This window comes from Tyto alba, unplaced genomic scaffold, assembly GCF_018691265.1.
Source record: "Tyto alba isolate M040663 unplaced genomic scaffold, T.alba_DEE_v4.0 Super-Scaffold_6, whole genome shotgun sequence".
In the NCBI taxonomy this organism is placed as follows: Eukaryota; Metazoa; Chordata; class Aves; order Strigiformes; family Tytonidae; genus Tyto; species Tyto alba.
The window spans coordinates 15,459,947-15,598,723 of record NW_024881327.1 but is presented as its reverse complement, the minus strand read 5'-3'; the positions used below and the strand labels follow the sequence as shown (position 1 = coordinate 15,598,723).

General features: G+C 42.8%; 1 protein-coding gene across 2 annotated transcripts; it reads left to right on the top strand.

The window, feature by feature from the left end:
* The first annotated feature begins 54,296 nt into the window (after positions 1 to 54,296).
* On the top strand, positions 54,297 to 111,979 carry EMCN (endomucin). 2 transcript variants are annotated; one of them, XM_042808379.1, is made up of 13 exons: positions 54,297 to 54,470; positions 71,856 to 71,915; positions 75,494 to 75,595; positions 76,005 to 76,118; positions 83,182 to 83,304; positions 89,739 to 89,771; positions 92,828 to 92,893; positions 94,479 to 94,574; positions 96,318 to 96,342; positions 97,361 to 97,422; positions 103,066 to 103,113; positions 108,902 to 108,964; positions 110,237 to 111,979. In XM_042808379.1, exons 1-12 carry the CDS (start codon positions 54,410 to 54,412, stop codon positions 108,958 to 108,960), a joined length of 849 nt encoding a protein of 282 aa, XP_042664313.1. In that variant the 5' UTR covers positions 54,297 to 54,409; the 3' UTR covers positions 108,961 to 108,964; positions 110,237 to 111,979. The 2 variants fall into 2 exon arrangements, with proteins under 2 accessions (XP_042664313.1, XP_042664314.1); XM_042808380.1 differs by lacking the exon at positions 103,066 to 103,113 and having other exon boundaries at positions 54,299 to 54,470.
* Positions 111,980 to 138,777: the final 26,798 nt, after the last annotated feature.

Below are 138,777 nucleotides of genomic sequence, written 5' to 3'. Positions count from 1 at the left end.
TGTGTTACTGAAATATAATAATTTTCTAATTTCTTGCTATTTCACACAGGCGCTAATTTTACCAACTACTGTTGCAAAAACAACTCGTGTTCATAACTGAGAATTTAAATGGAATATGAGGTGCTGTAATCCACCAGCACACTCAGCTTTTCTTGCATACTGTGCAGGAGGTTTATCTGGCATACAGGCAGAACATCTCTTCTAACACCACGAGGATCCATTGTGCTGTTGTGAAGCTAAGTTATCTCAAACAAACAAACTATGCAGTTACTAGCAGTGTAAGGCAAAACTTTCAGCTTGTTATTTTTCCATCTTCCAGTTTTCCAAATGGGTATTTTCTAAGGAGTTACTACCAAATATAACCCACAACGACACTGGTTAAAATGCTGTTGCACTGCTCAAGCGGTGCAGAAAGCTGTGTTTGTGGTGTGAAAGAAGATGAGGAAGGAACTGGGCAGATGGAGATCAAATCAGGAGCTTGAACACCACCTGCACCTTCTCTGGCCTGAGAAGATTGCCACCTAGACACCTTTCTGTATTATGTTGTGATATTGGTGAGATTTGTGTCTGTCTGCACTTACAACTCTGTCTGTTATTTTTTGGGATGTTTCTGTGGAAGGATTATAATAGAAGGAGAAATGTGAGGAACTAGAGGATTATCTTTTGAACTCAATCCTCAGATCAATAGAGGAATATATCTGCAAATTACTTAGGTAGATTTTCAGTCTGCAAAATAACCTATTTTGCCACAAAAACACTGTGTATCATTCCCGGAATAGTTAAATTTGATTCAAACCCCACAAAATCTTGTTCTGATGTGGTGCAGAGGAAGGTTTTAAAGATTCTCTGCTCCGATGCTCATGTCCAGAGTGGACCCGTAAGTTGTTAACATTCACATGAACAACCAAGCTTCTTGGGTAGCTATTGCCCATTAGGCACACTCTGACCTCTGGCACGGCTCTCCTGGCCCTCCAGCACACACCCTCCCAGTCAAGCCTCAGCCCTAAATCTGAAATTTATGAAATTTCAGGCTCTTTCACCAAACCTAGAGAAAAGTCATGTTAGCTGTTGGTACTGATGAACCTCTGTTCTTTCAAAACCACGTCTAGGATCAATGCCCCATCGCCCCTGCTTCTGCTGACGCTCATGGTAAAGAAGAAAAACATTTTTCTGTTGACATCAGCGAAGCAAGGAGTGGGCCCAGCTTCATTCACACCCACATGGTATGTTTAATTAGAAACTATTTTCTTCTAAGAACATGCATTTGAATTTCTGGAGATGTTGCAAAGAGCTTCAAGAGGGAGTTGCTGAGGGGTGGGGGTGTTTCAGGTAGGAGGAGGCAAATAATGGTTGAGGAAAAAAAAATAAGGTCTCAGATGAGGATAGTTTTGTAGTGATCCATAATCAAAGGCTGTTTGCAGGTTCTTTGGATTTTTCAGAAGTGTTTTCCATCCCTTTCAGGATAAATTTGACCATAATCTGGCTAGGTCTATTTTCTAACCAGAGTTAACATGGGCCAGGCTTGCCCCATGTCAGGGAAGATACCGCAGCCATGAGGAACAACTGCCTTGCACCGAAACTCGCTTTCCTTTAGATGTCCTCTTCTAGCCTGTCATGGACCTTTTCCACTGTGTGCTTTCAGTCCTGTTCCCAAGGAAAATGGTTATTTATTACTATTGTCTAAAGAAGGTTTGTGCATTAGCACAATTAGGAGAGTCTGTGTCTGTAGCCTGCTTACAGCTTGGCCATCAGGATTTATGAAGGAGCCATTAACCGTTTGCCTTGTATGTGTAGTTAGATGGAATTACTGCAGATTACAGCCCATGTGTGACAGTTTAATGGCAGTGGTAAAACGCAGTTGAAGTCAGAGATTTCACTAGAGCTGTCCTAATTCATGCCCTAATGACGTGCTTGGAAGTTTGTGTTTGTAAATACCCTCACAGCTGAAAGTCAATCTCAGACCACAAGGAGGTCCCAGGAACTAATGAAAAGTCTCTTCTTATTGCAGCCAAAAATATCCATATATGAGGGCTGTAACTGAGATGACCTTTGAGATCAACGGTCCTTTGAAAGCAGCTAGTCATTTTTTGAGAAGTGTAAACAAGGAATGAAGTGTTTCTGACACTGCTTCTTTTCTCTGGGACATACAAAGGAGAAATTGCCTTTGGCCTTCCAAAGAACCTGTACCTCCTGTGATGTCCGTCACAGCTGGGGGAGCACAGGAGAGATGGGGAGTGCTGACCAAGTTCAAGTGCAGCTCTTGGTTAAAGATGTGAGAGGGACTTGTTGGAATTTAATAACAATTTCAAGCCTTTTTGTTAGGCTCCTCAGAGAAGATAAAGATGGGCAGGCATGCATATATAACCATCCCATGGAGACAAGCTGATCTGGTGGCTGTTTCTGAAACCTGGTAGTAGGTGTGGCAGGAGAATCTGGTTTTCTGGTGGACTGCGACCGCCCAGAGATACTGTCTGATGGCAGCAGTGAGGAACCTTGGGGGATAATGAAGAGAGAGATGTGCAGTGACTCACCAAAGCAATCCAGTGGCTACCGCTTTATTGGGTCCAATCACAGCCCTTCCTTCTGCTGCTTAATTCATTCTGATTACTCTAGCTGACTACAACTGAGTAAAGCTGTCACTACCAGCAGCAAAGATTAAGATGTGCTGTGCTACTCTTGTTTATTTTCCTTTCAATTTGGAGGATAGCATGGTGCTGAGGCACAGCGGTGCTATGCCTACACTGCAGCCCCCTGTTTTGCCGTGGTGGTCCCTTGTTTCTGCTCATCTGAGTGGGGACGAGGAGGAACGGGTGGGGTTGCACAAGGTGCTACCCTCTGAGCATCTCCATCCCAGGGGATGGGATGTTCAAACAAGCTGCTGTTGGCAATGCACTGCACGCAGCTTGTAAAGTGGAAAAATACCACTTCAGACTCCAGGGTGGAGGCTACCTCAGAAAAGATGATGCTGTTATTTAGCCTCAACACTCCAGCTTCGAGGACTTCTGTAAGAGTGATTCAGCACTGGGGGAGCAGGATGTCACTGGGGATGTCTGGGAGAGCCAAGGAGGATCTTAAGGAGTGTGAATATTTCAAGGGAAAGGGGGTTCACCTGAAGGCAAAAAAAAAAAAAAAAAATCTTTATTTTACAAAGAAGGAGTCGTGTACAGGACTGTAAGTCAGTACCACCTCACTCTGTTGTATGCCATCGGTTCAGCCCTCTTGTACTTGATATTATGTTTCTGATTACAAAAAATTGAGTAGCAGCTGTTAGGCTCACACAGTCCTGTCATTTGCTGGTAAATACTGTTCGTTAGGAATTTTCTGTCGAAATGTAGTTCTTACACAATCAAACTTTTACAAAGGAAGAATGTTGTTCTTCCACAAAGGAAAATGCAAAGGAAATCTTTCATTTGCTGTGGGGTTAGCACAGACTGAAAGCTTCATGTTTGTAGCACAGAAGCAAAACACTGTATTTTGTGTGGGTTCAGCATTGACCTGTACCGCCCTCAAAATGCTTTCTGGGCAGTGCGTGTTGCGTGCTCTGTTTCCCCCTCCTGCAGCTCTCCAAACCGTGCCACACCTGTCCATCTGGAAAGACAATGGTGCACGCAGCAGGCTGGTTCAGCTGTATTCTGCAGTCCCCTGAGCGCTCTCATTTTGGGAGGGCTGGGCAGCCTCCTGGTGAGAACTAACCTACCATAAATTTCTTTATCTGAGGCCTAATCTGTGCCATAGGAAATCTGTTTTGTATGGGAAGCTGCACTGTGGGAGAGGACATGGAGAACATGGGAATCACAACTCAGGGAGGTACTGTTAGGCCATGCGTAAATACTATTTTACTTTGAAGGGAGCCAGAGCAACATATTTTGATTTGCCTCAACATACACAACTGAAACGTTTTGTTGCAGTCAAAATTAACATGTTGAAAAAGATGTTGACCTTGCATTAGAGTTTGTATTTTAAAGTCATTTTAATCAAACATATGGAAATTCCTTTTTGCATAGGAATTCAGATTTTTGCTCAGGTGTGACTGTAATCATCAGTGATTAGTTTGAGATACTACATTCTGATAATTGCTATTTTTCTGTATCAGTGGCTAATTACAGTACATTTTACAAGCAGTAACAAGCTCACTTGCAGGGACATAACTTTTAAACAAGGAGCGATTGTTTAGTTCTATTTTCTGGCTGAAAACAGTGACCAGCATGTGAGCTAACTGTGGCTTTCTGGCCTGTTCTAATGTTTTCTTCTGGCTTGACCCAGAATTGCTCCTTTCCTCCCAATGACTTATTAGAGTGCATTTTTTTTATTATGTTTTTGTATAACTATTTGGTATACATATATATATATTGTATACATATATATATTGTATACATATATATATATTTTGTATACTTCAGAAAGGGCACTATCCCTCCATTATAGGGCTTCCGGCACAAGGGGAAGCTGAGCTTGATTGCAGCTTTAATATGCAATCATATTACAATAAGGGTTTTGTAATCAGGAGCCCATTATAGATAGATTTTTTTTTTTTTTTCAAGATACATTTAAAAATGTTCTGGTTCCAAAGAAGCTTAAAAAGCGGTCTTAGGGCAATGTGCTAGAATTGTATTTTGGATAATATTAATTTCTAAGATCCCACATCCAAGATCTAGAGGCTCTCTTCATTTGGGGAACCATATAATAGAGGCTGTAGGAGTGAATTATGTGTCCTCTGCAGTGGCAGCCTGTGATTAGGGGGAGCTGGGTTTCCTCCTTGCACAACCGAGAGATCAGAAAAAAGCCGTGCTCCTCACATGGAGCGATCCGGTTACTTGCTGTGTAGCATGTTCATGACTAAGTAACCGCTCCTGCTGATGCTGCAGTCCCAGGGGAAACCCAAAATGAAACCCCAGCCAGCAATCAATGCATGAATCAATGTAGCTAATTTCCTTCTACTCTTTTTTTTTTTTTTTTTCTTTTGCCCAATGAAAACAAATAATTGGATGCCATGGACAGCTGCTTGATCCAAGGGCTGTAATTTCTTCCTCTTAATAAAGATAACAATGAATTTCCCCCCACACCCCCCCTTTTTTTTTTTTTTTTTTTTTTTTTTATAGTTATTGAGCAGCTCAGTGGGAAATTCCAAATCCTTCATGCAGTAGTAGGGAATTTATTCTACCGGAAAATTTACCATTCCTAAGGACTGGAAGTGTATCATTAGAATTCACTAAAGCAGCATTTTTTGCCCAAGATGATGAGAATAGTCAAGTTTTACCCTCTCTTGCTGATGAGCAAATTAATGCAGAGAAGGGGCCTCTCTAGGGAGTCTTTAGTGGGGAGCAAAGCTCCATGGACAATTCTGCTTTCCCAGAAATAAGGATGCTCTCTGAACACATTAATAAACAATGAGAAGTTCCTAATTACAGTGAGATTTACTTGATTCTGTTACTGATACTTATCATGAAAATCTTGATTTGAAGGTTTACTGCTATACTAGACAAGGGAAAAAGTCATGAATGCTTCTAAACTGACTCAACATTTGGTTAAGGCCAATCTGTCAGTTTGATAGGTCGTTATCAACTGATTCTTAAACTGATTTATAGTCTTGGCTCCTCTAGTGCTTCGAGAACTGGAAAATTCACAAGTTGAAGCTTACTGCTGAAGTTGGCCTGCTGAGTTACTGAACTCTGAGGAAGATGGCAATAGGAGAGCATATTGTTTATCATCTTCTCACTCAAGGAGTTATGAAGGGGGTTTTATAACAGAAGACAAAATTACAAGTAGGAGTTTAAAATTAGGGCATGAAAATGCAGTCATCCTCAACTAGATTATAAAAGTATAATATCCAGAGATAATAACCTAAGTGTAGGTTGGACAGATTCTCCATTTTTTTAAAAAAAAAAAAAAAAAAAAAGAACATTTTTAGACTGATGAGGGTCCTTCAAAGTAAAATTTCTGAAAAAATAGTGGAAAGGACAAGGATGGAACAATAAAGGAGGGTGGCAGTAAAGTTCAGAGAAAAACGCTATTTAAGCAGCATTTATGTTTGTACGTAAGATAAAGTATAGAAGATTCATGAGATGAAAATGACTTCTTTTATATAACTTTTCCAAATTCAAAAAACACAGATGAACATAATAATTGTTACACACAAGCAGCAGAGAACAGATATCAGCCAACTGTCCCAGCTGAGGAACCCAAGAATGCTGTTTCCAGACCGAGAAGGAAATGAGTAAGTCAGTCTGAGGCGTTACGGGAAAGTTGTATCTGGTTGTTATTTCTTTCAAATATTGCTCAAAAGTTGAGTTTTCCATAGGACAATATCCCAGACATGAGAATTTCAAACCTATTTTGATTTAAGTGACAGCGAGTTAGTCTGTTGTGGGGGCTTTGAAAATCTTCTGTCTGTCAGAAGGCAGGCCTGATGATCATTGTAATCATGTAGGTTGTGTATAATTATAAGTGCAAATGGAAGTATTTTGTGTCAGGTGAATGTCCAATTGGCAGTTGCCAGCTCTGTGGTGCACCTTTCTCCTTCTTGAATTTCATGTAATTTCTGTTCTAGACCTCAGCAACGCTGCCAGTTAGAGCTTCATCAGAATCAATACATTACTGCAAAAAGGGTCAGTTTTGACTCCTCCTACTTTTTTGATGAAAAAAGGTAGTTAGAAAATTCTAAAACCAGCTCTTATTTCAAATGTCAATGTCATTCTTTCTGTAGAGGAAAAGCTTTTTGGAAGAAGGATTGAGGTTATTTTATGTATGTCCTCCAAATGTGCATTTCCAGAGACAGATCCCTTCAAATGACGACATTTATTCTGAGTCACCACAAGCTTTATTCTAGATTTTTTGGCCTGCTTTGTTTCAGAAACATGCAGCAATTTCTGGTAGTGATATACTAAAATTCAGACTTTGGAATAGCTGGACCTTGAGTTTAAAGCCTTAATCACACACATGAAACTAAGAAGTAGAAGAGGCTGAGGACAAACCTCAAATATTCCTCTAGACACAGAGAAGACAAGAAAGTGAACAGCCCCATACCCTATCCTAGCTCATACCCTAACATACACTTTGTATCCGGTATCAGGTAAAGAGGATGCTTGCACATGAGTCACAAGTATCAGGGTCACTGTGGGTAAATTCTTGTATGAGCATTGTGAGCGGAGTTTTGATCCACGAACAATGCTGCCTGGTCATGCGGGCTTAGCAGGGTCAAATAGAAAGCGTGCATTGCAAGACTTGGGCATGTGGAAGACACAGGGAGGACAGGAGAGCATCTTCACTGGTTCTCCAGCTTTCTCCTGCTTCTCGATAGCTTTTCACCAAACTCACTTGAGCCAAGTGCTCTTCATTTAAAAGCTGATTTCTTGCAATCATTTTGACTCGTTAGGAATTTGGTGGGGGTTAAACCTACAGACCTCTAGAAAGCAATTGCTGTTCTGAAATATCTTTTATTCTAGCAGAAAGCCCTCGAACTGATAATGAAAACAAACCTGAGAGTGACTGTACAAACACCGGCTTTAGAGAGAGCCCTGGTATACAAGCACTGTCACTCAGCTCTGTAATGGTCATGAACTACTGAGGAGAAAGTTGGGCAAAAAAAGACTTTATTAAAGACAGCAGTAAAGATTGTTCTGTACAGCTATCACAGATGGAAATCCGAGTTACCTTCCCAGTGGGTACACAGCATCAGATGGCTCAGAGCAAAGGAAAGGGGTCTCCACATTGTACTTACATGGAAAACCTGCCATGACTTTTGGCAGATCTTGATGTTTTATTTAAAAAAAACCCTGACCAAACAGCATATGGACTTAGTATGTAGCAATTTAAAGCACATCTAGACAACAGACCTAGCAGTTTCCCAAATTCAAAGTACTGTAGTTGTTCATTACAGGGAGTGCTTGGCTCATGGACACTGCCGTAGGTGCACTCTCAGATATGAAGGTGCTAGCTGTATTTTAGGAACAGCTTGGGGAGAAATGGAAACCTGCTGTTTCAATCAGCACAGGTCTGTCAGTGGATGTTGAAGTTCTGAATGAATAAACACAATGTTTTAGTCACATTTTCTCTTTCTGCTCCATCCTTAGCCATGAAGAGTCCTTAAGAGTGGTGTCTCAGTTTAGCAGCCAGCGAGTAGCGGCTGATGAGCTTGGTTTTTTAGAATTGTAATATGGAGAACAGAAATATAAACCTTGGTAAATATTAAAGGATATATTGAAGAATGTTTAATTGCTTTGAATTACAAAGCGTATCAGTCACTAGGGGACACAACCAGTTTTTTAAACTTAATTGTTACAAGGAGGCAGAATTGTGGACTGGAAGGGGAGGGGAATAGTTTAAAGAATATTTAGATAAGATGGATGTACTCCAGTCAGCAGGGCCTGATGGAATTCACCCCAGAGTACTTAAGGCGCTGTCTGAAGCAATCACTGAGCCATTAGTGATTATCTTTAAGAACTCACAGAGGAGAGAGGAGGTCCCTGAAGACAAGAGAAGGGCAAACACAGTGTATTATATTTTAAAGAGGGGAAAAGGAGGACCCAGGGAATTACAGACCTATCAATCTAACTTAGGTCCTTAAAAGATTCAGGAACAAATCATTAAACAATCAACTGGCAAGTAGCCAGCTAATATGGTGGTGGTAAAAAAAATGAAAAACACAGGCTTGTCAAGAATGGTTGATGTCAAATCAATCTGATTTCCTTCTTTGTCACATCAGCGTGTCTAGTGAATAAAGAGGAAGCAGCAAATGCGATAGTGCTTGATTTTTAGTGATGCTTTTTGACATATATGACAGGCTAAAGAATACAGTATATATTTAATTACAATGGGATAGGTGCATAGCCTGTTGAAAAATAGCTTCACAGCAACAGCCAGTGCTGGATCACTGTCAGGGAGGATATTTCAAGTAGGTCATTCAGCAGGTTGTCTTATACCCAGTTCTATTAAATAGTTTTTATTGATGACTGAACAACAAACAAACAAACCCAACGTGAGATTACACAATTGGGAGATGCTGAAAATTGTAGCAGGCCAGGATCTGAATTTGAAAATATTTTCACAGCTCAGAGAAATGACTCCCAAATATTTGAATGAAATTCCATCAGAAACAGCCCAAATTGCTGTGTTTGGCAGAGATGCAGGGACTTTATATGGGGGGAAAAAAGATAACCAGGCAGCAGCATGTTTGTAAAAGACTTGACAATTGTAGGGAATTATGAGTTAAATGTTCTGGGTTATAGGACCAGAAGCATCATCCTTGAGACACAGCTCACAATTATTTTTCTTTCTTGGCTTCACCCGTGGTACCATATCCAGTTGCAGGTGCCACCTTTTCCGGCAGATGGAGAGGAAGTGGAGAAAATCCAGGGAAAACAGTCAGAACGTAGGGTGCTGGAAAGCACAAACTGTGAAGAGATGAGGAGCGAATTGAGTGTGCTCACTTAAGAAAAGCAAAGGCTGAGAGAGTAACATGGCAGCAGACATCCAGTGTAGAAGTGGGGGCTGTGAACAAGACTGCGAGCAATTGTTCTCTTTGGTCATGGAGAGGATAACAAGCAGAAATTTTCTTGATTTACCACTTAATGTCAGGGTGAGAAGAGCTGGCGCAGTCATGCAAGGATGCTCCTTGCAGTTTTTTTTGTTGGTGGTGGTTGCTTGATTTTTATTCCCTTAAGACAAATCAGACAGTGCCTGTTGGGAACCCCTGGCTCCAGGTCAGTGAAGGGAACTCGTGCCATGAGGTTTCCTACAGCTGTACGTTTTTATCAAGAAAAAAAAAACGTAAAAATGTTCTTATCGCTCGAGTTTCCATTTTAACGTTGCTTTGACTATATGCCAGAAATTGTTTGATCTGATGGTCTTGCATTGCTCACTATGAAAATGTCAACATTTATTCTCCATTACCATCCTCTGTATTGAAGATACTGCAGTATTTTAGTTCATAATAAGCCAGCTGGTCCATTACACATACTCTCTTTGTGAACATCAATTACTGCCTGCTTTAGACTCTCCTTCTTTCTCCATGGCAGCATCTCTCCAAACCTTATTTCGTGGAAGATAAGAGACAAAACAGGCTTATATAAATATTAATTGAGAATGTTGTGAAAAGAGATTATCTGAGAATCTGTCCCTTGGAGAGAGCAGCAGAGCAGACTGTTGCATTAAAAACATCTTAATGCAGCTTTCCAGCAGAGCACAGACACCCCTATACTCTGAATAATCAGATCCGGACACAGGCAAAAACCTGCGGCTTTTTTTCTGTGTTGCTGGCAAGGGTGCAGCTCCCAATTGCAGTAGTTGGGGTCCTGCTGACCCCTACACGAGTCTGAGGGGTCTGCAGGACTCTGAGCCAAAACCACTCTGGCAGAGACAGCTGGGGGAGCACAGGGGCGGCCCTGTCTCTGCCACAGCCATCCCATGCAGGGTTTCACGGCACCCACACAGCCTGCCCCACGCGTGAGCACTCTCTTCACTGCAAGGCAAACACAGGCTGCCCAAACTTCACCTGTAGAGCCTGGCACGTGCTCTCACACACTGTCCCTCTCCGGTCTCATCAGGCTGCAGCCGAAGCTGCACCACCATAAGAGAAGGTTGCATGAGCATCTCCCCAAAATCAGTGGGGGGGCTTCAGGCCCCAGACCCAACCACTGAGTCATGTTTGCACCAACACTGTTACCCTGCTGCCTGCTTAGGGGCATGTGGCTCAACCTGCAAGTCAGTGATGATTTTTCCTAATGCCACCACCTACTGCAACCCAACCCGGTCCCTTCCTTAAATGATACATAGGCTACCCCGTCGCTGCAAGAAGTCATTGATTATAGGGTATGTTAGCAGTAATCCCACAGTTAACGTCTGCTGGTTTGTTAGAGCAGTGAACACCCTCAGCTTTGCTTTCAGCTATTAATTAACCAACCAGTCATTAAATGCTGCTAACAATTGATTTACAGGGAATTATTGCTTAAATAGCGGGAGGTATTTAAGAGGAAAATAAATTAAAACAAAGAACTGTTGGATCCTTGGGCACAAAAAGGACTCCTTGTAATATAGAGCATGGCTGCTACAGCACTGTAATTACAGAGTGATAAACAGTCATTGGGAAGTACGTTCCTTTCCAGAGACAATGACATTATGTCTCCTGGAAAGAGCCCCTTTGTCTGCACTAATTGAATGATCTGAAATGAATGATGTTATCAGAAACCTAACCGAGGCAACTAATGTTATATTTATGGGTTATCAAAAATGTTTAATCACAGCTGCAGTCTCTCCAAGATGTGTCATGGACACTTCAGCATCCAAAAATATGATTGAGGGCCAGCACAGCACATTATCTTAATTATAAAGGAGAATTACAAGTTCTTCCATTGGTTCTGTCTCCCTCCACACTGGCAGAACAAATGAGATCTATTAACCTAAGTGCAAGCGAACACCGCCTCCTCATGACATTTTTTCCTCTCCATAGACAGAGAGTCAGCGAGCGGTTGCATAATTTTTTTCCTAAGAAATAGTGATCCAAATCAATTTACGGAGCGTGTGACACATGAAACTCCACTTATGACTCCTCCTGTTGAATCTGCCTGGGTCTGTGCCACCAAGGTCAGCGTTTGGGTTGACCAAGCAGGGCGTTGCTGAGCAGGTCGAGGTGCATTTGTCCTTTCCTGGCCAAGTTGAGCCATGTTTCACTGCCCTCTCCTGGAGCGAGAGGCTTCCTGCTGTGCTGCATTTTCGGCTCTTTTGGTACCCCAGCACTAGCAAAAATGTATTTAATATGGGGGCACATGCAGAGGACTGCTGCTTTTTCAGACCTCAGGTTGTGATTTCTCTTACTGTAAGCCTCTGTGTGAGATAGATGGAGAAGAGATGGGAAGATACCACTGAAAAAATAGATCCTGTGCTTCAACTTTTGAGATCATTTGTTTTTATTGGATGTATGTCAGTTTTCCCCCCCACCTGCATTTTGGGGAGTTGATTTCTGTATATAGGCTGGCAAAAGTGTGACCCAGCCCAGGTGATGAGCAGTTCCCACAGGGGTCTCAGGAGTAACTGCTCCAGGGATTTTGCTTAAGGGTAATAAGATTACTGAAGTAGAGAGTAGCTGAGGACAACACCTGACTTGCTATGGGAAGAAACGGCGCATCTCTGGTCACTTTGAAAAAGAAAATTGGCAAAGTCCTGTTCTTCTGCCTCCTTCCAGCAGCTGTGTCCTAACCTGTAGCCTTGCCTCTCTGCCTTTCATAAGCATGGATAAATTGGTGTAAATTGTATACTTGAGCTGTAGGGACATGGAAAAAACCCAGTCTCAAATCTTCAATCAGAATCTCAGGGTTTGTATCCAAGGTTCATAAATGCTGCAGGAAGAATTTCCTCAGTCCTGCAATGAGTGCAGACATTTCGAAATAAAACTTTAAACTCCCAAGTTTTCTCTTGTTCATCTTCATCTCATTTGATGAGCATATATCTGGTTTAGGTCTAGCTTTGTTATAGATATCCTGGAAAGGAAAATCCATAGTAACTTCTTGTCTTTCACAGCTCCCTGGCCCTTTCATTTATAGCCCCATCACTTATAGCTACAAGAATAGTTAACTTTTTGATTATCTGTAAGACAAATAGCTGTTTATAAAAGGCTCTAGAGAACAACAAAACTTGAGCAGGTAGTGAGGTTTGGGCTATTTTGCATTTCTTCACCCTACCATTCTGCATGGCTGGATCTCAGTATGTTTCTGTACCAGGAGGTGGCACTGATAATCCCAGGGATCTGCAGACCCAAAGAGAAAACCGTTGGTAAAACCTCTTTGTTGATACAAAGCGTGACTACACATGTGTGAGTCTTCACAAAGGTCTGCATGTCTGTTCTGGCTTTAATTAGCTGCCTGCAGAAGAATGGGAGACAGCCTGTCTCTGGCCAAAGTTCTCAATTCAGTCCCAAAAAGGCAGTGCAGAAATTTTATGGCTTGTTATAAGTGAGCTGCTGCTAGCAAGGAGGCATCAGTAGCATGGTTCCCTAATGCATTTATAGTATTTCAGAACAGCATTAAACTGCTGTCAGGTCAGACATACTTAATCCTTCCGAAATATGTCTGATAAAGTTCTGGTGCTCTGGAGGAGGCAGAATTAAGTAATACCAGCATGATTTTTGTACCGAAAACTCTTTTCTGGTGGTTGTAAAGCTAGAGCAAAGAAACAGCCTATATGCCTTCAGGCACTACAGTGCTTTACTTCTAGGTCCCAGGGAGAGAAACCTAGATGACTGGGATAGGGTAGGTGCTTTGCATCTGTCCTGGGTTTGAGTGAGTGGTGGCGTTTGTTGGTGGCAGGCAAGGAGGCTACAGTGGTGGCCCCTGTGAGAAGCTTCTCAAAATTCCTCTGGCTCCAAGTCAGCCCCACCTCTGCACCAAGGCCAAGCCAATCAGCTGCACCTCTGCCATAACGTATTTAAGAAGGGACTTGGTGAGGAGGAGTTAGACTTGTGAGGAGGAGTTGCGGCAGCTCAGTGAACACTGAGGTCAGTGGAGGAATGCAGAAGGAAAGGGGGGGAGGTGTGCCAGAGCAGAGACACCCCCCATATCCTGTGGTGAGATGGCAGGGCGCCCCCCCCCCCCCCCCCCCCCGCCACCCATGAAGGTCTATGATGGAGCAGACACTGATACATGGCCTGTGTATGGCCCCTCACAGCCAATTAAGGTGATTGTGCCCGAAGGTGGCCAGGATCCTGTGGGAAGAAGCAGCCCCCCCCTGCAGTAATTCAGCTCTGGGAGGATTGCAGCATGTGGGGGTGTCCCACAACAGAGCAGCTCGGAAAGGGCTGCAGCCGTGGGAGGGACTCCAGTTGGAGAAAGTTGGTGTCCTGCACCAGAGCAGCAAGGGAAACACTGTGGCCTGCTGGAGGGACTCAAGTTAGAGGAAGCTTGTGGAGGACTGTCTCCTGTGAGAGGGGGACCTCTTCTTCCCCTCTGGAGCAGGGGGAAGAAGCTCCAGAAGTTCCATCTCCCCCCCCGCCAAAGATGGAAGAAGTGGCAGGACTGACTGCACCCCTTATTCCCTGCCCCTGTGCTGCTGGGGAGAAGAGGTAGAGAAATCAGGAGCAAAGCTGAGCCCATGAAGAAGGGAAGGGTGAGAGGAGATGTTTTCAATATGTGGTAATGCTTCTCACTGTCCTACTCTGTCTGTTAAGTGGTGTTGTTAGTGTCTATATTAAATTTATATTCTTTTTTTCTTCCCCTAACGAGTCTGTCTTTTGCCCATGACTGTAATGGGTGATTTATCCCTCCCTGTCCTTATCTCAAATCCCAAGAGTTTGCTTATTTTCTCCTTCTCAGTGCTGGAAGGGAAGGGGGGAAATGAGCGGCTGTGTGGTGCTCAGTTGCCCTCTGAGTTCAAACCACAACAGCATCTTGGGGTGAATCAATAGACATCAGAGTAGGGAATCTTACTCGACATGTTTCTCAGATTTTGGTCCATGGACTGTTGGTACTCTGTAAGATATCAGGAGATATCCTGTCTAAGAACCGCACAATTATTTCTAAACACTCATGTATGCGAAAAAGGTAAAGGCAAAAATGGACAATAAAAGTAAGAAGTGAACAATCAGATGTCAACCCACCTCAGTTTTGGTTCTGATGCAAAATATTACAGAAACACCGCACAGCCTATTCCTTGGGAAAAACAACTGTCTGGGTGTTTGTTTTGTTTTTTTTTTTTTTTTTTTTTAAAAATCACACTTGCTTCCAGGGCATCCTCTTCAGGCTGTGAGGAAGGCCAGCAGCTGCCTACCTCTCCTGAGGACAGGGCTTTTTTCCTCTTGGTCTTTCAGATAACAGAGAGGTCTACAGTCTTATCTTGGAAAATGTGAAGGGTGCTTATGGTAACTCTTGCCTGAATGCATTGTGGAGACACTGGAAGTATGTCATTCAACTCTCCCATTGGCCTCAGAAATTTTAAAGCCACATTTATGATCTCTGAAGAGAGTTCTGTAATTGCCAAGCTGTAAGAGCATGAGAAAGGGATGTCTTCCTCGAAGCTTACTCCAGAGCTTCCTGATTTAATTTTCTAAACCTGATGGAGACATAGGCATGAGGTACCAAAATATGGCAGCTGTGCACATGCCCATATGTGGACCTTTCCTGCACAAAAGCTGCTTACAGTGCTTGGCTCAGCTCAGGCAGAGTTAGCTGGGAATCGTAAGCACAGCCCTATTTAGGCTTACCCTGGGATGCCTGAGGAGGAAGATGTAGCAGCACAGTTCACTTTTTATGCAGTAGGAACTGACCTGCCATTTATTTAATGTCACCTTTTTTCTCACATTTAATCAATATGAATTGATCTCTATTGTTCTTAATTCAACTTAATGAAGTAATGCATGTTTGAAACAATCATATGTCTGATGAGGTAGATATGACAATTACTTTGTTGCTTTTCCCTGCTGTTATCTCATTAATGCAGTTTCTTCTAATTTCAGCTTTACTTTGGAATTACAAATTCAAGGGATTTGGTAGAGAGAGAATGATTACATTGCTACGATGATGAACAAAAATATTAGAAAAGCTGCTAAAATCCATGCCAGAGCATTAGAAGCAGCATTTGAGGTAAGCTTATTTTATGTTCTCTCCAGTCAAGTGAGGTTTTTTTGGTGACTGTTAGAGAATTTAGGTCAGGCTACAGTAAAAAGAGACTCTGAAGAGAGCCTATCAGCAGTTTTAAGACCCTGATTATTTTGTGGGTTCCAGGTACTTGAATGAGCTTTGTGTGAGGTGTTGCCTGAAGTCATGGATAATTCAGGGACTAGTCATTACTTTATATTATTCCTTCTCCTGTTTTGTTATTTAAAACACAAAAAGCATTCATTCACCCTCTCAATTTTTCTTAGATGTTTGATATGTCCTTAAATCCCTGTTTGAAAGTCCAAATAAATCTTTCAAGGGTCAAGTGCCTGCAGTAAAGACCAGGAGCAGGAAAGGTCTGCACTAAGGGCTGTGAACAGCTGTGACGCCTGCAAAGATTTTCCTCCCTCCAAGCTATGTAAAATATTTGAGCAGAGGAGAGAGAAGGCTGACATTTGGGTTAAGAGCTGTTGAGCACTACATGTTTTTGAGACTGAAGATCTGGCAGCAAATAAGGTGAACTAAAGTGTAGCTTATCTGTTTGGCTGGATTTCCAGGGCTAACACATCCCTCGTCCGGGAAGCAGACTGATTGCCAAGGGGGGAGAGGGGCTGGAATGATACTTATTTACTGAGGATGCTTTTACAGGTGCTCTTCCCTTTTGCTGATTATTCCCAAACAGCTCTTTTCCTTCATCTGTGTGCAAGGCTCACCTACATCTGAATGCCAGCAATTTGCTCTTGAAGGGTCATTTTTTGATGAAGTATCAGGGCAGGGGCTTCGCAAACAATAGCCTTGAGATTTCTCCATAGCTGTCTGGACTTCTTATCCAGCACCTCTCACCAGAAGTCAATTCTGTTTCACCCACAGAATTTTGTTCAAGCCGATTTTATCCAGTGGAACAGTTAAGGTATTGACAAATAGTAAAGAGCAACAACAAAACACCAATAGAAAGAGCAAATCTTTCCCTCAGCTGGTTTTAGTTGAAACATCTGAAATTACTTCTGCATAAGTGGAACGCCTAGATGAAGAAAATGTTTCTTAAAGAAAAAGAAGCATCATGGGGGGTGAGAAAGAGCTTGCATCTTGAATCCATGCATAGATGCAAAATACTGGTCTCTGTAAATTCTCTATAGAAAGGTGCTCTGTAATTTCCTGGGGATGGAATGAAAGACAGAGAGAAATTCAGCCAAAAGAGGGTTTCACAGACTCCAAAATATTCATAGGAATTTTTTTGACCACCTTATGGTGTTCAGTTATAATGTTATGATGTTTAACTTCTATATGCAGAAAATACCACTCTTGGGAATGATAATTTGATTTCTACGGCTTATTTCCACAAAGGCTTGGCAGGTTTGTTGTATGACCAATCCTGCCACACCAGGTCAATTTGATATTTCAGCTTAAATGTCTCCAGGACCAACAAAAGGAATGAGAAAGAACACCCCCTCACACTTTTCTCTTTATCCAAAACTTGCTTGCATGTAGAGGAATGGTTCCTTGGAGAATTAACACTTGTTGTAAAATACATAGGGGCAAGGGAGACCTTTTAATTACAACGTTCACATATTTGTGTGCATTCTTTTCCCGAGATTAAAATCTTTTGGCCTTGAGTGTAGGAAGCTTCTCCTGTTACCTAATGAGCAAGCTTGAAGTACACGTAAATGCAAATGTGCCCTGGGAATTAATAAATAAATAAACAAATTAAATGCAAGAGACAGGATCCTGATTCAGGACAGGACCCAGCTACCTGCGCCAGTGCTTGCCTGAAATTGCTTTGCTCTGCTATGAGACATGAGCCTGGGTTTTTGGATGGCCCCAGTGAAACTTGAAAGGCGTTTTGAAGTGCTGCTGGCTTTTTCTACAGTACATCGTAGATCTTGTTAGGAGAGGAAGGAGAGGAAACTGGGCAATTGCGCTGCTTAGCCACGAGGAAATGCACAATGAGCGTGATGAAGCCAGCAGCTGCAGGACAATGGGAACAGGCTAGGGCTATTTTTGTTAGATGTGAACAATCAATTGAACGTGTGAGACCTTATCATGTTCCCTCCCCGCCTTCTCCCCCCTTCCTTCAACACTGGAAATTTTCCCAAAGAGAAGCAGCTTTCCTTTTCTCTTAGTAAGTTGATTACCATAATAATTTTCTCTTTCATCTCAGAGCAGGTTTCTTTTGGAAGTCTTTGATGGCTTCCTCTGAGCACAGTTATTGTCTTGCTGTGACTGAGGGAATTGCAGCTGGGTCGTACTCGGCATCGTGAAACCTGGAGCAGCATTTGCCAGTGTTTACGAGAGGGTAAGAGTCCCCTCACCTCTCACTTGCTGGATGTGGAGGCTGGAAGCATTTCTCCCAGAGTTATCCTCACAGCAGAAATCTGAATTTGAACTGGGCATAGCTTTCACAGATGCAAGATAAACAGCAAGTATTCACATCCTATCTGATGTAATGAGAAGAAATACATAATTAAGATGGTAATCAGTGCTCCAATAGCTGAATTCCCTCTTATCTTTATGACTCTTCTCAGAACAGTGTTTTAAATGTCACAGCAATATTAGCTCCAACTTACAAATGGAAAAATGGAGGGACATAAACACATGATTTATGATGTTAAGTGAGAAGGAAAGAAAAAAAGGATTTTGCTCTCTCTCTAAACAGAACTAAATTCTTCCTTTATGTTCAGATAGAAGTGTATAACTCCCCTGATACAGCTATGTCTAATTTTTATCGTTTCAATGTTCCATGTGCCAATAGCAGATATGCTACCCTAGATTCTCATAGTTCATAAATATGAAAGGAATATTAATTTGTAAATGAGCTTTTCTAACATCATGTGATATTTCAAGCATGCACTGAAGCAGCACTTTAGGTTTGCTATTAATATTTTTTATCTTCAGTTCTTCAATGTGTAAGTCTTTCTCCCTTTATTAAGCAGTCTATTAGTCACATAAGATCAATACTTTCTCCACTTCTACCTATTAATGTCACTGAGATCTGGCTAGAATTTCATACCACAATTCTTGTTACTACTTTAATTTCATTATAATGACATGTTTACATTGATAACAGTTCAATCAAAATTGGATGTGTTTATAACACTTACTGCAGTTTAGATTAACAGCTTACTTCTTTACTACAAGGAAACCACTAAATTGACTGTAATTCCTAATCAATATGGCTATAATTATTAGAATTTAAATAGATTTATAGGTGGTCTTGCCCATGCTGCTAAAGGTGACGTGGTTGTCCTGTAATTTGTCATCCAGGTACTGCAGAATCCATTTCCAGACAGTCAACTGTTTCATTCTACTTCCAGTTACCAAAAGCAGCAAGGTTTAATTACAGGCTCTTTCCCTTATTTGCCACTGCCTTTCCTTCACCAGGACTTGGTTTAATGAGCAGTGATGTTCTGTCATGAAAGCAAATCTCGAAACATCTAATGACTGAATCCATCTTGATAACACAACCGTGTCTACTGCAGAGGAGATGGTGCTAGTGGGTTCAGCTGGCTGACTCCTTTAACCTCTGGCCCCCCAGGATAGCTAACCTTCTCTTATCATCCCATCTTATCATCCCGTTTGGGTGAATACTACTCACTCCACTGTCCAGATATACTTCTCTGCTTCAGAGCTGTCTCTACCAGTTCACTATCATTTTTTTCAAAATCAAGCACAATTTCACTGGGAACAGCTGTGGCTCAAACTCAGCTCAGCACTGAAACCAAAGATCACAGTTTTCTCAGAGTGACAAAGTCAATGTTCTGACTTCACCAATCATATCTGAGAAGCCTTAAACAGTGCTTCTGATCAGAGTTCACAGTTTAGGAATTTATCCTCCATTTCAGCCTGGGCTACAATGCAATGACACAACTTGCAAGCACTGCACTGTCATGGTCTGCACCTCGAATAACTGGTTTTGTCAGTGTTTTGGCTATGCTTCAGCTGAGGACCCAATTGTGTTTCTAATCATGCCTCAGACGCACCCTGCTCCTATGTCAGAGGGCACCAGACCCTACCCAACACCTTACTTTTTCCCCTTGTGTGGGATGAAAATCCAGCCACAGGGGACCAAGACGTTTCTTTAGACATGTAGCTCATCTAAACAACCAGGCACTTTCTGGGCATACCCTGGGACTTGGACACTGTTCAGCTCAAATGCACCCAAAACAGAATTGATCAGCTTCTCTCCCTTTCACTAACTCTCCCCTCTGCCTTCACAACCATCACCTGAGGCAGAATTTGGCCTTGCATGCCTGAGCAAAACTTTGGATAGAGAAACACTGATCCATTGATCAGATGTAATATGGCATCCTGACATACAGACTGGCACTTCGTAGGCTAGGCAAAAGCTTTCACTGAAAATAGATGCCTAGTTCCTATTGACTGCATTTCTGTGTCTGCTCAGCTCCATAGTGATGGAAGCCTTAAAGGAAGTGCTCGGTCAGACCCTGCCAGAGGTATTTTTTTGGATGTAGCTCCAGTGGACCAAACTGCTAAAGACTGGGGAAAAAGAGCTTCCAGACAGGTAACCTAAGTGTAAGTGTTATAGCACTATGCTTATTATTTTGTTGATTTTTTTATCCCATAACTGACTCTTTCTGAACAGAATGAGATTCAGGAAAGCCTTTTAACAGCCTATATACATCCATAACTTGGTTTCCCAGGTTTCCTAACAAAAAAGAAGCTTCAAAACCTTTTCCCTGAAACAGGTGGAACTAAACTTACTTCTTGGTCCTGTAACCCTTTCCTGGAAAGACTGCTGCCCTCTAACTTTGGTTCTGAATTGCACACTGAAATGACTAGAAAATGGAGCCCTGTTTTGTCAGTGCTTCTGGGTATTTAAGAGTTCTTTCATCAAGGAGAGATGACAGCTTTCTTTTCAAATCAACTAACCTAGGGAAGAAAAAAAAAAAAAAAAAAAGAGAAAAGGGGAAAAGCTCTCAGCTCACAGAACACAAAGCTTACTTTTGATGTCGGTGGAGACAGACATATTTTTAATCCATTTCTCACAAGTGAATCTGAGGTCAGTAAACCTGGGATCCCGTTCCATTGCCTCAGGGGTAGCAAAATCAAAGCAGGTCGCCAGCAAATCCTGAATATACTGCTCTCTTGATCATATTGGAGCAGGCAAGGCTGATGGGACCGACCCCAGCTACCTAACTTCAGCTAACATTGAACCTGCTTTGGGAGCTCCAGTGTGAGCAGAGGGGTCCCTTCAGGGGCACCCACCTCCCTCCAACGTTCACCGCTTTCTTAGCCACCGACTGCGTGAGTGTAAACGGTGCCCAAGCTGGGGTGACTGGATCCTGTCCCATCTTCTAAGCAGATTTTCTGTATCTAATGATGGAAAAAAATCTTTCCCATTTCCAGTCCCTGTGCCTGAGACTGTAAGCGTGAGTCCTTTTCCCGGCAAAGAAGCTTGACAGGTTAGCAATGGCAGGTTGTTAATACTTATGATGACTTCAAGTACAATATCAGATTTGTTGCCTGGCTTGGGGTTTGTCTAGACGGGTTGTTTTATTAGATAGCAGATGGTTTGGAAATTGTTTGCTGTGACAGGGCTGAGTGGAATTTGAATTCTCTGTTCCCAGACCAAAAAGGGGTGGGGTAGGGAAAGAGGAGAGCAAAACTCCCACGTTTCCCATTCAGATTGAAAAATGTGCATATATATGTGTGTATATGTATATATTATTGAGTGAAATGAGCTTCAGTGCACTGATCATGGATCCTTAAGCAACTCTGATCAATCACAGGATGAATTTCCTTAGTACGCCCTCAGTGCTGATATTGGGAAAGTGAATTTATGATCTTTGAGTGTTTAATTTTTGCAATTTTGAATGAGATAAATGAGCAACAGAAGGGCATATTGGATGGACCAAAAAAAATTGCATCGATTTATATTCTGGTATCAGGTAATTGGATCTACTCTGTTTATTTGGACCCATGTGGGCACAAGTTGAGCCTGCCTCCTTTGCACAGAGATCTGAGAATGAAGTCTTGCTGGCAATGATTTTGGTTTTCTCTTTTATTCTAGGCCAATCTTCATGCACTCAAATGAATTCATTTGCAGGGGAGGCAGCAGCTCTCTCCCTTCAGAGATAGCACAAGGCTCTGCAGATGGGCTTTGTATGTCAATATGGACTTAAGTGTGAAGTTTTAAACAATTTCCCCTCTGTCTTTCCTGACATAAAGGTCCCCCGAGGAAGAACTGGGTACTGAGTTGGAAAACTGTAAATGCCGTGAAGCAATGCCTGTTCTCCGAAGAGATGCGAAGCTTTTGTTTCTGGCTGCACAGGAATGAAAAGCCATGTTTCTGAGCAGAAGCTGGGCCATCTGCGCTTTGAAGTATTTCAGATCCCCGGAGCCAGAGTATGTGCTGTTAGAAAAAAATCAACGACAGGTTACAATTGACAGCCCACAGCTTTGGTTAGTGTGACTGGGGCACTGTACAACCACATTTTGGGCTTAGGATTGAGGGCTGAATGGTGCTTCCAGCTTCCTAAGTCCTCTGATAGTGCATCTGGGGGGGAAAATAGCTGTTTCGAGGACAGGGAACTGAGGGGCGAAGGCTGGTGTCTTAGTCTAGGGCAGCCAGCAGAGCACACAGCCTTGCTCAGCAGGGCTTGGGGTAGGAAATCCCTCATACCACTTCCCTCACCACCCAGAACAAGGGGAGAAGCAGCAGCCCTGAATGTGACTCCCTCTTTCTTGGGGGATGGCATAATTGCACGCCAGTCTGTATTTATATCTGTGTGGGCAATCACATTTTTAAAGAGGATTATGCACTGCTTTGGCTATTTCTAACCTTGTTTAATCACTGTATCTACTGAAATATAACTGTAAAATATCAGGGAACTTACAAAGGTCACATCTGGCTCAGGTAGGCAAAAACTATCAGAGTTTTTGTGTCATCTTTTTAAACTAGACCTTGACCAGCAAACCTCTGACACTTTTCTGGGGTGCATCCATGAGGAGGAAGAGGCACCTAACTGCAGGCCTGTACTTCTGTATTTGTGCATTTTGGATTCCTCTTTCAGCATGGGATGACCCTGGACTGAAAGATTTTGGACTGGATTTTGTGGCAATGAGCTTTCTACCATATTATCTTCACTCTGCAACCAGGTATTAGCAAATATTTTAATATAAAATAACATATATCATTAATATAATTAGTGGTAATAATTCTTGTGCTCATTTTTCATGCAGAATCATGCCAGTGGCAAGCTGATTATTCAGGGAATAACAGATGCCAAATTTTGCATTGGTGTGCCAAGCAAAATATTTGCTGACACTGACTGATGCCCACCCTGGTGCTGAGGGCACACAAACAATGTGTTACTTCAATCTCCAAAGAGTTTAAAGGAGAATATAGGCCTTATGCTAATTTTTTTCCATAAAGGCATGTGTTCATCTTGTTTGACATTGTTTTACCACTCTATGACTGCTACTGATCAAATAATTGACAAAACACACAAATCTTGCAAATGCCTTAGTTCTCAAATATTGGGCCTAATTTTTGAGTAGTGTTAGCTCTGGCATGAATGTATGCACATGATGAAAGGATTTAAGGTTTATCAGTCAATAATACAGTGGCATCAGGATGTCTGGAGTTAGTACTGTTAATTTATTTAGCCCTATTCTCCAGGATGAGTAAATGCATTTTTTTTCTGCATACTGGAAGCTAATGCTTGATGATAGCTGCACATTGCCATAGAAACCAGGACACGTTCAGCTGTAAGTCAAAGGTTAATTTATAATTATTTTTTAAATCATCTCACTCAGATACATCAGTTTAGACAACTTGTCCAAAACCTGACTCCTTACCAAAAAATCTATCGTTCTATTCTAGCTCATCCAAAAATACGTTAGCACAGCTCCTGTTTGCTTAAGGCAGATTCTCCATAAGGTGTTATACAAGATAACTGTCTGATTTTGAGTGTTTGTAACTATGTTTGCAAATGACAGAGTGACTGACAGCACAAGCTCTCTGTGGGATGGCTGTAGTCCAGAGCACGGATGACTCATTGTGTATGATGTTGTTTCACACCGAAGTGTTTGCTCTATATACCGAACATGTGTGCGAGTCAATAGCAAAAAGTTCAAGAGCAAACACAGCTTAGGTGGAAATAAATTCACAGTGACTGAAATCATTATCCCCAAGTCAGAAAACTAATTTAATCAAAGGGTAGATGAGAAGTGGAACACCCATTTAAATGCCTTTTTAAAGCAGGAGGTTTATTTGAGAGGGTTCCCATGTCCTCCACAAATGCTTGAGGGTCAGGCAGTGCGAACAGAAGGTCTTGGCATTTCCTTGCAGCAACAGCTTTTTCATTCCAGGGATGGGTAGAAGTGGGTTTAGATCCCTGCTCAGATCTTCCCCAGACAATGGCAATACCCAATAACTGGGTACTGTTTTTCTCTTGGAAGCCCAGACTTTTGCTGAAGACTGGCTTTTTCCCCTGCCTGTCTCTCCAACTCTCTTTTCAGAGTTCAGCAGAGATCTGAATAACTGGTTTTGTATTAGGAGCTATTCATTTGCTTGTTGCCAATTAACCCTCCCCTACAGCCCTTGCACATCTACAAGGCATAATTAAAAACACACTCTTGTTGATTTGATGATGCTGTTAGCATCCTCCTAGGAACAGATCCAGTCTCAGGATGGCTCAGTGGTGCGGAGGTGCCCCCCTCAGCTGGTTCCTCTCTCCCCACCTGAAATAATAAGGATGTGTGAGAACAACACGACACTACCTCAGTCCCTCAGGGGTGCTTGACTGTACCTCTGGGCCACCTCTTCTTTCCCTAAGAAAATCCTCTACAATGTATGCTGGAAGATTTCCAATCCTGAAGGACACTTTACTGAACATATGAAGGCAATTTCACCTATTGCTGTGCCCCTTCTGTGAACATGTGTTAAAGGGACACAGAAATATTCCGCTTATCTGACTGGCAAATAATAAATTGATTTAACGTTGGTGTGGGAGATTAAACTGTACAATTTACTTTTCAAATCACATTTCTCATGGGGTGTGGGTATGAGCCCACAAAGACTTCAGGATTCTTTACTGGACTTTGAGTTGTGTCCATAAGAACCTGTTGTAGGTGAGGGACTGGTTCAGACAGTGCTGTCCCATAGGGAGCACTGGGGTGAATCACACACCGGTGCTTGCACGGAGGCTCTTGGGTGTGCACAGGGAGCTGGGGGGCAAAACACATGTACCTGGAGGATACCTTTAGTCAGAAAACCTCATTCCCCCAAAGTGTCTGGCAACATCCCTTCTGCAAAGCCTCTTTCCACATCCTAGACCTTTTCTTGCAGCCTGTGTGTTTCTGGAGCCATGTAGCCAATGAAGCTGATGAAGAGGGTTCATACCTTCATGGAGTGACCCGAGACATGGCCAAGCTTCCTCAGCTGCAAGGCTCCAGATGTGGTCAGGACGGGGCAGACAGGGAATTCCCATTTCCTCATGCCGCAGGCAGGCCACAAGGCTGCAGGACCGTCCCTCCCTTTTCTGCATTTGCAGAGGCAAAAACCTCCTGGGAAGCTGGGACCAGCCCGAGGGACAAGTTCAACCTTGAAAAACAGCCAGCAGAATGGCATGCAGATCAAAGGGGTATTGCAGAGCTCAACTAAAAGAGATCCCTTAGAGACTTTTTAAAGCATTTTAGCTCACCCTTAACTTCCTTAAAATGGAGCACAGGTTCTCTCTGGGAAGAGAGAAAAATAAAATAAAAGCAGAGGTTGGTACATACCTTGGAAAGCACGGGCACCTGAGAAGCATTGCCATTTTTTTCACCCCCGTCTGTTCAGTGACTCTGTGCTGCTTACAAGAGGTTTATTATCGCTGTCATACCTTTTGAAATATGCAACTCTCTGAGGCTGGAAAAACTGTTTTGTGATGACATTTAAACATTTTAAATGTGGCGTGTATGTATCCAGTTTCCCATGAGGTGTGGGCAATGTGTGAGGGTGTGAAAGAGCCTTCTTAGGAGCAAGAGGTAGAGCAGTTATTTCAGCATTTCATGGGCCTCGGTCAATTTGTTTTTAACGAGAGGGAGAGTGTTTTGTTTTTTTTTTTTCAGTTTCCATCCTCTAGTTTGATTTATCTGTCCGTCAGTGGACACAGACACCATAGATGCATGAAAGCATTTGCATGTCAGTGAAGATTTCCAAAGGCACACAAGCTACAGTAAGCCATCCTATTTTGCAGTTAAATTCCGTGTCTCTGATGGATTTCCCTGCACTGTTGCTAGGAGATGAAGGTACTGCCTAACAAAGGATATATTGACAAAAAATTTTCCAGAACAAATCTATCTTGTTATGGTAAATAGAACCTCACATAAAATGGATATTGCAGGATTTATTTCCCTAGTGGTGGCACTGGCAAAATTATATGCATCAAGTTAAGGTGAAATTTCCCCATCATGAATGTGGTTTTGTTTTGTTTTGTTGACATGAGGACTTTCAGTGTGTTTAATGCCGAAAGCGCTGTTGCCTTCCAGTGTGTTTTGTTGCTAGGCTAATAGGATGAACACATCCTACATTAGTGTTTTTCCCTCTTCCCTTCTCTGCTACTTCTCCCTTTCAGGAAGAAATGTAGCTTATTATAGCGGTTTCCTTTTTTTCATGACTCTTCTGGGAAACATGGATTCCTTTGCTTATTTTAAAGCAGGGAAGAAGCGTGCATGATTCTGAACATGCTGAAATTTGGCATAAAAGCAGCTGAATGCAATGGAAAAGCAGATCAGCCTCCTGCTTTACAGCTCTAGGCATATCTACATTAGGAAAAAAACAAACAAAAACAAACAAAACAAAACAAAAAAAAATAAAACCACAAAGTTGCATGGAAATCTAACAAAGAGAAGAACTTCAGGAATTCTCATGGAAAGATTAAATTTTTAGAGAATGGCACATTTTCTCCCTTTCTTGTGGTAATGTAATGAGCACACAACAAACAGATCTGAACAGGAAAAGTCAATGTGGCCTAAGTCATATAAAATAAAACTCTTCCCTGCAGAGGAAGTTTAGCTCTGGTGTGGCGATTATATTTACTCATCCTCTGCCATCCCATCAGCTCCTACACCACCGTAAGGGTCTCTGGCTCTAAACACATGTAATTAAACAGCTCACTGTCCAGAAAGATGTGAAGCCTGTAAATAAGACTGCCTCTTACCTTGCAGGGGAGGGAAGGAGTCAAGGAGAAACACAGTCCCCTTCATTTTCCTACATGCATCACTGAACAGAGATAAACAGACAATCTGAACTTTTTTGTGTTAAAGCAACCATGTCCCTCCCTCCACAGCTATGCAGATGTTGGGCTGGCTTCACCTCGGTGAAGGTGAGGCCTTCTGCACAGACCAGTGGCAGACGTGGGCCCCTCCTCCTCCATTCCTGAAGGAGTGATGTGGAAGGGAATTAAGGCAGAAACTGTCGCTTCTTATCATCTCACGCCTTGATCTGTCCCCTCCTGGGACGCACTGTTACCTTCTGCCTCACAGGGCACAGTGAAGGTAAGCCTACCCGCTGGGCAGAAAAATGCGGGTGGGGAAGGAGGTGACACATCAAGCCTGGAGCCACTTGATTGCCATCCGTCATGGCCATTCCGGGTTTCATGGGGAGAGAGGGAAATGCTGGTTTTGTGGTGGTGATGTGAATGTCTTCAAGAAGCGCTCTTTCCACTGCAGTCCTGGATGTCTGTGTCAACGTTTGCAGCACCGGCAATCGCAAACAAAACTTGCCAGAAATCTGCATTTAATTTGTCTATAAACTTGAGCAGGGTTTTAACTAGACACAAATGCATTCAGATGTTATCTCTACTTGTTTTGACCGGTGGGAGGCGGGGAGGGGGAGAGAGGGGATAACTGGGAAGGGCCTTGCAGCTCCCACTGTTACTGCACTTATCCGGTTTTCTGCTGTAATATCCTGTTTTTAGATGCTTACAGTTTAGCCAAACATTAACCATTTAGGATGAGACTGACCAGGCTGGGATAGCACAGACCAGTGCCTGCGAAATATAAGTAAAAATAAAGTGATATATTTTTTCCCAGATCAAAGCCAAGTAGGGGGAATATTTTATTCTATATTAAAAGATCACTGCAATCTCTTTGCTTTGAAATTTGGCATGGTGGTAGCAGTTAGGTCACAGTGCTGTTTGCTGAACATATGGCAAACCAAGCACATTTAGCCAAAATAAAAAATAGTAACAATAAGCTCTTAAAGCACAAGCAGAGCACACTTCAACTCAGCAGAGACTTTGGTTCTCATGACTGCACTGCTAAAGGATTTGCTCCTGCCAGATGTGTCCTGAGGGTTTCCCCCCACTTGCAGCTCTGCAGGGTGTGAATCCCATCCCCACAAACCCATCCACTAAGCCTTGAGCAGGGTGAAGGAGGCACCTCTCAAGCACGCACAGAGGTACAGCTAGAGGGTGGATAATGGAGCTGAGCTGGGAGCTCAGGCAACCTCCACCGGAGCTAAAATAAAATTCCGGTCTTTGCTCAGTAGAAATGTCTTCTCTGGGCTGGAGGCCGCCTGCAATGGGATGACATAATGCAAACAAAGCAACACAGCCAGTACATTACACCGGGCAACCTGGAGTGGGAGGTTTGGGAAGCAATCTGTTTGATGGGAAAAGAAGGAGAGCCAAGGAAGGAGAAAAGATAGCCAAGGTGACAAAGGAGGTTTTTGGAGAAGGGGAAGTTTACTGGGTAAAATCTGAAGGCCGACTGTGAAAACCAGGAGCTCTGAGGAAAGGTAACAAATTGCATATTAAAAGAGGACTGTGGAACAGGAGCAGTGACTACCAGGAGACAGTGAAGTAACAACATCAAGAAATCAATAGAACAGGAAAGGAAAAACAGAGGAGAGTTTTTCCTTCTTCTTTTACGTTTATGCCAAGTGCTTATTTTCTTTATCCAGCATGGTGTAGTTCCTATCCAAGGGTGATTCATGAGGGTGGTTAAAAATCAGTGTGAAGTTTTCTTCAGCTCTTTCCAGCTTTTGGTTGAGCACAAATGTAACTCTCTGCTGGACTCACTGTCCTCTGCCATCTTCATGGCACTAGTGACTGTTTTTTGGAAATGTCAATAGGGAGGTGGTTGTAAAGCTCCCATTTTTTACTGCCTGTCCTAGACCAGCAACTTGCAGCTGCTCCTGAAAGCTGTACCCACTCCATTGCTCAGCTTCAGAGGGTTCCCAGTGTTATGAAGGGCAGTGCTCCAGTCCCCTGCTCTCCATGGCTTTTGGGTGCTAGCCAAAGCTGAACAAGGACTTTCAAAGCACTTGAGTCTCTATTAGTTTAAGCAGAACTTAGAGCATCAGGTGTGATGGCTAGAAAGTATTGTGGAAATGTTGGTGACTAGGGTGCATTCACAATGGAAAACTTTTGCTTACCAAAGAGTTCATCTGAAAGATGCTCACATATAGCAGTGACTCTGCATCGCTGCCATTTGTCAGATATTTACTGAACTTCAACAAATTGTCTTCGGCAGGCTTGAATCAGCATGCAGTAAGTTGGTCAAATGTGGGTGAACTCTGTGGCCCCTTAACTGCGAGTTAAATATATTTTTTGTTCCACTGAGTGTTTTTTGAACAAACATATTTTCCAGCGTGCTCCCTGCAGGATAAGGACTGCCACTGCCTACATAATTATTTAGCTCACACAATGGTAAATTAAAGTGGAAAAAGCCTTTTCACAGAAGCTGTAAATGGAAGACAATCCTAGCTATGTGCAAAACCCTATTTCTTCTGTGATTCTGCCCTTACAAGGAGTAACCACCATTCTTTTCTTTCCATATCAAATTAGATATTTTTCGGTACTTGAACATAGTATTCATCTGCCTTGAGAGGCTCCTGACTTTGTGGAAAACGGATGGCCCATGATAGCAGTGGGCAGATCCACTGAGCAACTCAAAGCTCATTACAGAGTGACTTTATCTGCTTTAGTTTCTCCTATGTTCCTAATGCTGCTCTTCTGACGTCTTAGTTCATTAAGCATGCCTTGGGCTAGTCTTGCCTCCTCTTCTAATTCCCTCCCTCCTAAGATCACACGTAAGTTTTATTAATTTAAATATGTTTCAGATACCTCTGTTCACTGAAACCAGCTTATAGCGCTCTTTACAGAAATGGTTGGAGCTGACTTAAGTTTTCCACTCTGCTCTCAAAGAACTGATATTTAGAAGATTTCTGTGATTTGTTCAGGTATGTTGACATAAATAAAAGATTCCTTAAACTGTATAAGATGAAAAGACTCCAGAAACAGAAACTATAGTTTATAGTTATCTGTAAACTATGGAATATCAGACCATTTCCTGATTCAAGTATGAGCACATACACACAGTATGATAGTCTTCATACAAACAATACTGAACACTTACTAAGCATTACAATGTCTTAAAAAGGTGGTGCTTTTTTTTGAAAAAAATATTTCTATTAAGGTATCTTTTTTTTTCACTAATCAGACAGCAAGTTAATTGCATTTAAAAAAAAACCCAATTTTTTCTAGTTTTCCTTCTTCACTATGATGTGACTTTTTTCAAAAAAAGAGTTTATCTATGAGGAAGTAATTAGTCATTAATTCTTCATTGCAATTACCTCAGTCAATCTATAAGCATGAACTTCAGCATGTATGAAACCAGCCTGTTCTTCAAATCCACACTATAAAATTCTTAGAGCACATTTTGAAAGAAATACTAGTTGTTTTCAGTCACTAAAAAGTTTATTTTTCTGAATTCTGAATTACTCAGAAACTGCAATTGCACAAACTTTATTTAATGTAAAAAGTAATTTCTAATAGCAGTACCATAATGGAGATCTTACAAGAGAAGGATGCAAAGTTAACCACGTTGTGGAAATATGTATTCCAAGTAAATGGAATAGGATGTCAAACATAGGTCTGAAATTTCTTTGAGAGGGAAAAATATTCAAATGATTTTGATACATACTTCCATGATCAAAAGATTACTTATCTGTAACAAACTAAACATATCAATGGATAGAAACTGAGAATTAGCTGGGGGCAAATATTAATTCTTGTTTGGAGACATACTGGTGGTTATTAAAGTTAGCATTAGCATTATCAGCTGCAAGTGACTATACTTTTGTTGCATTGCACTTCAAACATTTCCCGCATTCTAAATGTGATTTCCCTTGCTCTTCATCAAGCAGCCAAGCTGTCAATGGATTTTTCCCCTTTCAATTATATACTAACAAACCTAATATACGTAATACACTAATAAAAAAAAATATTCCCATGAATTAAGGCATTAATGCCCATGACATGCTTTGCCTTTGCAAGCAAATCTTTACCTTAAGGATGACTAAACGTGTTACTGAGCTATACCTTTCTTCTTCTAATACGAGTATCTCTATAGCTATAGATGTGTCCTTGGAAAGTACCATTTAACTTGTTACAAACAAGTGACATATGAGTAGGACTATGAACATTTTATTAGTTCTGCAGCAGTTGCCTTGGTGTTTTCCGTTTTTTTTTCCGCTTCTCCTAGAACCAAAAATATTTCCAACAATACTTTGTCCTGAAATGCTATATTTAAATCAGTTCTGTGGTCCTCCCATTGGCATACCGTCTTATACCTGACAATCTGTTACCATGAGCAATGGAGAAATTTCTACACTAACTACAGTAAACCTTTAGCAGGTGTTCCTGTTCTGATTGGTTCTGTGCAAAATCACCTCTCACTCTTTTCAGAAAAGACAAAGTGTGGTCTTCCTTAGCACAGTGTCTTGAATTCTTAATGGAACATGACTGTGATAGCACTGTTGTGGTCTCAATCCAAGAGGGGCATTACAATTAATTACAAATTCACAAAGACTGTAATATTTATTATTATTAGACTGCATTTCTCTTTGTTATTATTAGATCATGATCTTTCTTTCTGCCTTGCATTTGTGTCCTGATGATGAGGTTATCCTCCCATACAACCACTGTTTAACTCATACAAAATACAGGATAAAATCATCTCTGGATACAAGTGTGGCATGCAGAGCAATCTAGCTGCAGTGCTTTTAATTAGACTACAGCTATTTTACATATCAAATATATCTGTTTGAATTTCAGCAGGAGGTGATGTAATTTAGATACAAAGACTGTAAAGATATGTGGAGCCCTTTGTGTTTAAAGATACCGCTTAAATGTAAACCACTACTCTTTGATATCAAGTACACAAGGTTTGATCAACAAAGTGGCCTGGGGAACACCAGCAGCTTTCAACTGAGATGAAGCCACTTGGGTCCTCACTGAGGGGGAAGCATCTCCTTTCCTTTCCTCTCCAGGTCCCTGCTCAGGGACTGCAGTTCAGGTTCCTCAGCTCTGGGAGCAGCCTGGCAGAAGGACCTAAGGGAGGATCAAGTAATTTTTTTTTAATTAATTTTGTACCTTTGTTCCTTTCTTTACTTCCCACACAGTCTTTTCTGTAATACAAAGAATATTGACTTTCTAGCATGCTTCCAAGTCCAGTGCTGGACATAGTGCTTACTGAGCCCTTGTACAAAAACCATGCTGCTGCAGCTGTGTGGCAAACACTTGCTGTTTACATAAACATTAACAATAGGAAGTTTTTCTTTCTCATTTGACATTTCCTTGCCAGGTTTGCAAGTGCAAAGACAAAAGATCTGGGGATTAAGCAGGCAAAACCTCAGAGAAGGAAGACACATCTATGATTTCAGGTGCATGCTTCAGTAGAGCAACACAAAGGGAGAAGTTTTCTCTTGCTCATTTGCTTTCAATTTCTTTAATTTTTCCAAATAGTTTAATTAGTTCAGGTGATTTAATTAACAATTATACTGCTTGGGTTTGCTCTGAAAAGATTTGATTGAATCAATTCTTCCCCTTGCTTTTGCAGCAAATTAATAACATAAGGACCACTCGTTAAGCAAGAGGGAGCTAATCAACCTAAGCAATAGATTAAGAGAAAATTAAGCCTAAAATCTGAGTCTGGTAGCCATAGCTAGCTGCTGGTTTTGGCTCCCTGCACATTGCGAAGGAGAAGGCAGCACATAGTGTAAAAAACAGAGGGTTTTTTCAAGTATTGACAAGGAAGGTGCTTTTTAATTTTTATGATACATTCCCTTCAGCAAAAGGCCTCACCATTTAGCTTAGTGGCCAGTACATCCTGCCCACGGCAAGCAGAAGCATGGCTGTAATCTTCACTAAATGTTGGTGCCATCTGGTGTGGGCTGGGGAAGTAGCAGGGATCTTCCCTCTGGCAGCACGTCCTCTGCAAGCTGCTGTGAGAAACCGACTGGATTCTTTTTTTTCTGAGAAGCAACACCTTACAATTTGATAGTTACTGTGTTTTATTCCCCGAGGTGGTGAGTGGCCTGAGCTTTCCTCCTGTTCCCCTCCCTGGCATTCTGGGGCTGGGAGGAGTGGGCCCCAGCCAGGCCTGGCCCAGGGTGGTGTTGGGCCCGTGCGGTGGCCAGCCAGCAAGGCCTGGGCACACCTGGTTATTCACGGCTTCCACCGCTGTTAAGGTACGCTTCAGTGTCACTGGTATTTATTAATAAGAGATGTATTTGATAATACAGTTATTTCATGGGTTTGCTTCATGAGGAGAGCCTGAAGGCACCACATGGATGAACACTGTTTTGGGCAGGGCCTGTCAGCAAACCCCAGTCAGGGTTTTCACTCAGGAGTATGAAACCTTTAATTCTGCTCAGGAGAGAAGGCTTGAGCTGTCTTGCCTCATGCTTGTCTCATCCCTTTTTACCCAGCAGCTCCTGGGTTCACGGAGTAGCGTCACACATACCTGGCAGCAAGACCAAAGGCCTCAAAACCACGAAGCCCTGAAGAATTAAATGAAAAGTGGCGGCTGGAGAGAGGATGGAGACTGTCCTGAGCTGCGTACCTTGTGAGAGAAATCGGTGATGATGACCCCACATTTTGCCTTCTCCGTTGCCCAGCCAGCACGTGCGTTTTGGAGCTGGGCCGAGGAGAGGTGCCCAGGCAGAAGGTAGTGCCGGTGAGAGGTGTCTGGGCATGGCTGGGGCACACAGAGAGGGACTCGAGGAGGGAAAATGAAAGCGTTGCAAGGGACAGAGAAGAGCATGGAAGGTGGAAAGGGAGAAAAGGGAGTGACTCAAACCCAGACTTCACTAATGCATCTACTCACGGAACAGCTTGTTGGCTCCTCAGAGCTACATCAACCTCTTCTCTTGCTTTCCTAAATGGAGCATAGCTTAATTCCTGCAGTTGCAAACATATGGTTATCACTGAAGCTCCTTTTCCTCTTGACCTCTGTTTCTCTTCTGTCTGAAAGCTTACTGGCATATCCACATATTGCAGATTTTTGTTTGTTTGTTCTTAGGAATTATTTTTACCATCCAGACAATTTGGGAAGTACCAGGAAGGCAGGCAGCGGCAATGCTCTTACTTTGCCGACAGTTGTCATGATGGGTGGTGACAGCAGAGTTTCCATCCACTGTGTAGATAGGTTAGTTATTTGAGTGTGACATGACCTTCAGATTAGATAATCATGGGCTGTTGTTTTTATCAGATCTGCCAAGAAAAAAGATTACTTCCTTCAAAAACAAATTAGAATTTGTGATTTTTCCCAAGGAAACTGCATACTTTTGGGATATAATAGGGAGATGTTTTTTGTGACTGAAATCCTTCTTCTCTTATGTATATGAAGGGAGTAGAGTAAAATACGGCCTTGACATTTTTTAATGATGCTTTGCACATGTGATGCTGTACAAGATAGTGATTCCTAGGATCCTGGAGCTTTAGATAATGTAGGCCCAGGTTTGTACTTTATTTGCTTTTTAATCCACTGGGCAATACTATACAAGGACAATATTTATTTCACAAAATAGCCAAAAGCCTGTGTTCATTCAGGGATTATTGCAATTCATTTGTATGCAGAGAAAATATTTCAATAGTTGCTGTCAGTGTTTTTGGAACAACAGCCTGCAATCTGCTTGGGTTGTGTGCCTAAGCCTTCTCTCTTTTTTGTGTTGCACATTTTGGTGTAAGGTTTGTCAAAAAATAAGAGCTTAGCCAGTGCATCTGAACATCATAGACCCTTGCACATTGTGTTCAAACTGTGCCATGGTTTTCTTCAGGGAGTATGTGTTAACTGCCAAATATCATATTGACATCAGGAAGTGAGCTTTCCGCTACTGGAAACATGTGCTGCCAAGTATAGCATTCTTAAGTAAATATGGAAGCAGAGATCATTGTTTATGGTATACCTATTCACCCATCCAAAGCTCTGTACCCTGAGTTTCAAAAGTACACAAGACCATTCTTTTTCCTCATTTGACTTTGAGCCTGATCAGACTCCTCATGAAATCAATGGGCAGAGACTCTACTTCTCTGTGGCAGGAACCCCTTCCAGAGACTTCATTCCTCATTTGGAAGTGTGATGCAATTTAGCAACCATCGTGGGGTAATTGACCTGAATGAGAGACAATTTTCAGCATTATCCTAACTCTGATTCCACCTATTTGAGGCAGGCCAAGGCTGTCCACCTGAAAATCCCCACTGTCATATTCTTTGTGATAAGTCATCTGAATTTTTATGAAAGGCACTGGTTTCATGGAAACAGGTACTGATGCTGCAGCCTGCACATTGCTTTATGCAGTAGTAATGGCTGTCTTCCTGACTTTTCTCCTGAAGAACTGTGATGAAATGGCTTGCAATGTTTACATACACATGTGTGTGTATGTGTATGCAGTGTAGTACATTATTAATATAAAATTAATATACATTTGATAACATATCTCTTAAACACTATCTGAAACAAAAATGTTTTTACTTGGCACTCAGCTCAGTCCTTGCTCAGGGAGAAACTCACACTAGCTTTGCCTGAGTAAAGAATGAGAAAGAAAAAAATAAAAGCGTTGTGGAAGGTAATTCACCTCTGTAGTTATACAAATAACAGCTTTCCTGTACATATGTCTAATCTGAGACTATGTATTCTAGATTTATTCAGGATTTGGTCCACCTGCCTCAATTGCCACAAACACTTCCATTTAAATATGGAAGGAGATTAGTATAGAGAAACATACTGATTATATGCAGAGTAATGATTACACCCATGTGGATGCTGTGGGATGCATTCAGTTCTTCGGTCCAAACAGACCCAACCCTGCCTGTAACAGCCAAGGAGTCCTGTGTTAGCATCTGGTGAAGAGAAAGAGGGTTTCTTATGTCCAGATGGTTTCCTGGTGCCATTCTGGCCAGGGAGGGCAGTGGGCATTTGGCACAGGGCAGCGTAATGTCAGAATCACTTCAGCTACTACCAGCCAGCTCTGAGAGAAGGAAATTGGGTTAGTGCCAGATTTGGTTGTTTTTCCTACTGTGATACGCACCCAGTACAGCTCAACCGGTCAAAAGATCTGGGAAGTTATTTCAGTTTCTACCAGTCTCTTACAATTGTTAACATCATTTGTTTTATTTATGAGATAGAGCATTTCATTGTGGCTGCTATGTTGTTTATACCCTATCTGGGGATGTTGCAGAACATTCCTTAAACAAAAAGCCTTGACCTTTTAATTTGTAAAGTATTTGTGCAAAATAATCTGCTGTACATTTACACCTTGAGCTCACCCATGTTGCTCTTGCTTTCACGTATTTATTTACATTTCTGTAAAAAGTGGTTTTTATCCTATGCTTATTTAACATGTTGATATAGCAAGGTTTCTATTATATATTTAACACATATATACACATAGACATAAATACATAAAGCTATTAAAGCCCTTCTCCTTCGGGGACTATTATGGCCTGCATTTCAATAGACATTTAATACATTTTAAAGGTCCAATTAACCAGCTTTAAAAGCCCTGGAACTCCACAACTCAGTTATATCACATTTTCTATATAAAGCTTTGTGAGGGTAGCTATTGCTGCATTGTGTGACTTGTTAAGTGTAGTTGAGTGTAGTGGGAGCCAGGGAGGCTGCATTTTGGTCATTACATTTTAATAGTGTCTGCTTTTTTTTTAGTGGAACTCACATATATGCCGTCCTTTCTATTATACATCATGTACCCCTGCAGTCTGAGCTTTGGCTTAACACATTTAAATCTTCAATTTGTGCTTAATGGCAGGATGAAGAATGATGTTTTTCTGTCTGTCCTAGGAAGAAAGTATATCAAAGGTATTACTTGCGGTGGCAGCATGCTTACTATAGATTCTTACTATCTTAGAAACTACTTAATTATAAGCTATAATTTATACTTGTATGACTGGAAAGGAAGAAAATCAATTAGTGCTGGCCATTACATAGCCCTGAGCTAGTAATATATAGGCAACAGATCCTATCAGTTCTTTTGGGATTTCCAGTTATCTAGCTTGGACGATACTTATACTATTAGTATTTGGGACACAATGCTGTTAGGAAAATTCTTTCAGGACAAAGCTTGGTATCTCTGATTTTGGAAAGGAACAGTTGCAACATGAAAAGAAAAAGGAAAGAATGAAGCTTAACCACTGTTTTTACTAGAAAAATGCCCTTGAAACTGAAAAATTATGGTGTTTTGTACTGAAACATTAGTTTACTTAAATATTAAAACAATAATGATGCACATCCCCTATACATATGATATCACATCCTGAGCCATGTGAAGTGAAATAAGTCAGTGGGAATTGAAGATGAGTGAGAACTGAAGCATGACTCAGGATTTTCACCTGTAGGGATAGACAGTGTTACTACTGGTACATTGAACAAGTGTTTGGGAAGGTGGTATCAAGCAGCCAACTTAAATAAGTGAGGAGCATCTCACTCTGTTTAGAAGAACAAGTAGCCAATTTTCTCCTCTCTACAAAACATCTAAGTAATGGAATTGGAGCACACAGAAATTTTACTAGGTAATTCAATTCAAGTTTGTCGTGGTTTGAGCCTAGTCGACAGCCAACCACCACACAGCCACTCTCACTCCCTTCTCTTCCGGCAATAAGAAGGGACAGAGAGCCAGGCTTGGAGTTCGAGATAGGACTGGGGTGGGGAAAAAATCCCCCTTTATGGGCACGAGCAAAAGGCAGACTCGTTAGGGGAAGAAAAAAGAACATACATTTATTAGACACTAACAACACATAACAGAGTAGGACACTGAGAAGCATTGCCACATCTTGAGAACACCTTCCCCCCACCCCTCCCTTCTTCCCGGGCTCAGCTCTGCTCCCGATATCTCTACCTCCTCCCCCAGTGGTGCAGGGGCAGGGAATGGGGGGTGCAGTCAGTGCTGCCGCTTCTGCCATCTTCGGTGGGGGGAGCTGCTGGAACTTGTTCCCCCCCTGCTCCATTGTGGCCCCCCTCTCACAGGAGACAGTCCTCCACAAACTTTCTCTGACATAAGTCCCTCCCACGGGCCACAGCGTTCCCCACACTGCTCCATCGTGGGCCACCAACTTTCTCCGACTGGATTCCCTCCCACGGCTGCAGCCCTTCCCGAGCTGCTCCGGCGTGGGACACCCCCGCATGCTGCAATCCTCCCAGCACTGAATTACAGCAGCGGGGCTGCCTTTTCCCACGAGACCCCGGCCTTCTTCAGGCACAGCACCTTGATCAACCAGGCAAAACACAGGCCATAAATCAGTGTCTGCTCCACTGTAGATCTCCATGGGTGGCACGGGGGGGCCGCCCTGCCGTCTCCCCACAGGACACAGGGGGGTCTCTGCTCCGGCACACCTCCCCCCTCCTTTCTTCCTCCGTTCCCCCACTGACCTTGGTGTTCACGCAGCTGCAGCAGCTCCTCCTCACAAGTCCCGCTGCCCGTCACCACGTCCCTTCTTAGATACGTTATCACAGAGGTGCAGCTGATGGGCTCAGTTTTCGAGCAGAGGTGGAGCTGACTTGGAGAAGGGGGAGGCTCGAGAAGCTTCTCACAGGGGGCTGCCCCGATAGCCCCCTCCCCTGCCACCAAAAAACCCCACCACTCACTCAAACCCAGGACAAAGTTGCATCCGATTGAAATAAGAATAGAGCAAGATATTCCTTCCCAGGAGCAAGGAGCTGCAAAATATAAAACCACGTGCAGTTACAGAGTGCAGTCAGGTCTGTATGTCCCCTTCAACAACTCCAATGGTATTGTCTTAATCCCTGCTGTTCTGCTGGACCTATGATGGATAAGTCACTTGTGAATCTTAGCAGTGGTTCCAGTGTCCTGTGACAGTTGTACAAAACCCATGGGTATATGATTCTTCCTTGTGTCCTCCCCTTCCAGTTCAGGCCAGGTCTATACCTACCCTTCATTTTCACAATCATAAAAAAAAAAAAAATCTTATGCATAGCTAATTCCACTATCTCACCTAGTGATTTGGAGGAAAATATGTGGAAATAATGCTTGACAATTAGGTGTGATCTGTAATCCACAGAATTACAAAGGACCAGAGGCACTACTCACCTATCCTGGTTTAGCAGTTCCTACCTTATTTGCAACATCACTCCCAAGACCTCTGTTTACAGAACATTATGCCAAATGTTTTTTGGTTTTGTTTTTGGTTTTGGTTTTTTTGTTTGTTTTTTTTGTTTGGTTTTTTTTTTTTTTTTCCATTCACCATTTGATCACTCTGTCTAAAGGACCTGGAAGAGCTGCAGAGAGAAATCATTTTATCAGTTTTGTTTTGAAAGCTTTGGAAGAAAGAGCAGAGAATTCCTGAGGGGCTGCAGGAACTGAAGGCAGAGGAGCCATGGAGGAGGGCTCAGAGTTATGGACCTGTGTCTGGTTCATATTGCTGGGATCTCAATGGAAATGGTTTCATTGATTTTGCTGAGAGCTGAGCCACGTCCTTTTACTAGATAGAGCGGTATTATGCCACTGCAAATTGGGCAATAAGACTTTGAAATTGAATATACAGAACTTTGGATAGAGGGAAAAGTCTGAACAAGAACAGGTGATGGGATCCTGTTCAAGAGTGAGGTTGGATTGTTCTTGCATTGCAAATAAAGGACGTAGGAACCTAAGGGCAGCTCTAGCTTCTATTAAACTCAGTAGCTGTTTTGCTGTGGCTCTTAACAGAGCGAGTGTTACAGCCATTAGAGACCACGTTTTGCCCCTTTCCACACTATTGAGAAAACGCCAACTGACTTTAGATAGTGAGGAATTATGCCACTCATTTTGTAACACAGAAATAATATTTAGCCTATTTGTTTTGTGTAAAAACTGGTACAACTAAAAGGAACTAGTTGTAAAAGCAATTCAGTGAAACAGTGGAGCTGCTTTAATATTTATATGTTAAAACTTTCCTTTGAAATAATCTTACTGAGTTTACATGGGTTGTCTGAAGATAAAAAGAAGACTAAGTGTGGCATTTTCAGCAGGGATTTATCCCTGTTCCTTCTCAAATTGATTGGATTTCCACGCTGCCAGGTCAGGGAAGTGCTGTATAGAGAGACCATAATCTAAACCAAAGCCCACTTCCAACCCCCAGTCCAGTGGAAGTCATTCCCCAATGTCAATTGCTTCTGACAAAAATTTTAAGGGTCACCATTTCTATAATTTTTCTATTGCTGAATGCAGTGATACATCTAATTACTGATACTACTCTGACCAGTGATAAAAACACATTGGTAGTTAGAGTTTAGTGTGCAAGAAGCTTGAAAAAGTTATTCCAGCCACCTTGAACAGTTCTTGATCTTGTTTGTTAAAATTATCCCATAAATAATCAAGGGCTTCCGAAGACACAGGCCAAAACACAATTCAGTTCTAGGCATACAGATGGACTATCAAGAAACCCTTCAGCAAGGAGATGAGGATCCTGGTGTGTTTCATGGTCATGAAATATGTTGTGAACAATACCTTGCCTGTTTTGTGTTTTTTGTTTTTTGTTTTTTTTTTTTTTTTTAAGCAGGCATTGGAGTACAGTTGGAGAAATCAACTTATTGCCAGACCTTTCCAGGACAGTTTGGAATGCTGTTTCATTTATATCCTTGCAGACATCACAAGCTCATTTAAGCCACATATATATTTGAGTTCCTCTAGACTGATGTATTTAAATATTTATTTTTTTAAAAAAGGAGAAATCAGGACTCAAAAACTGCTTGGAAGATGAATTTTTACATAATAACACCCTAACAGGTATCTCTGATCTAACTGGAATAGGGGAAGACTCTCTGGAAGCTAGGGCTTGGTGGGAGGGTTTTACTGAGTTTATCTGAATTAGTGCAGCTAAGAGACACCTTGGAGAAATCCAGCTCAGAGAAGAGACCACCTTCAGATATATTTAAAATTTACACTTTCTTATTTTACAACTTGCTTTTGTAGTATGTAATCTGAGCTGGTAGTCCACATCACCTTGTTCCTTGGGCAGACAGACTAGAGAGGTCTGTCAGGCCATGAAAGCAAGACAAGGCTGGCAAGCACATGGTTGTGGCATGCTTGTCTGCTGCAGGGTTCATTGGAGAGGAATGCAGACTACTGCTTAAAATGAGAGGCGTTCCTCAGAGAGCTCAGGTTCGCTAGGAGGCACTGGGAGTGTTTGCAGAGGACAGTGCGGGTGTTGCCACTCACTGCTCTCCCATGAAGGCATGCAATGGGCTGGTGTGCCTATCTTGTGCTGGGCATTACTTGACTGCAGTGCTGTGCACACTGCCCTGCAGACTCGTCTAGTAAAGCTCCAGCTGGGGCTGGAAGGAAGGAAATCAATGAATCACTAAGAATTAGCACACAGCCCTTCCTGCTTTCTTTTGAGAAGTTTCATTAAGCCTCTGACTAATGAAAGAACTGAAAAAAACCATAGGGCCCTGGTAATTACTATGGGGCTCTGCTTTAAGCAAATCATAGGTGGGGTGTTTTCATAATCGTAATAATGTTTGCTCTTATAGCTTCTTTTGCTGCAATATTAAACCTCTCTTTAATCTCCACGAAATCAGCCACATGATCAAAGAACCAGCTCGTCTTGCATTTCAGCTATTGCAGTTATCTTCCACTAAGTAGTTCTTATCAGTTTACTAACTTCATTTTACCTACCAGGATATGGCCATCCCTGAATTCATGATCTCAGTCTTGCATACATGGCAATGCACCCTTTAAAATTGAGCTGCAAAGTTTCTCAACTTTGTGCTTGGGCACAAGTGTGCACTAAAACCTGTGGAGCAACTGTATATGGGTGAGCTCTTGAAAATACAGCTTCAACACCGCATTGCATTTATTCACTTAATAGATGTTGTCTCACATTGTTGTTTTCACCTTTTCTTCATCACCCTGTTAGTTCTGCTGCAGTGGATTTCAGAGGGTCAGCAGTTCTAGGAAGTAAACTCAAAGCCATTCTATAAAGTAGGAGCTCCACTCTCCTGTGAAAATATTTTCACCTTTTATCTAAGGGATATTTAAGGGATGAAGCTCAAATCAGTTGCCTTTTAGTCTTTGTTTTGTAGTCTTTCTCAGACCTGTCACCAAAACGTTTGCCACCTTGCTCTTCTCACTGAGTAGGGTGGCTACAGTCTCAAGAAAGCTTCTTCCTGACACTATTTTTAGTGCCCTTTTGTATTAATTCACTGCGTCTCTATGATCAGTCAACATTATTATCCCACAGTCCACATTACAATCTGCAGAGGGTGACTTACATGAATTCCTTTAGATATACAAGTCTTACACTAAATTCAATTAAGGAATTCAAAAAGATTCTTACTCTTCATAAAATTATTCAAATGTAATCACTAAAAAAATATCCGACACAAAAATATATAGTATGTTCACTCTGAGGAATCCCAAGACAAAAGCTGCCCTGGGCTGTAAGGAATGTATTAAGACAAATCAGTGCAAGGTGTTCTGAGAATAACATAAAAGGACAATAAAAGGCTGTCCTAATTAAAATAAAAATCAGTTTCTAAAAGGGGTTAGTAAAATGGTTACAGCTTTTGTGTATAGGCAAGTCTTGAGAAAATAAGAGCGTAATTACATTTTTATTTGAAAAGAAGACTTTCTAGGAATAGAGTTACACATTTGGTTTTGATTTGTACTTCTGGTTTGGCTTTGGCTTTGGCTTCTGCTTAAGATTTAGCCTAGGTTTTGGTTTCAAGCATAGCTATACCCTGGAATTATGCTTTCTGTTTTCCGGAGGGTCTTGACAAGGAAAACAGAGCCTCTTTAAAAGTAACCAATTAAAATAGCTTATTTTTATTTTTATCTTCCAATTCCCTCTAGGGCATCCTGTTACCGGTTGCATAGCAGCGACAAATCTACTTCTTCAGCAGAAAAGAGCAGGTAGTTTCAGCTGCTGGAGTGCATGAGGTCAGGAGTCCCTTGTCTTGCAGGAGGTGGGAATGGTGTCACTGCATGGGCTGAAAGCTACACGGGAGCCTGTGGAGCCCTGCTGGAGGCTAGGCAGACAGGCCACGAGTGGCTTTTGCATAGATTACGAGAGGGACGGAAAGAAGCAATGTGGGAAATGCAGCAAGACCTGAGACAGCTTCACAAGAAGCTGGAAGGAGGAAAGGGAGCAAGGCTGTGGCCCCAGAGTTGTTCTGGTGCTTGGGGCTCTGCCACTGGCCCTGCCTTCCTTCCTCTCTTCCACCTACATCAGTGGTGAAATCTGGGATTGCATCTAAAATGGAAATAGAAAATTAGAGCCCTTCTGATTTTGTGTTTGACCTGGAAGTAAAACTCTAATAGTGACTGAAACTCCTGGTACTCTTATTTGTCCTTGGTTGAGAATGTACGGCCAAGATTTCAGAGTTGAGAGACTAAATTAAGCTCCTAACCTTTAGGTGCCTAAATAAGCTACTTTCCCAGAACCTGCTCGGTGATTACCAGTAGCAAAGATCAAGCTACTAATCTTGGTGGCTAAAAAGGATTTAGGAGCCTAACATTAGACACCCACTTTTGAAGCATGCTGACGTTGAGTTTTAGCCTATTCCTGATTTATATATTTTTATTTTTGTCAAGTGTTTTTCAAATGCAAGCCCAAAACTCCTCTTGATGTCTTGTGTTAATAGATAGTGCTTGCAAAACATTTGCTCTCACCCATCCCACAGCCCATCATCGAATGTTACAGGAGTTCAGACATACTGCCTGAAGGCTGCCAGCAGTTCTCCCCGCTTTAACTGACCAAGGAAATGCACTTGACAAAAGGTGATAACTGTATTAAACTGAAGAAGGACTTTAGCAGTAAAATAGGCCCAGCTTTTTCACATCTGAAGTCATTTTCCATAGTAACTTGAGAAGGAATATCAGCCAGCTACAGAAGTGTGAGAGCTATCTTCATTTTTCTCTCCTGGCCAATTATTTCTCTTGTTTTTATGATCTCCAAGAGAATAATTTGGCTAGTGAGACCTTAGTTGTGTAGGTTTGCCAGGTAGTCATATGGTCAGAACCCACTCCAGCTGAGTGTATACTGCATTGCCTGTTGTATAAATGAGGAAAAATGTTGTTATCTGTGCAAGTATAAAGGTGAGAAGTGAAATTTAAGTATGTGAAGATGCAACAGAGCGGGGGGGAAACAAACAAAAGAAATGCTCGTTGCAGGAAAATGGAAGACATGTCAAAACTATTAAGAACTTTGAAACAAAACGTTAGAAGTCTCTCAATACTGAAAGACAGAAAGGAAATGTTTGGCTGATTCTTTAGATCCATGGTGTTTATGGGAGGTGCACAAACCAGGGAAAACTGGCCATGTAAGTGCCTTCTCTGTTAATTACCATGACAAGTTTATATGCAATGGGGTACTCTTTTGTTACTGTAACAGCTGGGCACTCAGGTATCTGCAGGTCATATTAATAATGTCATGTGTTGTTATGTGACACCTGACTCCTGTATGAGGAGCAGCTGAGTTGCAGAAGGGCAGTATCAGGTGCTTTGGTTGACATGTAGATCACATCTGTCTTACCTTTTAAACCAAATGTGATGTATGCTTCTTGTTCCATGCCCTGCTATTAGTATTGCCTATACACCCTTGTTTTCATGCACAGCGAATGTCACAGGCCAATGGTTCAGTGAGTTCATAACTAACTCAATCCTAGATCTGATGCGATGGAAAATGCCTGTTCTTGGTAGTACTGTTTCTAACTTGCAGGTTCTGTTCTGTCCCATAAATTATGCCAATGCCCAGTGGAAATAAAGATAATCCCTATTCCATGTAGTTCCCACTTTGAGTAAGGCCAACATGCTAATACATATGGGAAAGCAATATGAGGCTAGAGTAGGATGCAGGAGATTTGCAGAAAATAGAAATACAGGACTTCTATTCACATGCTACAGTTCCTTCACCAGAGCCTGATTCTATGAATACACTGCATGTATAACTTTGTATATTAATGTGTCCAGCTGAATTTAATAGGAATAATCATTATACACTTAAAGTACATAGTTGTTAACCTGTCACTACAGTAAGTGTAGAATAGGTATGAGCAGAATTTTCTAAAGTGATCAGCCCTAACGCTTCTCACTGAAATTGGTGAAAGGTTGGGTTTGGATTTTTAATTGACTTTACTGGGAGCACAGTTAGACCAGCCTGGAAGAGTCTGAAGAATCTGACTTGTAACTTTGGCCAGAGAGCACAACAGAAAATACTAGTTTCTGTTAAATTCCTCAGCAAATACTGCTATTTAGTCTCTGAAACATGTACTGAAAGGATATATATTGCCAGCTCTGAGCTTGATCAAATGTTTAAAAAATTCTTTATCAAATAGATCTTTCAACAGAAAATAGAAAAACTTACTAAATAGTCAGCTTGATAAATAGTATTCCATTAGCTCTACTGTTTGAAAGACTTGTGAAAAAAAAAAAATCCATTTTAGAAGAGGAAATAAAATAAAAATACAGTCTGAAAGAAGCATATTTCTAATGCAAATTGCAAATTGTCAGTAACCAGCAATCTAGCCTGGATGAAGACACCTCCCAGTCATTGTTATTCTTGAAGAATTTTGTGACTCTTCCTGTTGTTTTGCTGTGGGTGGCTCAGTGACTCACGCCAGGGCCTCCCAGCCAAATGACAGGATCCCAGGGAAACGAAAGTCTTTCTAATACCAATTGCTACCAAGGGATTCAAGAGCAGGAGCACCCCCCTCCCTCACCTCCAAAAGCAAGGAGTGATTGCTATAAACTACTCAATCAAAGTAAGGAGACCACAGAGGAGGGGCTGGTCGTGGGTTGTCAGTGAGGTATTGCTCCTCTTGCCCCTTGCTCCTTGGTGTTCTGCTGGAGTAGTACTACTGTCTAGATACTACCTCTTGAAAAACATATGTACCTCCCAATGCTTTTTTGTTTCAAATATTGAGTTGATTCAGTCTTAGATGTACAGCAGATCCAAGCATCAGGTTATATAGTGACTTCCAGCAGCTATAAGCTTTGTTGAAACAGTCTCTTCTTATAAAGCTCAGTTGTGCAATGAAGATGACAGAAAAGGGTTATGCCAATTAAATTAAATAAAAATCTTAGATTTCCTCAGTAAGTACTTGAACAATTGCCGACCATTCACATTTCTCCTAATGCAGATGAAGGTATTCTGCAAAATTTAATTTTCTGTCAGTACAGTAATACTCATGCAAAGGAGGAGTTTTATGCTATCGTTATATCTACTTCAGTAAATCTGATGATACTACATGTCACTTCGCAGGTTTGGGCTATTTCTACCCATGTTTTGTTAACACATGGATTTGATACTCTGTGTATGAGGAATTCCCACCTCAGCTAGCCCTTGATAGACTTTGCATTTCATCTTGTTGCTCTGATGGACTAACCCCCAGGCCCTCCAGCTGTAGTCTGCACACTCAGGCTGAAAATGGGCCTCCATATCTGTGGGTGATGACAGAAGTTAGATGAAAAATGGATTAATAAATCAATAAATGATACATTTTCCATGTAATTCTACCTCATAGACTTTCAGGATAGCAAGGGCCCTACAGAAACGGGAGTCAGATCTCTGCCACAAACCATGGTGCGTTATCTCTGACAAATACTTAACCTGTTTTTACACACTCACAGTGATGACAATACTCCCTGTCTTCAGCCAAACTATTCAAATAGTAGAAAGTCAGATGAAAACAATATGCCGTAGTTTTATTAAGTGCTTACTTCCTTCATGAATGTGATTAGGGTACTCAGCCTGAAACTGTAGTTGTGTGGACCACATTGTCCCAGCCTTGCCATTGTTCCTCCCTTCTTTTCCCATCCCTCCAGAAACAAAAATAACTAGTCTGTAGAAGCAATTGATGTCCACCTGCTATTCCCAACACTGAACAAAAATGAAAGCAAAGTATTAACTTCAGCATCTGAAGTGCTGAACTTGAGTGTAACTCCAATTGATTTACTGGAGCTCAGCGGGGCTTTGCTTTTCAGCTGAGCCATGGGGATTAACAGTCTCCTAACCTGATCCAACTGTAAAGGAAAATATGTTGTCTTAACTTGTCAGTGCATAACATGTAGGTTGTATGTGGTCCTGTTCTTTATGGAGGGATGTAAGAGAAAAGCAATTTTTAAAAACTATTTTTTGCCTAGCCATCTTCTCACAGTACCCCAAACTTATTTGCATAGGTCTTGACTCCAAATCAGTATTCTTTAATGTTAAATTGAGATACAGTGTTGTTGCTTCAAACACCCATGGTGCTAATGTCCCTGAGCATAGTTTTACAGCTCCAAATATATGACAGAGAATACCAATAAGTTAATTTTAAAAAGTGATTGGCATAATATGTAGCAGTTTATTAACATCTTTTTGTTATTAAAAGCATTTTCCATTGCTACTGAACAGTTCAGTACGTGGCAGAACAGAATGCTGGTAGTCCATTTTTGCCTGTTGTTTGGTTGGGTTTTTTTCCCTCAAAACAGTTTTAGTCCTATCCCAGCTGTCTGGAACTAAAATTTCGATGAGTGTAAACAGAGGTGAATGTGAATCAATGCATTCTTGATGACAAACTGTCCAGCAGTGTAACAAATTAACAAAAGCATGTATATGTGAAAGTTCTTGTGCATTTTCCAGCTGTCTGTGGATGATCTGAAATACTTGCTTTTAGTAGGTGCCCAAGATGCTTTTATTTTCAGTTGGCTACTTATTGCCCAACTATTGCATGCTGTGGAAGGCATTTAGTCCCTTCTGCATCGCTGAATAAATTGTAAAGTAGAAATGCACAGAACAGGAAAATGTTTATGATATCTGTGAAGGGGTAGATACGCAGTCTGCTAGGAAGCTGAAATGCTGGGGGTATATTTTGTCACAGGGATTTTATCCACTTTTCTTGGCGATGTTGTTTCCTTATCAGACTGGATATGCATTGTATTTTGCATGTGTCAAAAAGTGCTTGCCAGCAGGACTCATTCTGATAGCGACAACAGGAAGTCTGAAATACACCAAAGGAATGAAGGCTTGGGAAGTCAGACACCGAGGAGCAGCAGTAATAGCTATTCTGGATAAGGAGGTTAAGCCACAAAGAGTTCAAGCCTATCAATGCTGAAAGTTGGATTGGAGGAGATGGTAAATAGCTGAAAAAAAGAAAAAAAACAACCAAGCAAACAAACAAAAAATCCCCCAACAAAACAAAACCAGAAACCCACGAGGAAAAATGCCAAGCAGAGAGAAGGAGCTGTCTTAAGTTTGAGAGCAGCTCTGTGCAACAAAATGTCTCTTAGACATTGTCTTGGAGCATAACTTAGTCTCAAATTCATAATATGTGAATTCTGGCTTCTTGTTACAACTTCTAGAAAAAGCTGTTCATTATGAATCGTCTCTACCTCACTTTCTTGACGGAGTAAGAGATGCAGGAAATGAGTGTGCTGGCCCGGCAGTTCCTGGATACTCTCTATCTGCCCAACATTAAATTCCGCACAGCTGCCAAATCTCCTGTAACTCTCCCTTTTTCTAGCCCCACGTCCTGCAGCTCAGAAGCTCCCAGGGTCCTCTAAGAAGCAGCCCAAGCCCCTCACATCTCACAACATTGACAAACAGAAACAAAACTGGTCAATGAGGAATCTGAACACATTTTTCCCAGTGAATCCTTTCATGAGTGCATGAAAGCATGGGTTTGTAATAGATGCTGGGATACTAGCATAGCCATAGTGTTGGCTGCTGATAAAGCTATAATGCTTGTATTTAAGTACAATAGGCTCTTTATAATCAGATATTTTATAATCTTTTAAGATGTTTTTTTCTGGCACTAGTGGTCTGAAAACAAAGCTGACACTGTTAAAAACTATAGCTTAGGCAGACCAATGCAAAGTATCCCCTCATGGGACTGACGAGAAACCTGATACATTTTTCCAGTGCTTGTGCAGAGGAAACCAAATGGAAAAGAGAAGCCACAGAAACTCAGCTTGGCAGAAGTTTAATGTCCAACAACATCTTGCCCAGGAAAACTGACAAGTACAGTTGGAACAGAAAGTATATCTTGCTTTTCAATATTGAGGTCCACTTCAGTCTCATACTGCTGCCTATTTTTTAACCAGGCCCAAGAAGAATGAGATCATTGCAGTTTACCACAACAAAGATGAGATATATGTCTGGATAGATAGCGGCTGGATTTATTCAGCTTTTTGGAAAATTAAGGCATGGCTCAATCACATACTTCTGTTTTGTTTCCTCTGAGACAGCCAACGGTATAATCATTCCATGCGTTTCAAATAACATGAGAAACTGAGACTGACTCACTGTTTCCCCTTTCATTAGTTTAGGACAGGATGCAAAACCTATAAACACATTCTGTGTGAGTCTTTATATGACATGAAGTTCCCTGCTCTAAGCTTGCAAACCCAGTTTTTTTAATATCCCTAGAATGACTGTTTATGGTCTCTCTCTTCCCGCTCTCCCGACTCCCTGTACATAAGCATGAAATATGCCTCTGGGCAGCAGTACCTTCTCCTCTATAACTTTCTTCTCTCTGCCACTGTAGTTATGCTTCAGCTTCTCTCTGACCAACAAGATGGAAATATCCATACATCAGTAACTCACCAATAGAGAAAGAATGGACGTAGAACGGTGTTCTTAGAAGGACCTTAGCTGTTTAGTAGCACATTGCAACTCCCAAGTGAAGAGCTCACAAAGTCAAAGCACAACAGGGTGACTAGTCAAGAAAAACAACCAAGTACAGCTTTTCAAGTAGATAAACTAGACCTGAGTAACTCCTGAAGCCAGTGAATCAGGTCATCGGCTATAGAGTAAATTGGTGTCCTTCCATTAAAATATATTGTCTACTGGATTACAAAATAAGGACTGAGCACAAAAATGAGATTGTCTCTATTGATACCCAAGACTCCTGAGACAGTGAAATAAACTGTGGCTCAGAATGGAAATGCAGTTTTGGGAACAGGAAACCCATAAGTGCAGAGCTCTCTTTCTATCTTGAGTTTTGCAAGCAGCAGCAATGGGAACGTACAGTAAGAGAGAGATGGACAGAGGTAGCTTGGGAGCATAAATTTGTTGCACACTTTTGACAGGGACATGTATCTACTGAATACCTCAAACATACAACATCCTTTGAAATCTGGCACTCTATCAGAGTGGCAACTACATTTCTACAAATATGGTCCTGATTTGTATCAATTGCAAGTGAATAAACATTGAGCCAGTTCCTTCGAACATATTTACACTCCCTGTAGTGCATCAATAGAGTTCCCAGGTATGAACGAGTAGGAAAAACATGCTCTGCAGTAACAGATATCCTCACACAGTCCGTTGGTATTGCAAATAAACAGTACTCAAGCCTGATAGCTAGACTTGCAGTAATTCTATTAGATGTGGCCTTGAAAATATCTTTTGTAAAAAGAGTACTGAATACATACTAAGTGCATTTTGGTCTTTAGTGCCTACTTAAAGAGATCTAGGCACGTAGAGATTTAGTGGAATTTTTCACATTAGTGGCTGGCTCTGAAGAAAATCAATGAGATTTAAGCATTTCCGTGATACAAAGAAAAGGTGGCTATCTTGGTTTCTTAAGCACTTAAATACATTTGTGAGACTGATCTTTCATATTTTTAATATTATTGTGTGCAGAGGAATTTGGGCACTGACATTTCTATTCCCTGAAATGTTCCAATGCTTCCATAAAAAATTCAGAACAGAGTATCTACATTTTAAAATGTCCCTCAGCATGAATTTTCAGAGTTCCATCTGTATGTAACCATCAAAATCTCTTGGTATTGTACTGCCCTATTCAAGTTCTTTGGAGTTCTACTGCATATTAAAATTTTAATATATGTAATAGACTAAAACAAGCACTTTAAAAATTTTAAAAAATAACAGAAAAAGCGTAACAAAACTGTATTTCTACAGTGTTACAACTGCATTTTTTCAGTGTAAATTTACCCTGCTTATGGCAGTATAACCAAATGTACAGGTAAATCATAGATAATTTCTGATAAAGTATCAGTAGATATATTTGCTGAAATACAGATTAGCAAAACAATAGGAGTTTGAGATTAGCACACTCTTTTTCTATCATTCTGCTGTAAGAGTTAAAATAACCAGCAGTAAATAGCAAGCATCAATGGGAAAGGCCAGCAAATTTAGTCATTGTGTGTGTTTCTTCATTTTAGTAAATCATCAAAGACGGTGTATTTTCTGTATCTTTTAACTTTTGTTTTTGTAAAGACTTTGACAAATCTACTCTTCACACCCACATTGGAAATTGCCAGTAGCCCACAGCAAGGCAGCATGGCTGTTCATATTATTTCCTGTTTTATGCAGTTGTGCTTCAAGTATATTGAACGATATGTAAAATTTTTACATTCTCTAAATCTGAAGGGGATTATTTGAACCTCGTAGGAGAACTGTGCATAAAAAGGCAATGTTTTGCTCCAAGCAATGTGAACTAAGAAAGAATATATAAATACAGCCTGAGACGAATAAATCTGTAACTGCAAATCCACTGTGGCAGTACATGGTTTCCTTTTAATAATGAAATACCACACTGGCAAAAATAAATATGTAACTCAGGCTACCCCAACCATTATTGGACTACAAAATAACCATATTTTAAAACAGAAGGTCCTTTCATTCTCTAGTGTGCTCTTTGGTCATGTTTCAAGTTTTCTTCTGCAACTATGAGAGCTAAAATCTTACTTGAAAAAATGTGGAAACTGGGACTGTCACACAGTCACTTGTTCTGGGGCTCAAAGTCAAACTCCAGCTATTCCAGCACTGGCAGTAATACCACAGTTGGCAGCAGTACCAATGACCAAATTTCTCTCTATAAAACAAAGCACATGTTGGCACTGTAGCTAAGTTTCTTGGTTTGAGGAAATAAAAATATTTATTCCATAAAGGAAAACTTATTTGCTGGTAGGGAGGAAAAGAGAAGATTTCTGTTCAGTGAATGCATAGAGATATAATCTTTTGCTACAAAGATCGCTGGAAGTTTTTAACACCTTAAATGTTTCCATTGACAAGAGTTGTGAGAATCTCTCTTCTGCAGCTCAGATATTCCAAGCCAGAAGCTACAACTTACCTTTGTCCAGAGTTTTTCCTTCAGTGAGTTATTTGAGCTGCTCTTCTTCTATTCCTGTTATTCCTTACTGTGCGTGCAGCTGCTATTCATACCAAGTTCGATCTAGCAAAAGTTAGCTGCCTTTGATGTTGACATTAGTATCTCAGTTCTTGCTATGCTTCAGGGAGGCAGTAAATTGCCTTAGGACTCTCTGAGATACAACTCAAGTTACATGACATGGTGTAAGGCAAAGGCACTGGCCCTTTCTCTTTCTTTCCCTCCCAGTGCCTTGCATGAGGTTGGAGAGCTTTTTCCACACTTGTGATATTGGTAGCTACTTCAGGGCTGCAGCATTTTGTGCCCTTCCTGCCCTCAGTGAGTTGCAGGTAACCACCACAGTCATCATCTTCAGCAGTAGCAGCAGTGCACTGAGGGCTCCTTGGGATGCTGCTACTCAGATGAACAGCACTGAAATGAATCAATACTCTCTTAGGCACTCAGATAATTTCTCTAGGTCTCAAAATCCAAGGAAGAGATCCTGTCCTCAGGCCTCTTAGATTTTGCAGAGGTTTCATTTCAGTCCATAAAATAGTATTCCTTTCTGTATCCTTCTTCAAAATTAACACTTCAGGTGGTGGTTTGGCAATGCAGTAAATAAAAGGTTAGAGCCCCTCTTATCATATCAGAAACAGTACTAACCCACAATGAATTCACTCTCCATGTTCAGATTTATCTTTTTGCTTGAAGGCTTTCTGCTGCAGTACTTACTGTTTTTCTAGCCCATTCTAACTTTAGGTCCTACATCAACACAAAACTAGCATAAAAACAGAGCACTAGCACTAACTCCCTGCCATATGCTCCAATCAACTTGACAAAAGTGTCATTGTGTGGCCCACCTCTACTCTGAATCAACTTTGTATTACTCTGTGATCCTTTCCAATGATGGTGAAAACAGTCTTGCTAAGGAGAACTTACATGTTTGCATCTCTCATGGATGCAAATACTTAAGTTTGTTCAGATGACGTGTCAGAAATTCATTGTCTACCATCAGATTTCTATTGAGCACCAGCTTCTGTCACCTACAATAGGCAGAGGATGTGTCATAGCCTTAAGATGTAGAAATCTAATTTTAACTAAACAAAAGTTATTCCACACACGATGCTGAGCTGCTACTGGTTTCCTCATCCCATGAATAAAACAGAACTGTTGTTAGAAGTGCTGTGGCTTAGCTCCTGGGAGTTCCTGCATGTGAAGCCATTCCAAAACTTCCCCTTATAGCAAGAAACAGCCATGAGGGGGAAAAAAAATCTTAATTACTGCAATAAGTGGGACTGACTTTAATGAGTCAGGCTGTTTGTGAGGTCAAATTTTCCACCAGAGAGTTGACAGAGACAGAGATGAGCAAACATACTGTACTGCATTCTCGTAGTGGTTGAAGTTTTGTGATTAATTGCCATCAGCTACCTTGAATTGTTAAGGCACAGAGCACAAGGTTATTACAAGATCATGCTCTGACAGACTTTAACTCTAGACCTCTGCTTGGGTTTCTTCCACAGAAGTCAGAGAAATGTCTGTGAGAAGGAGGGATACCAAAGTTTCCCAGATCAGCAGGTCCTGAGGAGAAGAGAGCGATTCTGTGCTGGCTTATTAGACAGCCCAGGTAAGAGGCTCACTCTGGGAACTGCATTCCCATCCCATGGCACTGCAAGTACCTATACAGAAGAACAGAAAACCTTTCTGTTACTGCAGACACATTCAAGGCTAGTTGCAACTTTTCAAATTAAAAAAAAAAAAAAAAAAAAAAAAAAAAAAGCCCAGTTTTCATTTAAAAAAAAAAAAAAAACACACACCCCAGCCCTAGCTCTGAGGAGTCCAGAGCCACCTCCTGCTGGGACACCTTGCTGGAGTCACTTCCTCATGCTGTGCCGGTGACCCCTTGCATCCTCTTAGTTGCAGGATGGCAGCTCTCTCCGGGAGGCTCTCTCTGCCTTTAACGTGAAGCAGCTGTGATTTTCACCAAGGCCACTTTTCACAACACACAGAAGAGCCAGGTGAGGGCTCCTGTTGCTTATTTTGCTCCTCTGTTCCTGGCTGCATTATCTCCCACTACCTGGGCTCCTCACTGCTCATAAATGTTCCATTTAGAAGTATCCCTGGCTACAATATGAAGGTTGGTGATGTATAGCATATTCTAAAGAAAGATTTGCGTCTGTTCAAAAGCCTTCCTGACCTCGTGGCCGAAGAAGAACAAAATAATGTATTAACAAAAACACAGTTCACTGCCAAAGAAAAGGAGTTCCTGTAAGGACTGAAACAATAAATCTCCTCCGTACTGAACTCCCAGAGGGAGTATGTTGTGTTTCCTCCTGTTCTTTATCAAAGTCCCCAAAATAAGCAGGAATGGGCAGTGACTAGGCACAGTCTCTACACACCTTTTTCCATGGAGTAATTAAGGTCTGCCTCAGAGTGAGAGAGCACTCCCTGCCCAGCTGTGTAAGGGAGAGGTGACAGCACCACCACCACCAAGCATGAAGCTCTTGGGGATTGCCTTCTTTTTCCTAGCTGTACTCTGTGTTTGCACTGTAGGAGGTAAGTTCTTTGGCTTTTTTTGGATAGACTTGTCATATCTGTGGGGTGTTTTGTGAGCAAAAGCTTAGCTGTCAGTAGCTGGATGGGGGTTTTTGTCTGGTTGTTTTGTTTGGTGTTTTCCCCCCCCCCCCCCCCAGTTCAGTGATTGAAAGACTGCGTGTTGGAGAAGAAGGTACTAACTGGTAGCTGAATTATGTGTTCTGTGAAAAACTTTCCTGGCATTGTATTTTTGTGACAGCTCTCTTTCTAGGTGTCATGAAGCTCCTCAATCTGAAAGGAGTTAAAAGCAGAGGTATATTTACAAAGGTTTCCTGTTCTGTTTTTCTTCTTTCAAATAAAGCATCTTTTGTAGAGAGGGCTTTAAGAGGGGAACTGAAATATCTGTCAGATTTTGCAAATACTGCTCTTGCAAATCAAATCTATCCTGATGGATTTCCCTGGCACTATGCCAGCAATAAGTTTGGCCAAGGGTATCTCTCAGAAATTATCTTAGTTTTGCCCCCAAAGATATAGGGGTTTACAACATTTATTGAGTGTCAAATAATGAGGGATGTAAGCCTAGGGGTGATATTAGTCAGTGTGCAATATCTTTTAAAAATTATTCTCAAATGCACAGATTTAATCTAACTTTGTGGTGTTTATATGGTCACTGCACTGCTGTTTTCATTATTCTTCAGCTTGAAAGATCATGCTTTTAAAGTGGAATTAACTAGTAAAACCTGAAAGTGTGAGAGAAACTGTAACGAGGGCCAGAGACTATCATCACCTTTGTGAAAAGATACATTTGAAGTCAAATCTGCTTTTCATCTGCACCTTTACTTGCTGACCTTCTGGTGTGAATACTTATAACCAAAGCTTCCACAAATGCTTATAGATTGACTGTAAGGGGTTTTATAAATCAGAAGTTTAAAAATTGATAATACTAGATTAACATATCTAAAAAAAGTTAATCAACTTTTGCTCAGATTATGAATTAAAATCTAGAAATGTCTTTTGTGGTGTGGTTTATGCCATTGTTTGGGCTCGCTGCTGTTAAAAAAAAAAAAAAAAAACAAACTATAAAGGAGATTAAAAATAAGATTGTACCACAGAAAGAACTGCTTTTAAAACTATGTTAAGTAAGTACAAGCCCTGAGAATCTGTATTGAGGTACTATTTATTCTCTGTCTGCTACTGCTAGTAAAAATAGCCTTCCTGTCATTGTTAAACCTTTAATTTCACAACTTCTGAAAAGCAAAGTGGAGTTGGATCAAAAGGAGCATATTTAACACAACAGTCCGTAAAGCTTATCAGAAAGCAACATGCAAAGGTGGGAGGAATTCTGTCAATTTTATACAATCCTTTCTTTAAAAAGGATTTTCCCTCCTCTGCATGATATGAACGGGGCAGAACTGATGACAGTGAATAAGCAAATTTTATATAGGATACATTTGCTCTTAACAATTTCGGTTCTGTAAAAGCAGGGATTTTTTTTAATGCATTATTGCAAAGTAGACATAGTAGTCAAATTCTGTAGGTAAATTCATATTATAAAATTAAAAATATGTGTCAGGAAATTTCTAGTACGTCTCTACCTTGTGAAAGTAAATGTACGCAAAGTGGTCAGGCTTCTTCCAGACTACCCGATGCATTGAACTGTTGAGACAGAAGCAGTTTTATTGTCTGTTATGTGAGTCAGGACCAAAGTCTCTGGATCTTCACTGTTTGTGATCTCCAAAGTGTCCTGGACATCTGGGCTCTACCAGCAGGACCTTATAATCTGAAGAGAGGAATGAACGGTAAGGAGGCTGACACAGGTCTCACTCATGCTGTCTCCCTTTTTTGAGCATTATAGTCAGCAGCTAGACATTTCTCCAGTAGCTTAGAAACACTCAATATTTTAAAATTAGGCTCAGTAAAATTTAGGGAAGGTCAGATCACCCCCTGATGTTTTAATACTCTCTCTCCCAGGTTTTGGGGCAGTTTGTCTTCAAAGTTTACCAAGACAAGTAATGTGTGGGCTTGCAGCCTCTTCACATAATACATGCAAGCTTCTTGTCTTTGTATCTTTTGTATGTCATGCAGAAGTGGACAAGGGTGTTTCCACCCTGGTTAGTAAAGAATGTATCAAGTCTCCTGCTGGGCTTCCAAATTTCATGCTGGCTATGCTTTCTTGGTAATTTTCTAATTCATCTTAGGATCCTGCATCCTCACAAGTCACTAATGTTTTGGTGGGATCTACCTTCTGTCAGCAAATTACTAGAGGCTCAGTTATGTACAGATTTGGAGACCTATAGCCTCCTGACAACTTGTCCCTCCTCTCAGGCTTTTTTCAACTCTGAGAGCTAAATTACATGCTTAAAGCAGGAGTTCCTTTATGCTCATCTCAAGGTGTTCAGTGCTCCTGCCATATTACCCTGTATTCTTATCTGTTCCAAAATGTATCTCAAATAGAAATGCTTTCTGGGATGGTTCATAGCATTCCCAGCTTTAAACAACGGACAGCACTGGAATGGGTCAAGGAATATATTGCCAAATGATAGTAATCAAATATAAATGTCCTTGAGTCTTCATTAAAATGTAATTACTTTTAAAATGTGTAAAGATGAAGTTTTTTTCTTCTGAAATATGAGGGGAGAGGAATTGGCATGCGCTTACAATGTAAGTACTTAGAAGTTTCATCTTCCTGTGCTTTGGCCTTGCAATACAGCATGGCTATGGCTACACAGCACAGGAGATGTCCTCCACAAAGTGCCTGGAGCACACCACAGCTTCCTTCCCACTCAGGCACCCAGGCTTCTTTCTTGCAGAAATGATAGCAGAAAAAAGTGGGGTTGTGCTCCTCCTAGCATCGGTCTGGATGCGTTCAGGTTATGCACTCAAATGTAGGGGCTGGAACATACTGTCTCGCATTGTTAGAAGTACAGTGGGTGTGCTTATTAATGTCTGATTAGTGACCCCTGTTGACAGCTAGCAGTACCTTTCTCCAAGAGAGCTCTTGTCAAAATTGATGGCACTACAAAAAAAAAAAAAAAGGGTGCTCTTCATTTTGGAAGGGTACAAGCAAACCTTGGCATTGAGAGCCTGGATGCCACTGAAGCAATTTGGAGCTGTTTCATTACACTGTAGATCAACTCCCAAGCCCCTTCCCCATTAAGGGAATGCTGTGGAGCCTGGGACATCATCCCAATCCTACTACACAGAAGATTAATCCTGGCCACAAGGCTGATACCTTCAAAAAGTTCCATTAAACTAGGGCTCCTGTAGTGATTATATACATTTGCCACTGACTGAACTCTGTTCTTGTCGATGCTAGCTAGAGGAGATAGATAGCCTTTTTCATCTTTCATGCCCTCAGCTCACAAGCCTTCAAGTCTTTTAAAAAATTAATTTTTAAAATTAAATACTAACTAAATTGTTTTGAGCAATTAAAGCTTTTGAGCATGGTCTCCCCTCGTTCTGGGTTATTATTCATGGCTGTGCTCTGGGAGAGACCAGCAAGGCACAGACTGTCAGTTGGATCATTGTCTCATCTCTGAAAATTTGAGAAATGTGCATAGGCTTTAGATAACCATCTGCTTTTTCACACCTTTAGCTTGCCTGAACCCAAACTTTGAATGTCTTGAGAGTTTGTCTGTTGTGAAAAAAAAAGTGGTTTGGGTGTTTCCACCATTTCTAGCAGTTTGCAAGACTAGCTTTCTCAAAAATCAAATTGTAGTGCTGGAGCTTACTGTAGCCTATAATTGAGTTTGTGTTTCTGTAGAGATATTTTTTGTTTTGTTTTTTTCCACTGCTGCCACATTTCCTTCATCCATTAGAGCTTTCTCATATTGGACCAGTTTTGCCTAATGGATTTTAAAGGTGTATTTATTACTGGACAGAAGAAAAGTGCTTGCTCTAGCCCCAAACCTGAATGCTAGTTTGCTGCATTTACTGAGAATAGAAGCAGATGGCTTGATACCTGCTTGATAAGGAGATTATGATTTGCAGCCAGAATAAATGGAAACTGAATTTGAAGGGCAAGTTGCCTGCAGCACTCAGCTCCAAACCTGGGAATACATAATGCCATATAGAATGCCCAGCAAATGGTTGTCTCTTCTGAAAATTTACCAGAATGTTTTCTCTTTTATTTAGCTGTCTCTTTTATCTGGATTAAACCCTCGAGTTCTTATTAATCTTTACCCCTTTACAAATTAGGAAAAAAACATCTGCTGAGGCTTATGTTTTGGTTTGGTTTGGTGGGTTTTTTCTAAATAGGAAAGGACCTTGAATTTGGTCTCCAATTGTTTATACATCTATGTCCTGTGTGAAAAACCTGCAAAAATACAAATTAAAAATAATCTTTAAGAAACTCTTATCCTCGGGAAGTGAGTATCTTTAACTGGTGCCATTCAGTAGCCAGGCTAACTTCACAGTCTAAAGATGAGTAAGGCCCCACAGTAAAATGACACGGGAAAGACATCCTTATTACTTGTGTTCCTCATGAAGGGAGGTGGAGTGTTTGTATTTTTTGCTGAGACAACTCATGAAAGAGCCATTAATGGTTTTATTTTACAGTTCTGTAGAGACATGATGTTGGATTTGTATGTGTAGCAGCTGTTATTTCCAAATACAAGTCAAGAATTAAAGACCCAGCTCCTGTAGAAAACAAACATTTACTTTTGGTTTCAGCTAGCACTCTAAAAATAGGTGTCCCAGATTTAAACAGAAGAGTCGAAACCCTGAGTTGCACCATGTCCTGCCATGCAAGCCAGCGTCATTGTCCCAGCACCTGAGCTATCAAGTAGCGATACCTTGGCATTCATCTTGTGAAAGTGGATCCCTGGATGTTCTAACAGCGGCACGCTGTATCAGCCAGACCTACCTGCAACAGGAAAAGTGATTTGACACAATTTAATATGATGCTATCTCTACGCTGTGCCTTCCAAACCTACCTCCCCACGTGAGAAAGCTGTGCTCTGATGATCAGTTGCTGATACAATGGCTCTAAGGGAACAAAACTTGGCAGGTATGATCTGCTGGGGTTTTGTCCCCTTACAGGAGAGATAGAAAGGGGGTAGGAAGCCCTCCAATGCCACCCACACATGTATTAGAGTCAGGTCTGGAGGGGTCCAAATAAATTCCAAATAATTTTTTTTTTCTTGGCAGCCAGGCTAAACAACAGTGCCTTTCAAGCCAGACTAACTAGCTAATGCTCCAAAGCGTTATGTTTCAAACTAGTAACAGGGCAAGGATTTTCTCACTGCTTTTATGTGGAAAGTGGATGCTTGCCTGACTTCGGTACAGGTGAAAATCCTAGCCTATTAATCAATAAAGTATTTTTACAACAATTTTTAATCTCCTTTTTCCGATGGCACTAACATGCTCTTAGGTGTTAGCTGCTTGTTGTAGATAGCAATGCATCTCAGGTTGATGAAACCACAGAGCAAGTGGCACATAGTTTCGCATCATATTTATCCACTATAACCTTTCTGCCTTGTCTTATCACTCTAATGAAATTTCACATTTTGCCAGGATGGGAGCACTACACCAGCTTTGCTGTCTGAAGATTTCTACAAGATATGTAATCGTTCTAAAAAGTGCATTCAGTTTGTCTTAAGGCATGATTTCTCAGTGTGATACTAGGTTTGAGTAGTGTCAATGTAATCAAAACTTTAGGGTTAAATCAATTAAATCCCTGATTATATTAATGAGATGTTCCTGCAGATTTCTTCTTTCATAATCTTTAGCAGGAGATTAATATTGTATTTGGGCTTGACAGGTTTGGCTGTTGAAGCAACAACTGATCAGAATGGCAAAAGTTTTGGATTTTAGTTAGTCTGAGGAAAACAGTGCCAGGAGATTTACTAACCTTCCTGGCCAAGGATTCACATTATTTTCCTCTGTAGAATACCTTATGTATTTGTTGAGGCATGTTTCATTGCATGGTAATTATTTGAACTGATCAGAGCTCCGTGTATTCCTTCATTTTTTACTAGTTTTCCTACTTCTTCACATGCTCAACATTGAGTCTAGGTTTATATTTGAAATACAGTGTTGATAACCTTCTAAATGTTAATGTGTGTGGTGCTATCTATCCTAGTGTGAGGACAGTCTGAAATCATCTTTCTTTGACAGATGAATTACCCCTCCTCGTCTCAGCATGGGTTATATATCACAGCAATATAGATGATGTAAATATCAGTGTTTGCAAACTCATTCAAGGGCTGTGGAAGCAAAAATCTCACCAGAAATTTTTAGGTGAAATGTCAAAAAAGTTGAGGATTGCTCTAGCAAGAAATTAAAAATTCAAATGTTTTCACCCCCAAATACCCCATGTCACATCCAGTAGAGGGGGGCAGCTTTGGACATGATACATGGCTAATGCTTCCACTGCCATTCAAAGTCCCCAAAAGCCATAATTTGGGCCTTTTTTTTTTTTTTTTTTTTTTTTTTTTTTCTCCCAGGAATTACTGACTCTCTGAAACTTCTACCAAGTTGTCCAAACCTCATTTCCTCCTGACTCCTACAGAGGGACGTAAAAGCAGATGTCTATGTCATATTGAAAGATATGTTTGGGGCCAGGATGCAATTTGATTGTAGTTACTCATGTCTGCACAGAACTGTTAAAATCTCTTTCTGAAAACAACTGAATCCTTTGAATTATGGAGCTTTCTGGACATCCTATGGAATTTAACTCTGCTTTGCCACAAAACACATAGGTCTTGAAAATTGTAGCCAACACCAAAAGCTGGCTGCCCAGAAAATTTATTACAGTAAAGCAGCTTTAGGTTCTCTTTAGGAAGGTTTTTTTCTTGTAATAGTAGTGTATTAATATATTTACTGTGGGTCAGAAGGCAGCAAATATATTTAGCAAACTGTTGGGCTTCACTTGCAATAACCTGCTAGAGTAGTTTCCAACATGTAATAAGAGGAAGAGTGCTATGCCAAATAACCCAATCCCCGAGATGTGCCAATGACAGTAAGGGAAGGACACAGCACAGGTATCAGGAGCAAAAATCTCCTGATGCAGGACTGTTTTCTGGTTCTCTGTACATTTTATCCTGTGTAGTTCAGATGGCTTTAGAGGAATCCTTTATTTCCCCTTGCATGCCATTCCCTGTGCTAATGGAGTCACGTGGCTAGTGTGTCTTAATGCTGTTGAATTTAGGGGAAGTAGTGCACAGTTTATCTTGACTGGCTTGGTGTTGCTTTCTTATGGTGCACTGCCTGCTTCCTCCCTAATACTTTCACCTTGCATTTCCAAGAACTGGCAGAAAATACTGTTTTCAGGTGAAAAATTGAAAATGGGGATTGGAGAGCAGAAGGGATTGAGTAAGAATGGAACAACTAATTCACAATAGTTGTAACTGTCATGGGGAATAAAATTACACTGATTGCCAACAAAAGTATGTGATGTCTGTAGCTGTCCACCAACATGAGATGATCAGCTCCCAGCTCACCATGACTTCCCAGTGCACTGACTTGGACCTGGGGTTTTGACAAGCCTGAGCATCCTGAATAACGTTCTGTTCCACTGGGGAGCTGGTTATCAGCATGGGTGCTGGCGTGGCTACCGCAGCAGCTCCTGCTGCTCATTGATAGTGTAGGTCCTCAGTGCAGACCCTCTGCTTCAAGTGCTCTCCCAGTAACAACTTTGGGTTTTTTAACAGGAATACTTTGCAACATAAAGCATGTGAGAAAAGCATTTCAGTTTTGCATCTGAGCTTAGCAGTTGTATCAGATTGGTAGAAATTCAAAATAACATGAGTATTCGATTATCATGACAAGATACAGCCAAGGAGGTCTTCATCAGCTGTATGTGACAGTTACAGAAATCAGATATTTTCAAAGTATATCCCCCATCCTTGCATATAACATAACTCCAGTGAGACTGGATTCCACTTTGGGCTTGCAAAGCCCATTTGGGTCTCTCCCTTTGGGATCTTCTGTACCATTTAACCTTTGTTCTAGGCAATGTGGAAAAGATGAAGAGGGACTCAATTGAGCATGGAATTACATGAAGTATAGAAGCAATTTACACTGTTTCCGCAGAAGTTTTCTGACAGGAACAGGTTTTTGATGCTCCAGAGGCTTTCAGAGCTTTGTCAGGAACAGTGGCATGGGTGGGTGTGGCTGAAATGGGTGTCTAGGCTGATCCCGGATGTGCTAAAAATAAATACATCATAGCAGACACTGCAGCAACCCTTTCCTGAATTATACAATTAGTCATATTGCTGGAGATGCATTTGGATCACAAACATAGAGCAGAACTATGATTTTACTAACTGCTGCAGCATGTTGCAGAGGAGAGCTACCGATTGACCTGGGCTCAGCTTCCCCTCTGGCTGTTTTATATCAGCCCTACCCAAACACACTCTTTCCTGGGAAACAAAAATAGGCTTGCAAATAGCATGGTGAGGAAAAAGCTTTGTAAGTATTACTCAGAGAAGGATGTAGTTTTCTCTCTGCTTTTGGGTGGGGGTGACTTACACCAAAGCTCCTGTTCTTTCCTGTTGCAGGGGAAGGGGCTCTCTTTTTTTCTTCCACTCAGCAACGCACAATATGTAAAAAGCTCTTTCTATAGAAAACATTAAAGACATTTTCAAATTGGTTTAGCATGACTAACACAAGGGTGGTGGTGGTTTGTTTTTCAAACTATAAAATAACCCTCAGTAACTCCTACCTTTTATCTTACACGTGGACAGACAAATATATCACCATCAAAGAGTGACAATCTGGTGGCTTAAATAGCTTTAAAGGGTTTAATTAAAACCTATTAAATAGGTTTAACAAGTTTAAATAATGAGAAATGTAGAGCTTGGTGCCTTTGTCCAAGGCAGGCTGGAGTGCTGATGAGCATGCTGAGCACATTTATTATCTTATGGAGTGCAAACAATGTGCTCATCCCTCTGTAGTACACAGGAATAAAGATATCCACCAAGCTCCATGTAGGAGCGGAAAGTGCACTGAGAAAGCTTGTGATTAAAAGCTCTTGATAGGGAGTTTGCATTTCTTCTGAGTCAATAAAATAAACCATGAAACTGGCTGGTAAGTACGAGATTTCAATGTCCACACATGCAGAGAGGCAAAGCATGTTGTGGTTGGGTCGTTTCAGATACTCAATAAAACCCGGGGGGGCACTCATGCAACCCTTCTCATTACTGTTTTTGTGAAGGGGGAGTGCTCAACAACCTACCCCCATGTTAGCTGAGGCCAGTCCAGTGGCCGCTGCTTTTTCAGTAATTCTCTGTGTGGTGTGCTCCCTATGCAGGAGCTGTTTGCTGGGTGTTTTCAGCAGGTTTTGTGGAAACAGCGCCGTTTGCTTTGGGAATTAGTAAATCCCAGCAGCTGTCTGCTAGTGCTTGCTGTTGGGTCATGCTGGGCGCAGGCTGGGGCGAGCAGGAGGAGCACTGGGGCAGTGCTTGGCACCACCGCTGCATTTCCTGCCTTTCTCTCCCTTCCCGGCTGCAGAAATTGCAGCAGCCCCCACCCTTTCCTTCCTCCCCTGAGCTCTTGCTGTGGGGTGCCTCCAGCCCACCCAATCTGCATTTCCTCCGCAGAGCCCAAGTCCCACACCGCCCCAGTTGCTGCTGTCCATTCCCGGGGCCCCACAGGAGCAGCCCTGTCCCTGTTGCCCAACTACAGGGCTTTGCATTTATTCCCTAATGTCATCCTCTCTCTCCTGTTTTAAGGTGCCTTTGCCTTGTGCAGGGAGGATGCTATGCCCTTCTAGCCCAGGAGATTCTTCCTCCCTTGGTGTCTTTCCCCATGCTCCTGCCCATTTTCCTCCCACACCTTTATAGCAGGTCATCCCTGTCCTGTGACACCAGCCTGCAAACCAGGACCAGGAGCTACAGTGGAGAAGTAGAAAGTTGAGCTTAAACGTAAGATCTCAACACGTAGGATGTGTATACTATGGTTTTGGTTTGCTGCTGGAGATAGGCATGACTGAAAGGAAGGTGGCAGCTTGGCAAACAGTGGGCAGTGGGAGTCACAGGCTTCCAGCCGGTTGGCATCAGGAAGCAAAGAATGTGGCCTCTCTCCCTGCTTTATGGTTTTTAGGATCGCATGTAGTATCTGACTACATCTCACAGGGGTTTGTCTTAATTGTGACCTGTGTAATTTTGTTCAGGGTCCACACAGTCCTTCCAGTTGCTGCTGTAAAACATCTACAGTGCAGGAAATCCTGAGGAGGAAAATGGCATATGTTGCAGAAGGCTGCACTAAGAGCGTTAGCAGAAGTGGAAAAGCATTGTGAGACCAGGCTGGAAAAACGCTCTGTGATTCTAACTCGTGCTGACATTGCAGTGGAGGTAATCCAGTGTGGCACTGTTATTAGGGATACAGCTTTCCTTTCACCAGGCGCTGTCACAGTGTTGAATAGTTGTGTGCAGATGCTATTACAAACACATCTGAATGTATGCATGTGGCATGCTATGCCTTGTGTATGGCTTTAGCATACTGAAGAAATATGAAGACATGAAGGTTATGTATTTTTCTTTGAGTTTGCTTCAAATTAATGACGTCTGCAAATGGCTTTGTTTAATTTAACAACCTTTACTACACACTGTTATCAGCTCCAGGCATTCACTGGATTACATCAGAACCTTGGTTCCCATTTAAAATCTAGCTGATAGGACTATAGAGGAAAGATTTAAAGTACGAGTCCTTAAGGATTAAATGTACTAGAAAGAGTATTACTTTTATCAAATTCATTCTTTTAGAACAGAATATCTGCAGGCTTTTAATTTTTTTTTTTTTTTAATTCTGAAATGTTAAATTTGTAGACTTTGTATTTGTGATCTTAGAGGTTTTGAATAGGAAGAAAGGAGTTGATGGTTTTGAACAATATTGTTAAAATTTCACTTAAGCCTCTTCTAACAGTAATTCCCAAATGGAAGGTTTTGTGATCTGGAAGCATCTATGCTTCCTTTAGGATTTTTTGTAGTGCTTGCTGGTTTTCTAAATAATTTGCATAGTATGGGTTGGTCATTTTTAGCCAACCAATGACTAACCTATGACAAAAATTCAACACTGTTGTTTGATTTTTGGGAAGTTTCATGTCACAATTTCAGTCTTAACAAAATACTTGAGATTAAATTAAAAGTACTACAGGGAAAACTGTTCTTAAGATTTGTTGAAATACTGTAGATAAACCCCTCTGCTCTTAGAAATGTGCCTGTCTTGAACCTGCAGATTTCCTGGCAATGCGTTTCTCTAGGTAGCTCTTATTTGTGCAATTAGAATGTGGGGAGGGAAAAAGCTGCATATAGTGGAAATAAAATAAACTGCAGAAATGCAGAGGGAGTACTGAAATAATAAGTTATCTAAAATTAATCCCATTCCTTGCTCTGTCTTATGTTACACTTTTCTGCAGTATTTTCAGAGGGTTGATTCTGCACCGAACACATACTCCAGACAAATCAAAACATTGAGAAAGCTGAGATCAGTTGCAAATGCAGACGTTGCAGCTTGTATCCATATTATTACCATTCTGAAAGATCCAAATGGTAAAAACTGCAGATGCAGTTGAGATCTTGACCTGCAAATATCTGTTTCTTGCATAGCTGTTAATGCTAGAGTGTAGTGTCATTGTATGTTGCAGTTTGTAGTCCTCTAGAAAATAAGAACATACTATTATTCCTCTTTTATCAATTGGAAAATGGCACACGGGGAGTGTCTATGTGGCAAAATGCACAGAAATACCCAACCTGATCTGAATGAGGCAGATTAAGTTCCAGAAGCTCCATGTACACTAATTAAACTGTATTGTTCTACATAGACATTCCAGGGAGGATGGGGTAATCTCTACTCTGCAGTCATAGCCATTTATTTTATTTGTGATGATATATCCAGGAGACCTATAAACTGGCAAGCTCACACACTATTTATGGTAGCACAGTACTGCAGTGTGGATGCCACAGACATGTAGGAATTTGGGTAGATCCTTGGAGAACTGGCCAACACTGTATCATTACAAACCAGCCATAAGCATCGGTGGCAGCTACTTTAAAGCATCTTTATATATATCTTGGCAGAATATTACCCTGAAGTTGTGCAGAAAACTGGGCCTGGGTTTCCCAAACACTACTTGTAGCACTCTACCTTCTCCTTCTCAGCTGGAAATGCAACCTGGGCCTCTGCAAAACATTACAGAGGTAGGAAAATCCAAGAGCACCTAAATGCTAAACCTCAATAGAAGGCCTATTTCTACCTAAGGAATTGAACATTAAACCTGATCCCTAAATGAATGTATTCAGGTGCACTCGAGTTCTGTTTGGAGGGCTTGAGTAGGGTTTGAGCATTGCCTAGGACTTGGTTTTTCTCTATGCACATGGGAGCAGTGTTTGTGCAATGACTGGTTGAAGAGAGATGAACTGCTCATCTAGGCAAACCACTTTTTTTTTTTTCTTTGGAGGATGTGTGAATATTTACACAAAAATTCCAAAAGAAAAAAAGAAATTTATCTCAAGGTTTAGGGTTGAAGGTCATGAACTGAGAAAGAAAGATGGGTGAGGAGTGAAAGCAGAAATAACAAATGTGTAAGAACTACACTGGGCCTGGGGAAAGATCATATAAGAGAAAGAAGAGACGAAGCAGCAATAAATGAAAATGAAAGAGAAAACATTATGGTCAATAGAGCTCCAAGGTAAGAGTAAACAGGTTGTACACATTGTCAGGCAGCAGCTATTTATTGGGAACTCTGAGAATATTAGAACCAGCTTTTCTCACAAGGACAGCTATAACTCTCCAGAAAGGACAAAACATCAGACGAAGTCTTCCCACGGATACTGCTGGAGCAGCTGTTACAGGAGGCTCTATCACGGTCATGGGGGCTGGCAGAATTATCATTTTATTCCTGGAAAAAGATCAATATTTATTTCTGATGGTGTGGAAAGACAGAAAGCAAGAAAGCAACTTTGACTTCTCCATGACCTGTGTATAATTTCAAAGGCACAGGGTCACACAAACAACCATAATATAACATAATATACCATAAACAAACATAGTATAACCACCTGTAGATTCTGTTTTATAGCCTTGAAGCAGGGAATTAACATGTGCAGGTTTCCTCAGGACACTTTTTTGGTTATTGCTCCCAGCTACAGCCTTTTAGATATTGCTTTGGTTTTGAGTGGGAATATCTTACGTCGTCATCAGGAAAATGGTTCAAACACTAGCTTCTGGCTGTTACACCATCAGTTTGACACAGGCACCAAAATCCTGTAAAGTTTCTAGTCCAAATTTCCCTTGTCCATTACCTCTAGTTTCATCCTCAGTGGACGTAATGAGAAGTTTATTCCTTTGTTGCAGCCCCTCACCTACTTGAGTGACATTATCATGCATTCCATTGCTCTTTCCTTCTCTGGGCTAAACAAATACAATTTTTGCAATCCTTCCTGAGAGGTCATTTTTTTCAAGAATCCTGATGATTTTTATGGTTCTCCATTAACCTTCCTGCTCCAGGCATCCACACCCTTCTCAACACCCTTCCAAAGCTGGACCACGTACTTCAGCTGTGGCCTAAGCAGTGCTCATCTGAATGAAGGGATTTTAATATGAATTTATGGTCCTGTCTACCTACTGCAAGATCAAATGAAAAAAATGAGACCATTTCACTCACTATTTCTGTAATGATAGTTACTTTTCCATAAAAATAATTTCTTTTAAAAATCACATACTGATGCCAAAGCAGACAGCACTGAAATTCAGCAATTCATGTACTGAACAGAATCAATGTATATTTTGAACAATCTATTAATCTCTAAAAATGTTTTTGTTTTGACTTATTGGCATTCACTTTTGTATTAGCTGTTTCATGTGGTGTTTTAAACTTAGTGGCTTGTGCCCTGTAGTATTCTGTAATGTATAAACAGAACTACTGATGTAATATCACACATTAATTTCTGCTTTTTTTCTGTCTTGATTATATCAATAGCAGGCACCTAATTAACACAAGGTCAAAGCCTGCTTATCTCAGTCTTCCCAGTGTAAAGGTAAAAATAATGTGAGAGAGAGAGGAAAAAATTATGAGAGCTCCAAGCTCAGACCTCTAAAGCTGCAGTTTGAAGACAACTGGCTGTTGGTCAGTCCTGGCTAAATTCAGGGACACCTTCTGAATTTTAAAAAAGGAAGTTCAGTGTTTCAGTTCTTTCATTTTGAAATCATGTCTGAAGACGAGATACAAATGATTATACTGTTGCTTTAATTTTACAACAAATGTACCGTTTAAATCTAAGCCAGAAAAGACAATAAAGGGAAATTCTGTGAACCTGAAAAAAAAAACCCACACAAAACAACCCAGCAGTTACAGGTTTTTTCATTTTGGCCTTGTGGCCATAGGTCAAATGTTTTTTGAGCTCTTCTTAATTCCTTTTTATTTTTCCCTGACACCCTTATTGTCTTACTGTCTCTGGGCCTTCCTGCCCTTCTCCTCTCATCTTCCTGTCCTGTTATTTTTCTCCCAGTTCTGATTTCTTCTCACCTTGTTATCTACTTTTAGTCCTGTGTTTGTTTGTTGTTTTTGTTTTGTTTGGTTGTTTTTTTTTTTTTTTTCTTTTTGGATCTTACCACCACCACCATCATCCCTTTATTCAGCCCAGTGTCATGTCTGAGCACCTTTTAGTTCTGCATGTGTTCTCCAGACACAAGGGTGCTCCATCACAGGTCACTTACACTCTTTTGGCTGAGTTTATTGCTAGCAAGCATGGCAAATGGGAGGGGTTTGTGTGTGGGAGCAATTGCTGAGTAGATTTTGGCTACTCCCACATAAGAGTACAGTGAGGTGCTCTTATCAAAGGGATCACTGCATCTAAATTTGCTGAAAACTATGCAAATGTAACTACTTGCTTGTCCATCAGCCGAGGCTGCTGCCAACCTGACCTGAGCAGACAAATGAATCTTTCTGTCTCTTTGTGTAGCAACAGTCTCTAATGGGCCGAAGTTCTTTGCCCAATCATTTTTGATCTCTTGCTTTCATCCCTTATATATTCTCCTTAGTCACAACTTAATATGGAAAATAAGAGCATAATAAGTCACCAGTTCTATCTCTTCTTTTAATCAACCAGTTCCTCCCAAATCCTGGTAAGTTTGAAGCATTTTTGCATGTTGCTTTCAACTTGTTTTTAAAGTATACTTAATTATCCACCATTTTAAGAAAACAATTCCTAAAATTCTACTTTATTTTGCTCCACTAATCAAATTTACCTTAGTTTCTCTCTAGCCTGTGATAAAATCAGCAAATTGTGAATCATAACAAAACTGTGACTTAAACCCTCAATTTTTTTAGCTCTGAGGGAATCTCGGCCTATCAACATGGCTATTAAATGGAACGCCATGAATATTCTGAGATGAATATTCTATGAGTTGAATTATGAGATGAATATTCTAAGTATTGCAATGGGCTTTCCACAAAGTCATGCTGAGTTAGGGGAAGACTGAATTAGGGAATGATCTAACTGGCCAGCTAGTACATTTAGCTGGTGTTACAGACATGGCAGTTACTGAGAGATGTGATAACAAACCATATGAAATGTAGGCACTGTTGAAAAAACATTCTGTTTTAGTGCTGTGGCCTTGTGGTGTGGGGAATTACAGGAGCTTTGTCAGCAGCTCTTAATGAAAATTAAGAGACAGAAAAATGGTCGTTGTTTAGGGAAACAAGATTGCTTTGTGGTCTATTTGGATAAAATCTATTTTCAGAGTATTTCAAGTGTGGGTTATGAAACATTCTGACTGGATAGCTAAATGAGAGGAAAACCAGTATTTTAAATGCAGTGTGCAAGGGGCTGTGCATAGCCTGACTGTATTCATGTGTGCCGGGGAGTACGGCTGGGGCAGCAGCGGGCCCATAGGGAACTGATTTAATTTGATATGGGATATCAAACTGAGCCAGCACGTGCTGTGACAAAGCATTGCGAAGGCATCAGCATACCTAGAAAAGATATCCAAAAAAGTGGGGCTCACTGGGAAGGGGCAACTTCCCAGCTGAGACACATCAGAAATACACAGGTGCAAAGAGGGCTGATAACACCTTATACTGCTTGAAGAGGAGTTGTAAGGGCTCATCTGACTAGATCTTACTTAATATGTGCCCACAGAGATCCTGCAATTGTATTATGTTTTGGTTTATTTTTTTCCAGGTTAGATCTGTGACTCTGGCAGGCCTCCGGTGGTGCTCGTGAAATGTTAATCGGAGCGCAGCATGCTGAGCAAAGGGAACAAAGCTGACTGTTCTGCCCTGTAGCCAAAAAAAGAGAGAATGCCAGCAGATATTACCATGAATGGAGTCACACAAGAATAGTGACATGCTGTCCTGACTCAGTTTTGCGATATCTGTATTACAGCATGCTAATGCAGCATGACAGGATGTCACGCTCCAAACCTGAAAGCACTGGGGGATTAGTCTGTGCCATTTGGCTTTCCCATTCTGTCACAGAGCTGATCTCTTCCTCCCCAGATGTACCCATCCTTCTCTCATAGCTATGTAAAATGGTTGAGAAATAACACTGTTTCTGTTTTTTCACCCCCTTCCAAGCCCTGCCTAACTTCTTTTAGTAGAAAAATATGAACACCCCAGCAACAAGACTGAAAACCTAATCTGAAGCCAAAACTTTAGTTGAGTTACGCTGTTACAACTTTTTGGTGCAGCCAGAAAGTATAGAAATTATTTTGCTTTTAGTTTGGTGGGGTTTGTTTTTGTTTTGTTTTTTTTTTTTTTTTGTTGGGTTTTTTGTTTGTTTGTTTGTTTGTTTGTTTTTCCAATGTTTTGTTTGTTTTGCAGTATTAGCAGCTGAAAGTCTCCAACCTGACCTAGGATTTTTAAGACTGGCATAATTTACTAGAGTAAATTCCCAACAGCTGGAGCACTGCCTTGAGGGCAATGGGGAAAGTCAGTCGTTTCTTGACCTGGTATTTCATGAGCCATGCCCTGTGAATTCTCCTCTTCCACTCAAATACAGGGATGACACTGAAAATCCTTCCTGAAGTGCTTGTACTAGCCAAGGCAGGAGAATGGGTGCTTACTCCTGCAGCCAGTTATTTTAGTTAATCCTCTACCCTGAAGACCCAGAGTAGCTGTGGTTGTGCTCGAGGAGAGGAGAAGCTAGGAAAACACCTTTAATTGCTCCATTTTTTTCCCCCAACTAGTCTTAGAGACTCTACTACCTGTCAGGAAACAACCCACAGCCCAAGGAGGGAGGCCACAGCAGTTGCTCCCTGTTACAGCAGTGAAGGCAAAGCTAAGAGATTTAGGATACAGCTTGAAAACATTGCTAGCAGTTTATATGATTTCATTGCTTCTGCTAATCAGCTTCTTGATTTTCCAGGAAAGTCCTTGCTGCTCTCTGCCTTATATGCCTATGCAGTGCTACGTAGGTTTGGAAGGTGGCTGAAGTAATATAATTCTTTCTGTGTTTATTTCAGAAGATGGTATTCCAAACAGTACCGTCAGTGCAAATGTTTCTACATCAACATCAAAGTCTGGTAAGAGTTCAAATTCACTGTTATCTGGTATTCTGAAGCTCCCATTGCCTACTTAGCTTTCGACTTTTCCAACTTCTGGGAGAAATCAGGTGAATTATTTAACGTAAGGTGATTGTAGACCAATGTATTTCCCTGGGCCTCTTACAAAACTCTGTTGAGAAGGAAGAATTGAGGGATCTTAGTAAGGAGAGGTGTCATGGTTTGAGCCCAGAGGGCAAGTGAGCACAAAGCAGCCATTCACTCACCCTTTCCCTCCCAGCGCTGAGCAGAAAATGAAGGAAAAAAAGGCTCATGAATCGAGATAGGAACAGTGAGGAGTGGCTCACCCATTATGGTCACAGGCAAAAGTCAGACTCCTTAAGGGAAGAAAAAGAACATCGCTTTAATTCAAACACAAACAAAAACAACACTTAACAGACAAGGTGGGACAGTGAGAAGCAAAACCACACCCAAAACCCACCCCCCCACACTCCTCCCAGACTCAGCTCTGCTGCCGATCTCTCTCCCTCCTGCCCCCAGTCGTGCAGGGGGCAGGGGATGGGGGTTACAGTCAGCTCACCACTCCTTCCTTCTCAGGAGGTGGGGTGAATGCTGCACGTTTCTCCCCCCGCTCCACATAGCTTCCCTCTCACTGGAGACAGTCATCCATGAACCTTCTCTGGTGTGAGTCCTCCACACAGGATGCAGCCATTCCCATGCTGATCTGGCGTGGGTCACCCCTACGTGTTGCAGTCCTCCCAGTGCCAAACTACAGCAGTGGGGGCCGCTTCTCCCCTCAGAGTCCCTGCTTCCTTTACGTGCAGCCACCTGTCCTGGTGTGGGCTCCTCCACGGGCTTCAGGTCAGCCTCTGCTCCACCATGGACCCATGGGTGGCAGTGGGGGCAGCCCTACTGTCTCACCACAGGATACAGGGGGGGTTCTTCTCTGGCATATCTCACCCCTTCTTCTTCCTCCCTTCTACTGACCTCGGTGTTCACATAGGTGTCCTTCTTGTAACTCCTCTACACAAATCCCAACCCCCTCTCACGTTCCTCTTCTTAAATATGTCATCGCAGAAGTGCAGCCACCATCACTAATTGGCTCAGCCCTGGCCAGAGGCGGGTCCAACTTGGAGCCAGGGGAGCTTTTGAGAAGCTTCTCACAGGGACCACAGCTGTAGCCCCCTCCCCCTCTACCAAAAACCCCGCCACAGAAACCCAGCACAGGAGGGGTTAATTTGAGCAGGCTGCATTTTTTGTTTCAGGTGAAAAAGGCTGAAATTCTGTGAGTTCCTATGCTCTCAAGGAGCGGTTCAAGTGTGATCAGATATTAAGAAATTAGCTAAGACTCATAGTTCAGGAGGTTGTCAGATTGAGAATAATTTGGGAAACAGCATCAGTTAAGGGATATGGCAGCAGCAGGTCGCTGATTTGATGGGTGTAGGGTGACAGAACAGGACGTGGACTTCAATAGTAAAGAATTATACAATATATGCCAATGTTAGGCCCCAGTTAATAGGAGAGAATATATGCACAATGCTGTCATTTGCAAAAATGCCACTGATAACTTCTTGAAACCATTGATGTCAATATTCACTTTTGGGGCTAAGGGGGTGGCACCAGTGTCCTCAGTTTCAAAAGCTGCATTCTCTCTCTGTCTCTGCTTCACATGGTAAAAATCTGTGATTCTGGTTTACAACTTCAACTGACACATTCAGTTCTCTTTATCATGTAGCTTTGTAGTTATGAAAAAGCAATATTGATCATATTTCATTCATGTGAGCTAAATATCAACTCCTTTGTTAGTTTGAATATTGAAGGCTGCTACATTTAATAAGTGATGCATATGAGAGAAGAAAACTTGGACACAGGATTCTATTTTTTGGTAACTGTTGATAGTAATGAGTCTGTCTGGAGCTGAGAGCACTGAGATGATTATGATGTATACGCTTGCAGTGCTAGTAATGGAGGTGAATAAGATGCAGCCAGGGGAAGAATGCATATGTTATGTTTTTTACAGCAGAAGATTTAGTCCTTTTCAAATTGCGTTGCAGTTCTTTTATGTTTCAAAAACCCTGATGTTCATGTCTGTTTCAGAGACATTTCATAAAGGCCCAACACCTCACAGTGAATGAGCTCTTCAAATGCTTCACGGAAATATCTCTTGCAGCTTTTTTGTCACAGAAGGGAAAGCAGTATTGTTATTTATGCCTATAAGAAAAGCATCAGAAGCCCACTATGAGATTAAAGCACTTTGTGGGTGTGGAGCAAACTCCCAAGGAGGTCCATTCTTTGAGGCACCGCTATTCTAGGTGAACAGCCAGCAAACTGAGAGCAGCGGAAGACAATATAAGTTATATTTTAAAAGTTCTTGTGTGAACATTGCATTTAGAAGTACTCAAGTCATGTGAGGGAAAATGGCATGTCACATCATGATTTGTTCCTGTTCTTTCATGTATCACACCTATGCAAAGTGCTAGAAGAGGTAGTAGGACACATGTTGGGTTGTTGTCAGGGATATAAGTGAGTCTCTGTAGCTGACAGTAGCATTTTCTGTTTGTATGAGATTACAGAAGTGAAAGCTGGGCTCTTAAAATGATTAGTTATGGGGGTTTTAGCCCAGATTCCTCAGCAGCAATTTGGCCAGTCCATTCCCTTGAGCATGTGCGAGGAGCACATAGGACCTGCAGTATGCCATCCATGCACACGCTGATTTAAACCTTGCTATTGCCTTAGTGATGTTTGGGCAACTGTGCTCCCCTCTTTCTGTACCAGCAGCAGCTGGAAGTGATCCCTGCTGCCTGAGGGAGCCCCTTCCTCTCCCCCCAGCCTCCAAATCTCACCTCTCTGGAGGAGAGAACTACCAGGAGTCACCTTGCAAAGGGCACCAAGTTCACCCCAGATAACATCACTTACTAGAAAATCCTACTCATTTCATCCACAGTGTCCTAAGCTTTGCTTCAGACCCCAGAGGAAGGCCTCTCGGGTGCTCTTTTTTCTCCAGAAATATGGGTGTAGAGGAAGAGGGTCTGGGAAAGCTAGCCAAAGAAAGACTCAAGCGGGGCTTGAGGTGGACAGCAGAGAGGAGTAGAAAAAATTTCAGAGAGTCCCTTCCCCTTCAGTTCTTTACCTGTAATATATAAGTTGTGTTCCTATGTGTCACTCACACTTCTGGGGAGTTTACATCCCTCCTCCTATTAAACAGGTATGCAGCAAAGTGCTGGTCTGCAGTCTAGTCCAGCATCAGTGAACCCATCTATCCATGCCAGGCTCCTTTCCTCTTCCCTTGGAAGCCATGCCAAGCACCTCTGTATAACTCCCAAAGAGCATAGGCCTCTTCCTTAGGGGATGGCTGGAAGGTACAGCTGCTAACTTTCAGTGGGCAACTTGTGGATTGTCCACAGGCCAAACCTTCCCTCCGATACCAACCCTACGCACTTTGAATCCTCTTTAAAAAATGTGTGGGTAAGAAAGGTCTGTAAGGGTCAGACTTTAAACAGAAATTCACTGCCTTTGTGAGAAAAGGCAGCTAGAGGTATGTGATGTTTATTTACGCGTGGTAAAATAAATCAATAAAGATGTGAATGCCTTTCTTGCAGTAATGGAATCTGTGAATGCAACAACTTTACAAGCAAACACAGTGGAAGTGTCAGTGCTGACGACAACTGCAGTCATAGCTACAAATGAATCCATCACAAGCAGTAAGTGAAAATTTATTTGAGCTAATTGTTGATGTTGTTCCAGTGGTTGTCCGGGAAATCAAGCAGCAGTGCCTTTTGGCTTGGGAACTTGTTTTACAGATAGTGAACTCTTTGGTGAAACCTCGCAGGTGTGCACAGAAGCTGGTCAGGCTCAAGGCAGCTCCAAGCCAGGTCTTGTAACTGCTCTATCTATCATAAGTTTGTCTTCAGTGGGATGACCCACCTGTGGGACAGGGAGTGGCTTTCTCTGCAGTAAAGGGAGTGCTGTCCCTGTTGATCTTCAATTTAAGTGAAATCTTCTTTTGCTAATTTAAAAGTAGGCTGCAAGCAAGGCAGTAGATGTTTTGTGTGTGTGCATATGTGTGTATACAAATTTAAGGAAATAATTTTAATGTTGTTCCTTTATTAGACTCCACACCTTCTTCACCTAATGCTACACAACAAATAACACAAAGTACAACAACACAAGCACCAGTAAAAGTGACCGCTACATCAGCAGATACAAGTGACAGCACAACAAACAGTAAGTGGTAATTTCATTGAGCCATTTCTGATTCATTGTATGCCATCTTTCTGCAAAACAGTACGGAGCAATAAAAGGAGGTTAAAAAGCATAGTTTGGGTTATGAATTTGGAGGTTTGGGGAAGCAGAGCTATTCATCCTACCATATTACGTATCTTTAATGAATATTACCCTAGAACCTTACACAAAGAATATCATACCTTTAATTTGTAGTGAAGATGATCTGAAGCCATTACACAGGATTTTAATCTCCCTGTAATTGGGAGAGATGTACTGGGGAGGTTTTTAATTTTTATTTTCCTCTGTGGTGTTTTGGTTTTTTTAATAAGTATTTAATCAAAAATAAATTATTCTATGTGATCAGAGTGGTGTCAGAACAACCTCCTTTCTTTATTTTTATATATGTTACAATGCTACAGTTAATTATATTCTATATTATTATGAGTCACAGTACTGAAAGCAGAGATGTGGTACTAATTACCCTGCATCAATTTTAGGAAATACTTTTGTTGCCCATAAATCTTCAGAATAACATGTATGTTGGCCCAGCACATCAGGTTGGATTCTAGAAAAATAAAATGAATAAATAAAAAATCCCATGTATCCAGCAAGTAGCTTGATTAATTTAAACAAGTATAACAACATTCAAAAGGAGCTCAGTAAACTTAAGATGAAATTCAGTCTTCCTCTTTTGTCTATGAACTGCATTGTAAATGTTTGCTTACAAAAGACTGTAAATGTCCTTTGCTGAATCGGAGCTTTGAAATACACCATTTTTTATATTTAATTGACTCAAAAATTAAAAATTAAATACTCGAGATATTTAAATCAGCAGTCAGTGTTGCACCAGTGATTTCAGAATTGATATTTAGAGCCTACTGAACTGTGAGAAATGATTGGAATTTGAATTCTTTTCCCTTGGTTTCCTTGCCTACAAAGGGACTCCTATGAAACGGTCTGCATGCTTTCTTTGTGCAAATTCTCCTCTAAAGCCACCCCTCATGAACCTGAGCCTGCTAAGCTCCCTGGAGAGCAATCACCCTTTCACTTATGGTTACATCTTCTACTGATGCAGCTTTCCCGCTGAGCTTGGTGTAGGGAGCAGTCTGATTGTCAGCCTTCAGGTCTTTTGGGTTTTGGCTTGGCTTTTAAATGCCAGTATTGGTGAGTCACAAAATACAGTTTGGCCAATGCACAAGCTGCTGAAATGATACCGAAGGCCACAAACAGTCTTTTTAAGCTTGCATCTGTGACCCTGTGGGCCTGTCAGAAGCCCGTGGCATGGTGCATCGCATTACGGATGCAATTCCTAGTCCTTTCGGCTTGGTGGAGGTTCCTGGCTTGTGCGTGCCTGAGCGGCACAGCCACCTGGAACTAAGGCTTCATGACAGGTAGAGCTCTCAGCAGGGGAAGGAAAGCTAACAAGGAAAAGCATGCCTGCCAGTGCAGCTTAGCTCCAGCCACTGCTCTGCACTGATGCCCTGAAAATCTGGTGCAGGGGGCACAATGGTGCTGGAGGTACAGTGGATGTGGGTGTGAAGGTTTCACCAATGCGCTTCCTTTCTATTCCTCTTGTGTTCTCTTCCCACCAGCTAGAGTTCAGTCCCTAGTTGCTTGGGCTGTGATTTGTTTTTAAACTTCCTCATTTAAGCCAAAAAACAACCCCCAAAATTGTGATAAAAATGGTTGGCATACAAGCCTCGGAACAGGGTTTACCTGCCTCTCACTACCCTTTGTAAAAGGAAAATTAAAGAAGACATTGGGAACTGTCCTACATTAAAAGACTTTGTATTTTCTTTCAATGTTAAGTAATATTTGGAAAAACTGTGTATGTGAAAATGAATTTTTGTGGGTTTTAAAACAAAATTCTGGTCTACCTTTCAAGAAAGTCATAGCCTTGGCTTCAACACAAAGGAGTGTGACAGGGCACAAGGTAGTGGCTTTGGGTCAAGGCATGGCACGGGAGCTGTGCAGATGTGTGGCCAGCCCTTGCAGAAACCCCACAAATCCCTCAACCACCATCTGGCTGCTGGCTACAGCCATCTCTCCATTTCCACCCCACATGTTGGCACAGTGAGGCGCCGCTGGCTTCACTGCATCCTCCCAGTCCCTGCCAGCACCCCCAGCAGCAGCGCAGGGCTGGGGGACTTGCGCTCCCTGAAGTGAGCACAGGCATAGGAAGACTTCTGCTCTCAAAATGGACAGGAGGTGAAAGCTATCTACTCTCTCTTACTCTTTTTCACTAGCACTCAATTCTCCCCCCTTTGGGCTGTCTGCATGCGACTGAGGCAGAAATCGGTGGTGTCTTTATGACACGTCAAAATTTACCTTTACTACACCTGGGTTTTAATACAAAGCAGGCACCTCAGTTATTTTGTAATGGAGGCCATCACTTTCTGCTTCAATCCCTACTAAAAGCTTCAGTGAATGGTCACATTCAAACAGCAGAGATTTGACAGGGCTTCCTGTCTCTGCTGCAATTTCTGTGGCTGCTGTCACCTTTTATTACAGATTCAGGAAAAGCCCCCAGTGCTCCATATGCTGTGAAATCATGCAAACGATTTTATTAAAAAAAAAAAAAAAAAAAGTCTTAAGTATTCTTTCCCTCTGAAGGCCATAAGTACAATCTCTTCCTCTTTGCCCTCCTACCCTGTTTATTATATTGGAAGCCAGCAATTAGACTTGTCTCCTTAACCTTCTTATTTATTAGTATAAGGGGTCAAATCCAATAGTTCACATTTAGCCAGACAGTGACCTCACTTGTGCTGTCCAGCCCCCAAAACAAGAATTATATGGTGCCACACTACAGCAAGTTGCATCTGCAACCAGGATTTCACATCTTAGAACATCTGAAGTTATCAAAGAGAACACAAAATGAAATGCAACAAAAGATTATGCTCTTCCTTCCTTGGATATGGAGCAAGCATCTTATGCAAGGTCAGTGCTCAAGGTATTAAATTACAAGTAAGAGTGGATTTTTGGCTGTTGTGTTTTTGGTTTATCTCATGCCAGTCTTCTGGATGATGATATATCATGATGCAATAAAATACTAAATATTGAAAAGTAAGAAAAGGAAAGAGTGGAGGATAAACTTTTTCTCTTTTTATCAAACTACTGGTAATTAAGAAGGAAGCTCTACTTCAGTAATACTACTGGAAGAGGGTTATGGTAACATGTATTGCTCAGTTGTCCTCAGGTCTTTACAGCATGCTATAGGTAAACACTGAGTATAGTTGACTGCTGAGACATGTTAGACAGGGAGATGTTTTAAAATATATGTTTTTAAATACTTGGGGTTTTTTGCCTACCAGAAAATGTAAAGCTGGTAGACAGAGAACACAATCAGCTATGGCTGTAAACATTAAAACTGAGATCCACTTGGTTACCTCCCTAGCCAATTTTCATTCCTTGGAATGGGAGTGAAGTTGCGTTGGTTTTGCTTCACTGGGATTTTTCAAAGCTTTCATGAATGCATTAGTTAATGCAAATGGTTTCTCAAGCTATTGATTACAGGGGCGAGTCCTGTATGTGTGTTTATGCTAAAGATAGGAGCTCAAGGGAGAAGGTTTATTCTTCCATCCAACAAAGCCCTCATGCTGGCATTTTAATGTGGTTTGGATGCAGCTCCTTCTGCCCTGTAAAGTTGTTTCCTTGATTCATTGATTGGCCAAGTAAGGTTTTAACACGTGTACAGATGTCTATATTGTTAGCAGTGCATAGAAAATAAGCAGAGTATTTGCTGCTTACTTGAAGCATCTCATGATGTCAAATCTAGTTTACAGCCTGCTGTAAATAAAATCTAAAGTACTGGGTGGGAAATATCAAAATATATGTGGATTATACATAGGTTAAGCAGAAAATCATGCTAAGATCAAGTGAGAATATGTATTGAATTTCAGCTGGTTAAAGAAAACGAAGGCTTTTCAGAGCACAAAGAGTAAGGAAATACCTGAGGCTCAGACAGCAGCTTTGCTGAGCAGCTTCAGGTTCCCTGTTGTTGATTATCCCTTTGACAAATATGTGTTAACACACTGTCATTTATCTTATCAAAATATCAGCAGGGAGAGCTGCATCACCACCAGGGAGTTCTGCCACTGCAGCAATCATCCCCATTCGGACAGCTATTTTACAATTTTTACTGCTTTACCATTTTTATTCATAATCAGCTGTTGACAACAAATGCATTAACTGATGATGTAAGTGCTTTTGCAGCAGCAGCAACCTCCCTCCTCTGCTGTGCTGCTCTTCTGTGAGCCCAGGCCTCCCCCTGCCAGGCAGGCAGAAATCTTTGCTGCAGCTGGCTGAGCTGGAGCGTGATGAATTACTGCAGCGATGTGTCAGTGGGGATGGCAGGACTGAGTCACCGTGTGCCCGCGCAGGGTCCCCCACCTGTTCCCGTGCAGAGCACGGGCACTGCAGTGGGGACTTGCACTGTCTCCTCCTGTTGAGATCAAATTAAACCTCGCATAGATACGAGTTACGGGATTTATCAGAAAGGCAGATTTCTAGCAGGCGTACTGTGCTGTCAGTGCTGCCGTCGTGCACGCGAGCAGCGGCTGGATGTGGATGCTTCTGTTCCCATCGGCTTTGGCACAGAAGCTATTCGATCTGCTAAATGTGTTGACGGTAGAGCCTGTGTTGTGTATTAGGCGTAAAGCTTGGATGCATCTTAAAAGCTACTTCAAAGCCACAATTAATCAGAAAACTGGTATGCTAGGATTTAATCTTATAGTAGTACAGTGGAATTAAGGGAACTTTCCCTGCCGGGTTGCATTTTTCATCTTGGACGTGGTGAAAACTGGCACGCAGACTTTTGCACTGCAGCATGTTTACTTCACCTCTTGACATTAGGAGCAGGGAGCCTTTTCTGCAGTCTGCTGAAATAAATGCAACAAGCTTCATGCCAAGACTTAGGTAAAGGTGTGAGTCATACCTGGTGCTACCTGAGTCACAGGAATAATCGAACCCAGGCTGAATTAAAAAAAAATTAAATGGCAGTGCTGTTATCCCTCCCCTCCTGATCCCCCACTGAGGCATATCCAGCGCACAGCCCGTGTTCCCAAGAACAATCTGTTCTCACAGCTCCCAAACACAAGAGGAGCACCCGGGGCTGGGCTGCTGCCAGGACTGATAGGATGCCTGGAACGTATGATCCCTACGAGAAAACAGCTCTCCGTGGGGTTACAAGGCAACTGGCTGCCTCCCTCCTGATCTCTCCCACACACCTGATTGTGTATTTGTGTTCTAATGTCTCTGCACTGGAAGGCTTACTGTTATTCTGCCTTACTTTTCATTCTCCCATGCAATCTTTCACTAACTTATGATAAAAAGGCCACAAGATGGTGGCTGTTACAAGTCCATGCATCTTAAAGGGAGAGGGAAGTTCTTTGGTTTTTTTTTTTTTTTTTTTTTTTTGTAATTGAACCTATATGGGGCTTATTTTTTTTTTTTATATAATTGAACCTATATTAAAAATCAACATCTAAAATTTGAGTCTGAAGCAACCACAGTAAGAACCAAAAGTGGAAAAAGTTTGCTTTTAAGCATTCATTCGAGGCTTCTATGATGAGAATGCAGGAATTATTTAAGTTCTCAGACCCTTGTGTTATAGTGTAGTGAAAAATGAGGCAGAGAGGCTTTTTACACTCAGCTCTACTGCAGATTAGGCTTGCATATTGAAAGGGTACAATGCTGAGGTTTCTGGAAGGAGCTGAGAGTGAAATTATGCTTCTCATCACTAGAGTCTCCATGACAGTTTTAGGCATTTGAGCTTGTTTTGCATAATTTTCAGTATGGTTTCCTTCCATGCCTCGACATTCAGAGATACCATTCTGGACTGTCGAACTCCTCTCAGTTTCCAAAGCTGTATGAATGCCCTGACTCTGGTGGCTTCAACTCACTTTCTTAGCTCATTGATTTCTGAAGCTTGCCTCTCCATGGTATTGCACTTAATAAACAAGAGGGGAAGGGAAGGTCCAAATTAAATGTTTGTAGTGGTAGAACTGGGAGCTTTAGGTGTTGTTTGTTGGGGGTTTTTTTTTTGTTTTTTTTTTTTTCCTCCTGATAAAAGTGTTCTTTGAGGGGCCAAACTGGAGAGTATCTGAATAAAGCATGTGATGAAGCATTCCTCAAGATTCACATGTCAAGTGTACATGATGTAGCACTCATTTGACTAAAGCATGTATTAAAGTTGTTTTAGTTCCAGTGTTTGAAATTCATATGGAGAGGCACTGAAAACAGTTTACAGCTCAGTCACATCTCTGATTTATATCAGAAAGGAAGTATAAGGTTACTCTTGGTCACCCCTATGTTTTATTCAGTAGGCACTGTCTTGACTGTTATGCTCAGGCTTGAACATAAACATAGGAATTATCAGCTGTGCTGGAACAGCTTAAATTCTTTCTTGTCATTTGGTGACCTTCAGTTCCACGGGCTCAGGTGGTGCCCTGCACCATCATCTTAGACTCAACTTAGGCCACAAATCTTCTCACACAGATGGCCTTGATCCTCTATTGACTGTGTGAAAGCAGAACCAAGACACTTTATTTTTTCATACATTAATTTCCAGAAATATATTATTTCCTAGGATTTAACAGCACAGAATTAAATAATTAACTCTGTGCTTAATTAAAATCCCTAAAACTTTTTACAATATCACATTACGTGACAGTTGTGGCTGAAGCTTGCTTTTTTTAATTATTTTTTTTAAAACTAAGGTTAAAGATAGAGGGCAGTAAGCAAGCTTCTCTCTTCCACTCATGTTGATCTTGGTGCAAGACTGTCTAGTTATTCTGGGCTCCCAAGCCAGAGTTTTAGGCTGTCTTCTGGCACAGATGCAAGGCTGTTTCAGATGCTAGGATGTGCTTTAAAGATGTCTCAACTATGCCAGTAGTAACAACTCCATAGGGATATTTTGCCACTTGACAAACAGTTACCAGAGGCTGTAATGCTTTCTGACCTTAAGTCTTTTCTATGATGGTGGGAGTTTGTCTGAGGGACGGTCCGGGATCTAAGACAATACTTATACAGGTGTATCTTATCCAAACATCTGTCTTATTTCCAGCTACACAAGCAAGTGGAACACAGCTGGCACAAAATGTGAGTTTGGATGCTCTGTCTACTGAGGGGTGGTCTTTTTCTTCTGCAGTCTCTCTACAGAAAACAACTTCTGCTCCTGGAACCTCAGGTAAGTCTTGAAAACATACACTCTATTTTCCCATTCAAATAGTTTAAAAGATGCAAATAATTTTGAATCTCTTCATTTGTTGTGCATTGTCCTGGAATGAGGGCCACCTCCTCACTCATGCAGGGTATGCTGTGTCCATGTCATCTAGCTATGGAAGTTATCCTGAGTGATGGGTGAACTTCAAAACATTCAGCTGGGGTAGTCAATGTCATTACAGAAGGATAAAAATTACAAAAGATAATAGCAATCTTTATATATGCTGTATGTGGTCATTGTGTAGCATTGACTGCCAGAGGAGGTCATCAAGATAAATTCTCTGGCTGCAAAGCAAAGGAGACAAAGGAGAAAACAGCTATAATTTTTACAACTGTTAATAAATCTGGAGGGCAAGTTAATGCATATTACAGACTAAATGACACTGTTCAAAGTACAACATGGTTACATGTAAGGTCAAAAATATATTAATTCTTCCCAACTCAAGTCCAGTTTTATTGGTTTTCTGTGTGTGTTTTGATGTATTTATCCACTAAGGAACACTGTGGTGAATGTAAATGCCAGGTTACATGAGTGATCATTTATTATGCTTCTAGCTGGCTTAATTTTCCTAGATTTTGAAGAACCACTTATTCAGGTTTTCTTAAGGTCTCCTGAGCTTTCACTTCACTCAGTACTTACTTTCAGCTACATGTATGTAAATTCAATAAGGACACTGACTTTGTGTATCCCAATTATTATTGTTTAACATTCTCCAAGGGATACAAGACTCTTTTTACAACCTCTGGATTGTGTTTGTGGGAGATAAGCATGCACATGTACTGTGATTTTTCTTCATAGACGATACTGGATATAAAAGTGGAGTAGTATCATATGCTCAGTTCACACTGAAATGCTTAGAAGCATGAAAAAAGATATAATAATATACATTTTAAGGAAGTTGGGATTTTTTCATTTTTAATCCATGGCCACTGATTTAGGGAGGATTCTTTGCAATTTTTTCAGTAAGCCTATGGCCAAAATGCATATATTGTAAACTGTAGTTACTTGATTATCCTGTTAGGTTCTATGTCTTTTGGCAGACGCATGCATGGTATGAAAACCTTACCATTGGTACATTGCAATAAAACAGGAAATTAGAATGTTTTTCATTAAAGTTCTCTCACACAGGTAAATTTTCCAGGTTAAAATTAAATTGTAATATAGATCTGGCTATGGATCACATGCATTGAATTACCTGTTGCGTTGTGTGTACAATTACATTTTACATTTAAAATTTGCCCAGAAAGTTTTACAACCTTACTTGAGTCTGTTTGCGAAAGTCATCATCTTACTCAGTTCACTTTGATGTAAAAATCAATAAATCTTCTTGAGCTCTGGGACTACCCAAGATGCCAGGACTATAATTGCCTGGCTGAAAAAGAAAGGGCCCATCTATCCAGGGGGAGTCAGTCTAGGTGCTTGGCATAGCCAGTACTCTGAGTTCTCATAAAACTGCCATTTCAAAATCACTGCCTCCCGCACCAGGATTTCCACGCTTACACCTTTCCCGTCTCCTCACAGCACCAGCTCCTCACTTCTTTCTCGCAGCTTAAATATGCAAGAAAACCTGTTACTTACCCTGGTGAGTTAGGTAGCTTATCCCAAATGGCTGCACCTTTAGACCACTCTTGCTCCCTTATTCTCTGTATATGTTAAAGACTTAAAGAAAAAATGTTTTTGTTCCCTCTAAACAGATTTCTTCTCCTGTGTGCAATTGCTCAGGGCTAAGGGAAGCCATAAGCTGCGCTCTAATAACTTTTAAAGCAATGCAAGTGTGAAGCCAGTTGTTTCATTCTGTACTGAGACTAGAGCAAATGCTGACTCCCTCACTGCCATTAGATTATTTCTTTCCCACTCTTTGGAATTTCACATTCAGGGGCTTACATAGGGGCTGGGTACCTTTTGTTCACCAGAGCAGAGGCTGGGATGCACAATGGGGCTGGCGCTGCAGCTCATGGGGGATAGCAAAGCTTGCAAGCTGAAGGCACCCAAGCCACAGCTTCTGCATGGGAGCTCAGGGGAAGACAAATTAATGTGAAATTGATCCAAACCAGAATGTTTCTATTTGGTATGTTGAACCAAAATGATTCAGCTGGCTAACCTCACTGCAAAGAATATATTTAGTTTTGAGACCATTTTTTAAAAAATGCCATTTTGGTGAAAATTTCCTTTCTTGCTGCAGCAAAAGAAAAAAAGCACATTTTGAAGAGAGCTATCCAGTCAGCCATATCAAAAGATCAGGGTGTGGGAGGAGTGCCACAGAGAGCTGGAGAGCGACTGAAATGAGTGGGGGAGCCTAGGAAAGAACTTGGTGAAACATCTGAGAACAGTATTGCTGTATTAAAGAAGATTGAAACCACCAGCCACAGAGGAGGGGCTGTGCAGTGCTCACCCAGGCTAGAAAGGGCAACAGGGACTGTTTTTAGCAAAGAGAGCAACCTGCATACGTGCCATTGACACATACACTTCTTTAACTTTGGCTGTCGTGTAGAATATACCTCCTACTCCTTCTCCACCTCCACAGAGGATTGCTTGATAATATTTAATTCTCTCATTTTGTTTAATTAAAGAAAAATTGGAGATTTAATGGATCAGTCAGAATCTAAATAAATCTGAGAAAGTGCAAGTATTGTAGCTTTTTATTCTGTGACCTAAACAACAAAAAAATCCATAAAGAGGCATGAGCTTAAATTCACCCAGCAGGGTGGTAAGATCAAATGATCTATTATAATAAACTGTCAGATGAATCAACCTGCTGCATCTATTGATATCTTTATTGCACTCCTCTAATTATAAATCCTACTCACTTGATTCACAGGAGGCATCTCCCTAAGAAAAATTCTTCTGAGTAAGACAAGGAGGCTTTGACTCTTTCTGTACACAAACTGTGTAGGAACTCTGGATAGTGATATTAGGTGAAAATTACCCACCGTATCTTCAGCTTCTTCACAAAGAGAAAGACACAAAAATCAAAGTGCCTGGGAGATGGAAAATACAGCAAAGCCTCAGTTAACACAATTATAGATCGATAGCATGGTCAGGGCAAGGAGGGGTTTTTAAAGTTCTTAATTTTGCTTTGATTTATATTGTGGTATCCCCTCTGAGTAATCAGCCAAATTTATTCATTTGTTTTGCCAGTGAACACAGTTTCACGTGGCTTCCCTCCAAAAACAGAAGCATCAAACTACAGGGTATCCAGGCTGCTTGGGTAGCAGTTGTTGGAGAACAGAGTGGGGAGAGGTTAGTTATTGGTCTCTTTCTCCATCTGTCAAGCTTCTAATCAGTGCTGAACTGACTCAGGCTGGTATTTTCAAATCAAGCCACCACCATGTGCCAAATTTTTTATCCTTGTCCTCCTTACTGCACAACAAGGACTCAGCACAGCCAGTGTTGCACACCTCATTTTTCATGATGAATCTGGAAATCTTCCCAGATTATTTATGCAGAGCATCTGCCCCTTAACTGGCAGCCCCAAAGGATGTGGTAAGCTCTGAACAGGCAGCTAGAACAACTACGGTGACTATGTTAGCAGGCGAAATGCTGCCTTTCCTTCTGTCCTTCTCTTTCTGCAGAACAGCAGCATGTGACCCCACCACCAAAAAGGGCACTGGATGGTTATTTAGAAAATGCAAACTGAAAGCACCTGCTGAACCGCTCCAATAAGCACAGCTTTGTTTGTGTGGCAGGGCTGAGCAGTCTCTGAACAGAGGGTGAGCTGGCACCTTGCTTGCGTGCTGGAGACGGGGGGAGAGAGAAAGCCATGAGATTTTTCCTATTCAATTTTTCATGCTCTAGCAGAATCTGAGTGAGAAATCCTTGGGAAAGATGCTTGTAGTTTTATTGTGTGTAGATGTGTGCAACGTTTAAAAAATAACAGAGGCTCAGGAGGCTCCTACAGTCCTTGGAGGAAAGGCAGGGGGCTGCTGTCACGTTTCCTGCCTGGCATCATTTCTGCTGTCTGTGTTTACTGGAGTGGCGAGGTCTGGCCAGGACAGCAGCGTGGCTTTGGTTGTGCCTGCAGGTGCTGGACCACAGGTCATCCCACCCTCCTTGTTCGCAGAGCCTAATGTCACCTGTACACAACTCTGACAAACCTTAAGTCTTTGGGGTAAACTTAGACCTTGTATATCAGAGTTGGGCTTAACATGCTTTTTCTATGTATTTATTTATTTATTTGCTCTAATTTGAGCCAAGATGGTTCACTTTGTTTGCAGGAGTGAAGGGAAACTGTGTAACTATGTTATAATCTTGAGGGGGGGGGGGGGGGGGAGGTTCTTAAGAAGCTCAACTTTCCTCAGGCCTGGAGGACAAGGTTTGAAGTTTCATAGAAAAGTGACCTATTTGTAAGACTTGACACGGTCATCTGCCTTTCTCCAAGAATATGCACACACTGGGCTTTGCAATTTGCTGGTTCAACCATTGCTGTGTGGTCACATGTTATTTTTTCCATGGAATCCCACTCCTTGTAGGCTGAAGGAAAGGCAGTATTCAGGTAACAAGCAATCATATCATATTTGGATGTTTCCTTAATGCCAGGTATGTGTTCTGCTGCATTCTATACCGTGTGTCATTCTAAACCTCCTTTAACAGGCGAGTTATTAACTTCCCAAAAGCTTTTCCTTGGCTCTTGTTGTTAATGTTGCCCAAACGTGCTATAACCATTGCCTAATGAATCATCACAGAGATCCTCTCTGAGCAAGGTGACATTGCTTTTTGCAGATGGCTTGATGAGATGATAAAAAGCTTAGGGAAAAAGTCTTCTCTGGATCCTAGGAAGCCAGGGTGAGATAGCTGTATAGCTTCAGAGTACTTAGCATTACTAATATTTAGTATGTTCAAGAAGAGCTCTTACTGCTGACTTTTAAGTACTTGGCTTTTCAACCTGAACATGTTTTTCATGCATGTTTGTGATTAAAGTGCAGTTAAAGCTCTGTCACATATACTGTTTGCAAAAGTGATTATTTGCACCCCAGTGGCTCAAGTGATCCGTGTTTTTAATTGGGTGTAGAGGGGAGGAAAAAGACCAGCCATTCTGATTTTCAAAGAACTTCACAGCAGTAGAATAATGCGCTTCACTCCTGTTACAGCTCCGGTGGGAGGAGCTGTCTCTGTGCAAAGCGTCAGTCCACAGCACAGAAGGTGCAGCGATGGTGTTAAGAGTGGATTTGTACTCCCTGGGGACCCCAGTTGGAGAAGGAGCACTGCAACGCCGGGCGCTCCGGGGAGAGGCTCAGTGCCCGCCCGGAGTCACAGCCGCCTCCGCACCGCTCCCTCCGCGGGTCACATCCTCGCAGGGAGCTCTCAGGACACCATATTCCCCACAGGTGCTGTGGCAGCAGTGAAACCTGAAGAGACCTAATGAGGGGTCTTTTATGGCACCCTCAGCCTAGAGGAAGGTGACCAAACACTGTGATTTATACCTCAAAATGATGAGTGGCTGCTGAGGGTATAGTGCGTGAGGGATTTTTTTCCACGGTAGCTCAAGTAATCCAGTGTGAGAGGCCTCACCAGGTGGGCAGAGTGCCAGTAACTCATCTCTGGCTAGAGACAGTCTGTCTTGTACAAACAGGTAAATGTTTTGCTGCCAGTTCACGCAGGTGGATATTCTCAAAGACAGGGATGAATTAGGTGCCCGGCTCTCTGACTTTAGAGTGATCACAGAAGGGATTTAATGCAACGTAATAAAAATCACTGTGGGAGCAACGGTTGTCTGTGGATAGCCTCCAAATGTGAAGTATTCACAGCCGCTTTAATTTCCAAGCCTGCTACAGTCTAGACGGACAAAAGCAGCAGAATACTAACAAAAAGCTAACAAAATTTAGTGTTCTGCACCAGAAACATGTAAAGTGGCTGGGGGAAGCTGACAGTAGCGGGCCGGTAAGCATTGTGCACAGTGCTCTGCAAGGTCCATTTCTTCCTTATTACCAATGCCTCTTACTCCTGCTGCTCGTCAGTCTGCTAGCCGAAAGGACCAAGACAATTAATGAAGATTAATTTTTAAAGGGTTTTGTGACACTTGAAGATATGTCTCAATTAGGCATTTGAGTTTCCTTTATTAAAACACTCATTTGTCAGTTAAATGCCAGCTTTTCACTCCCAGGCATTTATTTGGTTTTGGCAGGAGGAATTTTTTAGGAATGTATCAATTCAGGATTTTCTTCTCTTGAGCAGAATAACAGCCTAGCACAGGCTGGGCTCTGGATTTTGCTCCCATCTATAAGGGATGTCTGCAGGCTTTCACAGGTCAGACTTTCTGGGCTTGAGAACAGTGTAAGCATGTCAGTTCTGGGGCAGCATTTCTTGTGGGGTTACTGAGCACATTGCAAGTTTGTATGATGTGAAGCCTCTGGACATCTAAACTAAATGCTAACAAACCTGTTCCTTCTGTTTTATTGCAGGCCTTAACGTGAGCTCCACAACAGAATCGACAAGTAAGAGCAATAGAAGAGTTTACTCTGTGCACACTGCTGAAAAGGGCTGGCGTGAGGTGGGAGGGGGGCAGCCCGAGGAAAGGAAATGTTCAGGGAAAAAAGAGGCTCTGGGGGAAGAAAGAACCTGAAGCGTAGTACAGAGAAGCAGAGGAGTGATGCTCAACTTGTAGCAATGAGTAACTTTGCTGTGATTTCAGCTGAAATGCCGTGTTGGACTAGCTGATACTGCAAAGAAAACAGGGTGGGAAGCACAAAAATTTCAGGCCTCGTGTATTGCATGTTGCAATGGGAAACTGATACAGAGTGTTTGACATGGAGCTTTTTCTTGTCAGTAGCTCTCATTCCTTGTCCTGTGGTTTAGAAGCAGCAGGTCCCAGAGTAAGGCAAGAGCTTCCCGTGCTAGTGAACCTGTATTGTCCTATTTTCCTTTCTCTGGGCTTATCAGGAAACAGTCTCTTCTGTACTAGTCCCTGCAGTTCTTGCTACCGCTGCCAGCAAAAGCTTGTCCCTCCTGTTACCATGATGGATGTATTACTCCAATTAATTGTTGTTCTGATCCCAGATCATTCAATAGCTGGAAAACGTCTTCCAGATTGACTCTCCAGATCCAGAGAAAGTAGACAGGATAGGCTGGCTTCTGAGAAATGTTAGCGAATTAAGTGGGTAACTGAGTTAAAAGTTTTCATTCCTTAATCCATTTTATTCATTCAGTAGTGCTTCTTTTTAGCCGTTGTATTTCTTACTGATGGACTCAAGTACTTAAAATGCTAACCTATGGTTTTTCTTTCCTGCGTTACTCACCTCTTGGTCATCTAACAGAGAAGAAGGAAAATAACCAGTGAATTTGAGTCCTCAGTTTTTCTCCTGAGGAGATGCTGCACAAATGCAGGGATACACATTCATGTTTTTCAGTGTAATTTGTTTCTGTTGACATTTTCAGTCAGTATCCAGGATAACTCATTGCTGTGATAATTGCCTGCTTGCCCTGTATATCATGTAGTATATCAGGTAAGATAGCGAAAAGGGCAGTAGTATTTCCCTGGGAAATCTAAAGCAATCACATGGAATTATGAATTCATAAGAATTATTTCAGTTACTTGATGATGGTTCACAGTTTCCATCCTTATGTTATCACCCCTCAGCAGACAGGCACCACGGGAGAGAGAACTGCCTTAAAGAAACACAGTGATTTTTCAGAGATAAGGGTCTCGGACAATGATTGTCTCTCGGACAATGATTGTCTCCTACACTATAGCATCAGAATGTCTCAGCTGTGGCAGTACTGTTTAGGCACCACACAAGCACATAATAAGTGATCATTTTTACCCAGGAGGTTTCAGTCTCTGGCCAGACAAATGAATGGGGGGGGGCATAAGGGTGGGAAAAGAAGGAGACAAAGAATCTAAACAGTGTGCCCAAAATTCACACAGCTACACAACAGCAGAACAAAAATGAAAACACAGCGCTCTCAAATCTTTCCCTTTGCACTACCAGTTAATCCACATAAATTTTTAAGTAGGACCATGCGGCTCCTAGTTACCAGGGAAATCCCATGTACTGGCATATCCATCAAACCTGTGGGGAAACTGGCCCCTGGCTGTTCTCCGCTTTGCTCTTCTTGCATCAGCAGACAATGTAGTCTTACATATCTGAACAGATTTGTATGTTGTGAGAATGACAATATGGACAAAAGGAGAATAGTGGAGAAAAAACAATCAGCAAAACATTTCTCAGTATTGGACCTGAGTTTAAAATCAGTGCAGCAAGGAAGAGGGAGTCCTACATGTTTGGATCAAACAAACCTCGTTTGTTATTCTAATTCAGCAAACTGGAATTAAAAGTACTGCCTCTACAGTAGTTTCTGTAAAAACAGGGACATGTCATTCAGAGACTTAGCAGAACAAAATTGTATTCTAGCCCTCAGAACGGCCCTAGGAAATTGGTTTTAATGACTCCATTGATTTCATAGCTTCTACACATCAATTTGATCCCTCTTCTGTTCTTTGGAAGAGGAACTGTACATCCCTACAGGTGCAGGGGTATGAGTGGGTACCTGAGCAATGGATCAGAGCCTGCAACAAAACCTCAGTGGCTGCTACCGTGTTCTTACTACTTATACACAGAGCTATACTCTCTGCTAGGACCCCTGCTTCAGAGACCACCTTCCCCAGGCACCTTTGCTGGAGAGCTTGATATTTAAATGAGCAATAGAAATGCTCAACCTTGCATTACGTTTGTCCAGCTGGTTGGCAGCTTCAGTGGCAGTAAGCACACGTCTACTCAAGGCTCTGTCCAATACGGAATGCAATCCTGTGTGCTGTATAATGTAACTAGGGAAGCACCAATGCTTGCTTTTTTTTTTAGTTCAGTGATTGTTTATTCACAGGTTGTGTGCAACAAGGTAATAAATATTTTGGGTTATTGATACCTGACTCAAATTCTGATTAGCACCTAAAGGTAGAAATGCATTCCTAAAGGTAGAAATGCATTCCTTTAAACCCTGCCCTAAAAAGTGCCCCAGAGGCTACCAAAAGTCATTGCTATCCCCAGATGTGGCAGAGAGAGCACGCACACCCCTTTATAACACTCAACTCTCAAGAAAATTGCTAGCTACTAATACTGCACCTCTTTGGACTTCTTCATCTACTATTAGCAGTGAACTATTTTGCTCTCTCTTCTTTTGGAGGCAGGTTTACTTTTCACTCTCTTGCTTGATTATTTGCTTGTCAAGAGTTCTTTTCTAATGTTGAACCTTAACCTCCTAAAAGTGAAAAAGTTTGTAGCTCATAACCTGTAAGTTTACAACAGATGATTCTAGGGAAAACTGGACTCATGCAAACTGTGTGTCTCTTCTAGGCCACACTAGATAAACTTTTACACCCCTCTTGCCGAGTTATCCAGGTATTATTGAGAACTATAGCTGTGGAGCACCAAATGGCTCCAGAACTGGGGACACAAAAGTAGTTTGGGGAGGGTAGTTTTTCAGGGGGAGTTGTTTGGGGAGTTCTGACAACTACATATTAACCTGAAAGACAATATTTCTTTTGCAAATCTAGATTTTAGCAATCCTGGAATCAATTCTGAAAACAAGAAGGTGCCAGTGAGTGATACGCACTATTCTAGTGAGTGTTCCTACTTTATTGTCCAGCTTTTCATTTTCAGTCGATCAGTTTGGGTTTTGATGAGTGATTGGAGTAGCAGAGAAACAAAACTGGTGGTTTTATTTCTAGCCTTACCAGACGTAGACCCTATTACAAACCCAGTTTGACTGCCTGTTATAAAACTCCACTCAAAGAGAATTGGAGCTTAACAAGTTAACACCATTCTCACTGGAGAGCAGCACGATTATTCCCAAGGACTGATTCAGAGTGATAAAGCTGAAAAAAAAAAAAAAATTAACTGAGTCATTCCCTGTGAGAGAAGACACAAGAAAACATATGAAAATATGGTCATATATTGTTACCAGTACATATCATATGAATATATTGTTATGAATATTATAGGACTATATTGTTCATATTGTCATGGGAGAGAAGGACTAGGAGTGAGTTTTCTGCAGACTCTTTAAGCACCTGATATTTGCATGATGCATGTTACTTAATCTTTTATTTTAATATTATGCATCTCTAGGGCAAGAGTGTTGCTGCAGATCTGCTATTTCCTACCCAAAATACTGGCTTAGCAAAATACGTTCAAAATATGTTTGATGTTTTTCCACTGTAAACTCCTCTCCAGGTTCTCTCTCTAGTTCCATAGATGCACACACACATCTATATGAATATTAAATATTAATTTCATCAAGAGCCGTTGAAGATGCTAATTCTAAATATTGGATGGGCATGATGGCTGATGCTGTGGAAGGCTGCGGGAATGCAGCCGCAGCCTCCCCCGACACAGGGCTTAGGCCAACAGGCGAGACAGTGCCTGCTAAATTGGTATGTGGTCGATGGCTGCCAGAAAAAAGATAAATGGGGAGAAGCTGGGCTTATATATTTCCCTGGGAAAGCTTGTCTTCATTACATAATTCTTTCCTTTTTGCTTCTTGGCTGGGAAACACCTGTCAGGAAATGGCAGATGGTGGGAAATAATAAAAGGAAAGAAATGTCCTCGTTTAAAAAGGAGATCTTGTATTTTCTATCCCTGGTTGTAAGTGCTGAGGGGAATGTTACTGAATTATGTAACTCCTTGGTGTCTTTCTGGGTGTACAACGTTAAAAGAAAAATAATCGCTTCAGCTGCTGAATTTCAGATGAGTCTTGTTTTCAAAAAAGTGGAAAACATAAATTGCATGTATCAAAAATTTATTTCTGAAACACGACTGTTTTGCAAAACCTTTGGGGACCATCAACGCTGGGGGTAAATCATGAATATTTTGATTGAGATTATGGTGGTCTCAGTGGGGCAGGTGCTAAAACCTCACTCTCCTACAGAAAAATGGGTGAAACCAGCTCCACAGGGCAGCGCAAGTGTCAGGGAAGGACTAAGGGTGGGGGAAGGAAGGTGCCAAAATCCTCCCTCCACAGAGGGGAGGCTCAGTGGGCGCGGTAGGAATAACAGGAGCAGCAGGTTCCCCTGCTCCAGAGAAATCGGTGATGCTTGGTGAAGTGGGGCGGGAGATGCCTCTCGCCTTTGTGCATGCGAGTGCTTGTACACGGAGGCAATGCAAGCCAGGGGCAGCAGGCACAATTACACTCTCCCTCTTTTGCAGGTGTTATCTTGCCAATTGTCATCACCTTGATAGTTATTACCCTCTGTGTCTTCTCACTGGTGGCTTTGTACAGAATATGCCAGAAGAAAACTCCAGGTATTTGGTTTTCTTTCTCTAAGGGGGGAAAAAGATCAATGTGCTTCTTACTATTAAAAGATCTTTGGAGTCTTTTTAGATTACCTTAACCATAGATGGTGCAGTAGTCTGATAGAAACGCTTCTTGTATTTCGAAGTATTTTGCCTAAAGTAGGAAAGTAACACTTCATTTTCAAAATCAGTAGGAAGAGCAGAGGGAGCAAAAATGTCTGATTTTTGGAGAATATATAATGCTGTAAAGCTTTTTGTTCACGCTTTTGTAGCTACAAAGAGCTAACAAACAGCTGTGCTAACACAGTCAATCAGGTAGAAAAAGACAGTGAAAACTAAGTTTGGAGATACTGTTTAGCAAAATCACTATATTTATTTTATCTCTGTTCTAGATACAGGCAAAGAAATATCAATGCTTTCTTTTAGGAAATACCTGTAATATCCATCCATGCATATACACACACACACATACATTATATATACGTAAAATTTTCCATTTACAGTATAATGTACATAGGAGCAAAACCCCTGAGCAAACAGTATTTTCAGAAACAGTCATTTTGGCGGAGCAGCTAAAGCCAGTATCTGTTTCACTGCTGCCCATGAAATACTTAAGATAACGGGGTGTAATTCCATTAAATTCCATTTGCCAAACATTTCAAAGAGTTGACTGAGTGGGCTACAGGCGAGTGTAATTCCCCATTAAGTGAAAACCCAGATCTGAATCCAGACTCTGCTTTTTCTCTTCCTGTGAGCTGGCATGAGTTAGGAGACCTGTGCAGAGCTTCAACCATGAAATCACTGGGCCTTGGAAATATAAAATCACAGAAGGGTATTGAAGCTGTAGACCAAGGCAGTGTGTCACAACCAATTTAGCCAGTGACATGGAAAACCAGTCCCAGATAAACAGAGGAAGGTGTGATCCTTGCTTAGGAAATTACTGAATATTCAGTGTCAGAAGATAGAGATATGAGGTGAAGAATATTTCCTCACCAGCCTCCTCCATGTGCAAATGCTAACAGGCATTGTACTAGCAAATTCACTTGGAAGCTAGAGTAGGAAGAGATCTGTGGTGCTTCCTGTAGGATTTTCCCAGGCCTATCCAGTGTGCTTCCCCCCGTGGACAGAGAGCCCTGTGCCCAGGGCCGTGGGGATGGCGTTGGCTTCATGTCTCGGATGTAACCCCCTGGCCCCATCCATCTGCCCACACGTGCACATAAGAATAAAATACATTTGGTATATGATTCATTTTGGGGAGAAGCCTGTCCTCATCAACGGGGATGACAGGCTCTGTTCTCAGATGTTGTGCCAGGGTAAACCCCCCAGAGCGTACAGTCTGGCAGCTTGTTCCCTCACTCCCCTCACCCTGTATCTTTTAGTTCAGTTGTTACGTACTCGAGAACTGTTGCATGCTCACCTCTTCTGCCAGCTACCCGGGGATTTGGGAGCTGCAGGGAAAAACATGCTTCTGTCGTGCTCTTGCACAAGTCACATATCATTTCCCTTAGTTTCCAGAAGTGTCAATTCGAGTAATATCAGTTCACTTTCACAGATGACATGGTTGTCTTTCGGGAAGATGAACTAGGAAAGTAGCAATTACCATTCAAGCTGGTTGATTATGTTAATGTACTTAGTGCAGTACTGCAAGATCACCGCTACACCTTCTGCTAGCATCTGCAATTGCTATGTCTAAATGTTTACTTAAATGAGTTCCAACAGTCAAAATGATACTAACTTTGTTCCTTCTTCCAGAGAGACAAGAAAATGGCACTGAACAGTAGGTTGAATCCTGTCTTTTCATTGCTTCGAGATCTATCATGGGGCACTTGTGAATGCAGCAGCTCCTGCATGAGATTTTCTCTGATCTTTCTCTGTTTAAACATAATAAGCAGTTGCCACCCCAAAGAGAGATGTCATGTTGAAAGTGATGCACTTGCAGTTATTATACACCTATATGCATGATAAGTAGCTGTTCTAGCCTGGACAGAAATGTGATGGCTCTCAGCTGTTTTGCAGGGGATCCTTTTGAAATGGACAAACAGCTTATGCTGTGCCACAGGGCCCATTGACACAGTCTTTTTTCTCTTTTATTCAATTGTTGCCCCACTGATGGGGTTTTTTCCCCCTATCCTTCCCCATCCTCCTTCTTTTTTCATGTTTTCTCTCTTTTTAATGTTTTCTATTCTATATTATTTTTCTCCTTCTTTTTATTGTGTCCCCTATTATTTCATGTTTCTCTGTCCCATCTTCTCTCCACTAGGCCATTTGCAGAGGCTTGGATAAAACAGTATTGGTATAAGGAGTTTGAGGAGAGTAAAACTGAGAAAGATCCATTAGAAGATGTGTGCTAGAGACCACTGAGTCTGGCTGTGGCCTCTATGTTTTGCATGGCCAAAAGCAGCATTTGGGCTGCTGATTTACTTGCTAGCCCTGACTCCCTGGACATTTGAAGTGGTCCTGCTTGCAATACAACATGGCTAAAAGCCTTGTATTGACAGAGAAAAAAGATTACTCCCTCTTTTCCCAGGGATGTACTACTTCTGTGGAGCACTAGACTGAACTTGGAGTGTGCAACTTGATTTATTACATATTTTAAGAGAAAAGCGTTTTCAGATGTATTGGTATATGGTGTTTTCCACCACCAAGACTTACACATGATCCCATGCAAAGCCCATTTGAAGCTGCCAGTGTAGACTGGCATAGGTGCTGCCTTGTCTGAATCATAATCTTGGAGTTTGTTTGGCTGACCAACATGCACACTGGCTGACTGCTTAAATGTTTTCTGAATTCAACAGGGCCCAGTCAGATAAAGAAGGAGTCAAACTTCTTTCTGTGAAGACAACTTCTCCTGAGACTGGTGAGTGTTTGTTCTATGTGTATCATAGAATCATAGAATTGTTTAGGTTGGAAAAGACTTTTAAGATCATCAGGTCCAACCATTAACCTAACAGCTCTACCACTAAACCAGGTCCCTAAGCATCACATCTGCATGTCTTTTAAATACCTCTAGAAATAGTGACTCAACCACTTCTCTGGGCAGCCTGTTCCAGTGCTTCATAACCCTTTCAGTGACGAAATTTTTCGTAAGATCCAATCTAAACCTGCCCTGGTGCAACTTGAGGCCGTTTCCTCTTGTCTTATCGCCTGTTACTTGGGAGAAGAGAGTGAGTGCCTAGGGCATGCTTTCTCAGACCATTTCGCATTACACATCATTTCAGTATGTTTAAATCACAGCTCTTACTGTCCCCAGTTGCAGTTATAAATACTTGAGACTTCTGTATTTCAGACCCTGGGCCTCACTGTCTTTCTCTCTGAGCCCAGAGAAGTGCAGCTTTGGGATGTCATTTCCAATAGCAAAACCATCTTCAGTTCCTGTCAGGTCAAAGTCACTGCAAACAATTCCTCTACAGTACAAATCCCCAGATTGGGAGCCTGTAGAGCTGCAGTGCAGCTGCACTGTGTGTGGTATCGGTATTTGGGAGTGAGATGTATGACTGGTTTGGGAAGGGTAATTTTTTAAAATCACTGATGGTAAGTGATCTACAGCTAGACATGTTCAGGAGTAACCGTGATCATGATATTGATCTGCTAGATCTGACTATGTAAGGAAGTTTGAGCACTGGTAACATCCCAGGGGCCAAAAGGTTTGGGAGTCAGTGCTGTATGTAAACAGGGCTCTGCTGGCGTTGGTGTTGGCACTATACAGTCAGCCCTGCACCCAGCCTCCCTCTGCATTCAAAATCCTACTCTCATTGCAAGTTCCTGCACTTCACTGATTGAATTTTACACAAAATATGTGGTAATAAAACCTAAAGGAACTGAGGTTATAGATAACATGCACAAAAGAAAGCAAAATCTCATCAGTGTAAGTGAAAAGATGGATGCAGTTGTAGGTTCTGCAAGAAATAGAGTAGTACAGAATAAGACTGAGGCAGAACAAAATTCTGACTAATCTGCTTCCCATCTGTTCAACAAACAAAAAAATGAAGCCTCTCATGGTGAAACTTCCCCCCTTCACCCATTGTAGTTTGCTTCCTCAGCTGTGTAGGTCCCACCTTTGCTCTTGCCTCATCTGCAGAAGTTCTCCAGGAAAAACAGACTCCTACTTTATGCTTTTTTAGGTATAACCCTCTTTTTTTTAAGATTTTTGGCCACCTGTTTCCCCTGCTGACATTTCAGAGGTTACCTGATAGCTGCTCCCCCCTTTCCACTAAATTCTCAGGAAGTCCTCTGAAAAACAGCACTTGATCTAAACTACCCTCTACTTGCTGGAAAGGCACAGTTTGCACTCTCCAGCCTTCTCTGCAACTCCTAGAACCTTTTGTGCAATCCAAAAGACCCACAGAGCAGCTCTGGCAGCCCTTGCAACAAACCATGATTGTGCAAGGTCCCCGCAGCCTCGCCGACACAAAGCGGCACGCCAAGAGGCTAGAAGGGGAGGAGAAGGCCCTGCTCCATTGCAGTATGCATCAGTCTGCCCCACTGCTGCTGAGCAAACGCAAACTATGGTTTGGCACTTAAGCAATTGTGCTTTGGCACTTAAGTGACTGCACTTCAGAGATTTGTGATTTGGGAATTACTTATTTTTATTTTTAGTATATGTCTTTGGGAATGGACTTTAGCCTTCTTTTAAGAAGCATGGAGTTGTGTCTATGTTTTCATTTAAAATCATAGTAGTTTTTTTGAAAGCTGAATTAAGTCAGAAACTGGAATTCATAGACCTTTTTTGATTGATTCTGCCCTCATACTGCTTTCAACAGTAAAGTAACTCCATTGGCAGCAGCAGAATTATATGTGTTTTTACAGTAAGGTAAATGAGAAAAGACTCAGGCTCACTGTTTTTATTCACAAGATGAGGTTTGGTGCCTGTTAATCAGCTACTGGTTCACCAAGTATCCGAGTATCTTCCACCCAGAGGATGCTCAATATTATTTTTTTTTACTGAAGTGTGATGTATGCATGCTATAATTGGAAGGTATGAGTCATAACCACTTAGAAGACAAGATTCTTGCCCTCTTCTCATTAATACAATTCATATTTAAACTAGCTACCATTTTCTCTTGAATTCTTACATCTGTATATGTTTCAAAATTAAGCATGTTTTCACAGAAATGGAAGTCCTGTTTTTCCCCAGGTTTTTAGAGACACTTTACTACTTAAATTAAAAGCAGTCTGAGAGAAGGGCCTGTTTTCTTACAGGAATATTTGTCACTCGTACAGGTATTTTCAAATATGTTAGGATGCCTGCCCATTTGAATAAGATTTACTTGCTTCATTAAAAGCTTGGGCATAAAGGCAAGTGTTTCTTACAGAACAGATAGAAACTTAAGAAATGGCCAACTTGTGGTCCCTCTTACAACTACTGAAAACAATCACACTGTGTAAAACTTCTTTACATGTCGTCTTCTTCTTCCTCCTTAGACACATAAAATCCAGCTCAATTAAAAGACAAATTAATTATCCAGCTATTTAGAAAGTGTGTGTTGTAGCTACCTCCGATTGTACATGCCAACAAAACTATGAAAGGTTTTGACTAAAACTAGAAAGCTAAGAGCAGCCTTAACTTTAGAGATAGACTTATATCATCCTCTCACTATCAATAGGCTGCTTAGCTGCCTAAGATCAAGCGTATATACAACAAAGTTCTTCTTTGACATGTATTCAAATTAAGCTTTATTATAAGTATACATTGGTGGGGGGTTTTTTAATTTTTACTTTTTATTCCAAACAGAAGATTTTGAGATTGTATCATTGTGTTTAAAATGTGTAAAAAAACATAGATACAAACCAAAGTAGGTTATGACCTACAAACTGCTTGAGCAGGCAACCTAGAAAACCCATTGTCAGTGTTGTGCATGATATATCTTGTCCAAAGGTTATGATGAGTTTAATCTTGCCTTATTTTATCTATCTAAAAGCTAAACAGACTGCACATAGTCGGCTGAAAGAGACGTATGTGTCCAGGGGGATATTTATCCCATCTGCCTTAGACATGTATCTTGAACTGGAATGAGCTGACCCGTGGAGGTCCATTGACTACTAAAGAATCCTATTTCAGGACTTCTAAAGTTAGGTTCTGACTATAAATTGAAAGAAAAAATAAATACTCCTTTTTCAGAAGCATAGCTGAATTAAATTTCACCAATGATATTATTTCAAATACCTGCAATTACTGTGAAAGAATAAAGGAAAATAACAGTGTTCAATTAAGCCTGGACTAAAGTAATGGGTTTTAATGGAGCAGTATCATCAGGGACACTAGGTAAAACAGAGCTTTAATATTCTCATTTTTTAAAATTCTTCTTAGAAAGATGGAGTTGATGATGGTATGAGCTCTAAGGCACAACTGGTTGAGAATGGATGTAAAGTAAAAAAACAAACACATAAAACTAAACACCTTGAATTTTTCATACACATTTGCCAGTGAACTGCAACACCTGATGCAAGATAAGTGCCTGTACTTGCATCTTATGTGAAAACTCAGCTTGGATAAAAAAAGCTTAGTGTTCTGAATCATCTCAAAAGTTTTACACTAATGTGCAAATGCAGGACTTACTGCAGCCAATCCATGTTGACTATACGGGAAAATTTAGGGTAGTTCTTCCTGTGGAGAATAAATGGTCTTCTACAGTACAGAGCTCTAGAAAACCCACTGGCAAAAATATTTCATACTTGGGGTTCAATGTAGCCCACAGGACTACATGTTTGGCTTCTCAGTGGTAGATATGTTTCCTGAGAATGTAAGATGGAGAGTTTTACTTGTTGACTAAGAGATCAATACCATCATCCATGATGTTAATGATAAAGTATTGCCTATCTTGAAAACAGTCTAATTTTTTCTGTAAGAGTTCTTGTGTATTTCACTGAAAACCAGCAAAGGTATTGATCACCTTTTAGGACTCATGAAAAATGTTGAGGGATGGAAATTCCTCAGTAACAGAAAGGTTGAGGAGTAGAAGTTGGGGTAAGGCTAATCCATACAAATGAATGATGTGTGATGGAAATACTGATACCTGAGTAATGACTTGACAATTTTTTTTTATGGCCCTTGCCTGGACTACCCATTCTAGAGCAGGTGAAATGTATGAAAGGCCTTTATAGTAGCAGCACACCAGTTGGCTATTCAATATAAAGTCTCACAGGAATGTGCAGGTGACATAATATTTCAGAGTTGTTAGGTGTAATCCTGGCACATAAGCATAAACTGAATCATTAGGGCATGTTTCTAATCTGTGTGTGCTCTTTTGAGATGATAGGGTAGGATGTGACCTACGCAGCTTGTAGGGGTATTGTCTGTTCTGCATTAAATTTACTGGAAGGATATTAAATATGTCAAAGGTGATGTGGCTCAGATTTTGGTGAGGCACCTGGAACAGAAGGTCCATGATACCATGATACACGTCTGCATTAGGGCTTCCCAAGATACCCACTGTGGACACGAATGAAAATTCAAGTGTTGCTACTAAACAAAGCTGGGAAAATGTACCAGGCAAACATGGATACTTGGGGAGACACCTGACCTGTCACATGTGAAACACCCTTAATTTACTGTAATCACGTTGGAGAAATGGATCAGTCAATACCTAGAGGCGCTCTCAGATGGCAGTGCAGTACAAAATAGTACAAACCGAGGATGTAGAACAACCAGCATTCCCCATATGCTCCACATCTCTTCCAAAAGCTGCTGTTGGCTAACAGTAATAAGAGCCTTAGAGCCGTTACCTGCTGCTTCAACTGGATGTACCTCCTGCCTGTAGATTTTGATAACATTTCTTGGATGTGTCCCTTGCACAAGATGAGCTACCTACCTTGAAGACACGGGATTTCATGGCATAGATTAATTGGACCCCATAGCTTCAGTCACTTTTGAGATCACTGCGGCGTTCCTCTGAACTACCTGAATTTCCAAAGCTTTCTCTGTAAAGGCTTTGAGGATTCCTAGCCTTCAGCATCAGAGGCTGGTGACTGTACTATACATAGTGACCAAGCACCAAAATCATCCCAGAACAAATAAAAAAAACCCCTGTGTTCTTATTCAGCACAAAATCTTGTCTCGGTCATTAGAATATACATGAAGTTCGGCACCTGACAAGACAGCCCACCGCGGTGCTAGGGTTTGGAGCTTGAAAATCCTGTGATCTCCTGAAATGATGTCATTGAACGACAACACCTTCTTCACCACTTTCCATGAATCTCCAAATGCTGAGGCTGTTTAATTGTTCTGCCTCACACATCAGACCATAGATGTGGCTGTGACACAATGGGACAAATCTGGAGCTGGGGCAGAGGATTCAGAGGATTATTCCTTCTTGGTTTCTATTATACTGAGCACATCTGAGCATGAACCATGGCATATAAGGAGGTAAGAAATCTTTGGGTTTTATCTCATTAGGGGCCCAACCCAGAGAAAATGACCCCTGCCAGGGGGCATGGTTCCATAGCAGGCTGTGCTGTTTCTCAACATGCATTGGTAGTCTCATCTCTCTCTCATTTTGTCTAGGATCCAGGTGGATGCCTCTTGGAGCAAGTGAAGAAGCTGGGTCTCTAGGTGAGGCACTCTGTCACTGAAAATTCCCTTCCCTTCTCCTCTCACTTGCAAGATAAACAACACAGGTCAGAGAAGAGCAGTCTGCTGGCATGCCGCGTACTTAGAAGCGGTAAGAGCGGGTGTTCCTACTCATGTGAAGATATGATATTGATTATTTCTTTTTCCAATTTTGAGCTGTTCTTTCAGTGTCTTATTTTTTCCCCCCTGCAGGTAGAAAACCTAGAAGCTGCTTCATAGAAAAGGGTCCCCTCACGAGAGAGATAGATGAAGTACCTGCTTCCCTTTTCTTCTCTTTTTCATTTTCTGATGCCCTATTTTTAATTTTTTTAACCTTGTATTGTATAATGGCCTGAAGTTGTTTTCTTTCTTCACAGAAACTGAAGAATAAACTTTCTCCGCTTTTTGTAGCTCACGGCTGGATTTTGTTTGTGTTTACTTGCCCCACAAAGATCTGTCTGCCTACACTTCCAGCTGAGACTTTCAGGCAAAACTGTAGCCAAAACCATTAAATTGCGTATGCTTCCTTCTATATTTCTAATTCCATTTGTGAGCTGTGCCTATTGCAAGGGTTTTTAAAGCAGTCTTACAGCCAGAGACTGCTGAGGGTCAGGTGATGTTTTCATCTGTGGAGCACTTGCTAACTTTCCAGCCTGCAGCTTCCTGAGGTGTTCCTCCGTCAGGGAGCCACCTCCCACCCTTTGCTAACCATTCAGCAGCAACTGCCTTCCTATCCTTTACCTGAACGTTTCCATACGCGCTATCGCTGCCGTGGCGAATTGTGCAGATCCTTCTGTCCTGCCGACAGTGGCGAGGAACAAACTGTTCAGGGGTGTGGGTGAAGTGTGTGGCAGGGGAGCACTGCAGCACGTCGCAGGTGCTGGACCCACTGACCCACACCACAGCCAGCCAGGGCATCCAGGTGCTGGGTCCCACTCAGTGCTGTTCTCCAGCATCTGTAATGCACCCCTCTTTCCATTGGTTCAGCAGGGTGAAACCAGACATTTATATTCCTGTGCCTGCAGAGATAGTTTTATACTTTTATAGAAAACATGGGTCTCTGCAGTCATCTTTTGTGAAAAACTTGCCTTAATTCTTTGCTCCAGACCAGATTGTCACTTCTCAGCAATTTCTCAGCAGCAGATATTACAGTGAAGTAACAGTGCAACTCATTTTTTCTTACAGACAGTGTAGTCTGAGATGTGGTACGATCTATTTTTTATGTCAAAGACTATTTTTTATATCCTTCCAGCTTTCCCAATAATGTCAAAGAGGGTTTTGCCCAGGTCAAAGACTTTCTGTATTCATAGTGAGATGACCTGTTAACTCTCTTTTGTATCATTATGTTCTGTAGTGTGTGTGTATTCTGAATAATACATTCAGGTTCTGAATCAAATGGAGGGAGAGGGGAGGAAATTACAGTGAGATTAATGGAATAATCTTCCACAAAGGTTAGACGAAGAAATGGTTTTTTCAGAGTTTCAAAATTGATTTTTATAGAATCTGTAATTTGAGCTGATCATGTACCCATTACTTATTCACATATACTGGCATCAGGATGCAACATTAATAGTCAGAAACTAGTACATTTGAGAGTGAAAAACCAAATCAAATACTGCACAAGTGAAATTTTAATTAGGAAGAAAACCTTGCATTTTCACTGAAGTACTGTTACTTTCAAGGTTAAACATCTAACTTTGCAGAGCCTTCAGTATCTGTGTATTCAGTCTACTTCCCATTCACTTAAATATGTTGAAGATTCAGGGGTTATGAATACAAAATTCTTCCTATTACGTCTCCCTTCTCATCCTTTTTAAGCATGACTGCTTTTTAGAGGAGGACGTATGCAGTGTGCACTGGTTTGGGCCCGGTGCCTAGACTGCTAATTCACGTGGGTGAATCTGCGAGCGGGGCTCCAGCAGAAGTGTTTGAGGGGTGCCACACAGGATGCTGTGCCTATGGCAGACTGGCTAAGAAGCTGTGATCTGAACCTGCTCAGGTCCTGGATCTATGTAGCCCCAAATCCTGTCACTGAGGGTGGCTAGCATGAGATAGGAAGGGAAGAATAACAAATAAGGAAGGAGTCCGGTGATGTGTCCTTCGCCGCAGCCTTCCAGCAGTCTGTGGCTTGAAAACGTCCTGAATCAGAGGTTGTATCTTTGGTGCTTCATAGTTCTCAACGGCTTTTACTTCCATGAGTTTGTCTTATCCCCTGTGGCACCTGCAGCCTCCTGTGGCAATATGTTAGTTTAACTACAGATCTGTCTGTATTATATGACAGATATATAGTATATCTGTATGTATTATGTGATCTGCCTGGATATATGTCTGAAGTAATGTTTGGAGGCTTCATGGTTCCTATGTCTTTGTGTTTACGATCCAATTTTAGAAAAAAATCAACAAACAGGTGCAACATTGGAGGGTGAGAGGGAGAATAAAAGGTTTAATGGAAGGGTTTGCTTGTCAGCTAAAACTTCCATGTCGGTATCAATCTGATTTAATTTTCCAAATATTCTGCCTAAGGCCTCTTTCTCAAACTGTGCATCGTTTCTTTCAGTTTTTGTAGAAGTGCGTGATGTATATGAGGTTGGCTTCTCGCTGCCCTCTGCCAATCTATCAGAGTCCACAACTCCTCCTCCATCAGGAGAGGTGTCACAAGGCAGGACCGCAGGTAAAGGGGGTCACGTTGCACCTGCAGCTGTGCAGCTGACAGTGCTTTGTTAACCGCACCAGATACTTTCTTCCAGTTGCCTTCACCTCCCTCTTTCTGCCGTTCACTCATTCACTTATCAAAGTAGACAAACATGCAGTGAATTTTCAACTCATTACCAGAAAATTATTGCCATAGTACCTATCAGATTGGATCAACTGATACATTTATGAAAGATACTGTATAGCTATATCATGAGAAGCTGATGGTTCAAGTCTCTCTTGATACCTTCCATCTCCTAGTGTACAGCACTAGAGTTTGTCTGTCATCCTCCCCTAAATGCATAATCCAGAATCAACAAAAGCCAATTTTTCACTGATGTTGTCCAGCAGTTTTGTTCTCGTTGCTATATTTTGCGTAGCTATACTGTTTCTCTCTTGATGACAGCCTTCAAAGCATGCAGGTAATCTATCTAGACGGGTGGAGCACCGCTGCTGCACTGCGTATTTTCTCCATAGGCAAACAGCTTGACGTGAAATAATTTCTTCAGTTGATTAAAATATCATCTGTTCTAACAAAATACTAAACACAAGTATTTGGTTTTCATTTCCCTTATGGGAAGCGAGGTCTAATCCATCATTTTTAGTGGGTGATGGTTTGGGAGCGAGTTTGGTGGAATTTATTTCTGTCAGTTAAAGCTATTTTGGGATCAGTAAAAATGTCTTCCCGCTTGCAACTAACCTGAACGTTCTTCTTAATTTGCTCTTGGTGTTGCAGCTGGATATTTAGCACATCAAACTGCTGAGCCACTAGACTCCAAAACTGTTCTAGGCACCTCTCTCTGCAGTCTCAATGCGTGCTGCAGCCCTGTATCTGAAACCGTGTGTTACCCTTGTTACTCTTGAACAGGGAACATCTGTGTGACCATTTCTTCTCAGTATGTAACAATTTTCTCTTCATGGCCGAGTTGTTAGTCAGCACTAACGATTATAGACCCTGGACTGCAAATAGCTGCGTACGTGTTTGCAGCCATGGAGTAATGATAACTTGAGTTTTGTCTCAGCGTTCTTGCAGGCTCCTGCCCTCTTGGGAGCGCAGTGGCCAAGCAACTCAGAGCACCCCCGTCTGCATCAAACCCTCACCGGGCGATCGCTGATCTTGCCGGGGGGACGTTGACCCCAGCAGTAGTTTGTGGCAGTTCACCGTTTCCAGGGCTAAACGCATCTGGCACCAGGGAATCTGGGCAGGGCACGTGAGAGCCCGTGTGCTGCGGCCTCGGGGTCTGCCAGGCGGCAGACTGCCCGCTCCCGTTCCCACCTGCCACCCGCGCCGCCTCGCCCGCTGCACGCCCGGAGCCCGAGCCCACGGGTGGCCGTGGGGAGTCATCCAGGGAGCTACGCTGGCTCCGGAGCCCCCCCTTAGACCTGTTATTTTCCTGTGGTGCAAAGTATCAGTCTTCCACCTCAGCCTGCCTACTTTCTGGCGTAGGCAGAGCAACCAGCTGAGAGTGGAACTCACTACAGAGTACTGATGTTTATTACAACTGTTGAATGTTTTCTTCTCCGTGGTACTATATTTCTTAATTTCTCCTACACCTTCTTTTTTAAACAATCTTGCTGATTTCTCCCTTTCACACCCTGTTGAATCTTCTGTTTCGGTATATTGAATGAGGAAAGTAAAAAATATGCAGAAGGAAGAAATCATAAAGGGAGGAATAAATAAAAATAAATTTAAAAATAAATGAGAATTCTTTAAAATCTCCTTCCTCTGTTGCTACAACACTACAATATTTGAACTGGTTCACTTTATCTTAGATTTTCAAGCCAAGATTTTTATCTTTTCAAACTTTTCACCTACCAAAAATGTAAAAACCTTTTTTAACGGTTTCATTTTTTTTTCTAGCAGAAACTTGTGTTTTTCTTTTCTTTAAAAAACTATACTATGAATTATTGAAGTATTTGCTGAAGGCCTTTCTAACTGAAATTTAACATCATCAGAACTTCTGAAGCTCAAACTTAGCAACCTCTTATAATGATTTTGAAATAATTTTATCCAAAATTGAGCATTTGGGAAGCGAACAGCATTCCAGTGCATTGCTGTTGAACAATTTTCAGTGTTTCTCATTGAAACCCATTAGATACCAAGTTTTCTACTGATCTCGGAAAAGCTGCACTAAATTAAAGAGCCCTTTTTACTGCCAAGAAAAGCTGTCTGAAACACACTGACAATCTTTTCTCTTTTCATCAGAAGTGCAACTATTTAATTTGACTGCTAATTATTTAAATGCCTAATCAGTGAATTTGTTATAAGCGTAATTTGTATTACAATATTCAACCCCAGGCTACAGATCATATGCAAGCTTTTTAATACATACTCACTTTTACTAGAATGTAATACATCTCTTCACTTTCCTGCCTTTCATGTATGGGTCAGGCATTAAATTCTCTCCCACAGGTGAGCAGAGAGGCAGAAAGGAGGTTCCTGGATGCAGCTGGGTTTCCCCACCCTCATCCCTGTTTACATGGGGCTCTGTCCAGTCTGGGGATGCCACTCCCCGTTGATCCCCATGTACGAATCTCTGACACAAAGAAATCCTGCTGCCGTTCCTGGGACACGCATTTGGAAATGGGACAACTGAAAACACATCCTCATCTGGAGGCTTATTTGTCTGCCTGTAACCGCTGACAGCCGCTCCGCTTCTCCAGGGAAGGAGGAGTGAGAGCTGTCTGTAATCCCTGACTGAAGTGGTTAGATGTTCATTTTCCTGCTTCGGAGGAATTGAGCTGCTGTCAGCGATATCAGCAACAATTAATTTTATAGTTGTATATGTTTATAATTTAATGTTCTAATAATAGTTACAAATTAATTGAAGTCTTATGCCTGTTCCAACTCCTTGAGAACTGCCTTGGAAATACTTTGTGGTAGTAACCCACCATTTGAGAGCAAATCGTAGGGTAAATAAGCTGTAAAACACAGAGAGAGTGATAAAAATCTATTGTGTGGACAGTTTTTGCTGGTTAAGTAAATCTGACAAGGAGACTGGCTAGTTTGTACAGTGGTCAGTGATGTGTTCCTGCTAGATTAATTTTTCCTTTTGTCTTTGCATGTTTAACTGATGCAAATATATTTTCTGTTTCTTAGGAGAGCACTCATCTCAGGGGAAGAGTAAAACTCGGCAACTCTTCACACCTCAGCAATAAATACGTAAGTTTATTGCTTTTGTCTTACATCCTGTAACATTAGTGTTTGTTACTCTCAGTAATACTTGTTAGTCTCAGTATTGTGCCATGTAACTGAACAAAAGGGTTAAAAATGCAAAACTAAAAGAGCAATTACTTCAGTTGGTGGCAGTCTCAAGGAGCAGTGACTTAAACAAAGCTCAACTTGAGAACACTATCACAGAGTCCCAGGCAAACCAAAGGACCAAAGAAGCTGCCACCTTGCAGAGGTAGACTTTTACAGGCACAGCATTTGGCTTTAACTGTTCAGCATTTCCTGGTTGTAATTCCCTAGGTTTTTTTTTTTTTTTTTGTCTGTATGAGAAGTAAGAGATTTTTAAAGGCAGTTACCTGTAACAAAAGGAATTCTGTAGCCAGAAGTGTTCAGCTCCTTTGGGTTCACGAAGAATCTCTGTCCATTCCACATCATGCAAAAGCATGCACTTTCATTGAGGTGGTTTGTTATGGCATAGAATCCTTGGTGGCCAACATGCAAAACTGGCAGGTGTTGGACAGTATTTTTATGTGTGTGAGGGCAGAGACCCCGTCAGAGCACCTCTGAAACCCACTGTTTGTGATGTGGGCGCGGCATTTTCCTTCATGTGCGAAGCTTTCTAAAGCACCACAATCTCCACTTCCCATGGAGTTGCTTCTCTCATTTGTGGGGAAATGGGGTCCTCTGATGAGGGTGGGACAAGGAAGCGGCTGCGGGAAGGGGGTGGGCTGTGGGAAGGGCCCTGTGTGACCAGGGTGGTGGAGGGAGGCAGAGGAGAAGGATGGCTTGAGGACCTATGTATCACGGCGTACGTGGGATGGACCGGACGGGCGGCTGTGTTGGGCCCAGAGGAAGCCCAGCCTTCCATCATCATTGTAGGATGAAGCCCCTCTAGAAGGGGTCCCATCACCCTCCACTGAGAGAGATCTAGTTGACCAGCAATGTGGAGAGCCCCTTTTGCAAAACATCTTTGATGGTTTTGGCCTATTCTTGTTTCCCCCCCAAACAAACTGATGTACAAACTGAGCTTTCCTGATGCCAACAGTAAGGACGGAATAGCCAGAATGCGGTTTTGCCTACATTACTGAAAACCCAGAGGTGGTTCTGTTTGTGCGGATGCTAGACAATGTCCTGGGCGATGGATTTATTCCTTATTGTCCATCCCATCTTGGATTTACTCTGTGTCATCCTTTTCAGCTTATTCTTGTGTTCCTGAAGAGCCTTACCTGGAATAATAACCTTGAGTTGCTGCTGTTGTTTCAGATGTGAAGCAGTCTCACAATATGCAGGAACATCCCACCAAAGTTGCAGTTCCACAGGAAACGTGGAGCAGCTGAAGCTTTTTACCAAGCAGGACACTTGCCTTAATGACCAGCTCTTTACTTCTAAACCTCAAGTGTCTCCTGTCCTTTCTGGAATGACACATACTTTTTTGATGGCTTAATAACTGGTATATCATATGTATTTATTATTTTCACGTATAGTAAAAGCAGGAAAACTTTAAGAAGGTTGAAGAGAATGTAACAATCAGGTGACATTTGCATAGTAGTTACTAAAAAGGTTTTCTGCACGTACAGGAAGGAATACGTTAGAATAGTTTGTCGAACTTATGGTAGATATGGTTCTTTTAACTGTATGTAGCAAAATACAAACAGGGCCTGACCCTTGGAACAGTACTGGGCAAATTGCCACTATGAAAATTAATTCAGTGACTTCCATGAGATTTCTCACTGTAGCACACACTTCTCTTGTCGCAAATGTTTACAGGATGGGATGCCTGGGTGAAATGCTGAAGTGTGTGCTTTCTTCTGTGAAGGGGGGAATATACCTTGCACTGAGGCTCTTTGAAGTTCTGTAAATTACTGAATATGATCCTTCTAATGTAGCAAGCAACATAGTTTATTTTCACCTGTTCCGTGGCTAATTGCATTACTGTGCTATAAATATGTCTCCGATATAGCCTGGGACGCACAGTCGGGATCAGCAGGATAAGCAATTTTACAGATGAACCTTCTTCCCTCTGTTCTGAGTAATGCATGGGATTCCTCTGGGCTACTGAATAACTCTGGAAGTTTAAAGAGTGTTTCAAGTGCTAATTACAGACTCTCTTAATTTGTATAGAGCTGGCAATTCAAAAATATCAAGTAGTGCTTCTACCTGCATGTATCCTACTTTTCTAGAACTATAAATGTTTGAAAATTATATGACTGTGAGCATCTGCTCAGTCTCAACCCACTGACTCTGGTAGCATGCCAAGAACTGCCATTGTTTCACTGGCTAATGGAAAGAAGACAACTGGTGGTGTATATGCAGGACCAAGAGCCAGGATGATGATCTAAGTTTTTACACATGTTGATGCAATGCTTTTGAGGAACTTCTCTCTCCAATTTCCCTCTCTGAAATAATAAAACTTACCTAGAAGTATGGTCAGATATTGAGCAGATTTGTTAGTTCATGGTTTTACAGGAAGCTGAAGAGCGTTCATTTCCCTGTGCTTGATCAGTGCTCTTCTCTCCACTTTGATGGGTCTAATAATCCTCAGTCTTAGTGGCACCAAGAAAAACTTTTGATGAAGCTCTGTAAAAGATGGGGAACCAACAAGTGTCCTCTGTGCTGCAGCTGAACTTACATGGTTCATTCCTGGATCACTTGGGTTGCTCAGGAGCAGAGCCTTGGATGCCTACTTTGGAAAGGTCAGGCCATCTAAAATATGCTAGTTGACATCTGCAAATTTTCAGCTTCCTAACTGATGAAGTTTCCTATGAAAAAAGCAATCATTGTGGATTTTCATGTTGATTTAAAAAAAAAAAAAAAAAGAAAAGAAAAGAAAAAAAAGTATTTCGTAGCATATTGCATCATACCAAACGGACAGTAGAGAAAAGCAGAGACAGATTGTGAAATATATATATATGTTTGCGCAAAATTTGTTCAGAAATTACCGTGATGTGTCAAGAAAAAAAAAAAAAAAACAACTGCCTATTAAAAGTTACTCTCTTTATTAAGCAGCTCTTCTTTTTCTCTCTGCGATTCATTACCCGTACCTAATGCAACTATTGTTCATTAATCTGCATGCAGGTAGCAGAGGGTGAGCTGAACTCTTTACGGTGAGCCTAGAGAGCAGACATTAGATATCCTGGGCATGGTGGTGTTGGAGGGAGCATGAGGCCCTGCAGAAGGCACGCTGGGGTGGCAAGTGGAGTACAGAAAACTCCTCCTCGTTACAAGAGTTGATGTGAGAGAGGAGGGCTCACTGCAAGTCTTGGTACTGGAAAAACAAAAAGCACCAAAACAGGGGAAGATGTTTGGGCTTTTCATGATAAAGGGGCATGTCAGGCAGCCAGGCTCTCATGGGAAGGCTGGGAAATGCGTCTCAAAGTGACTGGCTTCTGTGGGTGTGTGTGGAGCAAACGAGGTGGGTTTAGGGGAGAGCAGAAGTGAAGAACCTGTGATCCTCTTAACCCCTGAGGCAACAGAGCTTGTGGTAAAGGGAAACGTATGAACTTCCATCCTTGTGAAGGATCAGGAGAGAACTGATGTATATATGAAGGAGAGAAGACAGATTTGCTTGGAGGATATCTCTAAAGCACAGAATGGGAGAATATTTGGGGGTCTGTCTTCTGCAAAGCTGGAGATGCTGGAACTGGCTTTAGTGGGAGGTGATGAACCAACTGCAGAGAGAACTCAGTAACCGAAGAAGAGTTACACTCAATGGTTCAGGTAAATGAGAAAGAAATGAAAAATCAATTCCAGTGGTCTGGCTCAACAGCTCTAGTGCAATACATGTCTAAAAGATCCACTCGAGTTTTTCTACTCACTAGTGTGGCCAAAAAAAAACCCCAAAAGTAAAAGTTGGTCCTCCACATGCACTAGGCTATGTGAGGATACCTAGGAAAGTGGAGCTGCATTTGCAAAACACTTTCCACTAAAGTTTAACTATGTCTTCTATGGACACTCCCACCTAAATTGAGTGTTCTTCAGCTTCTGTGTCATCATTTGCTACAGATGTGAATGACATCCACTTCAGTGTGGAATGAGCATGCCCACGTGAATGCGAGTGAATTGGATCTGCTTTCAAATTAGTTCAGCTTATGAGTTACTAGTTGAACAAGTTTTTAGGTCAAGCATATCATTCTGATGTTACAATCCAAGACCAAAGAGCATAACTGGCTGACAAAGACTTTGTTTGGGGCATTGTTAGTCATGGTTTGCCACTGTCAGTAAAGCCTGCAGGGCTCAGGTTTGCCAGGAGAGAAAGGTGTTTTCAGCACTGTTCATCTCACACTCAACTTGGGAAGGTGAGTCACGGTCCTCAAGGATAGAAAAGCTTCCCTGAGCCCTTCTCAGAGTCCTAACCGTGGTCAGTTAAAAGACTTGCAATGTTTTGGGAGTGACCAGCTGCAGCACACTGATAATTTTGGCTCCAGTCCCAAACAAGACAGGGGGGCATTAAAGGGAAGAAAAACAACAACAAAAAAAAGGTGTGGTACAGTGTATCTATTGACTATTGGCTTTGTACTCTAAACTTCTGTATCAAGCAACTTACTTGACTCATATAAGAGGGAAAAATGCCAGAAGGAAAAAGACTTTGATCATTATTGACAGGAAAAAGGTCCAGAAATGAGAAAACAGCAGAGAAAAATTAAAATAATTACTTCTAAAAAGTAGGGACTGAAAAGGTAGTCATTAGGTGCTTTTAAAAATCCCACAAACAGTTTATTAGCCTCCTGAGTACTTAATTTTTTTTTTTTCATGTTTGACCAAGGGCGTCATTTGAGCTTCTCATGAACCAGTCAGGTCTTTTGTTCATTATTCTGCTCACTGGATCACAGGAATCATTCCGCCCCTTGACACCCCAGGGTCTGTGGACAGAACTATTTACAGGCTGCTTACGGCACCACCCAGAAAGGTGCTTAAATAAAAAATATTCCTTGGGGGACCCTCTGCTTGGTGTGGGAAAGCTGAACCGCCTGCCAGCGAGGCCGCTGCAAGGGGAAGCGGTAGCACCAGCCGGGTACTTCCCCCTCCAAAATGCCCAAAGGCTTTTGTGGTTTCGGAGTGACTCCGTCCCGCGGAAGAGGGGTGAACCCTTTAACCACACACCGGCACGCAGCAGACTTAGAGAAGGGCCTCGAGCCCGTAAGTCTCGCCGGCTCGGGCCGGGGAGGGCATTGGCCGGAGCTCGGGGGCGCCTCGGTTGCCGGCAGCCCTGGGCTGACCCCCGGGGTCGGGTTTGCCTGCTGTTCCCCGTGGTGGCAACGCTGCCGTTGGCAGCCTGCCCTTCGGTTTTGGGGCAAGGGAGCAGCGCGGCGTGCCGGCTGCTGACGTGCTGTTGGATTTCTGCGGCGGCAGAGCGCTCCCCGGGGCTCGCCCGCCCGAGCACCCCCCGGCCCCGCTGCTGCGCTCCGGCGTGCCCGGCGCTTCCAGCACGCCGTGCCTACGGGCAAAGCGCTCCCCTCGGGAAGCTTTAAACATACAGCTGGGGGGCCACTCTGGCACCATTAATTGTGGCTCCTCGATTTCTTCAGATTAGGACTCTAATATAATAAATGAGCTTAAAGATTGCTATATTGATTCCCAATTGAGGCAGCTTTTCAGTTTATGGCCGAGGACAATCTATAAAACACAGGCTTTAATTAACCCCGGTGAATGCAGCTGATGTGAAATGCCAATACCCTCAGAATACGCAGCACAGACAGGTCCCTTGCGTCCACTCTGCACGCTCCCCAGGGTGAGGAGCCATGGCAGAGGCACTTCCCCACCGGGCCGTGCCGGGCCAGGGCCAGACACCTGCTACCCCCAGCATCTTCATGGCTGGAAGCACCGGCTATGCCTGCTGACGTGCCCGTCCGTTTGCCTTCATGTGAGGGCTGGACTAGATGACTTTTAAAGGTCCTTTCTGACCCAAACCATTCTGTGATTCGGTGATCTTATCTGCCTGTGGCTTTGCAGGTAGCCAGGAGAAAAACCAGGGGCAGCCCGCTGGTGGCCTGCAAGGGACACCCAGCAGGTCGTGCTGGGAGGGGAGGGCCCCGCGCCGTGGTGGGCAGCTCCGGGGCTGTTCTTCAGGCAGCCACGGGTAACCCTCTGTCCGGTGGCTGTCACGTTGTGGCTGCCGTGTTGTGTGGTACCTGTTCCCTGGAAGGATCTCCTGTAACTTGAGGGTATTAAGCAGCTCCAAGTGCTGCACAGAGTTTAGTCTGTTATTTGAGGTTAAAGCTACTGGGGTGCCTCAGCAGTACAGCTCCAGCACGGGCTCTGAAGTGCTTCAGGATGCTCATAGGTGGCAAAATTAATTTATTTCATCAACAGCCTTTGCATCCACCCCTTTTGGTCCCCATGGGCAGGCCTTCCAGAGGAGACAAAAAAGATGCACTTTCTGCCCAACTTGTGCAAGCGCGGTGTGCCGTGTCATACCCGTCCCACTCTGCCTCACCACTGCCACTGTTCCCTGTGCCATGGGACAGCCTGGGAACGGTTCTTTCCTTCAAAACCTGCCCTAAGGATTTGAACTTGCAGCATCTTTGGGGGAAGTAAAAGGAGCAGGGCTCAGGACCTGTGGCTGGCCAAGGGCAAAACGCAAGCCTGCCTGTGAGAAAGCGTGCCTCGCTGCCTCGCACGGCGGAGTTTCTGTAGCAGAGATGCCAGCTCTCGGGGCCACAGCATAACCCTCAAGGGAACAGCACCAAACAGTACAACTACAGAACTCACCCCTGCAAAAACCGCCACTGAATAAAACTGGGAGGGAAGACAGGGCTATGTGGGCAAGGAGCATTTTGCTGGTTTTCTTCTCTGCTTTCCATGGTGCATTAATTTTTTCCAGATGTGGTGTTTTCTGAGAGAAAAGCAACTGTGTTATTGTGCTCTTTATTATTATTAACAACTTTCTGCTTTCTTATTACATCAGTAGGACACTTCCCCGGTCAGGGTTGCTGTTCTTCTAATGAACGTGGCTCATTTGTCTGTCTCCCTCCCTCCTTCCCTCCCTTCCCACTCTGCTTTTTGTCTGCTTGCTCTTTGGGTAGTAATTTGATGTGTTGAGCTCTCACCACCTCCGCTGCCCCCGGGGCAGAAGTTCTGACGATGCTAAACAATTAAAATGCAATGCAATTACAGGCAGTACAGAACAGCAGAGAATAAGCCAGCAAAAATTCAGCCGTGCGTAACGCTGCGGAGACTGTGTGGCTGTCAATCTCCGACTCCAGGAGATAATTTGGTTTTTCTAAGAAGCAATAATTGAGCCATTCGCATGTGCCACGGTTATGAACTAGTCAAAAGCCTGTTTGCTGTGCACCCAGGAGCACCAGATGGATTGGATAGTCCCCGCAGCCCTTCAGGGACTGCCAGCTTTAGGCTTCAAGTCTTTTCTTCTAGCTCCTGTGCTTGTAAGTTATTCTTTTGACAGCTTTTATGCATACATGCGCCTTGTCTGAATTTAGCTGGTGAAGTGAGGGAAGAAGGGTGAGGAAGAACGTGCCAAACAAAACCCGCATAGCTAGGGGGAGTTCAGAGCCAGAGCTGAACTCTGCTGCTCACATCCACCCCAAGAAAAACCCGCGGGAGAGGCAGAACCATCTCCAACCTTCAGCCCTCAGACTACAGTAAGTGCTGTTTGCTCAGGTCAGGATGCGGCTGCAGGGGCCCACGCCGGCCAGCCTGATTACACCCAGATACTTTCAGTCCTATTTTCACGAACCCCATGCATATCTTGCCAAAGAAGACTTAGTACCAGGGAGCTCAGCAAAGAGCTGCTACTATCAAAAAAGTAATTGGAGGGATGCTTTTCACCTGGGATTTAAGGGCACACCCCTGATGCAAAGGGCAGAGAGGAGGTGACTGCAGGTACATGCAGCCTCTCTGCACAGAGAGTGCCGAGTGCCAGGGCTGCTTGGACCTGCAGGTCAAATCCCAAAGGTGAGCTACAGAAAACTCTAAATGCTCCCTCCTGTTTAGCCAGACACCTGGCTCTCGGCAGGGGGGCAGAGAGGTGGGATGGGGAGGGAAGGCACCTCCCAGGTAGCAACCCTGGGTGGCTGCCCAGGGCGGCTCCCCTGCCCCAGACTTGCTGGGCTTACTTTCTGCACCCTTCCCAGTCCCTCCCTCGCATCCCAAAATCTGTGGGCATTTCGTTGCAGACATGGACAGCAATGGCTTAATCCTGTAGCACTACAGTGATTTAATCTCTGCTCAACACTCTGGATGAGGGGCCTGGCCTGGACCTCCAGGAGATAAAATGGGACCTGGATGTGCACCTGGCTTTCATGCTGATTAAGCCAGGTGCTTTGCAAGCAGTGGCAAGCTTTCATGCTCTTGTACCATACTGTGCTTGGCCAAGGGGCTAGGAGAGGTGCCCAGGGCACTCACCCCACAGGGGAGCTGGTCCTGAGGCACATGTGTGAGGTCCCATCACCCCAATCATTTCCTTCAGGTGCTGCCATTGTGTGATCACCAAGGAAATGCAGCCCTGTGCACCTCCTTCCCTCCCAGGTAGGTTTCTTATTGTTGGGGCTGCTTTGCACCCTCCCCTGTGGCAATAAGTGTTGCTGTTTGTAAAGGATGGAGGCTTTTGGATATCTTCCATCCTCCAAAAACCTGGATGCACTCGGGCACCTCTCAGCTGCCCAGGCTTGGCTGCTAGTTTAGGAGCAGGAAGGCCAAGCACTGGGAGGAGGGATTTGCTGGGGGTCTGCTCCGTATTTGGTCCCGGGTGCACGGCAATGGTGTGTCTCACTGAGTAACTATGGCAGCTGAGAGGAAAATTTGCTGTTATTACGTACCTGTGTTTCCTCTCTTTTGAGAGGTGCTGCTTTTGGCTGTTCCCTCGGGCAGCCTGCTTTTGCCCTTTTCTGAAAAATCATGGTGTTACAAGGGGGAAGGCACCTGTATCTCTCTGGGCTGTGCCTGCTGCCCTCACACAGCCATGAAAGCATCTGTGTACTGAGAAAAACTATTTGTGACAGGCACCACCTGGTCCTCTCTGCACAGCCACCATCAAGCTCTTTACCTTAAAAAAAAAAACAAAAAAAAAAACAAAAACAAAACAAAACAAACCAAACACAGTTAAAAGCTCTGTTTTAAATTCATCATTAAAGTTTGGAGTCCAGCTCTCTGCTCACTGTGCCCTGACTTGAAACCTGTAGAAGACATGAAGTTTGATGCTTGCCCCCTTCAAATGGTTTCTCGAAGTTCATCACTGTTTATTACATTTATTTTAAAAAGCATTCTAGCAGTTCTTAGCAGCTTTGTTGGCCTGAAATAGTAGCGCGTGCAGGAGCATGATGCAGTGAAGGTGATGGATTTCTCTCCCTCGGGTGGAGCGACATGGAAGGAGCAGCAGAAGTGGGAGCTGGGGAGGAGGGGTTCAGTCTGCTGCTTCAGCAGTATCTTAGAAGTAAAGGTAAGGGATGGCTTTTGATTTGAATAGTGCAGATGTGCTGCCTCTCTTGTCTGGGCTTTCAAGGTTCAAAGAAACAATTCTCCTGTGCCTACAGATCCCTGACAGCGTGAGCTGTGTGGGGGTTGTGCCCTTACGGCTCTGTGCCATATAGTGTCTGGAGGATGCAGGAACTCGCACTGAAGTCACTCCCGTGCCGTTTGTACGCTGGAAAACACAGCCCTGCCTCTCTCCGGGTGGCTTTGCTCACCACTGGCCATCTTGACACAGCAGGACTGGGTCAGCTACAGTGACAGTTTGTCCACGTGCTCAGTTTTCCGTCCCCACACAGGCTACAAATTAAACTCAAAGTATAAGGAGAAGAAATCCTGACACCAAAGAAGTCAGTAAGGTTGCTGCATCCTTGGGGCAAGCAGGTGTGGTTTTATGTACCCATGCATCCTCTGGTAGAATAAAATTGAAGTGCATGGCCTTATATGTTTTCTTGAACCCTACCAGGTGATGTGATACTATCACGGCTCTCTCTGAGGGACAGAAGGGCAGATACCACTGCAAGGCAGAGGTGTGATTTCAAAAGATGAGAGAAGGATCTTTGTTTTCTTGCACTTGCAAAAATCTTGTCTGAAAAACTGCAGCTTTCAGAGGCTTGCCATGGATTGCAGAATGGAGGTGACTTCTCGATCCAGAAATATTTGATTAAAAATATTCCAGACTTTTTTTTTTTTTTTTATATTAAATGAGGGCACCTAACCAGCTGGTTTACTGTGCCAGTTTTAGGAACATGATCATTAGGATTCAGCTGCAATGCAAAGGCAATGCACTAACTTAAGCTGCTTCAGTCATTAAGCACATATGTTTTTTATTTTCCCATAGCTGGGTCTGACATATAAAATTAGTTATTTTGCCCATGTGTGTTAGAAGCAGCAGGGATTATTGTAGAGCATAAACAGCATACCTAATGAAGCAAAATAAGGAAAAGTTAATGGATATAATTACTGGAGCGAGCATTCCAGGTATTCAAGGTGGTGTTGAGGGAAGAAGAAACTCTGTTATTGATAAAATAATTTCTGGGCTTTCAGAGATCCCTTTCAAATGGATCACATTAATACTTAGAATCTGTGTTTTCTAATCAGGAATGAATAACGTTACCCCCATGTTACTGAAAGGAAAAAATGAGAGCGAAAAGTGCCTCACATTGCCAAGGCATGTGTGCATCTGGGGTGGGGACAGCGACAGCAGCTCACCAAGGCTCACACAGGCCCTGCTCCTGCTTTGCTCTGCAGGTTTAATGCCCAGGAAAACACATTTCAGGCTTGAAGTCCTGCAAGTGAAACAGAAATCAAGGAAAGTTGCAACTGCTGGTCATCTTTTTAGAAGATAATCTTGGGATAATGTTAACTGTTCCCCTTTTATTTTTATTTTTTTCCCCTCCAAATTATTCCCTGGCATGTGGTGTTTGCAGCTCACCTGATGCTATTTGCCAGCAGCTGCCTTAGCAGAAACATCTGGCCAACAGAGTTGTTGTATCATCCTCCCAAACTGCCTCTTGCCACCTCCGAGCATCACTGCCCCATTTGCCAGGGCAACAGCCAGTATGAGATGAGACCCACACCACAAAGCTCCTGTGCCATTTGCATTCATCTCCCATATCAATTAAAATCAGGCTATTTTAAGTTGAGCTGACTTGCAGTTTCCAGCACGCCATAACAAAGTACCAGAGAAACAGTGAAACCTCCTAGTGCAAATCATCCCTCTCCTTCAAGAGAGCTGATAAAAATCAGTCTCTGACAGCCTCTATGCACTTGCACGGAGAAAACGTGTCCCCATCAGCATCTGATAACGGTGGCCCAAAACCCCTGACAGGAGAGCCCACAGCACATCAGGACTGGGCTCTGAGTCAAATTCGTTTTCTTAATTATGTATATTGTGTTAAGCAATACTCTGAAGTGACATAAAATACCAGATACGTAACATAGAAAATTAGTCTCAGTCACTTCATACAAATAGAAAGCTTACCGGGACACAAGAACAATCCTGGACTGGCTTATGTGGAAAGTCTGGAATCGCCTTCTGTGCTAACACCAGCCCAGATCCAAAAAGGCACCATGGGGAGAATATGGGTCCCACAGGGAAAGAGCCTGGTATTTTACCCTGGTATTTACTTATTTGCTCTATGTATGTGGGTTGAGCTGCTGGTATTTTTGATGCTGTGCAGGTTTTGATGCAACTTTTGCTGGGGCATTGCCTTTGCTTCTGCAAATGGGTGCGGGGTTGCTAGAAACAGGAGAAACTTAAGCAAAGCCACCAAAGACTGGGATATATTCCTGTTGTTTATTCTAACCTACTGGCCTTTAATGTTGAGCTGTGTCAGAGGAACTAGGATGGGTGATGATGGTCTGGATTAAATGGATTCTGTGCCTACCTGCCCCTTTCTTCCTCCTTTTCTCCTCAAAAGAAAGTTATCTTAAGGCTGTCTTGGTCCTGCCATGGCAGCAGTTCCTCTGCCCAGCCTCCAAATCACACCGCACAGGGTTTGCGTTCACTAACCTCCACTTTTATATGAGCAAGTCACAAAACCAGCCAACCTCCATTTTCCAGCAGCCGGTGGGGAACAAAGGTCCAGGGCTGAACTGGATTTATCACAGACCAAACTGGCTGCCAGCAATGCTTCCCACAGCGCACCGGCGGCAGGGCACAAGCCCAGGTACTGGCCCTGAAGCCAGCGCAGCAGGGGAGTTCAGATTATTAGGAAACCAGCGGTGGCTTAGCGTTGTCCTGTGGAAAATGAACATGAATTTCTCTTGCAGAGAAGCTTCTCCAAAGCAGCTCAGTGCCCCAGATGTATCCGCACCCCGGCAGCGAGGGCTGGGCTCAAGTGGGAGCCCGGCGGCACGTCAGGTATTAAAAAGCTGGTTTGGCAAGCCAGTGCTTTTTAATACCTGGATAGGAAGGTAATGTTCTTTGTAGGACCATCACCTCTGCTACGTTGGGGTCTCTTTTCTGTACCAGATTTCCCAAGTAGATTTCTAGACACTCAACAAACCCCTAATCACTTGCCTTTGTTTCACCACACTGCAGGGAATGACAGCTGGTGCTCCGACGTTAACCAGCATTGCTTCTTGCTGTGCGGCCTCCCCAAAATGTCTTCAAGGCATGGATGGCAGCAGAACTGCTTCAGGGATCTCATATCCTTCTTGTTTTATTACTTTGTGAGATCTTAAAGAAGGGAATAATAATCTTTGCCTTTTGGTACGCGCAGCCTGCGCTGCCAGGCAGTATTTCATCTTTCCAGGCAGAGCCCACCAGGAGTTTGGCAGCCATCAGTGTATCAATATGCTGTCGGGCTGTGCGGGGCTGTAAAGCCAGCGCCGTTCGGTTTGGCTGTAGAAAGCAGGTGAGGTGTTGCAGCAGGTGGATTTGGGTTTTCCCAGGCCCGGAGCTGTTCTGGCAGGGCACTAGAAAAGACTCTGCAATACGAACGGCGGGGAACGCCCAGCACACGCTCTCTTGTTGCAAGAAGCATCGACGACAAGGTTCATCAGCCTGTGCAAGAGCAGCAAAGCAGCACGGCCCTCCCCGGTTTGCCGCCCAACACCGGCGTGATGCCGGGGCGCAAAGACTGACGTGCGGAAAACAGACTCCACAATCTGATAGATTGTAAAGTAGGTATGTTTATTCAGCGCTGGGCACACAGGGGATAACTCCTCCTATTGTGCGCCCTGATATGGCACCGTTACCTTAGATTTATAGAGCAAATGATTACATATTCATAATATTTCGCAATACGCCTATACATATGCATTACCTATCCCCGCTTCATATTATAATTAGCATTTCCATAATCTCCTCCCAATTGAGTCTGCGCAGTGTCTTCTGGTGGTGGTCATGGGGGTCTTTGGGGATGAAGTCAAGCTCCTCTTCCTCCTGTCCGCTCTGTGACCCCAGGTTTCGCGCAGACTCAGTCTCTTACTGGCTGTTGTCCAAACCGTAGGTCTAGTCCCAACCGGCTTTGTACTGATAAAGCCTAAAGACTCCATGCCTCAGCTCATCATGTTTTACAAACTATCTACTCATTAAGCAGAACTGTTATCTCAACTATTTCCCTTGTCATCCCCTTCTTGCTATTCCCATATTAACCCTTACATCCCCTGTTCCTATCTAGGCCCTGTATCAAAGACCACGCGTGGTTTCCAGCAGGCAGCACAAACCAGTGAGGACCAGTGAGCGGCCCAGCCCAGCGCGCTGAGGAGCGCTCAGCCGACAGCGGATGATTTCCCAGGCCTGGTTCCTTGTGCTGAGCAGCCCAGCATCGCGCTGCCGTACCTGACCCGGCTCCAAAGCAGGAAAGGCTTTGGCTGCTGTGCGGGCGGTGAGCTGCAAGGCCAAGCAACGAGCCTGGGAGCTGCTACACCAGCGTGGCTACCCCGCTGCCGGTCATCGCCCTGGGGAGGACGCTGCTGGCTGTGGTTTTGTAAGCAAAAGGAAATTTCTGTGTGGTTTTTCCTTACCCGCATTCACCTGCATCAAAGCCTCAAGTTTAGGCAGACACCAGCACAGCTGTGAAGGAATGAAAAGTTTCTTCTAAGCTGATGTACAGCAAAACACAAGTGTTAGTGTGTTGCTCGGTGGGCTACTTATTTGCAAGCAGGTCCATTGCTTTGGGTCTGCGGTCAAAAATAACAACAGTAGCCTGAATGTGCTCTCTTAAAAGATCTCTCTAGGCGTGCTTATGGAAAGGAAGAAAAGAAGGAAAGAAAAAAGTATCAGAAGAGATCATCCATCCCCCGTCTTCATCCAGGACTTCAGCCAGTTGCTGAGCTGCATGTCAGTGTTTGGAGCCTCCAGCTCTGCAAGCAGAGCCCTTGCTCTGCACTTCCATCTTCCTCAAAAAAAAAGCTCATACCTGCCTGAAAAAAATACTACTGAAGCAGGATGGAGATGTTACATTTCAGGTAATTTATTCAGCAGATGTGGAGGAGGGGAGGGAGCACTCTGGGTTTGTTCTGGATACAAACACAACAGTGAAAAGACTCGTCAAGAGGTCTCAGATTTTCCCAGAGGGTTTTAACATCTTTATGTGGGAGAAGGGAAACAGCCCAAAGCATTAATGAAGTTCATCCCTGAGGCAGAGATGGAGGGAGCAGACACCTGATTATAAGAGCTGAACTCCCTTCACTGAGAATCGCAACCAGGCATGCTGAGCGTTTTTTTGTATGCAAAGAAACCATTTCTGTTCCCTAACAGCCATGTATAAACCTACTGCCGTGCAGATAATCTTTCCAAAGACAACCGGGCTTGTCTAAAATGTTACGTCCATCCATTTTACCATAGTTACCTCATAACACAGATGAGAAATGAGAAAGGTAAAGCTATTTGTATTCACAATAACATGCCAACCTAAACCATAACGCTTTCAGCTTTTGCTCTCCCTTCCTAAGGCAGTTTGACATCTTGTTTCCACCCCACAGTTTATTGGTGGGGTTTGGGTTTTTTTTTTCCTATGTCATTTCACCTGGGGGATGCTCTGAGGAGTAGCTCTCAACCTGTGTTTCACAGCACAGTTGTCTCATGGGTGTGATCTTTTTATTTATTTTTTTTTTTAGTTGGAGTGTTTGCTGGGCTCTTGCTTAAAAAGGAAAATATTTTTTGGCTATATTCTGAAAACAGAATGGTTACTGAGGAGGGAATATTTGCAATTTCTCTTTTTTTTTTTTTTTTTTCCCCCCAGCTCTGTTGTTTGCTTGAGCAACCAGTGTGAATGGTTTCTCACCCTCCTGAAGAGCATTTAGGTGCTGCCAGAATGGTGAGGTACAGGGGCTACTTCCCCAGCTTGTCCCACACCTGAGCCAAGGGGCACACAAACCTGTAGGTGCTTTGGGGAGCATCGTGCTGGGGCCACAGCAGGAATTTGCTGGGTAAAGCAGTTCTGAGAAGGCAGCAGCTTTCTCCCTCGTTCTGGGACACGTCCCCCCACGGCTGCCAGCGCCCACCTCTCCAGGTGACTTCTGTGCACATCAGCTTTACATTTGGTTTAACAAGTTTGACAAAGGCCCATTTGTGCGACAGGCTGCTGATGGAGCAGGTGTAAAATAAGCAAACAAAATCAAAGGAGCGGTTTGGATTGAATTTCCATAAGATCTGTTGGAAGAAGTAAACGTATAACTCACCAAATATACAACCTATGAAATCCATAAACTGCAATAGAGGACTAAATGATTCCTGTCCTAAAAATACCTATTAAAAAGTTGCATTACAGAAGAAAGCAATGCTTTTCATATAGGATGACTTGCAGCAAACTTTTTATCTTTTAAATCCAAGTAGACCAGAAATGTCAGCGTAACAATGCAACCATCCCTCATTTTTGTTTCTCCCCAAGTAGAAAATAATTTGGCATTCTGATTGAAAATGCCCCTTTAGTCAACCCTGGGTGCGCTGCATCCAGTGGCAGTCGGCAACGGTGCCTGGAGTCCGTGCCCATTTATTTTTCCCTGGGGTTTCCACCCCCCAGAAACTCAAAGCCCCGCTAGTGAAATAGAAGAATTTTTCAAGGAGAAGTGCAAGACGTGAAGCCCCTGTGCAGGGCTCCCACGCAGGGGAGGATATTTCAGCAGCGGCAGCCCCTGAGCTGTGACGTGCCACGGCCAGCTGGCAGCCGGCGACGTTCGCAGGCAGTGAAACCAGATCCTGGGAAACGTGTAGGTCTCGCTTAGCCCCGCAGACAACTAGGGAAAAGACCTGTGCTTTCAGCACGATGCTTTCTTCCAAAAATACGGACGGGTAGATGCCGTCGGCGCTCGCTGGCGAAGTGCCGTCTACCTCCCTGTGACTGACGGGGACGCTTGCTGCCAGCCCACGTCAGCACCCTGGGTCTAGGAGCTGCTGCTGGCTCCTCGCTCCCTCTGGAGACAACTTGCTTTTTCATGGTGATGGAGATGATAGTGATGGAAATGCTCATGGTGATGGTGCGCTCCCCAATGGGTTTGCCTAAGATCTTTGCTCCACTGATTAAAATTTCCTCTGTTTTGCAGCCTACATGCCAGTTTTTACCGCTATATTTTTGCAATTGCCCTTAAGTTTACAGGCTTTTCAGAAAGGGAAGAGCTTCACAGGAGCTGGAGGTGATGGTCTCGAGGTAAGGATTTGTCTTGTGGAAGGTCTCATGCTTTCTAAACACGCAGATTTTAGTTTTGGTAGCTAAAAAAACCCCACACCAAAACCTGAAAATGAAACCCTTCCTTATCCCACTTTCTGAATATTTATTAGTCTGTTGGTGAAAACTCTTAGGAGACTGTTTTAATTTTAATCTTAGTAAATAGCAATTAAAATTAAATCAAAGGATTTTTCTTTTTTTTTCCCCTAACCGGTAAAAAACTAACAGTTCAGATCTTTATTTTGAGCCTCTGAAGTCTTGAAATTTTCAGCTGTTTGGCTATTCTTCTGCCCGTGTTTCACAACAGGGTTGGGAGGAGGTTTGCTCTTCTCCCAGGGACGGCACCTCTCCTTCCTCCTGAGGCCTTGCTCTGCTATGAAATAGGGTGTGGATCAAGAGGTGACACAGTGAAAAGAGTGTAATTAAAATTCGGTTTACCTTCTCGTCAGTCTGCCACCGGACCTGCTTTTGGAGGGACTGGCTGGGGCTCCTGAGAGTGATGGAGACCCCATCCCAGCCCTGTTGGATGCAGGGATGCTCCTCAGCCCCTGGTCCCACGGATGCTCTCGGGTGTGGGGAGGACAGTGGAACTTCATCCAGCGCTGTGGACAGTGTAAGGATATTTTCAGCCCATGCTCTATGTGATGAGGATCATTTCTTATGAATTTCTGTCTTATTGCTACTATTGCTTTTAGTTAGTTGGTGAAGTATTGCGTGTTTAAGGACAGGCGGAGATGACTTTCCTGTTTTCCTCAGTCCTGTATCTCGGAATTGAAGCAAAGGCTCATTTCGGTTGTCGCGTTAGCATCCTTCATTTTTCATATTCAGTGCCTGGAGACTGGTATGAGGTACTTAATTATTCATCTATTAAATATATATTTAGAATTGCTCTAGCACCTTAGCATTTTTATATCAAGCATTAGATCTCCCTGAGGATGTTTCTTATCTAAACCTCTGCCCTTTTGACCCAACATTTTTGGGAAGCAAAGGCATTTAAGCTGAGGTGAAGCACAAGTGGATTTACTGAAGTTCGAAATGTCCTAAAGCACGTGTTAAATCAGGGACCCTGTCCACGCATGCTCCAGGGAGAGCTGAGGTTGGCCAAGCGGACTCAGCTCCACTTGTATTTTGAGGCAGGAGCGGAGAGATTTTAGCAGGAGTGTGTTATCAGAGGTAAGAGAGGAGGGAGCACTGAGGAGAAGGAGGAGTAGCTTTTAGTAAGTTGGGCATCTCAAGGTGATCAGGCTTGATCTTCCTCATCGCTGCTAGACAATTGCAGGAGAGGACTGGGAGATATTTATTGCAAGGCCCAACACGTTTTAATTAAAGCTGCTATTGAAAATATTCATCACTTGGTGATGGGAGGGAGAGAAACCTCCTGCCCCTTCTTTGCACATCACAGGGAAGCTGGAAAGGCCACATACCTGTTTTATCTCCTCCCATGCGGTCTGGCTTTGAAGCAAGGTGTAACACCTCTGAAACACCCCCTGCCTTGCCATTTCAGGAAGGAAGAATTTTGCATCTATTAACTTCCAAAAATAAAAGGTTAATTAAAGCCAACAGCCTAAAGTAAGCCCAGATTGAGCTGGCTTGGTATATTAATCACCTGGAGCTACAGCATCAGGATTTTCACACAATGGCTACTGTTCAGCAGGATTTTTCAGCAGGAGAAGGCACCTCAGGAAGTGAGAAACCCACAGTTCACTGGCCAGGCGTTGCCACTGCTGTACTGTCCCAAATCAGGGGTACCCTGGGGATCGGAGAAAGTGGCATAAAGCAATTTAAACAAGGTAAATGTAATATAGGATGTCGTATAGCCAAGTAGCCTGCAGCAGGGCTATCAACGATGACAAGAAACTCTACAATGACATGAGAAAATCCAGTTGCCGCCCCAGCTGGGTCGGTGCTGCCTCTCTCTCTTTGACTATCTTTAATAATCGAAATGATTTCAAGCTGCATGTAGGCAAACGACTGGACTCCGCGAGGCGGCAGAGGTCTGGGAACTAGCCCAGTCCCTCAGCCCCACGACCACGGCGGTGGCTGGCCACAGGCACGGGGGGGCTGCCCATAGGTAAGCTGGTTTCGCTACCGGGGGACCCCAGTGAAAGGGGGCTGCATCGCCCTCCCCGCTGCCGAGGATGCGCGTCGGGTTGTGGATGGCAGGGAGCGCGACACCCGGCTCCCCACACGGTCTGGGACAGGGAGCATCCCCAGTGCAGCCCTGCAGACCAGTCCCTCTAAATCCACAAGAAGGATGCAGGGAGACAGGCAAGGATTAGCAAAAGAAGCCTAATTGACTAATCGTAAATTGTACTAGTCTCACTGAAAACTGCATTTCACTTTGTGCGTCAAAATGTGCCTCTGCTTGACTATAGCAGTAGGTGTGACTTCAGAATATGTTTCCTGAAATCTTCACAGGGAAGTGCTGGTAGATGGTGTATGAGAGAAATATGTATTAAGACTGTTCAAAGTAAGTAAAAACATTTTTTAGTCCCCCCTGATGGTAGGCAATAGTGGGTGGTTTGTTCTGCAGAACAAACATGTCTCTGATTTTCTTCTCTCCATTTTTTCTGATTTCTCCACAGGGGTTTGAAATTCTTCTGCAGAGTCTACATGGGCTTGAAAGCTGAGCAAGATTTGTAGCTTGCACCAAATCCGAGACAAGGTCTATGAGTGTACTTGCAGGGGAATGTGCATATAAGGCTCTTCAGGCAGTAACCAAAACGGTATTAGTTTTCCATATAGCCTACGTTGCTTTTTCATACCCAAGGCCTAACACTTGGAAAACTCATCTTTGTAAATTGCTCTCTGTGAAGGCAGGTATCATATAGCGTTTTATACAGCGTTGGGCAAAAACTATCTTTAAGGATTGGGTCACTATGGTAACCACTTCTTATCTCAGAATCAAAAAGCAGTTATGATTGTAATTAAAAAAATGTATACTTCCTACCAAAAATTATTCTGAATTATAATTCATTTTCTGTCGCGTACTGGAGTTATTTTTATTGCCTCCAAAGGCATCAGCATTTGTTATAATTCAGCAATGCAACACTTCATAGAGAATATAACCTGCTTTGAATGTACTGTCAGAAACTGTGGTCAATGACTTCAGCCTCTTAAATACTTTAACAGACTCCAGTGAAACACCAGGAATGCTTTTTGTTCTTACGGAGGGAAAAGCGTAAGATAAACAAGGCCTCCTGAAAGCTCACATTTCATCACAAGTAGCCACATATCCTGAGCCCAGTGATGCGTGGAAAGGGGTCCAGGTTTGCTGCTGTAAGCAGGTGGGTTGGCCACGAATTCAGATTTTCCTTTGGCTTAAGCAGCAGTTTTATTTAAGAAAAAGGAACTTTTTTAAAAAAATATAATAAAATAAAATGATAAAATAAAATAAAAACAATAACAACAACAAAATAATTTTAAAAAAAAAAAAACCACACACGAAAAAACCAACCCTCTCAGCTTTTATTCCTTGGGCACTCATGCCCATCACTTCTGTTCCCTGGGCCATGGCCACACATGGAAACCTTGGCAGACTGCTGGGACAGAGTGGGCGTTTTCAGGTGAATCACTGTGGCTGCTTTTAGAACCTGTAACATAAGTAACAGAAGCGTAACGCTCCACATGGCCCCGATCCAGCCGGTGGTAAAGCTGGTTTTCAGTTCAAGGGGAGCAAATCCAGGCCTGCGATTCGGTGAGCTGCTCCCGCCGGCTCTGGCGGGAGTTGTCCACGGGTGGGAGGCGAGAAGCCCCCGCTTTCCAAGGGGTAGCAGCAGGGTGGCCCCATCCTCTCCTCTCTGGCCTGGGTCTGCGCCAGGCCAGCAGACTTAGCAGGATTTTTGGCACTCACCCCTGGTATTTCATCTTTTTTGGGGCCTGCAGCCTATTCATTCTTCAGCTAATGCATTATGGAGCAAATATCCGCCTCTGTCTTATGTAAATAGTAATAGAATTTTTTGCCCAAACCTTTCTTTTTTCCACTCTTTCCAGGAGGGAGGCAGAACAAATGTTTGTTTTCCTAAAAACCTGTAACTTTCAAAATTTTTTTGGGGGGGGGGGGCTCTTTTCTCCATAATACAGTTGTGAGTCCCCCCGGACTCTTGAGCATTTTCTCCTGGAAGTGGATTTACTGCTCAATGGTCGCAGTTATTCCAGCAGGACAGCGTGGAAAGATTTTTTTTTTGGTGCCTCAACTGAGGAGTTCTCTCTTCCTGGCCCAGAGGAGCAGACTCCTGTGCTCCAGATGAGCAGTAACGTTCGGTTAATGAGCCACGTACTAATAATTTTTATTCTTTCGGGGCCGTTCCAGCCACCCGTCCACCCGAATGGTTCTCAGTGGAGGAGGAGTTGTAATTCATCGAGCCAGTTAAAAGCTTTTGGGAAAGGACCCTGTAAAAACCCCAGCCCCCGGTCACCCAGAAGAGCCCAAATATGCCCCTGGAGCCTGAGCCCTCCACCCAGGACAGCCCACAGCAGCACAGCCCCTGACTGTGTTTCGGGGCCGGCATGAGGATGCTCACAGCACCCAGCTACAGCCTTCCCTTCACACAGGCCAACGCTGTGGGCTTCCCAGGTGAACCTCTCTCCACCTACAGAAGGTAAATACTTAACAACAGCTATAATAAAGTCAAGCGGCGAGTGGAGTTCGCCATTAAGCCTGGAGTAATAATTAGTTTAATTGGCTGAAGCACAGCTCAATAAAGCGTGCTCCACAGGTGAGTTAGCTCCAGCGTGCCGTGCTGGGGGCAAGGGGGGATGCTGGCAGACCCATGCCGTGGTGCTTCCCAGGCGTGGAGGGACCCCGTGATGGGGGGCAGCGTCTGAGGGATGCTCTCAGGGTGGGTTTCCTGACCTTGCAGCTTGCCCCAGCGCAGCTTGGGGACAAGACAACTCCTGAGGCAGGGGAACTAAACCCTCTGGCCTTGAGGCATGCCTGCAGCTTTGCCCTGGGCATCCATCCCTCAGGTCTACCAGGGAAGCAGCAGTAGTTTGGCCTTTCCCCTGCGGGCTTTTCCCAGAGCCGCCCTGGGGATTTCTCTGGTCGTCTTTGGCAGCTCAAGCTAATGGTTTGGTCCCCAAAACCTGGGCTCACGGCGGCTTTTTTTTCTCTCTTCAGTTTTTGAAGCATCTGGCAACACCCTCTTTTTTTTGAGCTGCTGGGAAAGCGTCATGGCTGAATTGTGGTTCAATCTATGGGAAAATGTCCTATTCCCCCTGCCGAGTGCAAGTGGGTTTTGCACTTATGATGGCTTTAATGTCGAGCAGTGTCTTCAAGTGTGGTATCACTTACAGAGGTTGGATCTCCTGCACTGCCATGTGTTAACTTCCTCCACCACCCTCATCTTTCTAGTTTCACAATGGTAGTTGCTTGCTGGCATAGCCCTAACCTTAGATACAAGAAATGAGCTTGTCTGTGTTGAGACTACAGACCACATTTTTTGTTTTCAACATAGGGTGTCTGCAGTGTGAAAACCTGCTTACCACCAAGGACATGTATCATAGTCCCAGGCAGCAGGGACAACAACTCCCTTGACGAGCTGCTCCATGAACAGTGGAGTTGAGATGTGCTGCAACGAACAGAACAAACTGGTGTCTCGCTGCTGCAGCCTTGAAATGGAGGAAAGGATGCTGAAGCTCTTTACCTTAACCAGGTATTGGAAACTGACCTCCTCCTCCCTGCTCTCCTGGTAGTGCTCGTGGTCAGAAATGCAAGAGCCCATCAGAAAAGGTTTGGCGGGGGGGAGGAGGACTGCTGTCTAACACTGCAGCTTTCATGATCCTTGCACTGAGCTCTGAGAAGCCCTTGGCAATGATAATTGCTCAAGATTTCGGAGGCTACAGCAATCAGAGCGGTACTAAACTTGGAGGAGCCTACTTCAGTTTGAAGTACATTATCATGTCCAGTACTGGAGAACAGGAACCAGCGTGATGCACCCTCGTGTTGTGAAGTGAGAAACAAATCCTGCTGTTTGAGCTGGCTACCAGGATGAGGCAGCCCTCCATCAACTTCCTCATCCTGAATTCATCTCCTCCTCCTCTTGAGAGAGTAGGACATGATGGTCCTTGCCCATGGGGCATCAGGAAGAAGGAATCAAAAGGGTTTTGCTTGCAAGACAGAAATAGCACATTGGCAAGGTAGGACCGGCCTGTCATTTCTCTTCCAGCAAGCAAAACATCAAGCAGAGAAAAACTGTCCTGGAGCTCCAGCACCCACTGCACCCATCCCCTAGCCATCACTCCCAAGAGTTTCCCTGTGCAGGAGCACCTTACCCTGCAGCTTGCTGGTGGAGCAGCTCAAGGGGCCAGGGCTTCATGCTGCCTTCACTTCTCAACGCAACATCCTGCTGTGCTGTGGGCTTTTTAGAGACTTCCCCTAGATGTGCCAGCAGGCTGGTTAATGGGGTCAGGGGAAAGAGGTGGCCGGGAGATCCAAGTAATGAATGAAGTTCAAGCTCAGCAAGGCCCCCATCTCCTAGCAGAGGTCCTTCAGCTAGACATACTCATGGGTGAGAAAGGAAGTGTGGGTGTGTCAGTTGTTGATGCTTTTGACAGATGTTGTGTGCAAACAGATTACTTGGACTAAAAGGTGAGTACCTGAACAATCAGAACAGCCATTTACAGTTCCCTTGGCAAGTTTAGTCTTCCATCCCTGTAAAGCTACCGCATGAACTAAATGAAGCAGAGATCCCAGGAGGAAAAAAATAGGTGTTGAGTAACGTATGCACTGGAGGGGGCTTCACTGTGCTGCAGCACCAGCTATGATGATGCATTCTCCCTTCCCAGTCCAACGCAGACAGTATTCTCTTCATGCATGGGGGAAAAAAAAAAAAATAAAAAATTGAAAAAAAAAAAAAGAATCCAGCAACTTTTCAAAAAGAAAAGCCAAATTTATCAAATTGCAAGTTCCTTCACCCTGGCTTTCCAAGGCGAGTTTGGATCCAGATGCCCCCAGGATGCGCTCAAGCTCTCCAAGCACGCAGCCTGCCAGGCGGGGGGCCAGCAGGTCTCACCGCAGGTGCTCATCTCCTGTTACCCATTTTCCCCACAAGCCTCACGGTGGAGGTGGCTGGGGCGAGGGGATGCTCACGCAGAGTAGGGACATCCTGGTTGCACCTCCCTGCTGCTCCCACCGTTCGAGCTGCCATGCCAGTCTGTGGGGCCCCAGGTTTGTAGGCTCCGTTCCCCGTCTCCTCCCCCAAGGATCATGAATGTGAAAGAAGGTTTTCTGGAGCTCAGTCCAACGTGCGTGCACAAAAAATAATAATTGTGTTGCTGATGGCAATGGCTTTCTGTGCTTCAGCTTCGTGGCTCACTGGGAGACCGGAGCGTCTCCAACAAGTGAATAGGACACCTGAGATGTTGACTACTGTGCTCCTCCGTCCTACAGGTAGAGGTAATTCTTAAAACATTTCAAGTGCAAACTGGACACTGATTATCTAGGCTTGAAAGTGGGACAAGGATGAAAAGAAACTCCTCAGAAACAATTTTTGAGGAAGACAGAGGAGTGTAAGGAGGGATTTGTATGTGCTGCTTGGCATCCTGACTTGTATGGGGGAGAGCGAGAGGGATGAGTGGGAGAGAGACAGCCACACCACAGGGAAGATTTCTCCCCATGAAGCAAGCAAGGCAAACTCTCTGTCCCCTCAACATCAGGTCGCCTTCACACCTTTCCACTGAGTTTCAGGCAGCAGCAAGCCCTGAAGGCTTTTAATTTTCCATAATCTGTAAATACTGCTCAGGGGTATTTCAATGTCATCATACTCTTGCATGCCCAAAAGCAGGTCTTAGACCCATCCATGGGTCAGGAACCTAATATGAGACAACAGAAAGCTTGACATTACTTCAGGGTGTTTCTGGTACTAAATAACGTGACTTCAGTGGGAGGTGTGTGCGCAAGAAAACCACAGTGTGCACTTCTATTCCCATTCTTCCTCATTACTTCTTTAGACTTACAGCCTTAAAGAAACTTTTCCCTTAATATCTACTGTAGATTAAATGTTTCCTTGCTTGCATATGTCCAAAACACTAACAAAAAAAAAAAAAACAAACAAAAAAAAAACAAACAAAAAAAAAAACACAACAGAAAAAAGACAGTGGTGTGAGCAAGGCAGAGCCATGGGCGCACCCCAGCTCGTGCTTCCCCAAGCAGCGGGGCAGGAACACGAAGCAGAGGGCTGGCTTTCTGCGGGGGCTTGGGGGGTGCCAAAGTTTGCAAGCAACTTCTTCAGTGCCAAGACGTTGCACAGCAGAACCCACTGAGGTCATGCAAGGACACGCCTCATCGGCAGGGGCTGGCGGGTTTAGGGCTGGCAGCAGCAGCAGCGGTGGGCGAGACGTGTTTCGGTACCCTCTCCTCTGCCTGCGCCCAAAGCCCGTTTGTAGTTTCAGCGGTTGCTGTAACAGCTTAACAGCCACAGCCTGGATTTCTGCTGCCAGAAAGCCTGAGCTGTGGGCGTTAATGCGCCTGTAACTTGCTCATCCTTTTTCAAAGGAAGGGTTTGCACCACAGATCCTGGATGGATCATCAGTGGCCTCATTGCATTTCTTCAGCTGATAAAACTCTCTTGTCTGGGAAAGCCAGTATCCTGTAACACCGCAATTTAAATTACACATTTTGGCTGTTTTTTTGGTTTTTTGTTTTTTTTTTTTTTTTTAGTGAGCAGTCACAAGCACAGGTCTCTTGCAGCACCTTTTATTCAGAAATAGATAGTTAAGAGACTCTTCCCACTTTGGAGATGTCCTGTTGCATTTAGTGATGGGAAGTGTGATTTTAATCACCTTAGTGATGCTTCTGCTGAGGCTTAGCAAATGTACAGCCTCCTGCTGTGTTCCCTTCTGCCTGAATCTACTTCTCCCTGCCCTCACCAACACAAGCACCCTCTGCTTCTTTGCTGAACAAATGCAACAGGAAAGGGAAGAGAAACCTTTCAGGTGTGTGTTTTCCTGCACCAAGCAGAAAAAATGGGACGCATTTTGCAAACAGTGGTCAGAGTAAACTGGGAAATCGGGCATGTCTCCCAGTGCAAGGGCTGAGGCACCGGGGCAGGGAGGGGAGCCACAGGGACACAGGGGAGCACACGCAGCTGGGAATTAGGAAATACAATAATAGGTCCTGTAATACGATATAGGAAGTGTATCTTGTTCATTGATGCTGCTGCCACCCCGGCTGCACGCTGGGCTCCTGTTATGTTGAAAATTGTCCTTTTGGTTATGAAGGACGAGGCAACAGGATGCCGGTGGATGTATTGGTGATCTGTGATGTTTATGCGTCTGGGCTGGTTTTAAGATGTTTAAAGCTCATGGGGGCTATGTTATTTCATCTGGTTGAATCAGGGCAGCTCCCAAAGTCCCCAGGCCTTCCCAGAGCGAGTCACTGCTCAGACACGCTGCTTGGGAGGATTGGCCCCATTTAGCGTTAGCGCTGGGAGGGGGTAGGAGGTTGCCATGGTTGTTTTGACTCAGCAAGTTAGATTGAGAAAGCTTTGAGAGGAGTTTCCAGCAGGCATTACGCCAGATGCCGGGGTGGATGGATTTAGCTCCGCTCATCTGCTGCGCTGGGCTCCTGCTATTTGGCCAGGCGACCTGAGTGCTAGAGCTGTGACAGTGAGGCATGGAGGGAGAGACATAACGAAATTTCCGTGCTTGGGAACCAAGATGAAAGTGGAAGAAATTTCTGAAAATAAATTTTGCACAATCTGAGCTATCTGTTTAATAAGGTAGTGATGGGCTGATATTGATGGGTAAGCTGAGTACTTGCCAACTTCCAGGCAAGACATTTCTATAAGTGAATATGAGGATAGCAAAGGCAGGCACTATCGTTATATAGGGGCAAGAAACTCAGAGATCAGTGGGATCTTTGTGCTCATGTCTGAGTGACAATTTGTTGCTGCTCCAGCAAAGTTTGCATGGAAACACATCGCAGCAGCTCTGTATTAACCAAGAGGAGTCTGCTTTTCAGTTTGAATTTTATTAGCTATTTAATGGGACTTATGGAGCACCAGACTGCAAACCTGACAGGTTGTGCACATGGGTCTTGTTCACAAAACTTGGTCCTCTCGTACAGCCAGGTGTAAAGGTGGTAGGAAAAGAACAAGCAGGGCAGACTTTGCCGGTGCTGGTGATGCTGTGCCCGTCCTCAGTGGCTGCTCTGCACTTTTCCTGAGCTGAGCACTCACCCTCTGGGTGATGGGAATACATTTTAGTTGGCTTTTTCTAAATGTTGGAGCATCTGCAAGGGGCTTTTCATTCTACAGTTTTTCAGCCATTATATATAGAAAAAAAAAAAAAATCCTAAATCATATCTTGCAAATGGCTTCAGGAAACTACTTACTGGTCTGGTTCCCACCTCGTGTAAGAAGGAAAATGTGTGTGCCTGGGTTCTTCCCCCGCCTCTGAAAAAGTGAGTTATATTACAGTTGCTACTGCTGTTTTGTGAACAAGCTTTGGGCAAACAGCCTGGGAACTGCAGGATGTGCCAGAGACCCAAGGCCCCAACTCAGTTGTTCATCCTGCTTTATAAAAGAATTTAATATAAAATAATTTAAGCATGGACTTAAGTGCACTGTTGAATTGGGACTCGGGGGCAAAACCTGCTGGATTCAGTTCATTTTAGGCAGATATTTATCAGAGCTTGGGCAAAGCCACTGACATTTTGCTTAAAGTATTTAATAAAAATCCTGTTGGTGATAAGTTAGACACCAGCACACAGGCATTTTTGGAAACAGATAAGCATCAACCAGCATTGTGCTGGATAAGTCATAGGGGAGAGGGGGAAAATTGGCTGATTTTGCTATTTTTAAGGCAGTCAGCCATGCTGATATGAGTGGCAAACAGAGGAGAGCCGGGCGAGAGCCAGCCACGGCAGAGACCGTGATGGCCGACTATTCATTTTAGAGGAAAATTGGCAGTAAAAGGGATCTGGTCAGCGTTAAGCTCCAGCAGCATTTATTCTAATTTTGTTGAGCTGACTCCTTAATTAAACGGTCGTTTTATAGGGAGTAAGAGAAGTATCGGCTGTGCAGTAGCGAAAGGTGGAGGCTGCCACCCCAATTCACCTATTTTTTTTCTGAATGCTGAGAAAACATTTTCCACCTCTGAGAGACTCTTGTCCCAAAATCTACCTATTCTTCCCTGGGTGGCCATGGCGGGAAGAGGGGGCAACCCTCTCTTCCCACCGTGACCGCCTGCTTGCTGTACCCCAGCCACAGAGGATAATTTTGCCTCTAGTTTTCAAACAGCCCCCAGGCATTTGCCTTTTCCTAAAGGACAATTTAATTCTTTTCCTGGACTTATTCTGGGCTATAACATGGCTGTATTTCAATGCTTCTTATCAACCTCATATTGAAGGCAAGCATGGTAAAGATGTGGAAAGAGAGCTACAGTTTACTCTTGTCCTTGATGAAAATTCTGTTTCCTTCTCCACATGACCAGGGCTTTCTCTGGGTCTCAACCCAGCAGCCCCTCCATCTCACAGGGATCTTCCAAGAGGATCAATATAAACCTCTGACATATGAGAAATATGGTCATTTGTATCTTTGCATCGCTAAGATCCGACATTGGGTCTACAAAACTTAAAAGCAACATTTTGGAAAGTTGTCTCTATGGTTGGCAGTAAAAATATGACTGATAGGGCAGGAGTGGGATTGCCCCTATGGATGTGGCTGCCAGGTAAAATGAACAACTGGAAAACCTTGAAGCTGACCTCGTTAATGGCAGACAGCAATCTCAGAGTCACCGGCAGCAGCAGAGAGGGCAGGGATGGTTTCCCACACAGTTTGGATTTTGCAGGTCCCCAGTGCTTGGTTTCCATCAGCTCACATGGGGTGGTGATGAGAACCTGAGGTTTCGCATACAAGTCCCTGGTCCCCAGGGAAAAGCATCTGTGTCCAGGTGAAACTGCAAGCATTAGGTGTGTGCATCCACCGGCACGCGTGCGATCCACGTACAGGCAGTGAATTCAGCAATTTGCTCTGTCACCGTAGCCAGTGCAATTACTGATGTGCGTAACTGGTCCCTTTTGCTGACGTTGGGATGACGGACAGCAATTTTGGGGAAAGAAAACCAGATTTGCAGAAAGGTCCATGGCAGACCTAGCCGGTGCTGGAAGCCGGAAAGGTACCTGTGAGAATGGTGGGCTGGCAGAGACATTTGAGTACACAGACAGCACTTGCAGCTATTCTGGATCTCACGTTTGGCTTCTGTCTTAAAATAAATTAAATATCTCTTCATCATGGCTGGCGCTCAGCCAAGGATGGCTCAGCCACAATGTTCCCTGGGTTGAACTGTGTGCCTTGTACATGGCTTGTTTTGTTCAACAAACCCTAGGCAAGGAAAGAAAAATTGCCCTAGCCTGGAAGAACTGGACGTGTTATTTCTAAGGCTTCTGAGCTAAAGTATTATCTGCCCTCGGCAGAGTTATCCAGGCTCAGCAGAGGAGACTAATTTCTTTAAAAGGGAATCTCCTCAGCCCTAGGCTCCATGTTGCTGCAATACTCTCGGCCAAAACACTTGATGCATTATTATGTGGTGGATGCCAGAAAGACAAATAATGTATCATCTCTTTCTTTGCTATCAACCCCTGAGCAGCTGGCTTGTTTTTTTGGTGAGTTTGGAGGGACTTCTGTCCAGCCAGCACCTGAGGCTGATCTGCAATGGGGCAACTGGCTTCAAGCACCCCAAATGCCATCAGGTCCTTCCCTGCAAGCCGCCGCCTCCTTGTTTAAGACTAGTGCCACCTGCCCCTCACCCCATACATGGCACTGTCTGGCTTAATAGGATTATAACACCATCCCCTGAGGGTGGACTTTTTATTTTGTCTTGGGGCTTTATAAAATGCTCCAGACTCTGGTCTCAAGCTGTTGGGGCAACTCAAGAAAAATAAAAGCTCCTCGCAGTGAGGAGCCCGGTGCTGCTGGTGGGGAAAGCCCTCCCCCGGGGTCAGCCGCAGCTGTGGCGCTGCTGCTTTAGTGTGCTGTATTTTGTGCTGCTTTTAGGCAGCGCGGTCGGTAATGACTGCTGTAGTGACTTTGTGTCGGGGGATGACTTTATTGAGGTGCTTAATCCTCAGCAGGTGCTGCGCAATATGACATGCGGTTATGTCTTGGAGGTAATAACGCCAGATTGATGGTTTATTATGCTGTTAACCCTCAGTGCAATGAGGTATTACAAACTTCTTTTACTGTGAGGGTGGTGAGGCACCGGCACAGGGTGCCCAGAGCAGCTGTGGCTGCCCCCTCCCTGGAAGGGTTCAAGGCCAGGTTG

Bases quoted from the DNA above. Each gene is read 5' to 3' on its own strand.
- EMCN (XM_042808379.1), top strand. From the start codon at position 54,410: ATGAAGCTCTTGGGGATTGCCTTCTTTTTCCTAGCTGTACTCTGTGTT. The intron at 54,471-71,855 runs GTAAGTTCTTTG...TGTTTATTTCAG, and splicing joins CTGTGTTTGCACTGTAGGAG to AAGATGGTATTCCAAACAGT. The intron at 97,423-103,065 runs GTGAGTGTTTGT...CATTTTGTCTAG, and splicing joins GACAACTTCTCCTGAGACTG to GATCCAGGTGGATGCCTCTT.